Genomic DNA, 144,179 nt, shown 5'->3' on the forward strand with positions numbered 1-144,179 from the left:
CTAAGTAAATATCCTGTTTTTCAAAAATCTTGCACCCATTTGTTTTCACATCTATCGATAATTCTTGCCTGAGTCAATGATTACCATATTGTTATAAAGTGGTGATTTTCTAAATCCTTGTTTCTTCTACATTTTTTTAGTTGATCATTCTACTATAAAAATGAGCTTTCCTTATTCATCTATTTACTTACTTACACATTCATTTGTTATCAGCATAGACTCTGGATTCTGGGGTTATAATACATCATCATTATTTTGATGTTTAATTTATCCCAGTTGAGAGCCCCGGCTAGCTGGCTCTTGTGTCCTTTTGACATGTCCCATCACTTTTTGAGCACATCTTTACTTTCTTTTTTTTTTTTTTTTTGAGACAGAGTCTCACTTTGTTGCCCAGGCTAGAGTGAGTGCCATGGCGTCAGCCTAGCTCACAGCAACCTCAAACTCCTGGGCTCAATCCTCCTGCCTCAGCCTCCCGAGTAGCTGGGACTACAGGCATGTGCCATCATGCCCGGCTCATTTTTTTCTATATATATTAGTTGGCCAATTAATTTCTTTCTATTTATAGTAAAGACAGGGTCTCGCTCTTGCTCAGGCTGGTTTTGAACTCTTGACCTCGAGCAATCCGCCCACCTTGGCCTCCCAGAGAGCTAGGATTACAGGCGTGAGCCACCGCGCCGGGCCACATCTTTACTTTCTGATGCAAGATATTTCTGGCCCATTTGTACTTTTCATGTTCTAGCCCTGACATCAGTCATTTCCTCAGGAAGCCCTGGTACCTTTTCCAGGGTGATGGTATTTAGGAACCAAAACCTGGGCACTCCATAATTCTTTCTTACGGAAGAACTCACACTATCGAATCTATTCATTTCAGGCATTCTGAACTACAGAATTGAATTAGGTTCCATTTACTCAGGCTAAGAAAGCATTCACCTCCTTTACATTAGCTATAAGATCACAAATTCTACAAGAGCCTGCTTTGCTCCTCAGTGGGACTCTCAGCCCCTAGACTGCCAGCCATGTATTAATATACCGGAAGTGTTCCATAAATATTTTCTGAATGATTTCATGCTACCAAACCTCCCGTAGAAAAACCTATTTGAGATATGGTTCCAAATCTAAGTTCAAGGTTCAGTACAGAGCAGTTACATTCTTTGCATTCATTTGTTATGGCCACTTATCATGTTACAGATTTATAGCTTAAAATAGACTCATTTGCCCTACAGTTTGCCTTAGTGTTTATATTGTATTAGAAGGCTGTGGAAGCTTTTCTAAATGGTTAACAAGCAATTTTAGCAAATGTGATTACTTTTACTAAGGCTGTGACAGTACTAACCTTCTATAAAGTCTGAGGCATGCGATATTACTTTTTATACCTGTGTGTGTGTGTGTGTGTGTGTGTGTGTGTTTTCATCCACAGTTCCTGGCTCATTTCCACAGCCCTTGTTACAACAAACAGAATCTCTTTCTCTCACCTTCTTCTGTCTTTCTTTCACTTCCCCATGGCAGGACTCTAACCTGATTGTAAGTCACAAGACTGTCATTCCAGAGAGGGTCCTGCCACATACCCTGGAGAAAAGAATGCTGAGAGGCCAAGAAGAATCTGAGCAGACAGACCTTACTGGGTTTACAGCATACCCTTTTTGTACAATCACGTTTCAACATGGCTGTCCATGCTTCAATCATACCTATCTAATGAAGGCTCCATAAAAAAGGCCCAAGAGGGTGGAAGCTTCTGGATAGTTGAACACATGGAGATTCCTATAACCTCTGTAATAAACCAGTGAACATAAGTGTTTTCTTGTGTTATGTGAGCTGCTCCAGTAAATTCAACTGGAATTGATAAGTCATGGGAACCCCAACTTTTGAAGCTGGTCAGTCAGAAGTTCTGGGAGCCTGGACTTGTGACTGGTATCTAAGGGGGGACAGTTCGGGGCACTAAGCCTTGACCTGTGGACTCTGACACTGTCTCCAGGTAGAAAGTGTTGGAATTGAATTAGAGGACACTCAGCTAGCGTGCACTGCAGAATTGATTGCTTGTTTGTGGAGAGGGGAATCTCCTACACTTGGTCACGGAAGTCCTCTGTGTTAACTGCTGTTGTGTTGTGGAGTGAGAGAATAGGTAAAACACAGTCTGAGTTTTTCCAAATAAGGTGTTAATTCAAAATAAACTACATATAGTTAAGTAGAGTATTTTATGCTTATTTTCCTTGATAAAACTAGGGTTATAATCATCCTATCTGGAAAAAAGAAACAACCCTGTTTATTTTAACAGAATGTTTCCTGTGGGAATTGGCTAAACAGGGATTGGAGAACTTTAAAGGCACAAAGAGAAGACTAAGGTCACACAGATAATAACTGCAGAAAGCAGCTGTCAGCCCTGGCGCTGGAGGCACAAAGGGAAGAGATTAGAGTCAGTAGCATTTGGCAGCAGGCTGGAGGGGCCCCGTGGAACTAGCACCCAAACCTCTGAGAAGGCACCGCCTGGCTGGTGCTGGTGTCTCTGAGGGGATGCAGTGAGGCTGAACCTGGAAATGCCAGAAGAAGCTGGGTATTGGGATCAACTGTTGCTGCCAGAGTGAAGGGAGGAAGAGGTGAAGGATTCTGACAGGAACAACAGCCAAGTCCCATCTCCCTTCTGCTGTCCAATCTCTTCTAGAAACCCCTATTGGTGGAACCTAAAATACTGTTTTGTATTGTCTCATCAACCCTAGTGTCAAAAAGTATAGAGGAGTGGGTTTAGAGCTGAGAGACAATAACTTAATTAATTATTATTTATTTTTTTATTTTTTAGAGATGGGGTCTTGTTATGTCTTTCAGGTTGGAATGCAATGGCCCAATCATAGCTCACTGTAACCTTGGAACTCCTGAGCTAAAGCAATCCCCCTGCCTCAGCTTCCCAAGTAGCTGGGACTACAGGTGCAGGCCACCATGTGTGGCTAATTTTTTTACTTTTTCTCTTTTTCAGGGGTCTTGCTATGTTGCCCAGGCTGGTCTGGAACTCCTGACCTCAAACAATACTCCCACCTCCACCTCCCAAAGTGCTAGGAACACTGGTGTGAGCCACTATGCCTGGCCTGAGACAATAACTCAATACCTAGCACAGCAATTAAAACAGCTCTGTTTTAAAGCACTCTATTACATGGATAGATTCTGAAATAATATACTATAGACATAATATTTGAATGCCCACTTGATGAATTAAATGCATATATAACTCAATTCTTCATGCTCAACTTTGTTAAAATCCTCTTATATCAGGATTGATATGGTTAATTTAAAAAATAATATTAAAGCATAGAATTGTGCCTTACTGTGAAGGAGATAGGTATAAAGAATCTTAATAACTCAGACTACAAATTGGAAACAAAAGTAGAATCATAATTAATCTTTTCTTGACAGAAACCTAATAAGCTTGGAGATCTGCTTTTTAAGCAACCAAAAGATTAAAAGATGAAAATTAATAAGGAACAGAGAGAGGCTGTTGTATACAAGTTAGTTGACAGCTAAATGGATGGACAGATAGTAGATAATAAGACAAAGAACTAGGATTAAAAACCCACAAGCCAAAAAAAATACAGCTGCTTCTAGCCCATATAGGATTAAATAACTTTACATGGTTAGAGATGTTTTTGTCTGTAACTCACGAACACACACCCCTAAAAAGAGGGAGGTCAGAGAAAGAGAAAGCAAGAGTGCCCTAGCTATGATGACATATTATGCTGGCAACGTCTGTCTAGCAAAAATTACAAATGCATATATGTTTTGGTCCAGTTATTTCACTTTTGGGATTTTTCTTACACTTACAACACATGTGCAAATTATGTGTACAAGATGATTCATTGTGGCATTACTTAAACAGATTAGAAAGTGTAGTAAGCCCGTCAATAGGGTAAAACAAATTATGGTGTGGCCATACATGGAACACTATGTAACTGTTAATAAATACAAATATACATAAATAAACTGAAACCTTTTGTAGATGTAGAAAGATCTTCAAAACATTGTTAAGTGAAAAAATTAAGGCACGAAACAGTATGTAGGAGTAAGATTGTGTGTGTGTCTGTGTGTTGTGGTAATATATACAGCCAAAATCTAATAACATTGGTTGTGTATGGGGGTGGGGAACTGGATAGTGGGGGTCAGGAATGAGGGGAGATTTTTCCCTGTATCTTTTTTAATATTTCAACTTTTGAATCATGTGTTTGCATTACTTTTTCAAATATTTATTGCTTTTATTTTTAAATTTCTTTTTCCTTTAGAGAAAGGGTCTTGCTCTGTCACCCAGGTTGGGTGGCCCCATCATACCTCACTGCAAACTCCTAGGCTCAAGTGATGCTCCTGCCTCAGCCTCCCGAGTAGCTGGAACTACAGGTGCGCTCCAGCACAACTGGCTAATTTAAAAAAAAAAACACTTTTTTGTAAAGACGGGCCCAGGCTGATCTAGAACTCCTGGGCTGAAGCAATCGTCCTGCCTGAGCCTCCCAAAGTGTTGGGATTACAGGTGTGAGCTTGGCCAAATTTTAAAAAAAGAAAACAAAAAATTAGTACCCTGATGTTTCTGAGAGTGCCGAATCCTAACCACTAGACCAGCAGGGAGCGTAATGTTTCCGGATATTCCAAGGTTCACTACATACAAGTTAATACTGTAAATGGCTCCTGTTCTTATGAAAGAGTTATGTTGTCAATAGACAATAAATGACCCTAAACCAAGTTATATTCTATTGGAAATAGGAAGCTAAAATTAAGCCTGCTTATTTCCGATTTACTGATTTTTTTCTTCCTCTGCTGCTATGTTCATTTTTAGTGTAATTATATTAACATAATGATTAAGGGCTAATAGCATTTTTGATCCAGCATGTGATAAGACCAAAACTAAAGGCAACTCAAATTTTAGTGACAAATGACAGACTCTACTTGGTAGAGCTCTCCTATAGCAGCAAAACTATTTCAAATACAGTGAGTGCCACAGCGACATCTAGTGTACCCTTTTTGTAAAATCACTTATACTCAATATCTGGTATAGTAGTATAGCATGTGCCATATGACTATTTTTAAAATCCTGAAGTAAACAGCCTAACTAAAACCTGCTTATTAATTTTCATTGTGGTTTTTAGATTACAGTGCAAAATGTTTGAGGTTCTTTCTGCCCATGTTTTAGCTGGCTTAGAATTAACTACAGGAGTTGATGCTGTAGTCTAAAAATAGTTACTTTTGTTTGTTTTAAAAATTTACTATGAAATTTACATAGTTTGTGATGAGAAAAAAATTAGGAACATATGAATTCATCTGTAAATTTTTTAAGTATTAAGAACTCTTCAATTCAAAGCTGCCTAACGCATGCTAGTGTAGTATGAAAACAGTACAGAAGGACCTCTGTACACAAAACCAAAATCCCATTTATAGGATATTGGGACGTCAGCAATCACCCCAGTAAAATGTCAGTGACATTCTTAATTAGTAAAGGAGTAACAGACAATAATGAGCTTGTACTTTGGGACTATTATAACAATAGACTTTCTCTTTAATATGGTAAAAATGCCCCATACCTCCAAAGTGACTTATCTACAAAAATAAAACAATCCATGATTAAACATTTAGAGATAATAACAGATACTTTTTTGTATTATATCTACTTTATTTAAAAAAATATTTTGGGGGGGATGGGAGTCTCACTGTGTGTGTTGCCCAGGCTGGAGTGGCTATAGTAGTGCAGTGGCTACTTACAGGTAGGATCATAGCTCACTGCAGCCTCCAACTCCTGGACTCAGAGGATCCTCTTTCTTCAGCCTCCAGAGTAGCTGAGATTATGGGGTATGAGTCACTGTGCCTGGCTCTATATATATCTATTTCAGATAGTCTTAGGAAAAGTGTCACTGTTATTATGATACCTGAAAATATACCTTAGTGTTATGTCTCCAATTCGGTTTAACTAAATAACCTCGCTTGAAGCCCTTTCAGCCCCTTAATCAAAGAAAAAATTTCACTTGTTGTTATCTGATGAAGACAGCCCTCATTCCATTAATCACAGCTAGCCACCAAATGCTTACCTAACTAAGGAGTAGAGTCTAAATGTTTGCAGTTACTTATCTTGATAAATTTGCCTGGTTTCATATTTCCTTTCTGTTATCACAGGTAAGAATATAAACCCTTGGGACAGATCTGGATTCAAAACTTCAGTCTCAACCTACTAGCTGCATGGCCTCATGAAAATGACTTAACTCCTGTGGGCTGTAGTTCCTTAGCTGCAAAATGAAGGTTTAATTTACATCCTATATTTGAACAAGCACTGTTTCAGAACTAATTACATAGTTTCCAATGTTTAATAATGTATATCATATAACTGTAGGTTTTTGTTTTGTTTTGTTTTTTTTTTTTTTTTTGAGACGGAGTCTCCCTTTGTTGCCCAGGCTAGAGTGAGTGCCGTGGCGTCAGCCTAGCTCACAGCAACCTCAAACTCCTGGGCTCAAGCAATCCTACTGCCTCAGCCTTCAGAGTAGCTGGGACTACAGACTTGCGCCACCATGCCCGGCTAATTTTTTCTATATATATATTAGTTGGCCAATTAATTTCTTTCTACTTATAGTAGAGACAGGATATTGCTCTTGCTCAGGCTGGTTTCAAACTCCTAACCTCGAGCAATCCGCCCGCCTCAGCCTCCCAGAGTGCTAGGATTACAGGCGTGAGCCACCGCACCTGGCTAACTGTAGGTTTTTGATGGTTAATCTTTATCAAGTAAGAACTTTCCCCTCAATTGCTAGATTGCAAAGGTTTTTTTGTTTGTTCTGTTTTAAAATAATGAAGTGTTGAATTTTATTGAATGGTTTTTCTGCATCTTTTGAGATGCCTACATAGTTAAATTTATAAGGAGCAACATGTTTAAAAATACACAGGACTGTAAGAGTCCATAATTTGAAAGACACAATAAAAGTAACTGAAAAACCAGATAAACCTTGAAAAACTTATATACCATAGATTCTTCACTTAGCATAATGGTTTCCAATTCCATCCAAATTGTTGCAAAAGGCATTAATTCATCCTTTTTCAAGGCTGAGTAATATTCCATAGCATACATATACCATATTTTGTTAATCTACTCATGAATTGATGGTCACTTGGGTTGATGCCACATCTTTGCAATTGTGAATTGTGATGCAGTCAAAATTCAAGTGCAGGTGTCTTTTTGATAAAATAACTTCTTTTCATTTGGGCAAATACCCAGTAGTGGGATTGCTGAATCAAATGGTAAGTCTACTTTTAGTTCTTTGAGGAATCTCCATATTTTTTTTCCATAGAGGTTGTACTAATTTGCAGTCCTACCAACAGTGTATAAGCATTCCTTTCTCTCTGCATTCACACAAGCATCTGTTGTTTTTGGACTTTTTAATAAAAGCCATTCTATTAAATAACTGGGTTAAAGAGATGTCTCATTGTGGTTTTAATTTGCATTGCCCTGATAATTAGGGATGTTCAGCATTTTTTTTTTCATATGTTTATTGGCCATTTTTTATTTTTTAAAAATACTTTTAATAAACTATTTTGCTTTATCTTTATTTCTTTTTACATGTGGGAATCACCACTGATGAGAAGCTTATTGGCCATTTATCTATCTTCTTTTGAAAAGCTCTGTTCATGTCTTTTGCCCACTTTTTTTTTTTATTGAGACCGAGTCTCTTTGTTGCCCAGGCTTGAGTGAGTGCCATGGTGTCAGCCTAGCTCACAGCAACCTCAAACTCCTGGGCTCAAGCAATCCTACCGCCTCAGCCTCCCAAGTAGCTGGGACTACAGGCATGCGCCACCGTGCCCAGCTAATTATTTCTATATTTATAGTAGAGACGGGGGTCTTTGCTCGAGGTCAGGGGTTTGAAGCCCGCCTCAGCCTCCCAGAGTGCTAAGATTACAGGCGTGAGTCACCGCGCCCGGCCTTTTGCCCACTTTTTAATGAGGCTTTCTTTCCTTGCTGATTTGCTTGAGGTCTTTGTAGATTCTGGTTATTAGCCCTTTATTGGATGTGTAGCTTCCAAATATTTTCTTCCATTCTGTAGGTTCTCTATTTGCTCCATTGATTATTTCCTTTGCTGTGCACAAAAGCTTTTAATTTAATCAAACCTCATTTATTTTTGTTGTTGTTATGATTGTCATTGGGGTTTTCATAAATTCTTTACCTACACCAATACCTAGAAGAGCTGTTCCAACATTTTCTTCTAGAATTCTTTTGGTTTCATGCTACACATTTAAGTCTTTTACGAATTGTGAATTAATTTCTGTGAGTGGTGAGAGATATGGATCCTGTCTCAATCTTCTGCATGTGGCTATCCAATTTTCCCAGCACCATTTATTGAATAAGGCTTCTTTTCCCCAGTGCGTATTGCTGTCTACTTTGTCAAAGATCAGTTGGCTATATGTGGGCCGTTTAATGTCTGTGTTCTTCATTTTCTTCCATTGGTTCATGTCTCTATTTTTGTGCCAGTACTATGCTGTTTTGGTTACTATAGCCTTGTGGCATAGTTTGAAGTCTGAATAGTTTAAATGTGATGCCTCCAGATTTGTTCTTTTTGCTTAAGATTGCTTTGGCTATTCATGTTCTTTTTGGGGTCCAAATGAAGCATTTTTTCCTAGATTTGTGAAACATGATGTTGGCGTTTTGTTGGGGATTGCATTAAATCAGTAAATCACCTTGAGTAGTATAGACATTTTAACAATGTTGATTCTACTGATCCATGAGCATGATAAGTTTTTCCATTTGTTTCTGTCGTTGGCAATTTCTTTCTTCAATGTTTCATAGTTCTCTTTGTAGAGGTCTTTCACCTCCTTGGTTAAGTATATTCTTAAGTATATTATTTTTTTTTGTAGCTATTGTGAATGGTATTGCATCCTTGACTTGACTCTCAGCTTGACTGTTATTTGTATATAAGAATGCTACTGATTTGTGTACATTGATTTTGTAACCTGAGACCTTTCTGAATTTATCAATTCCAGGAGTCTTTTGTCAGAGTCTTTAGGACTTTCTAGATATATGATCATATTGTCAGCTAAAGTGATAGTTTGACCTCTTCTTTCCCAATTTGTATACACTTTATTTTCTTTCTCTTGCCTATTTCTCTGACTAGGACTTCCAGTACTATGTAAAGTGGTGACAGTGGGCACACTTGTCTTGTTCCAGTTGTTAGTGGGAATGCTTTCAAATTTTCCCTACTCAGTATGATGTTGGTTGTGGGTTTGTCATATATGGTTTTTATAATATTGAGATATATTCCCTTAATGCCTAGTTTGTTGATTTTTATCATAAAAGGGTACAGAATTTTATTGAATGCTTTTCCTGTATTAATTCAGATGATCATGTGGTCTTTGTTTTTGCTTTTGTTTATGTGGTGAATCACATTTATTGATTTACATATGTTGAACCATCCTTGCATCCCTCGGATGAAGCCAACTAGGTCATGGGTGGAATTAGGAGATAGGCTCCTATTGGTGAGTGATTAGGTCACAGAGGTGGAGTTCTCATCAATGGGATTAGTGTCTTTATTAAAGAGGCCTAAGAGAGACTCCTGGACCCTTCCACTGAGAGGACACAGCTACAAAGTGCCCTCTGTGAACCAGAAAGTGGGCTTTCACCAGACTCCGAATCTGTCAGTGTCTTTATCTTGGACTTCCTAGCCTTCAGAACTGTGAGAAATAAATTTCTGTTGTTTATAAGCGACCCAGTTTATGACATCTTGTCACAGAAGCCTGAATGCACTAAGTCAGGCGATATGTTCCTTATCTACAAATAGGTTTTTAGTGTACCCCATGTGCTAGGCACAGGACTAAGTTGCTTGCAATTCAGCAGTAAAAAAGGCACACAAGATCCACCCTCAAGAAACCTTCATTCTGGTGTCTGAGCAAGGACAATGAGCATATATACAGACAGAAACAATTACTTGCTATAAAGATAGGTCCTTGAAGAAAACGAAACAAGATAACAGGGCAGTGAATAACTGGGTAAGAGCAAAAGAGAGGTGAATTTAGACTGGATCAGAACTACAAAGGAGGCAACACACAAAAACAAAAGCCATAGTATTTTTAAAAATCAACTCTACTGGAACATAACTTATATACAATAAAATGTACACATTTTAAATTGTAGTTCTGTGAATTTTGACATGCAAACGTTTATACCCATGTAACCACCATCTATTCCAATCAATACAGAACATTTCCATTACCCCCCCCCCCAAATTCCATCATGCTCCTTTGCAGTCAATCCTGTCCACCCTTGCTCCCTACCCTGATGTGGTATGTCAGGGCAAATTATAGATTATCTTAGCCTTTCCCAGAATTTCATACAAATAAAGTCGTATGGTATGTACTCTTTTGCATCTGGCTTTTCTCAGTGTAATGTTTTTAAGATTCACCCATGTTGTATTTTTTTTAATCTACTCACTGAATGAATATATCACAATTTGTTTACCATTGTACTTTGTTGGATATTGGGATTGCTTCCAGTTTCTTGCTATTATAAATAAAGATTCATAGATGTATGTTTTTATATGTTGACTAAATATTGAGAAGTGGAATTACTTGGGTCATATGAGAAGTGTGTTTAACATTATAAAAAACTGCCAAACTGTTTTTCAAATGATTGTACCATTTCACACTCCCAGCAGCAATGTAATAGTTCCAGCTACTCCATATTCTCTTCAATGCTACCAAGCCCTTTAATTTTAGCCATTCTATTGGGAATATAGTTCACTGTAATTTTAATTTGCACTCCCCTCAATACTAATAATGTTGCACATGTGATCATTGGCTATACCTATAACTTATCTTGTGAAATGTCTTTTCAAAACCTTTGTCTTTTTAATCCATCTTCTAATTCTTTAGGTTTTCTTTATATATTTTTGAATACAAGTTCTTTGACAGATTGATGTAATGCAAATACTTCTCCCATATGTAATTATGTTGACTTATCAGTATTATTTGGCTCAAAATACCTTCTAACTTCTCTTTGTGATTTCTTCTTTGATTCATGGATTATTTTGTAATATTATTGAATTTCCAAATATTAGAGATTTTTCCATATACATTTTTGTTATTGATTTCTAATTCCATTCTGATGAGAAAAGTTTGTATGATTTCAACATTTTTTTAAAACTTTTGGAGAATTTATTGAGACTTTATCACCGAACATAAATTCCATCTTTGTGAATGTTCCATGTGCACTTGAAAAGAATGTGTATTCTGTTGTCATTGTTGGTAGCCTTTTACAAATGTGAATTAGGTCAAATTAAAGTGTTGTTAATGTCTTCTATAACCTTGCTGAATTTTTGTGTTATACCAATTACCAAGAGAAGAGTGTTGACATCTCCAGCTATGTTTCTGTATTTGTCTATTTCTCTTTTTGAGTCTGTTTTCTTTATGTATTTTGAAGGTTACGGGGTGTGCACACATTTAGAATTTTGCTTCTATGTGAATGTTTTTTTAAAAAAACTTAACAGTAATATTCCTTTTCCTAAAGTCTACTTTGTTTGGTATTTCCATTCTAGATTTTTTTTTTTTTTTGAGACAGAGTCTCACTCTGTCGCCCCATGTATAGTGGCATCATTGTGGCTCACTGCAACCTCAAAGTCCTGGGCTCAAGAGATCCTCCTGTCTCAGCCTCCCAAGTACCCGGGACTATAGTCACACACCACAATGCCCAGCTAGTTTTTCTATTTTTAGTAAAGACAGGGTCTCACTCTTGCTGAGGCTACTCTTGCTGAGGCTCCCGAGCTCAAGCAATCCTCCTACCTCAGGCTCCTGGAGTACTAGGATTACAGACGTGAGACACTGTGCCTGGCCCATTCTAGATTTGTTAGTTTTTCCACAGCATACTTTTTTCTTTTACTTTAAACCTGTGCCTCTATATTTAAAATGTTTCTTGTAGATAGCATATAGTTGAATCTTACTTTTTAAACCCCAATCCCTGCCTTTTAATTGGAGTCTTCTGACCATTTACTTTTAATAAAACCACATATAAAGAGATGGTCCTCCCAACTTGACTTACCATTTTTCAACTTTTTGATGGTTAGTGATACATGTTCAGCTTATGAAGGGGCATCTGGATAAACCCATCTTAAGTCAAGAACAATCTGTAGCTGGATTTAAGACTACCCACTTTACTATTTATTTTCTATTTTCCCAATCTCTTCAGTTTTCTTTCCCACTTTCTTTTGGATTGAGGTTTTTAGTGTTATACTTTATCTCCTCTATTGGTGGTTTACTAGCTATACCTTTTTTGTTTTTAATGGTTGCCTTAGGGTTTACAATATGCATCTTTAACCTATCATAGTCTATCCTCAAATAATATACTACTTTATATACAAGAACTTGGTAAAAATATTCCTCATCTCCTCTTCCATCTTTTCTATTTACTGATATACATTCTCCATGTTTTAGATTGCACAATACATGGCTAATTTTGTATTAAATAGTCAACTATCTTGAGATAAAAAAAGTCATTGCTCACAAATGTACCATTTCTAGCACTCTCTGCATTCCTTTGTTTAGATCCAAGTTTCCCTCCCAACTATCATTTTCTAATGATAGTTGTCTGAAAATACCTTATTCTGAAGAATATTTTTACTGGATATCTACATTGATATATGTTTATCTTATTACTTTAATGAGAAGTTATTAATTTTAGTTGCTGTTTTCCTATGTGCCATGTGTAGTATTTTTCCAGCTGCTAAGTTGTCTTTCACTGTTTTTATCATTGTTATTCGGTAGCTTGATAAAATGTGTCTTGGTTTGGCTTTGTGTTTTGGAGTTGTTTGAATTTCATCTGAGCTTAGTTTTTGTAAAATTTAGCAAATTTTTAGCTATTTCTTCAAAATTTTTTCTAAACACCTATGAAAAACTGCTTCATATTGTCACACAAGTTACTGAGGCTTTGCTCCCTTTTTCAGTGCATCAGTTGAATTTTATTGCTATCTTCAGGGTCACTCATCTTTTGCACTGTCAGATTGGCTGTTAACTCACTACAATAAAATTTTGTTTTGATAACAGTATTTTTCAGCTCTAGAAATTTCATTTGGTCCATTTACAGTTCCATCTCTCATTATGTTCATGTCCAAAATTTTTGAGCATATGCATTATTGAACCATTTCCTAGTCTGTTTCTATTGACTTATTTTTCTTCTGTGGATCACATTTTCCTGCTCCTTTGCACTTCTAGTTATTTATTGGATCTGGATATTGTGAATGTTACATTATATAGGGACTGTACTTTGTTATCTTCCTTTGAAGTGTTCAACCTTGTTCAGGAAGACAATTTACTAGAAAATCAGCTTGATCCTTTCAAAGCTTGTTTTTAAGGTCTGTTTGCGTGTACCTAGAGCAGCTTTTTATTTTAGAGTTCAATTTAGTGTTACTCAGGTGAGACTCTTGGAGTATCTATACTAAATAACCTGAGAGTATTTTATAAGGTATCTCCACTCTGGCTGTTTGGAACTTGAATGACTCCCAGCTTGTGTTTTGAGAATTATTCTGCTGATAGTCCCTGGGTAGGTGTTTTCCATCTAGTCTCATGCAACTTCACTCTATGTGCGCAGTTTGGTATTTAGCCAAATATTCATGGGATTCCTATGTAGATTTCTGGAGTTTTTCTGCACGCTTCCCTTCTGTTATTTCGTCTCAAATTTTACCTGTCTCAGGCTTCCGAAATTTTGATGTTTTCTCAATCTCTAAGAAATGTTCCTTTTACTTACTCAACGTTAAAACAGTAAAGTGCACAAAATTTTATGCATATTGAATTTACATATAAATGAACCCATATTAACTACCACCTATATTATCACCTTGTAAGATTCTCTTACTCAGTTAATACCCACCCCTCCCCAAAGTTTTGTACTACTGACTCCTGTCACAGAATATTTTTGCCTGTTTTTCTACTTCAGGAATTTTGAATGGGATCATACAATATTTTGACTCCGGCTTGTTCCACTCAACATTATGTCTGTTGGGTCCACTCATGTTATTCCAAGTACAGATGCTCTTCAACTTACCAGAGTGTATATGTCCCGATAAACACAATGTAAGTTAAAAATGTATTTAATACACTTAGCCTACCTTGAACATGCTCAGATTACTTATATTAGACTACAGTTTGGCAAAATCATCTAACACTACAGTCCTCAACCCCCAGGCTGTGACCCAGTATGAGTCTGTGGCCTGTTAGTAAATGGGCTGTGCATCACTGCCTGAGCTCCGCAACTCCGCTCCACACAACACCCCACCCGGGGTCTGTGGGAAAATTGTCTTCCATGAGACTGATCTCTGGTGCCAAAAAGGCTGAGGACTGCTGATCTAACACAAAGCCTATTTTATAGTAGTGATTTATAAAAGTGTTGAATTATCTCATATAATTTATTGACTGTTGTCCTAAAAGTGAAAAACAAATAGTTCTATGTATACAGAGTATGATTTTACTTATAAAGCTACAAAAACAAGAACCTAGGAATTTGAGGCTGCAGTGAGTTATGATTGTGCCATACTACATGCCAGCCTGGGCGACAGTTGGTCTCTTTAAAAAACAAACAGACAAACAAAACATCCAAGCAACAAAAACAGGACAATTGTGACCTACAGCTTATAAAAAAAAGAATGAGCAATTAAGAAAAACAAAATCAGCGTTATATTAAGCAGGGGTAAGGATAAAAACTAGAAGGGAGGGGAGAGTCTCTGGGGGACCGGTAATCTTGTTTCTTCATCTGTGTGCTGGCTGTACGGTCTCTCATTTTAGAAACAAAAACCCTTCCTTGACATATTGTCTACTCTCAAGCTACTGCTATTTTCTCTGAGAGCTATCTACATTTCTGCCTCTGTCATAACAATGAAATTATCCTCACCAAGGTCACCTGATTGCAAACTTAGACCGTTTCTCTGCCCACATTTTACTCAAGCAGCATAAAACTGTTGACCATCTCCACTCTCCTGGTCTTTCTTCATTATCCATCCCTTAAATACTGATATTCATCCCTATCCCCTTCTCACTCTTCCAAATCTCTGTGGGTAATCTCACATATTCCCCCACTGTGTTAGGCTACAACAGTTTTTCCTAGGGATTATCAAATTCAATGTGTTCAAATCCAAAGTCCATCTTTCCTCCAAATTTGGTCTTCTAGAATTCTTTCAGTGAATGGCACCACATAACACTAAGCCAACCAAAAAACTCTCTAGGTTATTCTTTACTCATTCCTCTCTGTCCATATCTAATTAACCAAATCTGTTGACTTTACCTCTGAAAGATAACTCAAACCTATTTCTCTCCAGTCTCATTGCTATTCATTCATATTTAATTTTATATATAATCAATTCTTCTGAATGATGAACAGATCAAAGTGAACATTTCAAAGGTCTGTATGAATTTTAAGGCAATACTTAATAGTCCCCAAATGCTATACAACCCCTCAGATTTAGAGAGTAGCTGTAGTAGCCAAGCTACAAAATGAGCCCCTACAATGATCCCCGCGTGTCCTGGTATTCACACCCTTGTGTAGGCCCTGCTCCACTTTAACAGCACTGATCTGTGTGACCAATAGAATATGGTTAAAGTGATATTATCACTTCCAAGATTAGGTTATATAAAAGCTGCAATTTTAATTTTGGGTGTACTCGCTCTCCCGTAGATTAATCTGTGAGAAGCCAGCTGCTATGTCATGAAGGCACTTAGGCAACTATGATGTCTCCAGCCAACAGTCAGTATGGAAAATTAAGGCCTGCCAACTACTTTGAGAGCCTAGAAGCAGATTCTGCCCCAGCTGATCCTTCAAATGATACTGGAGCCTGGCAGACAGTTCAGCTGCAGTGTTATGAAATCTTGAGCCAGCCTCACCCAGCTAATCTACTCTGATTTATGACGCACAGAAAGTGCAACAATTATTTTAGGCTGATGAGTTTTGAGGTAATTTACCACACAATAATAGATAACTTATTTCTGACAATAAAATCAATAGTAGTCTATTATAAAAGCATTTGGCCAGGGTTAAATTTTCAAAATCATCTTTGATTTATTCCAAATAAACTCTGACATATATTTGGTCCTTTAACTACAAAGTCATTACTAATTTCTCACAATGATAAAGAATAATGAACAGCAATATTTAAACTGTGAATAAATCAAATATGGCTAATAGTTAATGGAACAGCCAAATTCTTTTATTAAAAAACTACTTTCCCCAAGACTGCCTCAACACAAGTTCAAAGAAATTTCTATAACTGCACCCATGCACCACCAAACATTATATTTGGTACAGAGGAAGTATCAAATAAATATCTGTTGGAGTAGATGGCAAAATTCTGTAAGCAAAAAAAGTAGCTGAACTGATTCCATACTGAGAGAACATAACAGAATCACATGGATTCCCCTTGCAACTCAAAACTCTTTGCTCCTCTCCTTCCTTCTCAAATCTTTGATGGAAAGGATGGTATGTGAACTCTGAAAAGCTCCCAGTGACTGCCAATTCAGGTGACAGACTGACCACATCTGTTTTATAGCCTCTTCCTACTGAGACTATATTTCTGGTAAACAATTTAAAAAGTGTTTAATACAATGACAAAGAAGAGTGAGACAAAAGATATTTCAAAAAGACCCATTGGAAGATGGAAAACAGATTAAGAAATAGAAATTGAATTACCAAAATTAAAGAAGGCTTAAACCTAAATGGCTACAGAGAGAGATTAAACTAGGAGTGAGCTATTTTTGACCAAATTTCTTAACTTCTCTGAGCATCAATTACTTCATTTGTAATGAAAGAATAAGAAAATGCCTACTTTATCATGAGGATTCAGCGAGTTAACACATATCAAGTGCATTGAATAGTACTTAGCACATGGTAAGCATGCAATAAACTTTGTTTTTTTAAGTCTTTGATGCTGTTTGCTTTTTAATTAATGATGATATGTTACTCTGAGAATCACTAATTTAAAGAAAATCACCTTTGGTGGGGGGGACACATGAATGACAGAGACATAACAGCACTTTCATCTTGTAAGCATAGCTCCATGATGAACATACCACAGTGACACTTTGGCTTAGTCTCAAAGCAAGACTAACAATCACGAGGGTCACAGGTAAGTACTAATGACAGCAAAACTGGGGGCAGTGGGGAGGAGAAGGAAATAAAGACAGTCAAGCAGTAGTCACTATACGATGGCTCTGAGAGCTTCCTAATGTCATTCCATGAGTATAATGGCTACACATGGCTTACCTACGAACATATGAGGACCTAACCACAATTAGAAGTAAAACATATGAACAGACTGAAATGAGAACTAAAATGCAATAACCCATAAATACAACATAAGCATGTCATTCTAAAAATCTTATAGTTTGTGTTATTTGAAAATCATTTATTACAACGACAAAACTAGAGGTTAATTACTTTATTATTGAAGTATATTGTAAGGTCTACATCTACAGTTTAATCAGGAAGAAATGCTTTGCACTTACATCAAGGACACATTTACTCTAGTGGAATAAAATAGACACAGACAAAAGACCAAATACATGTTTTTTAAAAAATGACTACATGTTTTACCTGGCACTACTTTTGCTATTTTGGACCATACTTTTAGAGAATTGATTTTTACATACATGTTAAGTCTGATTTATCTCCCCACATTTTAAACATTAAATGGAGCTTCTCACAATTTCAAATTATAAACAAAGGACTGAAAACAATATGGGAAACAAAGCTTAAAAACAAAGAAAGTATACTGCTATTACCTTATAGTGGAAAAGTTGAGTAAAACGTGCCCCTTCTGTGGCTCATCTCAAAGAAACACTTTTACTCAGAGAGGCAAACATTTCTGATCTAGGAGTTAGTTTCCCACTCACCCTGCAGGACCAGACCTACAGATGTTTCTGGTTGCAATTGCAAAGTAAGTGAAAATGTCTACAAAATAACTAAAAGCTAAATACCAGAACACGGCTGATTCAAATTAAAATTGTATGCTGGTCTAAATATACATCTTCAGCTTCTTCCTTTTTAAAAAGTATGTTTTAATTTCAGATGATATTTAAAAATAACTTACATTTTTAGTGTGCTTTCTGATCACTATAAAGTTGAAACTCAAATGAACAAGTTTAAATTTTTTGTTTTACTTGATTCTCCTGAAATTTCAATCACCTACTACTTTACTTAACCAAGTTATACATGAGGTAAGTTTCAGCTAAAAAAAAAAAAAAAAAATCAATCACAAATATAAACCATTTCAAGAGTAACAAAATCATAATGCCCAACTCATTCAGAGTTTACAATTTTAAGTATTAACTACTGCTTAGTATGTAATTTAAAACCAAATACTTTTTGCACTTTTAATCAAATTACTCTGGGAAGTACAGGGCAAAAAAACTTGGCAAAATTTGTTCTTGGTAACAGAAGACAATGCAATAATGAATCCAAATGGAACACAAGACCAGTGTTTAAAATTTCTAACTTCTAAACACACACATACTTATCTAAAAAATATTTTGGTAGCAAACTGGATTGACAGAATAAATGTTTTGCTGTAAATAAAAGTACAAATTTCCAATTATAGCCTTATAGCTAGCTGCCAGTCTTTTAAGACATGTGCAGTCAGCTAAGAGTTCTCTAAAACATGTACATGTTGCACTAAAAGATCCCTGCTAAAATCAACTATCTAAATGGGTCTTACTGAAGTAGGATTTTCATGATACTAGAAATGTTTTAAAAAGTATGATAGGGCTAAAACAATGACATTACTATTAATAAAATTACAGAAGAGATTATTGCTGTACTTTTCCTCATAAAACACCAAATTTTGTAGTTACAAAAAGTACAACCAAATTACTTTTTCTCTTACCAAATTTCACTGTTTCACATTTGTGAAGTTTTTATTTAGCAGAGAATAAGTCTTAAAATCTTTTCTGTAAGAATTCAAAGTATTTAAATGTGTAGCTTCACATTATACTACCATGTTTTGCCCTTCTTGTTTCTCGAATACACAAAAACAATATACATTTTTTTTTCAAAAATGAAATAAGATGCCCACATTAAAAAAATAAAGCCTACAAAAAAGTTCCAGAGCTAAAAAAGATTCATATGGCACAAAGTGATCTCCTACTAGTCCAAAGTCCAAAAACATTTTAATGAAGTCCATTTATATATTTTGTTTGCTTTTCAATGGAATACTATATTTATTGAGGTGAAATCACATTATTTTTAGTTCTTGGAGTCAACAAATGTACACAAATGTTTTTCAATACAGTTGTTAAAAATAGGAGACCAAGTTGAGTGTGCCAAAGAGATATCATTCAGTTGGATTTTAGAGAGTTATTAGGAAGAAACTTAAAGAAGGGATTTCCTTGGTTGGTTTCCATAGCTTGATAGACCAAAAACAAAAAAACTGCCACAACAACAAACAGCAAAATTTTTATCCACATGGGAATGGAGCGTCCCTTTTTTGTCTTTTCAGACTTGACATCTGCCAAGGGAACATACTTAGGAACATATTTAGATGAAAAGGACTCCTCCATCCTGAAATCACTGAGTTCTAATGGCCGGCCTGCAGCCCCTTTGATTGGTCTGCGGCAACTAGCACTGTTGGGAGTAAAGGAGGGAGAGAAAAATAATTTTAGATAAAGTCATGATTTAAATAAATAACAAAATGTCATTGCAACTCCTAAGTCCAAGCACATTCCGTGAGGTAACAGTAGAAAATTGACACATTTAGAGCAGTGAGGTCAGTCAACCTACTTAAAATGCCTATACATTTTTCATTTTAAAAGTTAGATGCATCTTTTATTAGAAAATAATATTGATAATACTGGTAATATTCACTAAACCTGCCTTCTTAAAGGCTTTTCAAAGCTAATATATTTAGGAGGAAAGAGGAAAAATTTAAGATAGTTTAGGTTGTGATTCCTTCAGTTAAGAAACAAACAGAAATCTAAATACAGCCTTTTCAATCAGAAAAGAGAAACTCAGGAAAAAACTATTTCCCTCTTATTAAGATTTCATTTATATTTAAAACTATGAACTAAATAATAGGTAAATGATTTATTTACAATCCTTCAGCATGACAAAGTTAATTTTGAAACTGATTCAACTTTCAAGGATATAAAACACTGGTGCCTTAGGGGAATTAAACTGCTCCCAAAAGAACAGTTTAATTCTGAGAAGAGAGGTACAATATATTTGTGATGAGGATTCCCTAGTAGAATACACTAAAACTTGTGTTAATGTATCTGAGTACCTAATTCCTGTTGGTGTAGATGCTTCATAGGGAAACATTTCCTTAAGAATATCCCTTTCTACTCTTCTTTCCTCTGTTTTTTCTCCCACCTAATAAGAAACAAACAAACAAACAATTGCAAGTTAAAATTTAGAGTAAATGTGCAATAATTAAAACATAATTTTAAATAGAAGTTTTAGAGAACAAAATGTCTTTAAATCTAGCCTCGCTTTTAACAACTGCCATTTCTAAATTCATTATCATCTAGGAATCCACATGCTTCCAAGGCTCTCTTCAAATTTCTTCCATATGAAGATATCTTAATATGATTATTAGGGGAAAGAATCGCCACACATTCAAATAAGTAGAAAAAAATTTCAGTAACCTAATATGGCAGTGTAAATCTCCTCACTGATTTTCCATGTTTTATACTAATAAAACATTAAGACTAGATTGTTTCTTTGTATAAGAATTCTGTGGCCAGGCGCAGTGGCTCACGCCTGTAATCCTAGCACTCTGGGAGGTAGAGGCGGGTGAAATCCCTCAAGGTCAGGAGTTTGAAACCAGCCTGACCAAGAGTGAGACCCCATTCTCTACTAAAAATAGAAAGAAATTAATTGGCCAACTAAAAATACATAGAAAAAATTAGCTGGGCATGGTGGCGCATGTCTGTAGTCCCAGCTACTCGGAAGGCTGAGGCAGTAGGATTGCTTGAGCCCAGGAGTTAGAGGTTGCTGTGAGCTAGGCTGACGCCACGGCACTCTAGCCAGAGCAACAGAGTGAGACTCTGTCTCAAAAAAATAAAAAAAGAATTCTGTAATAAAATCAATGATCAAATATAAGATGGCCAATTAATATGGCCCTTTAACAAATTTTATAATACTATGTTTTAAACTATAAAGTCAGTGCAATGTTCCCAACTTAAAATGCATAAAATAATTTTTTAGCTTGACTGTTTTGCTGTTTACCCTTATGCCCAGATCAAAATAATAAATATTTCATCTCCTTTGGCAAAGATTCATTAAAATTATAATGCACCATGCAGTTAGTACTTTAAAGCTTAATTATACAGGAGTTAACCAATTCAAGCACCACACAAAATCACTTGAAAGTCGCATTATTTGACCTTTCAACAAATGAAAGTGTAGCCTCCCCTCACAATCCAGCAGCACTTTCAAACTTGCATCCATGACAAACAGAATACATTACAAGCAGCATAGAAATGACCACTCCCTTGAAAACTGGAACTTAAGAGGCACACAGTAGCAAGAGGATAGTATTAGCATGTCATACTGTATTAATTACCATTTTCACTAATAAAAGTGTGTCTTTAAAATATATGCATATATACACACACCACCCAATAAAAAAAGCTGCTCCCTCCCACTCCATTTCCTCTTTACAAGATCAATGATAGCATCGATCTAAATTGTATTCATTTACTTCAGCTCTTGTCAATGGTTTCTTTGGTGTTCTTCTGGGAATGTCTGAGAATTCAGTGATTGGCAGAATAGGAGTTGCATGCTTGAAATTTCCAGTCACCCTATTGACAACCTGCCAAGATTCAAATTATTCAGACTCAGAATTATCCAAACATAACAAAGATTTAAAAAGAAAAGAAAGATATTCTATTTCTGTAATGTTTGAAATTTTCCCTTAATAAAAATTTAGGCAACAGAGCAGCCTAAAAATGAATATAACTCAGAGCTTCTAATGTGAATCCTTATCATTCTTCAAATATTTTACCAAAAAGTATCCTTACAATACTTAGGATTCTTGTACAATGAACTAAATTTATTTATATAAATTGACTATATAGAAAAATTCTAAAATTCAGAACCATATGGGAAAAATCAGTTTAAAATGTTAAAAAACATGTAAATTTGAGATTTGCCAAAATTACCACCTCCCCATTTCCAATTAAAGGGTAATTTACAAAGAATACCACTTGTATAGTGTATGAAACATATTTAATATTTACTAAAGTTTCGTTGCTTGAAGCCATTATAGTTTCAGCTATGGGAGTACTCTCTGAAATTACTGCACCATCTATACGAAAATGTTCTGAAGTTTCCACCTGTTAGGTTGAAAACAAAACAAAAACAATAAATATAAAATAATCACTAAAACCCTACCAATCTGAAAACCCAATTCTAAGCAATAAGCCTTGCATCACCCTTTTCCTTGGAGTTCTTCTCGACCCTCTTGTAGATTCCCTAGTTAATGCCTGCAGAGGTCCGCCTTTTGAAGATCCACTTGTCCATTCAGTCTCAGTTATTCCAACTTGAGAATAGCTCTATTCAAGCATCAACACATTAAAAAGTCATATTCTAACATTAAACACCTTAATAATGGCCATATTAGCACACTGAGAAGCCATGAAAAATCTCCAAATGCCAGCATATAAAAACAATGCACAAAACAAACAAATAATGCTATATCCTCAAAATATTCCTAAAGATACTGATTGAATAGATACCTAGGCATCAGAATATACTTGAAGGATGGAGAAATATACTGAAGAGTCCAGATATAGTAGCTCACACATTATAATAAAGTGAGGGGGAAGAAAGTGCATCAGTTATCACTGGCTCCTTTTTTGACTTGCTATTTGCTATTTGGCTCTAGTATTGGAGCTGCATCTCTTTATCTAAACAGAAAGCAGACTAAGCAAGACTTAAGAGAAAGTCATGTTACAACAAGTCAATTTCCTTATAAAACAAAAATACAAACTTTTACAATTGTTAGCATAGATTAAACATTCTTTTCATGTGGTTAGAATTATTTAGTAGAATCAACTTAAATTATAATCTATACATAGCTTTCTGAACTGAAAAATTTCCAGGTGTCAAAATCTTCTTGGAAATAGAATCAAAATTAGGCAGCAACAAAAACCCTTTCATGAATACGCAAGCCTAATATGTCATTGTCAAATCACAAAGCTACCCAAGACTCACAACAGACAAGAAGGTAACAGTTATCTCCCAGCCCCCAGATTCACTTTCTCCCCCAGAGAGCTGATTTTTCATTTAAAAAAAGTTTAACAGTTCTTACATACTAGTTTGAAACCCATTAGACCAGTGCTTCTCAAATTATAATATGCCTATCAATCACCTGGAGCTTTTATTAAATGCAGACTCTGATTCAGTAGCTCTGAGATGGGACCTGAGATTCTGCATTCAAAGAAACAAAGTTTTCAATTTTGAAGCCATAATTACCAAATGATTCTTTTAAATTCTTGTAACTAGAGAATATCCATCAATGATTGGTATTATAGTATTATGAGTATGCTTATGTTGTCAATTTTGCTTTCAATATTTTATCTAGATAACTGATGGTTTTATGTCCAAGTCAATGTCTACTAAATATAAAAAGTTACTTTTTACTTTTATCTTGTGACAAGAGCAGTCATCCAATAAATATACTTATTTGGCTGGAAGTATTACTACCAAAACCCCACAAGGTACAGACACAGCCTCATGTCTGATTTTATATTTATCCGTATTTGGAACTTACATTATAAGAGCTTTACTCACAATCTAAGTAGCTGAGTTCCTTATCCTGCTATCAATTAGGAAATATTTGCTGAATGCAAAATTAGTATTAGTCAAAAGAAATTTGTAAACAAATCACATACACAAATAAATACATTTTAATAGTCATATTCCTGACTATTTGAAGAGAACAATATGTTTACATTCTGAGGTTCTCGATACTGGCGGTTCTGTATCACTTTTTTTTTTTTTTTAATTTTTTACACATTTTTTATTTTTTTTTATTTTGGCATATTATGGGGGTACAGATTTTAAGGTTTCAATAAATGCCCATTTCCCCCCCTGTATCACTTTTAAAAAATGTCTTACTAGGACAATTCTCAGGGCTAAAGAAAAAAAGGAAAAAAAATGTATCAAATGCCCCCAACCCTAACCTTAGACCAATTAAATCAGAATCTCTTCTAGAAGGGCCTATGCATAATTAATTCTTAAAGCTTCTGAAATAATTAAGAGCCACCTTATTCTAAATAGTAATTTTAGGTAAAACATTACCAATATATAGTTACTCATACTGTTTTTAAAAAAACAGCATCATACTCCTCCATTACTTTTCACATATTGCTGATGGGAATGAAAAATGGTTCATAGTATCTAGTGAAATTACCTAGCAATTTCACTTGTAGACTTTCCCAAGATAGACAGGCAAAAATATAAAATGACAACTGCAAAAGGCTGTTTGGTTCATCCTGGCATTATTTATAATAGCATACAACTGAACTCAGCTCAAATATCCACCAAAAGGAAAGTGGTTGAATAAATTACAGTACATCCATAAAATGCAGCTGTACAAAGCTATGAGGAAGATGGATATACTCTGATATGGAGTGATCTCTGGGATGTGTGTTTAAGCTGAGGACATTAAGGAATTGTGCAAAGTTGGCTGCCTTTTATGCAAAAGGAAGCATATATAAAATCCGTGTATTTGTTTGTTTCTTTATTTTCAAAAAGGAACCAACATAAACTAAAACCAAGTAAAAATGATTATAGATGGAAGGGACAAGGACAGAAATAAAAGTTCTGACTCCACCTTATTTTGCCTAAAGAAAACTACAAATATATTCTCAACAATTAAAAAAGAAAAAGGAACTCCAGTATTAGAAAACAAAAAACTCTAGCTGTACATTAAGTTGGGGGCCTCATAACATAAAGAAATTCTTTCAAATGATTTTAAGCACAGTATTTTGACGTTATATCCTAGTGGGATATATCCGAAAGACAAGAAAAAATATTTCCCCTAACTGCATTTTAATAGCCTTATTGTTAGTAGTAACACTGCATTACTTTGAAACATATATATGTTGTGATACTTACATAAGTAACAACATCATTTGAAGAACCAAGATACTCAGCATAAAAGAGATACAAGTATAACCCAAAAGTTTAAATAGACTATATCCATAAATTTGAAATATACCACCATGAATTCATGATTTACCTAGCTCTGCTTACTGAAAAGACCTAAAAGCAGTGACAACCCAGTAGGAATGAACACTCTAGCACCCGGGTTAGAGACTCCAAATAATACTTTTCCATTAAAAGGATTAGGGTTCCTTGGAAAAATGGCTAATTCCAGATATGAGGCAGAAAGTTTTACATGAGCCCAGAACACCTTACAGTGTCAGAAAACAAGAAATTAGCAAAGAAAAATGGGGGGAATGTGTAGAACGAAATAAAAAAAATACAAGAACCAACTTAGAAATTCCCATTTAACTAAAGATGGCACAATGTGAACATGAAAAAACAATGACTGCAGTTGACTATAAATCAAATATATAAAAGCCATAACATTAAGAAAATGTATGATCACATTTTAAAGGAACTAGGATACTTTAATTTGATGTGGAACTTTATAATGGATGGATTAGCCTTTTGACGTCTGAACCTATTACTAATTAATTTTAGCATCACCAAAACGACATCCTGTGCCTCCTGAAATGATGCCATAAGAAGGCTGCATCATTCATGAAGCATTCTTGCCAAACTGAATACTGAACCCAAATCTAACCAACTCTCTAGATTCTGTGCTGTATAATATGGTAGGCCACTAGCCACATGTGGCTATTTAAGTTTAATTTAAATAAAAGCAAAGTTAATGGCATAAGCAAATTGCCAAATCCATAATGTGGGAAATGATGTAATGACCTAGTTTCTTCACCAAATAAATGGAGCAAAGAGAAAGTTATTACAAACTTAAGGAAAAAAACCCAAAATCAAATATGATAGGTGGATCTTGTTTGGAACCTGATTTGAATGACTCTTTTCTCTTTAGATCCTTATTTGAACAACCAAGACATTTCTGAAACTAGGGAAATCAGAACAAGAATTAGACATGTAAGAATTAATTTTATTAGGTGTGACAGTAGCACTGTCGATTGAACAGCTCTTATCTTTTAAAGATATATGCTAACATACTGACATTTTAATTTGTGAAGTGATATGTCAGGGATTTGCTTTAGTATACTCCAGTAAAAGGCAAAAACAACAAAACCAAAAGCAATTTAAAAAGCTAGAGGGTGTGGGTGAAGAAACTAAATTGGTAAAACACTCATAACTATTGAGCATCTGTGACTGGGGAGTCGTTCCTCTCTTCCCTTTCCTAAATTTTCTGTAATAAGGTCATTGTCTAATTTTGCCTGCCATCTCCTAAACCTACAGTTCTGTTGACTTTATTCTACCCCAGTTTAGATTCCCCAACTCAAAACTACTACCCTTTAAACCATTTTTAATACCATTTCCGCTTCCTCTTTTTAACCTACTATCTGATTAGTCACATGCGCTTGCTAGCATAGCACATCATCCTGCCTTCATACTCTGAAATGAAATTCTCCATGCTTGTCTACTCCATTGCCCTTCATCAGATTTTCCTAATTTCTCTTGCTCTGTTATTTCCTTTTTCTGTGGCATGCTCCTCTCGTGTTTTGTTGGCAATAACAAACAACATGGCAATAAAATATTTATTCCAGTATTTGGTTCTCTCTTAAACAAACTCATCATTCATTCAATGCTCTGTACGTTCTCCAGTCACCATGCTCATTTCTAACAAATAGTTCTGAAATTCAACTTATCAACTACATCAAATGAAGAGAGGGAAATAGCTTAAGAAATCAAGAACACTTCCTCTAAAGATTTATGATTTTAAAATAACAAACATGAGATGAAAAAGATAAGTAACCAACTAGATAAATTTTCTAGCTAGACAGAGTAAAGGAAAGGAAAACGACTCTAGGGATAGCTAGCTATCTTGTAAAACGTCAGCCAAATCAATGCTACATTAGAGCCAATGGTTTGTTCTTTGTAAACTAATTTACGCCTATGCTTATTTTCCTTTTAAAAAATTGTATCTTGCCTCTCCTATAATAAAAAAAGACAAATTTTCATCTAGAATAAGGAAAGGAAACAGTGTAGTCTCAGGACCAGATTAGCATCAGAGTTTAGGGAAAAGCCACAGAAGACAAGACAGGCAAAAATTAAAGCAAAGTCAGAAATCTAGAGACAAAAACACAAAAACTTCCTCTGCCTTTTAAAGAAATTGTATCAGAAGTGGTTAGGCATTTCCACGTTTTAAAAATTTCTCTCAAAAAGCAGTATAACTGGCTTTGAACTACACTTAGCACAGAATCAAACACAAATGAGACATTTATTAAACGCTTGCTTTTGTAGTAAGCAGACTACACTACTGACAAAACCCACAGTTCAGATTTCGAATCCCATTTAACTAAATGAATTAAGTTTATTGAGTGTGCTGGAATCTGGTTGTCAACCATTAAACAAAGGCTAAAACACAAGACAGATTAGTGTTGTCAAGATATTACATATCCCTGTACACGGTGATCACAAAACTAGATACCTGATTGTGCTCAACTCTTCTTTGCTTGAGTGTTACTGGAGTCTTTGCTCTGCCCTTTAGTGGTTCTCTCTTCTCAAGCTTGAGCTCTATTTTAGAGTCTGGAAATAACATCGAAGAAATCATTACTCTCTGAAACATACAATAAACTATGATGTTATCCTAATATTACTTTGGAACCCTGGTTTTAGGCAAATAGGTAAAACAAGTTTGTCTACTGGTAATCCCGCAATAGACCAAAATTGTTTAACCACAGTGTCTTAAAAACTTTCTTTTCTCATTATTTTATTCAATTGTTTTTAAATCTCCCTTACTCTTTAATCTGACCACTTCTTATTAATTCTCCTCTCCTTTTTCTGGGACTAACAGCATCAAACATAAAGTGAATTAAAAATGCTCCCATGGAAACTTTTCACTAAAAATCAATTTAGATGTGGAAAAAGCACAATTAAAACACACAGTTGTGTATACACTGTTTTGTCCATATAGTACTCTATTACTGTATTGCAAAGGTTAGCTTATTAAATTGAAACTTGGAACAGGAAAGGGAAAAAGCTACAGGAAATTTTAGGAGAGAAAAAAACATATACGGTATCAGCCTTTAATAACAAATAAAATGATAACTGCCAATGCCATTAATAAGTACTTTAATACTAAGTCTCCCTCCTTTCTTTTTTGATGCAGTTACAAAAACCTGGGGACAACTGAGGTAATGAGGAATCTTGTTCACAGAAAAATATAACCAATCACAGATCACTTTTCTTTCCCATAATGAAAATAGCATTTCTTTGGAGAGAAGCCAATACTTCTGTATTATTTGACTTATCATGACAGTTATTAACCAAACAACTCAAAGATACATATTTTCTTAGCAGACTTCCCCTGGTCTTGATTTTATCACCACTTGAAAATCTAAATTTTAAAAAAGACTGATATTATAGGCTAGGCACAGAGGCTCATGCCTATAATCCCAGCACTTTGCGGGCCCAAGGTGGGAGGATCGCTTGAAGCCAGGAGTTCGAGACCAACCCAGGCAACATAGTAGATCCCATCTCTACAAAAAATAATGATCTAGGCATAATGGTGCATGCCTAAAGTCCCAGCTACTCCAGAGTCTGAGGCAGGAGGATCACTTCAGTCCAGGAGTTTGAGGTTGCAGTGCGCTATGATTGCACACTGCACTCTAGCCTGTGAGGCAGAGCTAGACTCTTGTCTCTAAAAATAAAAAAAACTGATAAATTTTAGTTAACTTCTCCCTTTTTGTGGCCATTTATCATAATATACTAAAATTAGTAAAATCAGTTGTTAACTTCTACTAACAAAAATTTAACTTTATAATTAAAACAAAGCCTCGCGAGAGAAAAAATTAATTAAAAAAAAAATTTAACTTTAATTACTTTCTTACCAAAGAGGCAGGAATGGAGAAAATTTTTAAACTAAGCTTAGTTTCCCATGAACTCAACATAGCTGTACTAAAATGTGGTCAAGACAGCTATGTGTCTTGCTAATTTTCCAGTGTAATACTGGTCAGTTCAAAAACTACATGCAAATTTCCCAAAAAAGAACAGTGATTTTTACCAAGTTAGTTCAAACAGTTCAAGCTTTATTTAGGATTAAGCTATCAACTCCACCTCCCATCTTTCCCAACACTTCCATTAATGGATCTATCAACAAATATATCTATGATTGATACAGCCTAGCAATATAAAATCTATTTTTATGCTCTGTTAACTCAGACTCTAAAAATTAGCAAGAACCAAGTAAAAAATCCACTAGTTTAGCAGAAATTGGACAAATATGGTGTAAGGTTGCAGATTAATTCCTCTTACAAATTTAGATTCCAACAGCCAATAAAAACATGGTCCTCAAATAGAAGAAAAATCTTATGATAATAGTCAAAATATTTTCAATTAGAAATGTCAAGTGAGTTTCAATGATGAAATGGAAAAGGGATGTTCATCCACAACTGTTTATCTTGTTGCAACTCCAAGAATAAAAGACACATACAACATGTTTCTGGAGACCACACAAAAATGTTCAAATTTAAGAACTTTATTGAATTTGCAGAAGCATTCTACAGTAATACATTTTAAAAAAATCACACAGCACTTAGTAGGTACATGTATACATGTACATTTCAAAAGACAAATAACAAAATTACTCTTAGAAAGTTGCAAAGATGGACATGTGTAGTCTAAGAATATGGTAATAGCTAGAAGTACCCAAGGACCATATTTTGTTATATTTAAGATTACTATTTACCACAATGCCTCTACTAGGTAAGTTACTCTCTCATCTTACAATCATAGAAGTGAAAAAAGGACAATAAACTTCTTTATACAGACACACAGATACTGGAATATAATTTCTTATGGTTTTTTTTTAATTTAAATTTGCTTTAGAGTCTAGATTAAGCCTAATGTCCATGAAATACAACATATCTTGAAAGAAAAATGTTATTTTAAAAAGGCCTCATTTTTCTAGTGTCTAGTTCATATGACAAAATAGAGTTATGGTGAGTATGCCCTATACCAGAGTATCTATTATGACCTAAAGAAGTGTTTCTCATGGATTAGTACTGGCCCATAAACTGTTTGTTACCAGACCACAAAGAAATGAGTGACTTGCATCAGAATGTAAACCAATACATTATATAGCTACTGCTATTACTAAAATTTTACTAAAAAATAAAAAGTGTCACTAGATGTAAATTCTCGTTTGCTCATCTTGTCTCTGAATCAGTAACAGTTTGTGGACTGGCACTGTGAGTCGCATTGGTATAGATTATGAATGATGTTGCAAACATAGTAACAAAAGTAAGAAAATAGGAACAAAAACGTGGACAAGTTCTAGAAAGTGAAAAGATACTTAGAAGTATCAAAAAGAAAAAAATAATTGTTTTCAATGTGCAACAAAGTGTTTTATTTTGTCCTAGATATAAAGGAGAATGCACATCATGCTATTAAACAACAGTAAAGACTCTTCTTATATTCTAGTTATTGGAATTTTCTTAGTTTTGAAGAATTGTCAAAGCATAAGTAAAATAGAAAATAGCAAACTAATTAGAGGCAAATATGTGATCTAGAAAGTTTTACATTGTAACAGGCTTTCTATCTGTGCAAATCTTAAAAAAATAAAAAAGGCAGTTCTATATAGGCAATTACTTTTATACAGTAATTTGATGGGTAGAAATATAACATCTTGAAATTAGCCTCAACTGGAAACCAAAGACCTTAACAGAAAAGAAAATTTTGGCATAAAAATTCCTAGAAAAGTTCCTAAGTTTCCCATATCAACGATAAGATAGATGTCTTTGCTCCTTACTTAGTGTTTATTTCCACGCTTTTTAATTACTTTATACACTTCTCCTCCAAATAACATTCCACCTTTAAAAGATGTAATGGCCAGCTTATTCTTAGAAGCTGAATTAATTTTGCAATCCTTCAACCAAAGATGTCGGCGACCTACAGTGGAATTTCCCATGGTATAGGCAGCCAACTTCACTTCATCAAATGCAGCTTCACAAATATATGAGGCTGCGTCGTATGTTTTGCTCAGAATTCCAAGTGCCTGGTACATACGACTAGGATCTGAGCTAAGAATTTGTGCAGCCTGACTAATGTCTGCCTGCATAGCTTTAGCTACAAAGGCTGTGTGGGTTGCAATCTGCAATGCTGATGCTGCAGCTTCATATGCTCTACAGAGTGCTAAGTCCAACTGTTTATCACAAGACTCAGTGGAGGCTGCCTGAATACCTGCTGGTGGAGTGGCTTCAGAAATCAATCCTAAAATTTCATCATCTACTTCTGGAACTGACAATATCTGTGTTGCCTCTCTGGAAGAAATTGGATACTTGTGTGCCAATGAAGGCACTTGCCTGTCAATTTGCTGCCACTGCTCTTCAATTACTTTTAAAACAGATTCATGGAAGGGAAAAGATAGTTCTGAGGCATCTAGTTTACCATGCTGTGATTGCTTAGACATTTCTATACCTAAGGTAGTCAGTGAGTGCGAGACAACACTTTTGGCAAAAGACATCAGTTCAGATCCAGGTATATTCTGAAACACCATAGAGGAACCGGAATCCCCTTCCTCTACTGACTTCTCTTTGAGTCTACGGAATTTCTGTGGAGGAGACAGGGATTCAGTTTCTTGACACTTAGATTGATCAATTCTCTTGCATATGTTTTCTATATCCAGTGGGGGTACAGAGTTAGAAGTCCCAGGCAAACTACCTAACCCACCCTGGACCAACAGAGAATTGACATAATCTCTGATTGCCTGAGCAAGTGGTGGAGAAATTTGTTGTGATCTCTCAGACTCTTCTAGTCCTTTCCTTTCACTGGAGAGAATCGACTGATCTGCAATATGGGATCTCTCAGGACATAATGGTTGAATTCCACTTTTCTCTCCACTGTAAATATTTTCTACTATGTCTTTATAGCAAGTAGTGGTGGTTTCTTTAATCAGTGAAGGAGAAGCTGCAGTAGAGACCAACATGGCAGTGAGTTCATGCTGAGAAGATGACGAAGAACTTTTCTCTAAACACCTATCATGGCTAGGTTTGGAGGAAATAAACAAATTCCCTCCAGAGGCTAATTTCTGCAACTGTCTCCTGCCAGGCAACTTTGTGGCAGTAAGAGGCTCCCTAGGTAGGTCTCCCTTAGAAGTGTGTATTTTCTTAGCTGCCTGTAGTTCAGTACTGCCCAAAGGAGGACGGGTGGAGATTTCAGGAAAAGAAATACCCTGAAAAAATCCACCATAGGGAGTAGTTGGAAGTTCAGAAAAAGGAACAAAATCCCTAGTGGACTTCACTTTCTTGTGTTCTTTCTTCTTTCCTGTAGAGGCAAAAGAGGCAGGAAGTTTAAGCATTACTCATGTTTGAGCTGATTTTATTCTCTGCCTCTTTGCTAAAATAGTGCTGTTGAAGGAAAAGACTCTATATTTCATATTCTGAACAACCAATTTGGCAGACTGTGCCCTGGTAGGCAATGCTTATGGCACTATAAACAATTTGGGTCAAATTAAATAATCACAATATTACCAAACAAGTAATATGAACTAAAAGTTTATAAATATCAAGTTGTACTTATAAGAATTTTTAAAAGAACATTTCATGTACTAGTCTCAAAAATATCATGGTCAAGTTTTTATAGTATAGTGTTACTAAAAATATGGCCCAAACATCTGCTTTAAAGTTGTCTTGAAATCAGATTATTTAGCAAAAAAAGTAAATAATTTAAATGTTTATCAATTGAGAATAAAGAAAATATGCCATATTCAAATGTTATGACTATGTATCTATAATGAGGAATAAACATATAATACACCAGTAAAATTAAATCTCAAAAATATAACATGGAGTAAAGAAAAGCAAGTGGTAAGATTTAGCATTTTATGTATATGGATTTTTAAAGGTATAAAACAATATCACATATTAGATGGATGCATATGTAAAAGTATATAAAATGAACTGGAAAGATAAATATCAAATTAATGATAGTGGTTGCTTCTGTGGAAGTAAGTGATAATGGGCAAAGAATAAGTAGGTAGAACTTTGCCTTTACTTATAATACTTTATTCTCTTAGAAAAATTGGACATTTATACTTGTCTCTCAGAATTATCAAGAAAAAAAATACTTAAATTACTTTGAGGATTACTGATATGAACAAAAATTTTATATATATCTTACCAATAGTTTTAAATTTTACCTTTTTCACGGTCACTGTACGAGCCTGAAAAAAATTACATGTACTTGATTATCATCTTTTTAAATTTTACCTTCTTCGTTGTCACTGTATCTGTCAGAATCATTACTTCCATTCTGCCTTGTATTTTCTGCTGACGAAGAAATTGTTGGCAGAGGAGTAGAAGATCTTGATTCTGTTCCTTGTTCCCTAAGTTTCAACAGCTTTTTCTCATATAGCTTCCTGGTTGTTCCTGAATTAAGGCAGAACTCGTTTTAGTACTTACATTATTTACGGTCCAGCTCAGACACTATCTGCAGTAACATTTTAAGCTTACTTTCACCTCTTCCTTTTTTAACTCAGGTGTTTAAAAATATTAATAGTATATAATGGACTCTCCTACAATAGGGATTTGGGGATTTTAATATGTGATTTCAACAATGTTCCTTTTAATAGCATGGAATGCATATGAGATTGATATAGGCCTTCCTGTAGATTATCTACTGAAGAGCTATGTATGACTATTTTTTGACTGAAAGTCTTGGACTTGTACATTTTCTCCACTACTATGTAATAGCAGTACTTGCCTAAATAGAAAAATCATTTTAAACAGATTATTCCCCTCTGTAGAATAACTATGATTAATCTCTTCCAAGAGATCATATGCCTATAATTAGCCATTCAGTTAATGGGGAGAAGAAAATTTCTACAAATTGCATTTAAATATAATAACTTTACAACTGGAACTTTTTACAGAAAATATTATCACAAATAGAAATTACAAAGCAAAATTGATTACAAATTCTTGATACATTTCAACATCAATAACAGTTTAAAACAAAAAATAGCTTTTATTTTGTTTTACACTAACTGCATCTTTGCTTAATTTCTGTAAGGTGAACAAATTGACAATGGACATTTTTTAAGAAACAACATGTATCTAGAAATGTTATATAAGGCCTCTTAATTGAGTTGAACAGCTGGTACACCAACATGTAATTTAGTGTATTTTGATATAAACACATTTTTCAGTGTCTCTTTTTTGGAATTTTAAGTAAAAAAATGTAAAAAGTATTATATATCTTTCGGTAATTATATTAATAGGCTTATTATTCTCTATTTGGAAGCAGTATATAAATTAAAACAAAATATTCTAAATCCTTGTTTGCAACTATACCTACAGCAAAACTCACCAAATCTCCAGTGTTCATAATTTCACACAACACAGAAGATCAAAATGGATTTTCTCATCTTGAAGTTATTGCCACGGCCCTCCAAAACTAAGCCATAATCAACCTTACAAAATCATCATCACCTAAAAGTAATCCAATGACGTAAATCCAGTCTGTTTAGTTCCAAGTTTTCTTATTTTAGTTTGTTCTTTTGGGTATCATTCTTGAATTCCAATCAAGACAGGACTTTTTAAAAGGTACTTTTTTTTTTTTTTAATTTCGGCATATTATGGGGGTACAGATTTTAAGGTTTCAATAAATGCCCATTTTCCCCCTCCCCCCAAAAGTCTGAGTCTCCATCATGACCATCCCCCAGATGGTGCACATCTCACTCATTATGTATGTATATACCCCGCCTCCCTCCTACCTGCCCTTTAAAAGGTACTTTTAATGATAACTGAAAAAAAGGCACTATGCTAGTACTTGAGTAACTTGAGTTATATTAACAAGTTTGTCACTAACTTACTGATTTGGATGAATTTGGCTAACTAGGTTATCTCAGATTTTCCTCAATTGTCATATAAGACCCATGTGTCTGTCTCACCATGCAGTGTGGTACAAGCACCATATAAAACAATCTTAGCAACAATTTTGGAGATTATCTAGAGTTCAGTCTTCCCATTTTTATTTCCCTCATTTAGAGCCAAAGAAACTAAGGTCCTGGGCATATAAATGATTAATGACAGACCAGTCCTTAGAACACAAATTCTAACTGCTAAGCAAGAGGAAAAAACAATTTGGGGTCTTGCTTCATAGGAAAAGATACTGTATTTGAAATTTCATCAACTTACCCACAATAGGACCAGGATTCACTCCATATTTCACAAGCTGATCCAGAAGATCTTCATTAGTCAACTCTGTTACATCTAGATCATCTTTATCTTCAAGTCTGGGTTTATCAGTTTTCTTTGTGGCTTTCTGTAAACAAAGTTCAGTTATCTTTTCACATGAATTAAAAAGTTCACTTATTAGATACACAACAGTCAGTATGCAATAAATATGCAAATTAACCGTCAAGTTGATTTACAGTAATATTAGGCCTTAGCAATTTGGTTCAATTAAAAGCAGCTCATTATTTGAGGACATTTTCTAAGTTCAACTTAATTATACAAAACTAACAGGCAAGTATGTAACTGAAATTTTAAAGACACTATTATTATTAAAATAGTCAATTTTGGATTACCTATCTAAAAAAGGCAGTGATGGCATCAAAAATTCAAAAAAGTAAATAAAAACTAAAGCTGACTGACTCTGGATAATATTATATGTATTATAATAAAATCTATGCTTGTTATCTTTTAAACAACCAAAAGTTATACTGTATTTCTTACAGCATATAACTCCTGATAGCAATGGAGACAGATTAGCATGAAAGTTGCAAAGAGAAGCCAGACTGGGTTTTAAAATTTTCATCCAGATTGTGAACACGATTTACTATTGACCTGTTGATAATCCTTAAAAGCTTAAATTAATCCAAAAAAAGTTTAAGTTAAGACTTTACCACAAAGGTTCATACTTAGTTATATATAAAAGTGATTTCCATTAAACAGCACATGAAAACTTAAAGAAGCTCAAATGAATGAATACAGTCGGCTCTCCATTATCCATGGGTTCCACATCTGTGGATTCAACCAACAGCTTGACAATCACAAGCATTCAGCACAATGGTTGGATAAAGATGAAGTGCCTAAAACACAAAACACGGTCTAAAACCAAATAGTCATCAAAAATATTCAAGAGGAAAAACCCAATAAAACCGGTAATATGCTCACGCCTGTAATCCTAGCTCTTGGGAGGCCGAGGCGGGCGGATTGCTCAAGGTCAGGAGTTCAAAACCAGCCTGAGCAAGAGCGAGACCCCATCTCTACTATAAATAGAAAAAAATTAATTGGCCAACTGATATATATATAAAAAATTAGCTGGGCATGGTGGCGCATGCCTGAAGTCCCAGCTACTCGGGAGGCTGAGGCAGGAGGATCACTCGAGCCCAGGAGTTTGAGGTTGCTGTGAGCTAGGCTGACGCCACGGCACTCACTCTAGCCTGGACAACAAAGCGAGACTCTGTCTCAAAAAAAAAAACAAAAAAAAACCAAAACGGTAATATATTAAAAATAATACAAATTTTAAAAATACAATATAATAACTATTTACACAGTATTTACATTGCATTAGGTATTATAAGAAATCCACAACCCCCCACTGCTAAATTTGACTGGCTTTAAAAAAAAAAAAAAAAAAAAGAAATCCAGAGATGATTTAAAGTATAAGGGAGGATGTGTGCAGATCACACCTTTTTTATATAAGGGACTTGAGCATCGTGGAGTTTGGTATCCAGGGGGGATCCTGGAACCAATTCCCACCCTAAGGATAGGAGGGACAACTGTATTCTCTTTGTAACATAATTATCTTAGTGTGAGGTTATTAAGTATGAAATGTCCAATTTCTTTAAATACTAAGTTTGCTGAAATCTCTGACTTTTCACTTTGACACTTCTTGTTTTATTTTTATTGTGAAGATACATCTTCAGTCTTTCAAACGTACCTTTTGGCTTGTGATTTACCTTTCAAAAATTTTTAGAGCTATTTTTGTGAAACCATGGATAAGTCAAAAATTTGTGTTGTTTTCAAATATGAAATCGGTACCGTCATAGAACCACTACAGCACAGATAGCTCGAAATATCAACAAAGGGTTTGGGAAGGATGTGGCTAATGAACACACAGTATGTGGATAGTTTGAGAAGTTCTGTTCAGGTGATTTTAATCTTAATAATGAGCCACATGGGCGACCTCTGAGACCAAGGTGGATAATGAGCTGAAAGCTGTAGTAGAAGCGAATCCATCTCAACCTACGCTGTGAATTAGCAGCAAGATTTGACATTACTACTCCAACAACATTGGACCATTGGAAACAAACTGGCAAGGTAAGGAGCTGGATAGATGGGTACCATACTACATGAATTAAATCAGGCATCCTCAAACTACAGCCCGCAGGCCACATGCGGCCGCCGGGTGTTTTTGACACCACTACCTGTCCTGCTTAGCAGCCGACTAGTCCGGGCCCACAGTGCACATGTGTGGAATGTGCGCCGCACTCTCAACGGCCTCCAATGGTCTGAGGGACAATGAACTGGCCTCGTTTAAAAAGTGTGAGGACCCCTGAATTAAATGAACATCAGAAGCTAAATTTGTCTTGAAGCTTGCCTTCTTTGCTGTCACAACATAAAGGTGAACCATTTCTATGCTGTATTGTTGTTACATATGATGAAAATGGATTTTTTGTTGACAATCGCAAGCATTTGGCACAATGGTTGGATAAAGATGAAGTGCCGAAATCGCAGTCTAAAACCAAATATTCATTAAAAAAAACTTAATGGTGTCTGTCTGGTAGTCAGGCCTGCGGTTGGTATTATCCACTACAGCTTCATGAAACTTGGTCAATCAATTATAGCAGATATCTACTTCAACCAACTGGATGACATGCTGAGACTGCTTGTGATAAAGCAGCTGAGATTGGTCAATAGAGACAGGCCAATCCTCTTGCAAGACAATGCTCAACCACACGTTGCACAAAAAATGAGGCTCAAACTAGAGGCTAGACTTGTAAACTCTCTGTCATCCAATGCATTCACCAGACCTTGCACCAACTGACTACCACTACTACTTCCAGGCTTTGCACCACTTCAATTCTGAACAAGCTATGGAAAATTTCATTGCCACTAGCTCTCCAGGCTTCTTTTGCTGCTGGCATAAACAAGCTACCATTAAAATGGCAGAACGGTGTCAATATATACTCTGATTAATTGTACTGCTTCTTGTTGGAGATATAATAAACTAAACTTTTGATTTGAAATCAGACTTTTCATATTTAATGACCTAATAGTTTATGATCCATGAAAGAAGCCTGACAGACTTCATGGTTACATATCGTCTCCAACAGTTTTAGTCCCCTTAGATTAAGTTCTATATGAACATTTCATTAAGAATAATCAAAAGAACAGGGAACAAACTTGGAGAGAAATTTTAAGTTTTTAAATGAAGCAATAGCAGTAGTTACTGAAAAAAATTATATAAATTTCCACGGTTAAACATGCAAAGGAAGCAAAAGTATGGGTATGTTTTAAGGTTGTGGCAAGTAGCCTTACAAATGCCCTGAAAGCATCAGAGCACTAAACAAAAAAATGGCTGTTTAAATAGCCACAAACATCAAAGTAAAATTTATGAAAAATGGCTAAAAGTATGAAGTTGTACTGATTGTTTACTTTCCAGTAATGCTAGAGGGAACAAAATCAGGCATTATTTAGCCATGTACTAGAATTTCTATGTTTTTAACAAATAAAAATTTGATGTCCATTCAAGAGAAATCTTTAAAACAATGGCTATGAAGTTATAGCGAGGGTACTTTCAGAAGACTTTAATACACATATATTGCACTGATCTAGAATTACAAGGCTTGAGTCTTGAAGCAACCCACACCATTATGTCAAAATAATTGACTAGAATCTGACAGTTCTTATTTAAAGACTTGAATTCTTTAGAGAAAATGTTTATTTTAATCAAATAGACCTAATCCTGTGTTATGAGACATACTCAAATTTCCCAAAAACTGCAGTCAGGTAAGGGAGAAGAACTCCATTATATAATGCAAATATTTTAAATAATAAACAATCAATAAGGTTCAAATTACTTGTAGATAATCCTTCCCACCATAAGAACGTTTAAATTTTACTATCATCCTAATGACAAAAACCCAAGCCATTAAAAAAAATTTACTATTAAGTAAAACATCCGGGCATTCTAACTTCCTGCAACAGTTTGCAAGAAATCTTTCTTTGGCATTCCACATGTTCCACCTGCTTTTTATTACTAATAGTTATAACTATAGTACATGTTTTATCTCCCCCCTGAGCAATGATAGTCCCCAAGTCCCAATAACTCAGTTTTACGTAACATACTTTAAAATAGAAAATGATGCTACTTTTGACTATCAATAAATATTAACTTTTTCAAGTTAAGGTTATGAATACCTTAACTCTTTTACAAGTTATCTCTAATTTAAAAGGTCTTACCCCATTCTGATTCATAATCTTGAGCCTGAGAATGTGTATTTTTAAGGTGCAGCTCAGGGGAATTTGGATGCATCATTTAAGCAGGCAGTAAAAAGTAGGATCACTATTATACTCATATTTTTATATCAAACATCTAAAAGTTTCTAAAAATAGTAACTGACACAGGATTGGCACCTGATAAATGTTTTATCAAATAAATAAAGTACAATGTGGGGAAGAAAAAAGTCATTTATTTTTGAAAGTCCATTTCTTATTAGAAATAACATAGGTTTATCAAATTGAAGTAGGAAACCAGCTCCCTTACATTTTTTAAAACATAATGAAAAACTTCAGCTGAACAAGGTAATCTTAAATAACTTTATGCCAATAAATTTGCATAAGGTAAGTCAAATAGAGCAAAAGTTCAAAACAGGCTACCCGAGATTTTTTTTTATCTGTGGGGAGAAAAGTTTCAGAAGTTATGCCATTTTATAAGTATCAAATTTAATGAGAATAAAAATTATAAGATAAGTAGTGTGTTCTATGGTGATTAGCAAGCTAGCAGTTTCAATCAGGAAGAAACCACAAGTTGCACTCAATTCTGCCTCCAGAAAACTTTGTTCCTTTAAATAAATCACTTAATCTTAAGAGTTTCATTCAAAAATATCAAGTACGTTCTACCTACCAGGAACTGTTGTCCAGTTTCTTCCCAGCTACCCAATGATCTCTAAGGTCTTTTCCAAGTTTCAAAAAATCCAACAGCTCTGTGATAACATCTATGAACTACTTTAATTTCTTCAATCTCTTCCTCTAGTAGCAAAGAGAATGAACTACAACAATATTATAAAATAGATTAAAATAAGTACTTATTATGCATTGAGTTGTGTTCTAAGCACCTTTGGATTAACTTATAGAATCCTAAAAATCTATAAAGATACAAACAGCCTCATTTTACAAGTGAGGAAACTGTGGTCTAAGGCTGCATGTGGCTAACTCAGGAATCTTCATACTATCCTACAAGTGAACAGATTTTATACATCACTTTCACATACTTATCTTACCCTTTTTTGAAAACTATATTTTAATAACTTTGTATTGTATTTTTCTGGCATTAAATAAAGACAAAAATATTCAGAGATCATGTTATAATAGGTATCAATTACTGAACACTAGACACTTCACATATGCAACCACCTGTAATCCTCAATCTGATAAAGTAGCTATTAGATTTTTCCTTTATTTTAGGTGAAAATGGAGAATTTGAGAAGCAATGTTCACTGTTCAAAGTCATATGAATAAGTGACACACCTGGAATTTGAATCTGCAACTGTCTAATTTAGAAGTCTGAACACTTAACACCTTACTATATAGCATGGTGGTCAATTTGTGATTTAATCAACATTTGCTGCAGCTAGCATACTTTTAACTGCTCTTTTCCAAGTCTTTAAACATTTCCTGTTAAGAATGCATAATTCACCAGACCAGACCATTCAAGAATGCTATGTTCCACTAGATCCCAAACAGCTACACCTTCATAGTCTGCAATTTAGAACAAAAAAGGCCAACTCTGAAAATGTTTATTTTTGTGTCCACAATCTACATAATTTCAATATCTAAAAACACTAGTATCATCTAGGTGCATAAAAGGCTTAGAAGAAAACAAAACAAAAATAAACTTTTTAACAAAGAAATTTTTTTGCTATATCACACCCAGTGAATCTAAGAAACGAGACTACTGTCATGGCTGAAATGAAACAATTTCTCCTTTGAAAATATTTCTCAGCGAAGCATGGTGGCTCATGCCTGTAATGGCAGCAAGTTGGGAGCCTGAGGCAGGAGGATTGCCTGAGCCCAGGAGTTAGAGGTTACAGTAAGCTATTACCATGCCACTATACTGAGCCTGGGCAGCAGAGTCAGGAACTGTCTCTAAAAAAAAAATATATATTTTTTGAAAATGTAAAATGTTAAAAAGTCACCACTGAAAAATCTGTCTTATCTGCAACTCTCAAACGTGATCTGGCTTTCTCACATTTCTTTAAGAAATGTGACCCTACGCTGTTATTTTATATGGAGCTAAAAAATGACTAAAACATATAGTATATATAAAAGGAATTTGACATGAATAATTTTCTGTATATCATAAATGTCCTAAGGTTCTTTCCTGTGAATTCAAATTACTTTATCCTACACCTGATAAAAACACCTATCAGACTCCTAAGTTATATTATTATATAACTTGCTTTTACTTAATGTACTTTAAAATAGAAAATGACACTACTATCATTATTAACTTTTTCAATTTCTTGGTACCATCGAGCCCAGCCAGGGGTAAATAAACATTTTTCGGTTTTAAATACTCAAGGTAGAGAAAACATTTAAATCCATGATTATGAAAGTTATTCTCTATATGGATGAAAACATTAAAATGAGCTATAAAGGGCTTAGCATGCCAATCGACATAGTAGGTACTCTCAAACAAATGTTAATTCCTTTCCTCCAAGATTTATTTTCACGGTGCTGAGCAACTTGTTTTGAACTCCTGACCTCGAGCAATCCACCCGCCTAGGCCTCCAGGAGTGCTAGGATTACAGGCGTGAGCCACCGCAACAAGCCTGTGCTGAGCAACTTGAATAACATTCTTTACTTTTAGTGAGACAGGATCTGGCTCAGTCCCATAGGCTGGAGTGCAATGGCACAGATCATATAGCACACTGCAGCCTCCAACTCCTGGGCTCAAGCAATCCTTCCAACTCAGCCTCCAGATTAGTTGGAACTATAGGCACTCACCACTGCACTTAGTTAATTTTTAAAAAATTTTTAAGAAACAGGGTCTTGCTGTATTGCCCAAGCTGGTTTCAAACTCCTGGCCTCAAGCCATCCTCCTGCCTCAGCCTCCAGGAGTGCTGGGATTACAAGTGTGAGCCACAGTGACTAGCCATTTAGGTCTTCTTACCCCTGAAAGACCACTGGGTAAGATGGGGACATGAACTCTCTTTTGCATAGTAAAGGAAAAACATCAAAACTGAGATGGCTGTTTTTGTCAAAAAGGAACCAACACCAAAATAAGAATCAATAGTCATATTACAATACAACAAAAAAAGTCATGGTTTAATACATTTGCACAGAAGACCAACACAGGATTATATAGAAGAACTGTTTGTTTTTAAATGTGCTGATTTTAATTAAAAATATTCCATTTTCAAACAAATCTTTACTGAAATAATGTGAATACTACCTTCTTTTTCAGAGTGGGTGGGGGATAATGGATAAGAGATATGCCTTACTTCAAAAGCAAATTTCTGTTTATTACAGAATGGTAAAGTGGCTTTCTTCAAATCCACAAAAACAAGACATGAGAAACAAAAAAGTGTTACTGGTCTTATATTACTGAATACATTTTTCTTTGGCACTACTCTGTGCCAGACACTTACTTAAAACATTTGTAATTTGTAAGACTTTCAATTTCTCTAAAGCTCAGACTAAGATTTTCAATTAAATTCAGACATCAATAACATGTCTTTCATTTCTGCCTGAGTAGCCAGGAAAACATATTAGATATGTATTTTAAAATTAAACAACATAAGAGTGTTGTAAACTTTGAAAGACGCAATAATTCTGAGTGATGCTAGTAACCAGCAGTAACAACTCCAAACACCACGTTCATTGTGCCTTACAATGCATTTTAAGTTACACCAATCAATAGTTTTAGCTTCATTCTATTATGATTTAAAGTTCAGTAACTAGGCAGGCACATGTAACCAACAAAACAGCACATAAAAATAAAGAGAACAGAAAGCAAACTCTTCTCAAACAAAATATGCATTTGGTGGAGGTGATCTGAGATTTAACTGAGATCAAACATTTCAAATTGCAATACTAATACACCAGAATATCATGAAATATCTTCCCTGAATCCGAAGTCTTTCCTGTCCTCAAACAAAATTTGGCAAATTGGGGGCGGGGAGACTCCAATTCAAACTCTTAGTAATTTTTAAATATTTGTCTATGATAAGCGCTTAAAATTATTTTCACTTCTTTTCCTGCTGAACAGTCCAGGGGAATAAAAGTGTATTTTAAAATGCTCATTTTAGAGTGAAGCAGTCCCGCCAAAAGATGGTCTGTTGCTGGGAAAAGATTAAAACAAACAAGAAAATATAAACGGTTCAAAAAGCCCTCCATATGCAAAAATATAAAAAGGCGGGAATATCCTTATTTCAAACTTTGGTTAGAAATCGGTATGTCACAAATTGCCCTCCAGGGAGCGCTCTGACACTCTGCGGCAAAACATTTCAGTTAATAAAGCGGGAAAACGCTCAAACTTAACCTATAGCATTTTAGAGCACCCTCCCGAGGCTTCCGAAAAGGACACGGAAGTCCCTACGTGCCCACTCCAGGAGGTCGGCGGGCCGGGAGCCCCGAGTCACGCGCGCAGCCCACACCTGCGCGCAACATAGACACCGCAAACGCAACTTCACACCTCCCGGACACGCAACGTCAAAAGACGCGGGCCCCCTCCCCCGCGCCCTCCCCTCCAGGGCCGGCTCCCAGCGGCCGGGGAGCTTGGCGACGCGGCGCCCGGGAGGGAGGGGCTGCGGCGGGGGGCGAGCGCGCACCGCAACCGCCAAGCGCCCGCCTTTGTGGCCCCGGCCCGGCGTCCTTACCCTGCCAACGGCGGCTCGACTGCGGCCCGCGGCGGCGGCCCCGGAGCCGAGGACTGGGGTGGGTTCGCGCTCCTCGTCACTGGAGAAGTCCGGCGGCCCCTTGCTGTTGGCGCCCGCGGCGAGCGGCGGCCGGTTGCGCGCCGTCAGGTGCTGCAGGTAGAGCTGTACGTACACGTCTTTGCGCTGCTCCCCGGCCGGGAGCGTCACATTGTTGGCGACCAACTCACTCTTCAACTTGTCTTTCGTCAGGACCGAGGGGTCTTCCAGGAACTCCGGCATCTCGGGGAACTGCGAATCTCCTTCCCCGCAGCCTTCACAACCGCCGCTCACGCCGGCGCGCTAGCTCCTGGCCGGGGGCCGCACGGCCGCCTCCGAGCCTCTCGCCTCCTGCGCGGGACGGACGCCGCGGAGCAGGGCAGAAACTCCCGGACACAAAGCAAACCCAGCCCCGGACACAAAAGCCCCCGGAGCGCAACTACGGACCAAGTGCGGCCAAGCTAGAAGCCCGCACCAACCCCAGCCCACACACTACAGGCAGGAGGCGAACAGCCTGCTTCGCCCACGCCCCAAGAACGCGCGCCGCCATTGGCGGGCGGCGTGAGGAAGCGCGACGGTGATTGGCGGGCTGGCTCGCGCGGGTTCCATTAGCCGCGGCGCCGAGCGAGAGGTGGTGGAAACGCAGTTTAAAAGCGGCTCGGGCGGGAGCCGAGGCACCCGGTCCGGTTCTGTTTTCATTTCCTCCACCCTTCCCCTCAGACGCTGATAAAGGACAGGTCGTATGGCTTTCGGGCGCCGTTTCCTCTCCTCCCTGCTTAAGAAGCAGCCTTCCTCTCTGGGGTCGAACGGGCCGAATTCCACGCCAGCTGCCAGGATCCTTGGCTGGGCCTTTCTTCCTCCCGGGACACTGACCCACCGAAGGAGAGAAGCTGCAGCCTCGCCTTCCCCAAGCGCTGCCCCTGAGGGGGAAGGAAAGAAGCGAGGCACGTCTGCAGGCACTCATGCTCCTTGATTTACTTGCGGGGGCGAGGGAGGGCAGGGAGTTCAATCCGCCCCCCACCCCCACCGCTCTCAGCTCGGGAACGCTTCTTTTGTTCCTGAAATTCAGGAAAAGCCAGACTTCTACTACTGGGCACTTTAGATTATCCTTGAATTAGGAACAAAATTGTATTGTTATTCGCTTCTTAAGGTAAAAGGCTGGGGCATTTCTAAGTTTCATTTGAACAGTTGTGACTCAAGACAAATCCATGCGAGAATTTTCGTTGAAAGCCGTCTTTGGGTTAGGTTTCCCCACCTATAAGTATCTTACCGTAACTTAATCGAGCCTAACGTTTGATAACCTAACAAACTGAAATGGAACCTTTAAGGAACCCGTTAATGGCCAACCTAACCGAGAAGGTGCATACTCGATTTTAATCCAAGAGGTAACCTAGTGACCTATAATTAGGCCAAGAACGCTAATCAAACCCATATTACTGATCCAAATTAAAACCTGGTAGATTCTCAGAAATTTGCTACAATTAAAAGTCTTCCTGAAAACAAGTACCATTGATGACCAGGATTGTATTTTTTATGAATATATGTTTCAAGATACGTTTTCCTAGAAAGAAGCTGATCTCTGACATAGGGTCTCTTAATCATTTCCCAAGATTCTGGGCTCCAAGCTATGCTTTAGAAGCTGCTTTAAAAAAATGGTTTTTCAGTCCAGAAATAGTATGAAAAAAATAAATAAATAAAATAAAAAAAAATTAAAAAATGGTTTTTTTTAAATGTTTACCTGATTTCCACATTATTGTGTAAGTTAGACTAAATTTAAGGCAAACACACTAAAAATATTTTCTGTGGTTTAAGCCATTATGTTCAGATTGAGGAGATGCTATTTCTTTTAGTAAAATTATTTTTCTAGAGGCAATTTTAATTCCTTTCTAAAAATCTCAGTATTCACATATATTTTTAAGCAAATAGTATTAAGGTCAGTAATGCAAATTAGAAATTGTGTTTTAAGTAGCAAGTTGTTTTGTAGATTTTCATGATGCCTTGTAAAAGTTGCTCATTTTTTGCCCCCACAGCTTCCTTGGGCAATAGGCACGTGTTTATCTTCAGAAGGGAAACTGAGCTGAGAGGCAAAGGACCATGATTTGCAGTGACTGGTAACCCTAGCAAATGTAATGCATGTGGAATAACCACAGTCTGCAATGTGTGTACCACACACAGGTCAATGATTTCTTCCAGTATAGACTCAAATTACAATGGGGAGAGCAACAAGTCCTGAGCTCTATCTCTGCAAGGCCACAATTGATGGGTTTATTCTACCATATTTCCTTGAGTAAATTTGTCCTGTTAAAAAAATTTTTTTTCTCCTGTTAAATTGTTACTTTGCTAATTGAAGAGTCTAGCTCTAGCCTGCAGTACTAATACTTTTTTTTTTAAGCCTCCAGAGTAACTAGGACTACAAGGCAAACCTGGCTAATTTTTGAAATTATTTTTGTAGAGACAGGGGTGTTGCTATGTTGCCCAAGCTGGTCTCAAACTCCTGACCTCCCAAAGTGCTGGGATTAAAGGTGTGAGCCACCTTGCCTGGCCTGTACTAATACTTTTTTTTTTTTTTTTTTTTGAGACAGAGTCTCACTTTGCTGCCTGGGCCAGAGTGAGTGCCATGGTTCAAGCAATCCTTCTGCCTCAGCCTCCCAAATAGCTGAGACTACAGGCGTGAGCCACCACGCCCAGCTAATTTTTTGTTTCTATTTTTTTTTAGTTGACTGGATAATTTTTTCTATTTTTAGTAGAGACGGGGTCTCACTCTTGCTCACGCTGATCTCAAACTCCTGAACTTAATCTTCCCATCTCGGCCTCCCAGAGTGCTAGGATTATAGGCGTGAGCCACCTCGCCTGGTCTTGACTTGTTATTCTTTATTTTCAAAATTGTCTTGACTATAAATTTCCAGCCATTGCATTTCCATAAAAATTTTAGTATTAGCTTGTCAGTTTTTAAGCAAAAGCCTGTTGAGATTTTTATTGGGATTGTACTGACTCTAGAGATCAATTTGGGAAGAATTAACATTTTTTTTTTTGAGACAGTCTCACTTTGTTACCTGGGCTAGAGTGCTCTGGTGTCAGCTTAGCTCACAGCAACCTCCAGCCTGTACTAATACTTTTTAAGAGGTAGTTTTTGCTGTTCTGACTGAAAAGGGTCAGAGTTGCCAGGACTAGATCTGTATTCCACTTGACTAAGGTGGAATACATAGAAGGGTCTCCAAGCTCTGAGAGCTGCCCTGTGGTATGAGGATAGCTGGGCCGCCAGGTCCCTGAAGTGGATCCTCAGGGGACAACAGCATCACTGATATTTGAAGATAATATTCTTCTACCTAAATTTAATGTGAGTAGAATACAACTCTGGAGTCCCAGCTATCTGAGGATGCCACATTGGAACTGCTTTTTCCATAGGACGTTTGCCCCAGAAATTTTCCAGGTAGTTTAATCCTTATAGACAATAACTCGTCCTACTTTTTCCCACAAGCAAAAAACAAACAAAACACAATCACCTGTTGAGTCTGAAAGTTGTTTTAAGTATACAGCACTATGCCTTACAGGCCAACATTCAAGATGTGATTCACAAAGAACTGAATTCTAGATGCCTGCAATTAATGGTCCCCTGAGCAAAAACACAAAACACTTTCATTCTTTTTCATTAATTATCTTTTTCTTATACTTGTTTTGTTAAGCTAGGCAGGAAAAACTACAATTCCCTGCCCACCTCCCCCAAAAAACCATGAGTGAGTTAGCTTCGATTCTCACCCCTCTGGCTAGAGAGTGCTTTCTTTCCTTCCTCTTCTGAAACCTACTACAGCTACACTTCCCAATGTTGCAGGTGTCTTTGCTCCCTCCAGCCAGGGTTCTGATCCTCTTGGACAGAAGAGCCCTAAACGTAAAAGAGGCTTAGTTCTCCTTCCATGCAATGCTTGGAAAGTTACTTCTTTTCCTTTCATAAACATGGTTCTACTCCCTTCTGTTCAAGAAAACTCTGCTGAACACTTCCAAGCTCTTTGCTCACTCTTCAGCACAAGATCTGTTTCATATTTTCTTTATACTTTTCACCTTCCCCCATCATGCTGTCCAGAAAAACTGTGTCCTTTGCTGCAAAGCTGGCCAATTCTGACTATTCTTTTTGGATACACAGCTTGATTTCATACAGATTTTCACTATTATTGTTAGGCATCTTTTTAACTATTATAGTAACATCTTTTTAACTGTTTGAATTAAATGTCTTCCAAATTGGGGGCTCTAGGTGTTCCACTGATTGGGCATGGTGTAAGAGGGACCTTCTTTCTCAGTTCTTGCATCATATAGCCCCTCCTTTTGTAGGTCCATCCCAGTGATCTCTCAGAGATCAGGTCCTTATTTTTATCATTTTCCAATTATATGGCCAAGCTGCTTGGGAAATTAAGCGATAACTAAATTTTGTAAATACACGATCCCGTGGACTCCACCTGTTCACACTGCAGGCTTCCCTGGTGGGACACAGCACATATTCCTCCTCTCCCCTTTCCCCCTGTCTCCTTCCTAATCCTCTTTTCCTTTCATTGATTTACCCCAACACCACAATTTATTACCACTTTTTTTTTTGTCTCAGTTATAACACTTAAAGGCCCTGATCAACTCTAAAGACTGGCTACTTTTTATATAGCAGACCCAGGGACCCAAAGCAGCCATGCTGCAGATGCTTTCTGTCAGGTTTTGGAGAAGTAGCAATCTGCATGGAATTTCTCCATTTTTGCTTCCTGCAAATATCCTTTTATTTCCATTTTATGCCTAATGAGACACCTTCTATGTAAGTTTGGGCTATGCTTAGGAAGCAGTAAGGACAGCTGGTCATGGGAAGCAACAGATCATCCTGGGAAATGCCGATCCATCCTTTTGGTGTTTACGATTAATGTTAAAAGAACCTCTTTTAAGGCCTCCACCCTCCAAAACTTGTGTGCTAGGCAGCTCTGGATATCATTGTTACAATGGACCCTGCTAGACTGGGCCTAATTTCAGGGATACTCAGGTTCCCAGAAACACCAAGTGCAGCCCTCTATTCTTCCTCTCGGGTCCCAGGTTTCAAAGTCCTGTAGGGAGTCGTTAGGGGCCCCAGGGATGCTTGGGCAGCTGTTAGACCATCAGATGACCAGGGATTCATTGATGACAAAGTCCTTGTTCCCTTTCTTACAGGTTTTCGCTCCCAGAGGAATAGAGAAAAGCACGCATGGGTAATTCTCAGTCCATTCCCATGGACTCTCCTTTAGGTTGCATCCTGAGTAACTGGGGAACCTTTTAATTGGATAGCATTGAAAAGAAAAAGCTCATTTTCTTTTATAATACCAGCTGGTCACAATATTGTTAGGAGATGGAGAGATATGGCCTGAAAATGGGACTCTAAATTATAACATATAATGCAATTAGATTTGTTTTGTAAATGAGAACAAAAAGTCAGAAATTCCTTATGGTCCAGGCTTTTACAGCTCTACATCAGAACGCACACCTCAGGAAAACCTGCGAGATTTTGTGTATGTTTCTTCCTGAGACCCAGCAGAAAGAAAAGCCCAATATCATCAATGACCCCCTCCTTGGGAATATTAGCTAGGCTTCCCACCTATTAGCTAGGCTTCCAAGGCCACGGGACCAAACCCAGACCAGAGCCCAAAACAGGATCTGTCTCCACCCAGAACTTAGCCCTGCACGGCTAACCAGGAGTGGAACCTCTTATCACCCTAATTTGCCAGCCAAATTATTTTCTCTAAGGGAAATGGGGACAAATGGGGATACTGGGACCATTCAAGTGCACATCCCTTTCTGCATGACTGACCTGGCACAGTGTAAGCAAAAGTTACTTAAATTTTCTGAAGACCCTTCTCGCTTCTTAAAAGAATTGCAGACCCTGCCATTGTCTTTTGAGTTGACCTGGGCGGTATACATGTTATCCTATCTACCTATCTACCTGTTGTACTCCCAAAGAGAAACACCGCATTTGGGACACAGCTCAGATCCATGCTGATGATTTAGCGCAGGGGTCCTCAAACTTTTTAAACAGGAGGCCAGTTCACTGTCCCTCAGACTGTTGGAGGGCCGGACTATAGTTAAAAAAACTATGAACAAATTCCTGTGCACACTGCACATATCTTATTTTGAAGTAAAAAACCAAAAAAACGGGCAAAAACAGCCGCAAGTAGCCTGCGGGACATAGTTTGAGGACGCCTGATTTGGCAGTTAGGCAGCCTGGCCAATAAGCCATAAAGGCCACTGCTGTATCTAGCAAGAACTCCCAATGAAATTATCAAAAGGGACAGAACAGGTAGACTTAAGGAGGAGAGACCATATGCTTCTTTGCTTTCAGGAAGGAATAAAGAAATGTATTATGAAGGCCGGGCGCGGTGGCTCACGCCTGTAATCCTAGCTCTCTGGGAGGCCAAGGCGGGCGGATCGTTTGAGTTCAGGAGTTCAAAACCAACCTGAGCAAGAGCGAGACCCTGTCTCTACTATAAATAGAAAGAAATTAATTGGCCAACTAATATATATAGAAAAAATTAGCTGGGCATGGTGGCGCATGCCTGTAGTCCCAGCTACTCGGGAGGCTGAGGCAGCAGGATCGCTTGAGCCCAGGAGTTTGAGGTTGCTGTGAGCTAGGCTGATGCCATGGCACTCACTCTAGCCTGGGCAACAAAGTGAGACTCTGTCTCAAAAAAAAAAAAAAAAAAGAAATGTATTATGAAACCTATAAATTATGACAAAGAGAAATAACTCAGGAACCGGGGGAGAACCCAGCCCTTTTCCAGAGATGCTTGATTTATGCCATCAGAAAATATACAAATGTAGATCCATACTCCCCTGAGGGCCAAATATGTATGAGAACCCATTTATAAGCCAGTCAGCCCCTGATATCTGCAGAAAACTACAAAAACTGGCCATGGGACCCCAAACCCCTACTCACCAGCTATTAGACAAGGCCTCTGAGGTGTTTAATAACAGAGATGTAACTGAAAAGGGAGAAAAAGCCCAACATGAGAGGCAGCTGGATTAATGACAAGCCCACCTATTGGCTATTGCTATTAATGGCAAACTGCCATCCTCTAGAAAACTCATAATGGCCCTTAAACTGGAGAAAGACAATGTGGCCTAGAAGGATGGCTGCTTTAAGAGCAGGGAGTTGGGACACTGGAATAAGGACTGTCCTCAAAACAAACCCTTAGGACCCTATCTACTATGCAAACAAACCAGACACTAGAAGAGGGATTGCCCCCCTCCCAAAGGGGGGATGGGACTCCCGGTGCCATGGTGGCCAGTTTGGACTAAAGGGGCCTAGGGACTCTTAATGGCCCTCACCACTAACTTCACTGTCATTGATGAGGAGCCTTGGGTAACCATAGAGGGGGCAGGTAAGAAAATTGATTTCTTAGCCGGGCGCCGTGGCTCACACCCGTAATCCTAGCTCTCCGGGAGGCTGAGGCGGGCGGATCCTTTGAGCTCAGGAGTTCGAAACCAAACCAACCTGAGCAAGAGCGAGACCCCGTCTCTACTATAAATAGAAAGAAATTAATTGGCCAACTAATATATATATAGAATAAATTAGCCGGGCATGGTGGCACATGCCTGTAGTTACAGCTACTTGGGAGGCTGAGGCAGAAGGATCGCTTGAGCCCAGGAGTTTGAGGTTGCTGTGAGCCAGGCTGACGCCACGGCATTCACTCTAGCCTAGGCAACAAAGTGAGATTCTGTCTCAAAAAAAAAAAGAAAAAGAAAATTGATTTCTTAATTGATACAGGGGCCAGTTCTCTGTCCTGACTGTTCATGCTGGACCACTGTCTGATAAGAACTATGTTACTGCTAAGGTGGATGTAATACTCAAAATTAGGAGATTCAGCCTGCCTTTAAATTATAGAATTAGGCCGGGCATGGTGGCTCACACCTGTAATCCTAGCACTCTGGGAGGCTGAGGCAGGAGGATAGCTTAAGCCCAGGAATTTTAGGTTGCTGTGAGCTAGGTTGATGCCATGGCACTCTAGCCCAAGCATTAGAGTGAGACTCTGTCTCCAAAAAAATAAATAAAAAGATATTATGGGTAAGGCGCAGTGGCTCACACCTATAATCCTAGCACTCTAGGAGGCTGAGGTGGGAGGATTGCTTGAGGCCAGGAGTTCAGAGATCAGTGTGAGCAAGAGCAAGATCCTGTGTCTACAAAAACAGGAAAATTAGCTGGGTGTGGTGGTATATACCTATAGTCCTAGCTACTCAGGAGACTGAGGCAGGAGGATCACTTGAGCCCAGGAATTTGAGGTTGCAGTGAGCTGTGATGAAGCCACTGGCACTCTAGCCCAAGCAACAGAGTGAGATCTTGTCTCAAAAAAAAAAAAAAAAAATATGTATTATGATCTCTCGTAGTTTCTTAGTTATCCCTGAATGTCCTACTCGATTGTTCAAACAAAATTTAATCAAAGTCCTTGGAGCAACCCTGCATTTGATAATTCCAAAACTCCAAGTGCCTGTATTATTAGCTCAAGACTCAGTCTTAGATTCAAAACATCCTTACCTTGTTCCAACTGCTAGTTGACCCAAAGGTCTGGGTCCAAGGGACCCCCAGGAGGGCAGAAACTATAAACCAGTTCTAATCTCTCTGAAAGTCAAAAATGTATTCCCCAATAGATGCCAATATTCCCTCAAGCCAGAGCTAAAAGAGGACTCCAACCTTTAATAGATAAGTTTCTACAACATGGCTTCTTGGTCCCCTGTCAGTCCCCTTTTAATACTCCCATTCTCCCTGTTCAAAAGCCAGAGAGTAGGCCGGGCGCTGTGGCTCACGCCTGTAATCCTAGCTCTTGGGAGGCCGAGGCAGGCGGATTGCTCAAGGTCAGGAGTTCAAAACCAGCCTGAGCAAGAGCGAGACCCCGTCTCTACTATAAATAGAAAGAAACTAATTGGCCAACTGATATATATATATAAAAAAAAAAATTAGCCGGGCATGGTGGCACATGCCTGTAGTCCCAGCTACTCGGGAGGCTGAGGCAGGAGGATCGCTTGAGCCCAGGAGTTTGAGGTTGCTGTGAGCTAGGCTGACGCCACGGCACTCACTCTAGCCTGGACAACAAAGCGAGACTCTGTCTCAAAAAAAAAAAAAAAAAGCCAGAGAGTAGTTATCATACGGTGCAAGACCTTAGAGCAGTTAAAGAAGCCATGATCCTAATCAATCCCACTGTTCCTAACCCCTATAGTATACTAACCTATATACCTGAAACACTGTATTGGATCTTAATGATATTTTTTGTATCTTCCCTTAATGCCCCAAATTTCAATTTTTGTTAGCTTTTGAATGGACTTCTCTGGGTTCTCCCCACACCCAACAATTATACTTGGACTGTACTGCCGCAAGGCTTCCTGGACAGTCCCCATCCTTTTGGTAACACTCTTGCCTAAGACGTTAGGGCAAGATAGATTCTTCAGATAAGAATACCATACAAGTTTTCAACTCCTGGGGAAGAGAGGATATCAAGTCTCCCCTTCCAAGGTTCAGATCTCTAATCAGTCTGTAAAATACCTGGGATATATCTTAACTCTAGGGGAAAGAACTCTAGCCATTGAATGCAAGACTACTATTTTTTTTTTTTTTTTTTTTGAGACAGAGTTTCACTGTGTTGCCCAGGCTAGCAGTGCCGTGGTGGCAGCAGCCTAGCTCACAGCAACCTCAAACTCCTGGGCTCAAGCCATCCTCCTGCCTCAGCCTCCCAAGTAGCTGGCCCGGCTAATTTTTTTCTCTATATATATTTTTAGTTGGCCAATTAATTTCTTTCTATTTTTATAGTAGAGACGGTTTCTCACTCTTGCTCAGGCTGGTTTCGAACTCCTAATCTTGTGCAATCCGCCCGCCTCAGCCTCCCAGAGTGCTAGGATTACAGGCGTGAGCCACCGCGCCCGGCAGCAAGACTAGTATTTTAAGCTTAGAACCCCCGCAACACTATAAGGCAGCTTAGGACTTTTCTGGATTTTGTACAATCTGGATCCCTAACTTTGGGCTTATTGCAAAAACCCTTCTACTATAAAGGAGCTCCTTTAAAGGAGGCTATAAAGGAGCCAAAAAGTACTCCTTTAGAGTGGACTAGGGGATCTCAAAGACCCTTCCAAGAAGCTACTGACTTCAGCTCTGGCCCTAGGCCTCTCTAACCTAAAGAAACCTTTCTCCTTGTAAGTGGCAAAAAACCAAGGATAGCATTGGGAGTACTCACTCAGAAGCTGGATGAAATTCTTAAGCTGGTGGCTTACTTTTCAAAACAACTGGACTCTGTGGCTTGTGGATGGCCAGCATGCCTGCGGGCTGTAGCGGCTGCCAGCTCATTAGTCAAAGGGGCTTCTAAACTAACTCTAGGATAATCTTTGGTGGTCTTTACTCCACACCAAGTAGAGGTTTTAGAAATAAACAGTCATTTACTTAATAAAATATCAAGCCCTCCTCATAGACACACCTGAAGTAGTCCTTAAAGTATGCCAAACTTTAAACCCAGTTACCCTCATGCCTGCCCAAGATTCAGCCCATTATACTCCTGTATAGAATCGATAGAACGAGCTTATTTTAGCAGACCAGACTTAAATGATGAGTCATTAGAAAACCCTGATGAATGGTTCACAGACGGAAGTAGCTACATGAAAGACAGTATCATCGGGAGAGCAGGATATTCAATAGTCAACCTTCAACAAGTAACCGAGGTTGGACTAGCTACTACTTCTGCCCCAAAAGTTGAACTTATTGCCCTTGCCCAAGCCTTACAATTAGGAAAAGGAAAAAGAATCAATATTCATACAGACAAGGCAAATATGCCTTCCTTGTTATACAAGCCCATGCAGCAATAGGAAAGGAAAGGGGATTATTAACTGGTAAGCATGGACCAGCCTGACACTGATACAGGCAGTACTTGAGCCCCTGGAGGTAGCAATCATACATTGTAAAAGACACCAGAATGGCAGGGGGGTGGGGGGGGATGGGTACACTCTACACTGGCTTGAGGAAACTCATTGGCAGACCAAGCAGCCAAAAGAGCTGCCTTTAAGATAAAAAAAGAAAATGGCCATAATTCCCCAGCCAATATCCCAGAGGCTAGGCCCCAATACACCATAAAAGAAGAGGAATGGGCAACACAACATGGATACATAAAAAGCCCTTGTGGGTGGTAAGAAAAAGATCAAAAACCCTTGATCCCTCAAGCCAATGGAAAATTATAAAAGAACTACATGTCACTACTCACTTAGGGAGAGACACCCTCATCTCTCTGGTACATTGTTCTCTTAATGGAAAGAGGCTACCCAAAACAGTTAAAGAAGTAACCAAGTCTGCCCATTATGCTTCCATAATAATCCTGGAGGAAAGATAATGCCACCCCTACTCTTGAACTCAGTACAAAGGAGAGGCACATACCCAGGGGAAGACTATCAAATGGGCCTTACTCAGATGCCCTCAGCTCACGGCTATAGATATTTGTTAGTAACAGATACTTGCACTGGATGGATAGAAACTTTCCCTACCAGAACAGAAAAGGTCCAGGAGGTAGCAAAGGCTCTACTTAAGGAGATTATCCCTCAATTTGGATTGCCCCATCACTTCAGAGTGATAATGGACCTTCTTTTGTAGCTAAAATAACCCAGGGAATCTCTATAGCATTAGGGATATCATATCATCTCCACACCTCCTGGAAGCCCCAATCTTCACAAAAGGTAGAAAAAGTTAACCATTTAATAAAAAAAGACTTTAGCCAAATTATCTCAAGAAACCTCCGAACCGTGGACAAAAACTACTTCCCATAGCGTTACGCAGAACAAGAATCTTTCCTAAAAGCTCTCTATGACTCCGCCCATTTGAAATGCCTGATGGAGGGCCTTTTCTGACTTCTGATATTTTGATTGGTTCAGAAGTTCAAAATTTAATAAAATATATCATTAACCTAGGACAGGTACAGCAAGCCTTAGTGGATTATGGAAATAAAATACTCCTCACCCCGGACAAGATGCCACATCAGCTAATGGGCAAATGTGGAGATTAGTCCTTCTAAAGACCTAGAAGGAAGGATCCCTCACTGACCAACTTCAGCCTAAACGGAAAGGTCCCCATCAGGCGCTCTTGAGCACCCTACTGCAGTTAAGCCACAAGGAACCAACAGCATGGTGCATCTGTCTAGGATAAAATGTGTTTCTTCCAAGTCTTCAGAGGGCTCTATGCCATCAACTGAGGATCCAGAATATATCTGTGAACTGTGGAAGATCTGAAATTCATTTTTAGGAAAAAACAATCCCTTGGACTGGAACCAGGAAAGTATGTGCTGCCTCAACACTGGGTAGCTCTTTACTTGGGGATCTTATATCTACTAATCTTCCTCGTTCGGGCAAGACTAAAATTTACACGTAATCTACGGGGTATACACATAACCAACTGCTTTCATCGTGGGGCCAGTGCTTCTTTCCATTCTAAGCCTAATAACAACAGTCAGGAGTGAAGGGGGGGAAGACAAGAGTTTGGTCAGTGTGTCCCTGATAACAACCACTGAGGGAGACTTCACAGACTGCTGGGTCTGCCAGTGGCTACAAACTGGCTCAAACCACTTAAATCCAAGATGGCTAAAGGTTTAACCAACTGGTGACCTTTAGGTTCTTTCTACCGATTACCATAAAATTTCCATAGGGAAACCTCCCATTTGCATGATGCACCTGACACCAGGACAGTTCCAGACTGACCATATCTGGTAAAAGAGGGTGTTACTCTCTAAATACAAGAATTGTCTGCCGAATTACCAGAAAACCACACCACTTCTCATGGAATATTCCCCGCCTTCATTATGTTTATTCATAAAATATGGGAGCCCTGACCTCTGGGGGCACTCCCTTCCCAAGTGTGTACTTTTCGTTTTCCTAACTTCGGTGCTCTTGCTTTTCTTCTGAGTCACCCTTAAATTCTTTTATGCCACAAAGTCAAGAACCTGGATAGTGGGTAGGATGTTGAGATTTCCTATTTACCCAGCCCTCTGGCAACACCTGGACATTATCAATAGGTTGTTTGAAAATTCCACATTTCTCAGGAGACATGGCTGTCATAAGCTACCAGAGTCAGGTTACCTTTCTAGGTCTTTCTGGTCAAACCTTGAATTACCAAATTCCAACTTGCAATCATCCTAGATGGACCCAGGCATATCCCAACACCACTGTTTTTAGCAATGAAGGTGACTTTTGCTTTTAACTCTGCTGTAGAAGTCCAAAGAAGTTATTTTTCTCTCATATGCTATGTATCTAATGCCTAAGAGGTTGGGCTACTGAGTTTGGGCAGCCCCTTAGTTCCCAATTACTACTTCCAAACTATTTCTCCTTCAGAAACATTTCAAGTTCACATCATCTGGCTAATCACCCTCTACTATCTCCCTGCTATCATTTACCAACCTCCTGGTCACACTTCTTCAGAAATTATAGAGCTATTTGTCCTAGGTTTTCCTCACCATACTTTTCTACATTCTGTGTGAATTGTAGGTGACTGATGCAACACCAACACTTGGCCTCTTAGACCTCTGACCTTTTCATCTCTAACAACTTGTTCCTCTATTCCATCTTAACCACTCCAGTGATAAGACTCTGAACCTTTCTTCCAGCTAACTTACTGTATTCTCACTTACCTAATTAAGACTTCCAATCTGTTAACCCCAACATTTAAAAAAAAAAATCTATTAGCCTGCTTCTGCCATCATATGATTGTTTTCCAACTCACCCAGCTTAGATTCCCTGATCAATCTTCTCATCACTCTTTTGCAAACATATTCCACTCTGGGGGCACTGACCTCAAAGTCTATCTTCTTTCTTGCTTGGATTGAAATGAACTTCCTCACTGCTTGCGTACAAACAGCAAACACAGCTGAAGAAAAGTCATACAATAGGTGATTAATGGAAAAAGAAAAAAAAAACACCCCAAATTCTGTAAAATAAAGAGGTTTATTCTGAGCCCATATGAGTGACCATGGCCTGGAGATCCACAAATCCAAGACGACTTGAGTAGGTGGTCCCAAAGCGGTCAAGTTGGGTTTCAGTTTGGTTTTATACATTTTAGGGAGACCGGAATTGCAGGTAACACCAAAAATCAATACATGAAACGTACAAATTGGGGGTCTCCTAATCAGAGAGCAAGACACAATACACCCACTGGAAGTGATCTGTTAAGCAAACTGATGGCCTTGCAGGTGTGACTTCACTTTTGCCTTGCATGGCTTCAGGTCCAGTTTGCAATTACTCTAAACTCCAGAAGGGAGGGGGGTATAAGGCATGTCTGACCTCCCTTCCTTTATGGCTGAGAACTCAGTTTTAAGGTTTTACAGGGGTCCCCTTGGCCAAGAGAGGTCCATTCAGTTGTTGGGGGGTTGGGGAGCAAGGGGAGGTTAGGATTTTATTTTTAGTTTAAAAGGCTGACTGGTAATTCATGACCTTCGTCCTCCCAGGGTACTTGATACTGGCTAACAATGTTATTCCATTCTCTGGATTAACCATTCATACCTTTGCTTCTCTTCAAATCTCTCACATCCCTTTTCCCCATTTTCAGCTGGTGACCTTGCCTCATACATAGGAAAATAGAAACCATCTGCAGGAACGCTTGAACTTCAGACTGTCAAATCTGTGCTCATTTTCTCTTGCAACCATTTTCCATGGAAGACTATCCTATCAGAAGTAAATTTCAGCACTTATACTCTGGATCCCACCCTTCTCTCCTCAAGGAGAGATTCTTTCATCTCCTTTCTGGTGCATCACCAGACTCTACTGGACATTCTGACCAAAGATTCAGAATATCAACACTTTTAAAAACTTCCATTACTGGGCATCTACCCAAAGGAAAAAAGGCATTCTATAAAAAAGATATCTGCAATAGAATGTTTATATCAGCACAATTCATAATTGCAAAGATGTAGAAACAAACCAAGTGCCCATCAATACATGAGTGGATTAATAAAATGTGGTATATGTATACTATGGGGTACTACTTAGCCACAAAAAACAATGGTGATCTATCACCTCTTGTATTATCCTGGATAGAGCTAGAGCCCATTCTACTAAGTGAAGTATCACAAGAATGGAAAAACAAGCACCACACATACTCACCATCAAATTGCTATTAATTGATCAACACTTATGTGCACATATAGTAGTAACATTCATCGGGTGTCAGGCAGGTGGGAGGGGGAGAAGGGGATGGGTACAGTCACACCTAATGGATGCAGTATGCACTGTCTGAGGGACTGACATGCTTGAAGCTCTGATTTGGGTCCTTGAAGCGCTGACTTGGGTGGGGCAAAGGCAATATATGTAACCTAAACATTTGTACCCCCATAGTATGCTGAAATAAAAAAAAAGACTAGATGTTACAAATCAAACAAAACAAAACAAACCTCTCATTTCCCTATAAAATTTTATAAAAGAGAGACAGAGAGAGAGAGAAACACGCACCTGTAGTCCCAGCTGTAGTCTCAGCTACATGGGAGGCTGAGGCCAGTAGGATGCGTGAGCCCAGGAGTTTAGTCCAGCCTTGGCAATGTAGCAAGACCATACACCCCCTTAAAAACAAAAAAAAGAAAGAGTTGGTGTTTTATTTGTGTTACATTCATCCAGTATTTAAAAAGTTATCTTTTTTGTTGAAATAGTTATTGGAGTTTTTAAAAAAATCCTTAAAATCCCACAGTATTGATACTTAAACCTTTGGAAAGAATGGAAAGATATTTCCATGTGAGGCCAAAACTTAAAACTTGATCTAATTATTTTGTCAGGAAACTTCCATAACTTTTTTTTACCACTTGGATTACTGCCTTCATTTCCCTTTCTGAAGTACTTAATGTTATTAACATAAGCTGATGTTTTTGGCTTTCATTTTTGTTTTGCATAGGATTAGTTGTGAATTTAAGTGTGTCACCTCAAATAGAGCAGAATAAATTATATTTAAAGTGATCTCAAATACTGAGAAGCCAAAAACCTTATTTATTTCCCGTAAGCCATTTCTGAGAATTCATTTTAAAGAAATAATCAAATATGGAGTTTATTTATTTGTAAAGATATTTATTGCTTCATTAATGGTCAATAAGTAACTATCAATAGCTAAATAATTTATGATATATCCATGTCATGCATGCTCATAAAAATCATGTCTTGACATTTAAGAATATGAGACTATCCACAATACAGTACTAAGTAAAAAGACAAATAGAAAAAAATGGAGAACCATATTAGAGGAAGATCTCAATTCTATAAAGAACATTTATAAAGTGTGTGGATATATGTATATTTTTAAATATATACACACACAAAACCACTCTTGGGCTCAAGGGATCCTCCTGCCTCAGCCTCCTGAGTAGCTGGCAGCCTTCAAAGTAGCTGGGACTGAACCACTGTGCCTGGCCTAAAATAATAAATTAATATACACCAAAATATCTGTAGTAGTTCCTGTTGGATGGTGGGGCACAAGTGATTTTTATTTTCTTCTCTATGTTTTTCTTTTATTCCCCAAGATTTCTATAGTGAACATATATGATTTTATAACCATAAATATTTTTCTTTTTAAATTAGTGTGAGAAATTGGGGGATCAGTTGACTTATCAGAATTCAAGTCTGTTTTTCAATTTTGCATATCCCAAAGCTCCATTTTATCAGTTCATCCAGAGTACATTGGTGTTAGATAACAATTTAAAGAAATTTCAGAAGAGAAAGCTAGGTTATTAAACAGGTGAAATAAATGCTTAGCGTATTCTACACTAGTGGGTAAATCCTCTTGAAGAATAAATGAGAGACCGAACATTTTTTAGTGAAACAACAAACTATAGAGCTATTAAGTTTGATTTGGGAATTGATTTGGGAATATTGATTTAGGAATTCAAATCAATTCAATCAATTCAATCAATTTAGGAACCCAGGAGTTTGAGGTTGCTGTGAGCTAGGCTGACGCCATGGCACTCACTCTAGCCTGGGCAACAAGCGAGACTCTGTCTCAAAAAAAAAAAAAAAAAAATTGATTTGGGAATTCAAGCGTGGATCTGTATATTCTGGAACCTCTTCCCACCTATCATCACTATAAATGACTGTAACAGATTAAGTTAGAACGAAGTGTTGGATTTTAGGTCGTTTCAAAGTTACAGCAAGTCAGCTGATGGGCCATTCTAAGAAACTAGAGATGTCCAGCCTTGGGAAAGAATCTGAGACCTGGGAAGTGAGTTTTAGAGCTATGACAGTATTATAATGGTATGTATATATTGATTTACAGTTTAAAAGGCATTTTGATATGTTTTACCTTATTTGATTTCTCCAGTCTTATCTTGCTGTAAAAGCCAGAGGTTCTCAAACTTCAGCATGCATCAGAATCATAGTGAAGTCTTGGTTCTGTGCCTCACTCCCAGAGTTTTCTGAGTGTGTAGATCTGGGATGGGGCCTAAAAATGTGCTTTTCTAACTTGTTCCCAGGATGCTGGTCCTGAAACAGCTCTAGGCCATTTTTTCTGATCTTTGTGAAAGACAAAGCAGGCTGTGTATCACCTTTCTTTTTTTTGAGACAGAGTCTCACTCTGTTTCCCGGCTACAGTGCCACGGTGTCAGCCTAGCTTACAGCAACCTCAAACTCATGGACTTAAGCAATCCTTCTGCCTTAGCCTCCTGAGTAGCTGGGACTACAGGCATGCACCACCATGCCTGGCTAATTTTTTTCTATATATTTTTAGTTGTCCAGCTAATTTCTATTTTTTAGTAGAGATGGGGGTCCTTACTCTTGCTCAGGCTGGCCTTGAACTCCTGACCTCCAGCGATCCTCCCAACTGGACCTCCCAGAGTGCTAGGATTACAGGCATGAGGAAGAGGCTTGGCCTGTATCACCTTTCAATGGGCAGATACAACCCAAAGCTGAGTTAATTTCACTGTTTTAGCACCTTCACACCATTCTGTTCATGCTTTCACTACAGTTATCCCATTCCACTTTTACTTAGTGTATCTTCATCCTCATTGCTTAGCACAGTATCAGGTTCATTATACTTGGTAGTACATAAATTATCTGTTGAAATGAATGATTAATTTCAATCCAACCAAACAGGAGAGGGAACTACACCAAACGAAAATACAATGTCTACCTATATTGCTACATTAGGTTGAATCCAAAGAACTTAGTATTTGATAGTTTCAAAATACTAAGCAGAAAAACTCAGGACTTTTATGGAACATATCCAATCAAAATCTAAAAATATTAAATTCTCATAAGCTTGCTATTCGTTTTTTGTTCAACAAATATTTGACACATACTTGCAAGGCACTACTCAGTACCAAGAGTCCTGGAGCTTACAAAGGTGAGTAAGCAAGCTTTGCTTCCTGCTAAAGAGATTAATAGTCAAAAGTGGTATATGATTAGTCACCACTCGCAAGAATTGGTGAAAATATAAAGGTGCAATGGCGTATCACTTAAGTCCAACGGCTATTAGCTCGCTATTTCAACAGTTTGTTTCCATTTTTATTATAAAACATTTATTATAAAGGGGGATCTGTAGTCACTTACCTGGTTTGGAATCTTGGGGGACCCTTGGTAGGTCACTAATCCTCTGTGTGCCAAAGCCACATCCTGTAGAAGTGGGATATTAATCTCACGTTGCAAGATTTGTTTATATTGGTAAGGCAGGGGGCGGGGGGAGGAATGGCAGGGGCAATATATGTAACCTAACAATATTTGTACCCCCATAATATGATAAAATAAAATTGAATTTTAAAAAAAAAAGATTTGTTTATAGTGTCTGGTACATGGTAAGGGCTAAAAACGTAAAATATTACTATAATACTCAAAGTTAGAAACTGTACTCGCTTTCAAAAGGCAAGCAGTCTAAACTTGTTTTTGGAAAAACAGGTTGTACAGTGTCTGTCGTACACTTCCTGTGATGGGCCAGTGGACTGACGTGCCGACTCATGCACAGCGGCAATAGTCCACATTTCTAAGCATTATGCACAGTAAATGACAAAAAACTCATTTTAAAAGACCAAAGAGAATAAAATATCAGCCTTATGGCTCTTCAATACTAAGCGTCATCTCTCTGCAGTCCAAGGATTACTACGATAATATTTGAACGAGGAAGAGATAATTCTAGCATCAAAAGCATTTTCAAAAAATGGCGGGACTACATCTAGGTTTGCAGAAGTCGGTGGTTTAAAGTGGGGAAAGAAAAAAAAAAAAAGAGGCTTGACCCCGACGTGATTCGAACACGCAGCCTTCTGATCTGGAGTCAGACGCGCTACCGTTGCGCCACGAGGTCCTGCTGGGCTGTGGCTCGTGCGGTTTCTTACGACTCGGATAACACGGCAGGCATTTCTTCGACGAGCACGCCACCTTTTCTTCCTTTCACCCCATGTCCTTCCACCAGTATCTGTCGTAGCTGAAGACTGTCATTTCAGTGCCCAAACTTTCCTGACAGCCGGCCCCCTACCAAGGTCGGAACGTAAGGAGCTGAGGCGCGAGAACGGCCTATCCCATTTAATATGGTTCACCGGGGTCAAAGAAAATGGGTCCTTCCTGTCTGGCAAGCGATTTCCGTTCTTACTCGCCCAGCCCCCGCCCCGCCAGGCGCGGAGACTCCGCCCTCTCTCTCCCCTCCCCCCACGGGTTCTGCGCTCTGAGTTCTTGACCTCGAGTTATCGGGCGGAGCGCCACTGCGCATGCGCAGGCCTTTGCCAGATGGCGGCTGGGAGCAACTGTACAGGCTTCTCAGGTTGTTTTCTTTTTCCCTTCCCTCCTCTTCTGCCAACAAAATAAAGCACTTTCTCACAGGGATTGCTTTCATTTCATAGTAAGCACGAAGCTTAAAAGTCACCATTTTGAAAAGACATGATTGTGCACTCATGAGAGAGAGGTCTTAGCGTATTGTATTTGACAGGGTCGTCGTGCAATTAAGTGCAACGGAGGACGATAGTGGATCCAACAAAAGCTGTTACCTCCCCGTCGGGGAATTGAACCCCGGTCTCCCGCGTGACAGGCGGGGATACTAACCACTATACTAACGAGGAGCTGCTTAACTTGCGTTTCCTAGGTATCTCTTCTAGGACACTAAGACCCCTCTGGGGCTCGCCTGGTTTCCGCCTGCGAAGTGTAGAAACTGCGTTCTTGGAACTGCTGCTTGGCTTGTTATCCTCTCTGGACGCCTTGGACTCTTTGTTGGTGGAGAGAAGAAAAAGTGTCGAATAAATGAAGGAAATGCATTTTAAATTTAACGTTGATAAATTGGGTGAAAATAGTTTCCCAGGGCTCTTTACGCTTTCCAAATGACTTAGGTTGCTGGCGTCAGGTTTTTTTTGTTTTTTTCTTTTTAATTAATCGTGAATGAGTATGTGAGTTGCAGCAGAGCTTTACCCTCAAAAATGTATATTTTCATTCTGAACTTGAAGTTCAAGGATATCATCTGGTTGCCAGATGTCTGGGACAGTCAGGGTTGTCCCACGGTCCCGTGCCTGTTCAAACAATTCCTAAGCTTTCATAACACAAAAGCGCTCACGCATTTGACCGGCTGTGGTCCAATGCAGTTTTATCACCTGCCTTTTCCTGGGTTGCTCTCTCTCCCGAGGCGCCTACAGTTTATTTGAAAGTGACAGAAATAAATACGTACGTGCTTAAATAATAATACATTTAAATAACCCAGAACAAGGACGTGCCAACAATGGTTAACCCCAGGGTTAGGGAAGTGCACTAATAGGATATTGAGTATCATCCTAAGCCTTTTCATAAACAGGATCAAGCCTCTGGGACTGGGAGTCCTCGCCTGTAAATTTTTGACTTTGTCTCTAAATATCGTATATATGTACGATATATATATATATATATATATATATATATATATATATACACACCCGCAGATCAACGGGCATGGTTGAAAGGGTTTCATTATAGAACTTAAGGAATCCCTTGTTTGTAGTGTGCTCTGGATGAATGTATTTTTTAGATCACAGATCACATGGCATTTGTTCACCTGATGGAAGGGATAATTTGTTTAATGCATACTGTAAACAAGTGGCAATTTCTGAGGCCTGTTTTGTTTTTTTTGTTTTGTTTTGTTTTTTGTTTTGTTTACTCTTAAATACGCCAAAGCCTCAAAAAAACCTGTTGTTGTCCTGGGGCCTCTTTCCTCTCTGGCCCTCCAATAACTCTTGTGAGGTTCAGAGGGCACTGTGATAACTAGGATGATGTCCTTTAACTGGTAAGCTTTAAGGGACTTGCCCCAGGTTTCTGTGAGTGGAGTTGAGGGGCAGTGGGAACCCAAGTCTCCTGAATCGTGTTTGCCCCCCTGTTCCACACTGCGGCAGAAGCAGCTTAATCTTTGTCCCTCCAGAAGAGACAACACCTCCCCACTGAAGCTCGAGGGTCAAGCCAAGCCTGGGTTCACACACACGTGTTGCCACTGCTCCTTTTATTTCTTCCCTGGGGAAACTAAGAAGCAGCCTGAGTCAGCGGAGATCAGGGAGCAGGGAACTCAGCAAGCACCTGCTGTTCACCTTCCTAAAATGGAAAGGAAAAGAGAGGGCAGTTATCCTGGACAGGGTAAGAGAGCTCAGAGATTCCTCGCTGTCAGCGTTGGGAGAAAGTAAAGGTTAAAATCTGACTTGCGGTACAGAGGGCACGGAGCTCTCTTTGGAGGTAAATGGCATGATGGCAATCGGTGTCATTGAAAGTTTCAAAATCTTGCTCTGCCTAAAGAACTATATCGCCTAAAGAACTTATCACATCTTGTAAAATGATTCACTTTCATTTCATTTGCTCAACATCCCTGTGAGGTCAATAGGGCAAGAATTTTCTATTTTACAGGAGGATAAAGAGAATCTTGTGCAAGGTCACGCAGACAGGAAGTGGTGAAATGCCAAAATCGCCCAACTTCTGACTGTAAATCCTCTTTAATTTTCACCCTGTGGCATAGTTCCATACGTGTATATATACACACACAAATAAATATATGCTATGGAGAGAAAAACTTTATAAATAGTATCAACATGTGTCACACTTGTTCCTATATTAATATTTGCTAATCTCTAATTATTTGGCAGCCAGTGTAGTTATTCATTAACTTTTTTTTAATTTTTTTTTTTATTCATTCACTTTTTATAAAAATTGCGACGGGGTCTCCGCATGTTGCCCAGACTGTTCTCAAACTCCTGGGCACAAGCCGTCCTCCTACCTCAGCCTCCAAGTAGCTGGGATTACAGATGCATGCCATGGCACCTATCTTCATTGACTTATTGAACCTAAAATGTACTAGACATTGTTTTAGATGCATAGGGAGGTTTTAGTGGATAAATCTTGTTCTTGTAGAACTTTTATTCTCACAAAAGAAAGATAATAAACAATGAATGTAATAGATAGGTGGATATGTTAGACAGCCAGGCATGATGGTTCATGCCTGTAATCCTAGCACTCTCGGAGGCCGAGGCAGGAGGATAGCTTGAGGTCAGGAGTCCGAGACTCTGTATCTACCAAAAGTAGAAAAAAAAATTAGCCGGGCATAGTGGCTTGTGCCTACAGTCCCAGCTATTGGGGAGGCTGAGGCAGGAGGATCACTTGAGTCCAGGAGTCAGAGGTTGAAGTGAGCTGTGATGATACCACTTCACTCTAGCCAGACTAGTGAAACTCTGTCTCAGGGTGAGAGGGCAGAAATAGAAATAGAAAAAAAAAAAAATAGCAGAGTAAGGGGGTTTGGAGAGTGGCAAGTTAAATGGAATGGTCAAGGTAAGCTTCATGAAGAAGTTAACATTTGAGCAGACTTGAAGGAGATGAAAGATATATTGTAGAGAGGTCATTGTAATGACCTTGGCTTTTATTCTGAGGGAATTGGGGAGCCAATGCAGGATTAAAATTTTTTATTGATACATACTATTTGTACATATTTTATGGGGTACATGTGATATTTTGATACATGCATATAATGTGTACTGATCAAATCAGGGTATTTAGGATATCCATCACCTCAATCATAGATCATTTCTTTGTGTTGGGTACATTTCAAATTTTTCTAGCTATTTAAAAATATACAGTAGGCCGGGCGCGGTGGCTCACGCCTGTAATCCTAGCTCTCTGGGAGGCCGAGGCGGGCGGATTGCTCCAGGTCAGGAGTTCGAAACCAGCCTGAGCAAGAGCGAGACCCCGTCTCTACTATAAATACAAAGAAATTAATTGGCCAACTAATATATACAAAAAATTAGCCGGGCATGGTGGCGAATGCCTGTAGTCCCAGCTACTTGGGAGGCTGAGGCAGGAGGATTGCTTGAGCCAGGAGTTTGAGGTTGCTGTGAGCTAGGCTGACGCCACAGCACTCACTCTAGCCTGGGCAACAAAGCGAGACTCTGTCTCAAAAAAAAAAAAAAAAAAAAAAAAAAAATATATATATATATATATATATATATATATACAGTAAATTATTATTAACTATAGTCACCCTACTGCTTTTGAACACTAGAACTTACTCCTTCTAACTGTGTGTTTGCACCCATTAGCTGGTCTTTCTTCATCACCAATCCCTACCCCTCCAACCCTTTCCCAGCCTCTAGTAACTGTCATTCTACTCTCTTCCTTCCTGAGAACTGCAGAATTGTGAACAAAGTGGTGACATGGTCTGACTTATGTTTTTTTGTGTTTTTTTTTTTTTTTTTGAGACAGAGTCTCACTTTGTTGCCCAGGCTAGAGTGAGTGCCATGGAGTCAGCCTAGCTCACAGCAACCTCAAACTCCTGGGCTCAAGCGATCCGCCTTCCTCAGCCTCCCAAGTAGCTGGGACTACAGGCATGCCATTAGCCATGCCCGGCTATTTTTTTTCTATATATATATTAGTTGGCCAATTAATTTATTTCTATTTATAGTAGAGACGGGGTCTGGCTCTTGCTCAGGCTGGTTTCCTACTCCTGACCCCAAGCAATCTCCCCGCCTCAGCCTCCCAGAGTGTTAGGATTACAGGCGTGAGCCACTCCGCCAGCCTGGCGCTGACTTACGTTTTGAAGGGTCTTTGGCTATTGGGTTGAGAGTAGATTGTAGCGGGCAAGAGCACAAGCAAGGAGACCTGTGAAGTCTACTGCAATAATCCACGAAGGAGATGATAGTGGTTCAGGCCAGAGCGGGAGTTGGTGGAGAAGTTGAGGCTTATAGGTTTTGAAGATTGAACCCATAGAATTTCCCAACAGGATGAATGTGAAATATGACATTAAAAGAGGAATCAAAGATTTCTCCAAAATTTTTGGCCTGAACACCTAGAAGGATGCCGCGGTACACGCTGAGGTGCAGAAGAGTGATAATGCACCACTCAGAGGGCACGCTTCATATCCACAGTTGGTGCAAAGGGCACGAGTGGGGAGGAGGCAGGGCGCCACCCAGAGACGGCGCTGCGGATGGCGCTCCTTGGAATTGTGCACCATGGCAGCCTGGCATGTGGAGCAGTGGTCTGCAGGGATGATCAGCATTGCAGTTTTGGGTATGTTAAGGCTGAGACATGGAGGAGTCAACTGAATATAATAGTTGAGTACTCATCGTGTAGGTCAAACACACTACTGGGTTCTGGAGATACAGTGATGAACAAAGACAGACCTTCCATCTTGAGGAGCTTTCATTTTAGTGGAGGAGACACATGTCACTAATAAAAGAATAACAAAACAGAATGTAGAAGTGAAACTGCGACACTAAGAAGATGGAGAAGCTTCAGTTGTGGAAAGAGCTTACTAGGTAGGTGGAACTGGTTGTGCAAAGGTTATAGGACCAGAGGAAACCTGGTGAGTAGAGGGTTTATAAGAAGGCTGAAGCAGGCAGGGCACCGTGGCTCACACCTGTAATCCTAGCATTCTGGGAGGCCACAGCAGGCGGGTCACTCAAGGTCAGGAGTTCGAAACTAGGCTGAGCAAGAGGGAGACCCGTCTCTACTAACAATAGAAAGAAATTAATTGGGTAACTAAAAATTAGCCAGGCATGTGACACATGCCTGTACTCGGGGCAGGAGGGTTACTTGAGCCCAGGTGTTTGAGGTTGCTGTGAGCTAGGCTGACACAACGACATGCTAGCCTGGGCGACAGAGCAAGACTCTGTCTCAAAAAAAATTTTAAAAAAGAAGGCTGAAGTGTAAGAAGCCCAGAGAGAGCAAGGAGATGGGGCCAAACAGGCTGATGGGAGTAGGACAATGCAGGGTCTAGGCTGTGTTGAGAACTTTTCTGGGGGCCTCTTATTCCTTCCTTCTTATCTATCCCCATCTACTTACCTAGCTATTTTCTATTTATAGGGTTTATTGAGGTATAATTTGCATACCAATAAAATTCACTCTTTTTTAGGCAAACTATTCTATGAATTTTGACCACAATCAAGATATAGACTATTTCCATTCCCCCATCACTTTCATCACAAAGTTCCCTTATGTCCCTTTGTGGTCAATACCCTCCCTCCATCCCCAGGCAAACAGTGGTCTGATTTCCATTTCCAGAATGTCATATGAATAGAATCATGCAGTATGGAAACTTTTGAATATGGCCTCTGTCACTTAGCACAATGCTTTTGAGAGTCATCCATGATGTTGCTAGTTTTTTTTAAAATTGCTGATTCATATTCAATTGTATGGATGTTTATTTGTTTATCCACACACCAGTTGATGGACATTTGGGTTGTTTCCAGTTTTTGATGATTATAAATACAGCTATTATAAACCTAAGTGTACAGGTTTTTCTATGGACATATGTCTTCATTTCCCTTGGGTCAATACCTAGGAGTGGGGTTGCTGGGTCTTAGGGTAAATCTATGTTTATCTTTGTAAGAAATTGCTACACTTTTCCTACCTGGCTATAACATTTTGCTTTCTCACTAAAAATACATGAGAGTTCTTGTTGTTTTACATCTTTGCCTGCAGTTGGAGTCAGACGTGCTCCCATTGTGCCACGAGGTCCTTTTGCTGGGACTTGGTATTGTAAGGTTTTTTTGTTTGTTTGTTTGTTTTATCTCAGCATATTATGGGGGTACAGATTTTAAGGTTTCAATAAATGCCCATTTCTCCCCCTCCCCCCACAAGTCTGAGTCTCCATCATGACCATCCCCCAGATGGGGCACATCTCACTCATTATGTATGTATATACCCGCCCCCCTCCCCCCTCCCACCTGCCCAATACCCTATTACTGTAGTACCTATGTGTCCACTTAGGTGCTACTCAGTTAATACCAGTTTGCTGGAGAATATATATGGTGCTTGTTTTTCCATTCTTGGGATACTTCACTTAGTAGTATGGGTTCCAGCTCTAACCAGGAAAATATAAGATGTGCTATATCACCATTGTTTCTTAGAGCTGAATAGTACTCCATGGTATACATATACCACATTTTATTAATCCATTCTTGGATTGATGGGCACTTGGGCTGTTTCCACAGCCTTGCAGTTATGAATTGTGCTGCTATAAACATTCAAGTGCAGGTGTCTTTTTTTGTAGAGTGTCATTGGATCATTTGGGTAGATGCCCAGCAATGGGATTGCTGGATCAAATGGTAGATTCACTTGTATCGCTTTAAGGTATCTCCATATTGCTTTCCACAGAGGTTGAACTGGTTTGCAGTCCCACCAGCAGTGTAGGAGTGTTCTTCTCTCTCCCCAACCACGCCAGCATTTATTGTTTGGAGATTTTTTGATAAAGGCCATTCTCACTGGGGTTAAGTGATATCTCATTGTGGTTTTGATTTGCATTTCCCTGATGATTAGGGATGTCTCACTGGGGTTAAGTGATATCTCATTGTGGTTTTGATTTGCATTTCCCTGATGATTAGGGATGTTGAGAATTTTTTCATATGTTTGTTGGCCATTCTTCTGTCTTCTTTAGAAAAGTTTCTGTTCAAGTCCTTTGCCCACTTTTTAATGGGGTTATTTGATTTTTTCTTCCTGATTTTCGTGAGTTCTAAGTATATTCTAGTTATCAGTCCCTTATCGGATGCATAGGATGCAAAAATTTTCTCCCATTCTGTAGGTTGTCTGTTTACTTTCATGACTATTTCTTTGGCTGTGCAGAAGCTTTGTAGTTTGATCATGTCCCATTTATTTATTTTTGTTGCTGCTGTGATTGCCTTTGGGGACTTCTTCATAAACTCTTTGCCCAGGCCGATGTCTAGGAGAGTGTTTCCAACTTTTTCCTCTAGAGTTCTAATAGTTTCATACCTTAGGTTTAAGTTGTAAGGTTTTTTGTTTTGAGCCATTATTTAAAAATAGGTGTATAGCGGGCTCTCGTTATGGTTTTAGTATGCCTTTCCCTGAGGATTAAGGATGTTGAACATCTTTTCATGAACTTATTTAAGCATCCAAACCTTTTGCCCATTTTAATTGGGTTGTTTTATTCTTATTGAGCTTTGAAAGTTCTTTATGTATTGATTACTAGGGGGTTTCTTGGTTTTTGTTTTTGTTTTCAGGTTGTTCTGTTCTGTTTTTAGAGACAGGGTTGCGCTAGGTTGCCCAGCCTGGAGTGTAGTGGATTTTCACAGGCGCCATCCTGCTACTGATCAGTACCAGAGTTTTGACCTGCTCTGTTTCCCACCTGGGCTGGTTCACCCCTCCTTAGGCAACTTGGTGCTCCCCTGATGCCTAGAGGTCACCATATGGATGCTAAACTCAGTGTGGACACTGGCATAGAGCACTGCATCCCAGAACTGGATTCAAGCAATCCTTTCCCCTCAGCCTCAGGAGTAGTTGGGACTACAGGCACGTACCACTGTGCCTGGATGATTACTAGGTTTTTAAAAAAGTTTTTTTTTTTTTTTTTTTTTTTTTTGTAGAGATGGGGTCTTGCTATTTGCACAGGCTAGTCTCTAACTCCTGGCTTCAAGTGATCCTCCTGCCTTGGCCTCCCAAATTGCTAGGATCAGGCATGAGCCACTGGGCCCAGCCCCAGGTTTTTTATTAGATATGTTTTTTGCAAACATTTTCTCCTAAGCTGAGTCTTGTCTTTTCAGGTTCTTGAAGGGCTTTTGTTTTCATCCTGGGAGTAATGGGAAACTATGAAAAGGTTTTAAATGGAGCTTTGGAGACTTGGTTTTTCTTTCTTGTGTTTCTTCCTTTTTTTTTTTTTTCCTCTATTATTCTCACATCCTCAACTCAACCTTTGAAAAAAATGTAAACAAGAACTTTGACCAGCTCACTATGAAACTTTTCTTCTTCCCTTCCTTCTTCCACCATAATTGAAGAGCCTACCCAAGTTGTCCTTGGGTAGTTTTTGGATTCTGTAATCATTCATTGACAAAAACATTATTTATATCTATTAAACTCCAGATTTTCCAAACAGTTATGAGAACTTGCCCTCCATAAATAATAAAATTCAAAGGTGAATGAATGTTTATGATTTGGGCTTGGAAGACAGACTTAGATGGTTACATGTTTAGATTATTAAGAGGGGGAAAAATTACTGGGGATGCTCATACTTCACTATTGCTCAGCCTAATTTATTTAAACAATAATCTAAAGTTAAAACTGAGAAGCAAAATACGTCCCCCTCCAGTTCAATCAACACTTCAGTCTTTTCTTTCCCTCCTCATTTAAAAAATAAATCTTTATTGGTTTATCCTTTGTGCCAGGCATAGAGCTAGGCAATGGGGACAGAAAATGAGGAAGACTCATTTCCTGCCCTCAAGGAATCAAATTTCTTGGGGGAGATGGACCCTCTAACTGGTAGAATACAGTCCTATGGATGAGGCATAGTTTATAGTGCTTTATGTAATATTAACCATTGTCAAAATACAAAATTACAAGTTTAGCTTAAAGATCTTAATTGACTTTTTTTTTTCCATTCTAAAATCAGGCAATAGCTCATTCCATAATAATATAATAGAATGAGAATTCCAATGACCCGAGCAGAGGAGGTTGGCTTTATAAGCAGAAAAGGGCTGAGGAAAGCAGAAACAGAGAGAACAAAAAGTGGATTGGTTGTTTAAAGTTACTTTCTTTGTAAAGGTTAAAGCAGAAGGGATTATCATTCTGGCTAAAACTGTCTTTTGGGGGGATATTTGGCTATCAACATTCACTCTCCTGGTTTCTTGGAAGCTCAGAAAAACAACTTAGTTTTGGCTTGGTGATGTGGAACTTTAGCATGAGTGACTCCATTTTGGTTTGGTTATTGGGCCTAGTGCAAGAGCTCTGTCCAAACCAGTGGCCCCCTATAATTGTTGTTAAACACAATTTAATCCTTATTTAAATCCCATGAGTTTAGTATAATGGTTCTCTCCCTTTTACAATGAGGAAACTGAGGTAGAGGAAGGTTAAAGCCACAAAGGTAGAGAGAGAAGGAAGCATGTGCAAAATACTATGGGATCACAGAGAAGGAGAGACTGGAGCTGTTGAAAAAGACCTGCTTTTTAGATGGGCCCTGAAAGGAGGATGAAGAACTTTGAAAGAGAAAGTAGGAAACATTTCTTAGCACTCAGGGAAGAGGGAGACACTAATATAAAGGCTCTGAGCTTATGAAGAAGCATGTGGAGGTTTGGGAAACAGCAAATAGCAATGGGGACCTGGTGCTTCCAGGGTAGCAAGAGGTGGGAAATGTCTTCACCTTTCATTGTAGTGCATGGTTGGGACAAGTTAAAAATCACAGACTTCGAGGACGTGGCAGGAACCTTATACATCTTTTCGACTTTTTTATTATACAGATAAGGAGACTGAGGCCCAGAGGGCCCCAGTGACTTAACTAGATTCTTGTGGCCAGAACATCAACACTCTTTCCTTTATCTGTAGCTGTAATGTAAGGGAATCTGTGGGCTCAAGGGGTAGGTGTCCACTGGAGGCTTCTAGGGCCTCAGATCTTGTGCCATCACTTCTCTTATGGCTATCTGCCCCTGCTGGTCTAAGTTTACTGGCCCCAAGCCAGTGGGAGATCAGTGACCTATCTGTTCCTGACCTTTTTCCTGCCTCACTGATCACCTGCTGACCTGTCTGGCCTTAAGGCAAACACTAACTCCCCTGCAGGAGGAACAGAGGGTTCTGGTGACCCACACTCTGCCCTGGCCTTTTGGGGGTCAGTACTCAAGCTACTGGACAGGACAAATTCATTCTGCCTGTTAAAGATGGAATAGTTTTTACTTCTTTGGTCTTTACTTGTTTCCTCTGCTGAACTCAGAGCAACAGAAAATCTCTTGCTTCCAATGCACGACTCAAGTCTGAGATTCAAGTTGCTGCTATCTTTGGAAAAAGGCTGCCTGTAGCACTTTTTATTCTCTCTTACCTGTGGTTAACACGTGTGATTACGAAGTTTTGTTATCAGATTACAAAATTTCGTTATCAGATTTTACCAATAAATCCTAGCACTCTGGGAGGCTGAGGTGAGAGGATAGCTTGAGGTCAGGAGTTGGAGATCAGCCTGAACAAAAGTGAAACCCTGTCTCTACAAAAAAGGGGAAAAAAGAAAAAACATAAAAATGAAGCTGACCTAGTTAATAAAAAGAAAACCAGCTCAAAATAGCATGCAGAAGTGTATTTTTTCTATGCGTTTATAAATATTGAAAAATCTGGAAAGGGATAGGTGAAAATATTAAAAATAGTTATATCTGGGTTACAGTGTGTTGATAATCTCTATTCTTTTTACTTTTTTATATTTTCTAAATTTTCTACTATGTGCATATATTATTCTTGAGCTCAGAAAAGCAAACAATATATATATATATATTTTAAATTTACTAATATTAATCAAAGCAAACGGCTCCAACGCACACTTGAAACGGTCTCCCCTAGCCCTATCTGATTAATGTATTCTAGTCTGGTTTTCTTTGTTAGCCGAAGATTTTTTCATTATTTTGCAGTTGAAGTTGTTTATTTCCAGTTCCTGAAGGCCAGGAGGAGGGGACTGGAGGTGAGGGCGGTGAGGAAGCAAATTCAGCGCCAGGGAAACAGGGCGTGCAGCCTTTCCCCGCTGGTCCCTTTGTCTCAAGGCCCCTGTGTTCCGGGTCTTTTGTTGTTCCCCGCACGGACTCCGATTTGAGATTTGAAGAAAAACAAGTGCTGGCCCTCCGCGCGCCCTCTGGTGTCCCAGTGAGGTATAGCCAGACACAGCCCACAACGATCACAGCCATTTTCACGCAGCCCCCTCTCTGCCTGGCGATGCCTGGAGACGAGTGTCTGGAATCTTCGAGGAAGAAATCACACACCCACAAGCAAGGCAGCCTTAGTCTTTGAAACTTAATCAAGCCCTATAAGTATGGATGCCGAGTTTAAAAAAAAAAAGTTAAAAGCAGCATCTGGGCTGCAAGTATTTTTTAAAAAAATCTAATAGTAAATAAGTCAATTCTTATAGCATTTGGTACTGCTATCTGCGTTGTAAAACCGAGACAGTCAAGTTTTGTTCCATAAGTACAATATAAATCAATACTTTGGATTAATTGCAAATAAGCGAAAGGGGTCCGAATATCTTGAGATTTATCAGTATGTGAGAGGTTATACTGAAGGCTTCTTATGTCTATAATATACCTCGTTATATTGCATTTTTCATCCAACTGTGGGCTTTTTTTTTTTTTTTTTCCGCAGCCTGCCAACTGTGTGTTTTTTAAAGTTACATTTCCACTTTAAAAAGTAGATGCAAGGCTAGGCGCAGTGGCTCACACCTGTTATCCTAGCACTTTGGAAGACGGATCCAGGAGGATCACTTGAGGCCAGAAATTGGAGACCAGCCTGTGCAAGAGAGACACGGTCTGCACAAAACATAGAAAAATTAGCTGAACGTGATGGCACGGGCCTGTAGTCCCAGCTACTCCTCACTTGAGCCCAGGAGTTTGAGGTTGCAGTGAGCTACAAGGACGCCACTGCACTCTAGCCTGGATAACAGAGCAAGACTCTTATCTCAAAAAAAGAGAGAAAAAATAGATGATTTTTGTTTATGTGTTTGATTGATAGGATCTCAGGCATTACACCTTTATTTGAATAGGTGATTCATGCACATAGAACGAAATTCAACAAGTACCAAAAGGCATACAGAAGAAAGTCTCTCTCCCATCCCAAACTCACAACTACAGTTCTCTTGGGTGATGTCAGAATTGGTCAGGCAGATCAACAAGGTCATCAAAGTCTCTGAGTTCTTTCTTCTGGATCTTTCTTCTCTGCAACTTTTAGCAAACTGACTTTTCTTGTTCATGATTGTCACTTAATGGTTATAAGATAGCTACGCAGGCATCACGGCCACTTTCAAGGTTGGAGCATGAGGGAAGAGGCAGCTCCAGCAAACGTTCCTTTTAAATTTGCCCCTTTGAATAGAAGAAGGCCTTCCCAGAAGAATTCTGGCAATCGTTTCCCTGTTTCATTAACCACTCTTGGTTCACAATGAAGCTGAGAAAGTGATTATCAGGCAAAACGGAAGGGGTAGTGATTCTAATATCACTTTTTTGTATTTTAGTGTTCTGTGCTGTTTTAAGAAATGAAGTCTTTTAGTATAATACTGTTTTTCATTAATTCCACAATGATGTTTTAATCATTTTTATCTAATATATCAGGAGATATGTCCAAAAAATTATATACTGATTACAATTTCAAATCAAAGTTGCACATGTTTTGAAAGCATTTTGACCACATCCTTCCTCCCTTTCAAATCTTTCCAAGGCATCTTATTATTGATTTAATCCACTTTTCCTCATTATTAAAGAGGCTGAGCGTCTTTTCGTGTTTATCTGCCATTGGTATTTTCTCCAGAGCTAGTTTGGGTACCAATTTTCTTCCAGTTTCCTGGTAGAGTCATTTTAGAATGGAAGGGTATCGTTCAGATCAGCACCTGAGATAGTGTTGACATCATCATTATTTTAGGATTACTAAGGGTGACCATATTTCCCAGTTTGCATGGGACAATCCCGATTTGTGTCTGCTGTCCCAGTGTATTTATAGTAGCGCTCCATTCACTCTCAAACGTGTCCCAATTTGGATGGAAAATTATATGGTCATTTATTGTTTGAAATACGCATCAAAACAGTACTGTCGCCAGGAGCAGTGGCCTGTGCCTATAGTCCCATCTACCTGGGAGGTTGAGGCAGGAAGATCCCTTGAGCCCAGGCATTCTGGGCTGTAGTGTGCTATGCTGATCACGTGTCCAGGTTAAATTTGGCATCAATACTGTGACCCTCCCAGGAGCGGGGGACCACCAGGTTGCCTAAGGAGGGGTGAAGTGGCCTAGGTCAGAAATGGAGCAAGTTAAAACTCCGGTGCTGATCAGTACTGGGACTGTGCCTGTGAACAGCCACTGCACGCCAGCCTGGGCAGCACACGAGATCCATTAAAAAAAAAAAAAATTGTGGCCATTTTGCTCTGTTATCTCCATCAGTAGATACAGGATTGTCAGGAAGGCTGGGATTTAGTTTGCTTCCTTCACTGAGCCCAGAACAGTACTGAACACACAGTAAGTGCTTAATAACTGTGAATGAACCAATACGTACATGCATTCCTTGGGGCTTGGCACATTGCCACCTGAGCAACTGGATTCTGCTAGCAAAGAATACAGAGGGATGATTTTGGGGTACACAACTCACGGTGCCTGCCAAAACATGCGTTTTGGATTTTGATAGATACCGTCAAGTTGTTCTCCAGAGGGGTTGAGCCAGTTTACACTCCCACCAGCAATATGTGAGAGCATCTGTTTCTCTAACCTTCATCCACATGGTGTTATCAAAATTTTTATCTGTGCCAATCTGGTAGTTTAAATTTGCATTTCTCTTATTACAGAGAAGACAGAACATATTTTCATATGTTTAAAAGCCATTTGAAATTTCTTTCCTAAGAACTGTCTGTTCATATTCTTTGCCCATTTTTTTCCAGTGAATTATTGTTCATTTTCTTATCAGTCTGTAGGAATGCAAATAGTTGTTCCCAAGTTTTTCCCGTCTTTTCAGTTTGTTTATGGTGTTGTTACTAAGCAGAATTTTAAAAGTGTATTTATATTTAGCTTCTTTCCTTTTATAGCTTCTATATTTTGTATCCTGCTTAAAAAGGCTTTCACAGATTATAATTTCTCCCATATCTTCTTCTCTTACTTTCCAGTTTTCAATTTTTCACATATAAATCTTGATCCATCTGGAATTTATTTTAGTTTAAGGTTTGAGGTATGAATCATATCTAATACTGTTTATCAAATAGTCCATATTTTCTCCACTGATGGAAATTCTAAAGGGTTCCTGATTTTCAGAGACTATTTCCTGTGAAACTTTTAACATTTTTAACATTTTAGTGAGTCCTAAGGAAAGAAACTCAAGTGCAAAGCAGTCAGGATGAAATTGTAAGTTGTAGTTTCATGTCTTACATGTCTTCATTTTACAATAACACTACCTTTTGTTAAGCATTTCTATGTTACAATATACACAGAAGACTGTATAAAAATATGCAGAGTTTAAAGAATAATGGTAAAATGAACACTGTGTACCTAGGTGAACAAGTACAACATTGCCTGATTCCTAATACTTTATAGGTGACCCTTTTTTCCTCTCAGGGAACTGGTAGCATAATCTCTTTGTCACTTAGAGTTCTGAAATTCCACACTGATGTTTCATGAGTGGTTCTGTTTTCATTCATGGTATATGGCTCCCAGAGAGTCCTTTCAATCTGGTGACTCATGCCCTGCAGTTCTGGGACATTTTTCTGGATCGATTATTTTCTTCTGTTTATTTTCCCTGATTTGTTTATCTGGAAGTCCTGTTATCTGGATGTTGGACTTCCTGGGCTCGTCCTCTAATTTTAAAATTTTATTTTGCTATTTCCCTTAGCTTTGTCTTTTTGCTCTACTTTTGGGAGATTTGTACAAATTTATCTTCCAACCCTTATTTTGACTTTTAAATTCTGTTAGTATATTTCAAAATTTCAAGTGCTCATTCTTACACTCAGATTATACTTTTTTTTTGAGAGAGGGAGAGTCTTGTTCTCCCCAGGTTAGAGTGCAATGGCGTCATCATAGCTCACTGCTACCCCAAATTCCTGGGTGTAAGCAATCCTGCTGCCTCAGCCTCCTGAGTAGCAAGGACTACAGGCATGCACCACCATGCTTGACTGATTTTCCTATTTTTTATAGAGACAGGGTCTGGCTCTGTTGCCCAGGCTGCTCTTGAACTCCTGGCTTCAAGCAGTCCTCCTACTTTGGTCTCTCAAAGTGCTAGGATTACAGGCATGAGCCACTGCACCCAGCCAGATTATACTTTTAAAATAGCATTTATTTATTTCTTGTTTTATGGAAGCAAAATATTATCTTTTCTCTCTGAGAATATTAGAGTCCTTTTTAATGTTTTCTTCTATGGTTTCTGTTTCCTTCAAATTGCTTCACTTTCTCCCCTTCTGTTTGTTTGGTTTCCAGTGTCAATGGTAGGGCTTCTCTCAGATGTTTGGAAATTCTTGTTGTCTGCTCCTGATTCAGAGAAAGAAATTAAAGGCAACTTTAGTTTAGAGTGTGGGTGGAGCTTGCTCACTCAGGAGCCTCACTGTAGATGTCCGGAGTGATTCTCTCCGATCCCTATGTCTGTATCTTTTGGTCTTTCCTCTTGAACTGGTTAGATTACTCAGAAAGTGTTCCAATTACCACTGAGAGGATTAAGGTCTGGTTGCCAGTGTTTTGGGAGCCAAGCGAGGTAATAGGGTGAGGGTCTCAGCATTCAGCCTTCGGTGAACACACAGTTTCTTAATACTCCTGATTTCTGTACAGTGTCCATTACCTCAACTATCCTCAAGTCTAGAGAACTCTATTTTGCTTTTTTCAGTAAATAAACCATAAATATTTTGCTGATGTGGGAAAGGAGTATTGGGCTTAAATGTATGGAATGAAGCAAAAGGGTTCTAGGGCATTAACTGCAGCCTTTTTATTTTATCATCTTCTTCCACCTCCAGTTCCAGAGGTCCCTGATGCTGCCATTTCCTAAGACCCGGGAGGATTCTGAAGTGCTGATCAAGTTGGTTCTCAGTTTTTCTTACTACCAGCTTAGAATTCAAGTTTCTTGGGTCTGTCATCAGTTACCCCTTATTCATCTATTTTCCAGTTTCCAATATTTCTTGCTATTGCCTCGTCTCTTGTTCTCACAGACCTTGTGGATTTATGTTTTTTTTTTTTTTTTCTTTCTTTTTTTTTTTTGGCTGTCTTTAGTGGGGTCAGTTTTTTTTTTTTAATTCTTCATGGTCACAAAATGGCTGCTGCAATTCCAAACCTCACATCCACCTGTGAACACATCCCAACTAGGAAAAGTACAGATGTTCTTCTTCATGTATTCATCTCATCTTATCAGGAAGATAAATGATTCCAAAGTTAGACCACCCTCAGTCTGATTGGTCAGATTTGTGTGCCTACTACATGAGCGCTCCTAAATCAATCACAGCAAAAGGAAAGGGAAACCAGTGGGGGAAAGAGCCTGCCATCTGGAGCATATTTCTGCCTTATGCCTGCACCATCTGGGGCTCCGTGAGCAAGAAATCAGGGGAAATTGCTGTCAAGTGGGCAGCCAACTCTGTCTGCCATAAGGGCACCACATGTAAATTGCAGACTGTTGAGTAGTTGACAACCAGTAGGCAAAATCAGATTTTAAAAAGTGTTCTACATGCTTCATAATTATGTGATGTCATTTCATCCATCAGTAGAACAGAGGACGAGGATGATGTTTTATAAGAATGAAATATCTGACCAGAATTAATAAAAGTTTCAGAGTTTGGCTTTAGGAATAAAGTTAAGACAATAGAATAAGAATTTGATTAAATTTGTAACTAGAACCAGATAGATCACATTAATATTAATAATAGAAAAAGCAAAGCAAGAAAATACTTCTAAAGGGAAAAAAGTATAGTTGAAGTATTTTGGGATTTCTACTCATGAAGCGATGGTTCTTGGTTGGTGAAAAAAGTCAGCAGACCTCTCTATAGAGCTCAAGAGGTTAGCCAGCCCTGCTGCTTTTGATGAATTATTAGAAGACTCACCCACTTAGGAAAAGCTGTGTGCATTTAAAATAAATCATTAATAATGCACTTGATTGTAGCTTGTGAAAAACAGAACAACAGACAGGTATTTGTAGTTCTGTTTGAAGTATTAGTTCCTGAATTCTGAAGGGATTGTGCCAGTCAGGTTCTTAGATCCAAGTAACAAAACTTTACCTAGTTAAAGAAAAAACTTAATTTATTAAGTTCTAATTGATAGCTTGGAGTTAGGCTTGGTGGCTTGACAACCAGGCGCAAATGACATGGTGGCTACAGAAACAAGTGACGGGTGGCTCCGTTCCAGTGTCAGCTACTGATGTGACCAGTCTACCACGGGCTGCTGTGAAGACCTCCATCCATGAGAAGGTCACCTCCACCAGCACCCTCTTTAGAAGCAGGGGTTCCGTGCACTGTTGTTCAGCAAATTGAGTCTACATCTGGGTGTATCTGATTAGTAGGGACTATGTCGCATGTCAGCACCCTAGCAGTAAGGAAGGCTGAGAAGGCCAAGTTCCGATTTCTAACTTTGAGAGTGGGACTCATAATGTGGAGAATTATGAATCCAAACACAGGAATTATATACACAGATATGGGCACCCTGAATAGGACACATGCCAAATCGAAAGAGGACGGACAGGCTTAAGAGCCTGGAGTCAGATGGACCTCAGTTCAAGTCTAGCCCCACAGCTGCCTACCTGAGTCGCTCTAGGTCAGCTACTCCACATTTGTAAGCCTGTTTCCTCACCTGTAAAATATGGAGGATGATAGTGGATACATCACAGAGGTGCTATTAAGATTAAATGAGGTAGAGCATAAAGCATTTAACCCAGTGCCTAGTGCATGGCGAACACTCACTAATAACAAGCTCATGTTGTTATTATTATCTTGTTGATGGTATTATTGCTGTTGATGTAGGACAATTGAAGTAGATGATATTAAATTTAACCATTATAGTACATTAGATAATTGATGTGTCAGGAATTACAGTTTGGGTATTACATTTAGATCCCTCTTTTTTGCTTAAAAAAACCAAGAAGGATTAGTACTAATATCCTGATAAGTTATAAATGCCTCTGTCATATACCCACTGTCTTCCTACATCTTCTCCCCACTTGATCTGTCCTCTGTTAAGAACATAAATGCCAGTTATAGGTCAACATATGCCCTTATGAAAATCAAAGTAGAGAAAAGAACAGCTCAATGCATGTTGGTATTGACAGTGTCATATTTGATGTTTCTTGGTAGAGGGGTCCTTTATGCTTGTAATGTGCTGACAAACTGGTTTGATAAAAATTTGGGCTGAGAAAAGGGTATTAACTTATATAAACATCCCCATGAAATAAAAGGTTAGTGGATACATTTCCAGAGTGTACCATCACAGAAAAGAACCAGGAATGAAGCAATGGAATCCTCCCCAAGACCAGATTTCATTGGAATCCTTTCTGTATTTTGCAGGGTGTGGTGGAATTATGATTTTACTATGCTTCATAAGCTTTCTGAAAGTTCTATATAGCAGCTATCTTGTACTACAGTGGGCAGAGCACATCCATTCAGAGCCAGAAGATAGGAGTTCAAATCTCTGCCCTGTGATTTATTAGCAGATTTGGAGCCTCAAATCCGTCATCCGTAAAATGGGGAGAAAACGATTTTCTTGCAGGATTCTTGTGAATGAAATTAAAGTGTCTAATATATAATATGCATTAGCCACACCTGATGAAGCCACACATTGATGAAGGGGATAGGAGAGCAGAGATAATTGGAAAAAATTTTAAATTGGGGCTTGACTTTCATTACGACTGCATTGACTTTTTTTTTTTTTTTTGAGACAGAGTCTCACTTTGTTGCCCAGGCTAGAGTGAGTGCCGTGGCGTCAGCCTGGCTCACAGCAACCTCAATCTCCGGGGCTCAGCGATCCTACTGCCTCAGCCTCCCGAGTAGCTGGGACTACAGGCATGCACCACCATGCCCGGCTAATTTTTTGTATATATATTTTTAGTTGGTCAATTAATTTATTTCTATTTTTGGTAGAGACGGGGTCTCGCTCAGGCTGGTTTTGAACTCCTGACCTTGAGCAATCCGCCCGCCTCGGCCTCCCAAAGTGCTAGGATTACAGGCGTGAGCCACCACGCCCGGCTGCATTGACTTTTTACAAAGGATTTACTTTGTTAATTCATTTTTAGGCATTTGACAATATTATTTTAGTTTTCCATGGAAACTCTTGGACCTGTGGTCTGGTTTTCAATTGCTGCAGAATAAACCACCATAAAACTTAGTGATACAAAATACCAACAATTTTATTATGCTCCTGGATTCTGTGGGCCAGGAATCTGAAAGAGGACAGCAGGAAATGGCTTGTTTCTGGTCTAAGATGTCTGGGGTCTCAGCTGGGAAGGTATAAATACCTTAGGGTAACTCAAAAGGTGAGGAGCTGGAATCATTTAGAGACTTCTTTACTTATGTGTATGGTGCCTGGGTTGGCTTGACTTGGCTGGACTTCACTGGGTCTGTCACGGAACATCTATATTTGGCTTCTCTATGGGGCTTGGGCTTCTTAAAACATGACAAGTGGGTTCTAAGACAGCATCCAGGCAAACAATTCAAGAGTACAGGGGAAGGTGCATGGCCTTTTCTGACCTAGTCTCAGAAGTCACGAAGTAGTCGCTTTTGCAACTGTGTATTGATATAAGGGAGTCACTCAGTCCAGCCCAGATTCAAGGGGAGGTGAATTAGACTCTGCTTCTTGATGGGAAAATGCAAGGTCACATTGCAGAAGAGCATCTGGGAGATACAGGTGAGGCCTCTTTGGGAGGGTGAGGGGGATTGAGCATGTTTCAGTCTGGCATTGAAAGTTTGGTCCATGTAAAACTCTTCCAGATATGTTAATGTTAAATGAGAAAAGCAGGTTATACAACAGCATGTACAGCAGGCTTCCTTCCATTTTTGTTTACAAATATGCAAAGCTGTATGTGTGTATGTGTACATGTGTGTGCATATGTGTGGGTAATGGATATGATGCATTAGGGACACAAAATTGGGTGTGCTAGAAATGTATCTTATTTTCTAAAACTCAACTAATGATTTACATTCCCATATTCCTACTTCCAGAGTTCATCTCCTGCTCATTCTTCCTGATGCAGAAAATGGCACTTAGTTGCTTCCAGGTAAACACACTTGACTTCAGTGGTTGCACAGTCACTTAAAGTCCTGACACTTTTGAAGTGTTTCCTCTTCAGGGCTTGGGGCCACTGTTGGGAGGGGGTGGGGAGAAGGGGAACACATAGTCTTAGAAGGAAAAGCAGTTAATATTTTTATATCTTCCTACTACATATACATAGAAATGCCACACATGTACATTCTAGATTCTGACAAAATCATGGATTTTTCTCCCCATTTCTTTTTGTTCCACTGTATCTCTAATTTTTATACTATTAACATAAAGATATTCATACTATTTGTATATATTTATATACTATTTACTCATAGGATTAAATTTTTGATCCATATAATCCAGATGTAGAAAATCAAGATTTTTTTTACTATCAAATAATCCCAGGATATAAATTTAATTACTGTAATACGATAGCACTCAATTAAACATTAGTGTATATTGCCAATGGGATATTTAGGGGGTATATTGGAAAGAGTAGAGTTATGAACCTCTTTGATTAATTTTACCAGAAGCTAATCAAGTCATTGGAGGAAGAATAACTGCTGGTTTAGTTTAGAGACAGATTCTGGTTAGGTTAGCTTGGGCTGGTGGATTTTAACTTGCCTCTTGGGTCATCCCCAGGTCGGAAGAATCCTGGGTTCCCGGCCTGGAGCTATTATTGGTATGCTCTAGGCTAGAAATTTGGATCCTAGTCAGGTTACAAATCTGGTTTGGCTCACATAGTCCCTGGGGTGGGGGGTGGGGAAGATGAGGGTGCTGTTTTTCTTGGCAGTCTCATGGCAGTTGCTTGAGCCCAGAGCTTGTTCTTGTTGTCAGGATAACATGCCTGTCTAGTGTAATCTTCGAGCAAGTGCTTGGCATTCCTGGACTATCAAGCATGGATAGAAAATGAAGATTCCCTAGGAGGTGCCAATCCCCTTGAAAATAAATCAGATTAGTAGGAGACCCCTGAGAGAGGAGAATGAGTGTATGTGTGTGTGTGTATTTGTACCTTTGATTTTGTGTTTTAAACCAAATTGTAAAACTTGAAGGGAGATCATAGAAAAGCTTATATAAAGGAAAGGTCAGAGGAAGCTTCCAGACTGCTGAAATCAGTATAATACCAGGATTTAAGCCATGGGAATCATCTTTTTAGGTAGGAAAAAAAGATGCTGTGTTTTTCTTAAATAGACCTGTTGATTCAGGATTTGTTTTTCTGGGAACTCAAGACCTGCCTGTCTAAGCAAAACTTAAATAGCATTTGATTTCTAAAGGTTTATGTTCATTGATTATTTCTTAAGTTTGAATAATGAGAAGGATAGAAACACTTTCATTATTATAAATATCAGTTGCAATAAATTATATTAAAATAACATGCTTATAGTTTGTTAAGATTTTTCCCACCTCAAATTCCTGGAGATGTGAAACCACAATCTTCCAATTTTACTTGTCTTAATAATAAGTATTCTAAATAAATCTGCTGATTTTTTTTTTTTTTTGAGACATGATCTTGCTCTTTTGCTAGGGCTAGAGTGCAGTGGTGTTATCACAGCTCACTGGAGCCTCAAACTCCTGGGCTCGAGAGATCTTCCTGCCTCTAGCCTCTCAAGTAGCAGGGAATACAGGTGTATGCCACCACACCTGGCTAATAAATCTATTGTACTTATACAGAGTTCTACAGCTTTTAAGAAAAGATTACAATGACTTTATTAATATAAACTTTATAATTTTATTCATGCAAAATGGCAAAATAATTTTTAAAATTTCTAGAGCGATTCATGAGCATTTATCTCCTTGAAAGGAGTTCAACTTTACTAAAGAGTGAAAAACACTGTCCTTTTACATTGTATCATTTACTTTTAATGTAATACATTTCCTTTTCCAGCAAAGAAAGTAGGCTTGTTCTAATTTAAAGCCACCGGGGGAAGAAAATAAAGTATTTCCCTGATCTTCCATCCACACTGCTTTCCACCAGCTTTGACTTCATCTCCTAGGAGCTATAAGCTAAAGACTGGGTGGATCTTTCTAGTGGTCTTAAAAATACTAATGCAGCGGGCATCCTTTGATCCAAAGGATACTTAATTTCCAGAAAGATTCTCATTAGGGTCCAGCCATAATAAAACAAGGCTATAAATCAAGGCAATATGATCACTGGAAAGATAATGGAACTGAGATTATTTAGTTCTGCCACTAAATCACCATGGCCTCTCTCTAGTGTTTAGTTTTCTACTCTGCAAAATGATGGGATTGGATTAAATTAACTCAGAGGCCCTTTACAGCCTACTTTTCTATTATTTTGGGATTGTAGGTCCCAGTGAAATGTTAGAATCACCAAAATGGCAAAAATGAACACAATCCATTTGAGGTTCCATTAGTTTCCGATGCTTCACTGCTCCTTGTTTTAGAGGCAAGCCAGGAATCAAAAGAGGCGGGAGAATGTTTGACTTTATCTCTTGCATCATTCACTAGCAAAGACAAACTGGACTGACTTTTCCTTTCTTCTAGCTCTCAGTTGTACAGGAGATTGTTTAACCCCCACTTTCTGAAGATGGAGAAAACAAATGCCAGAATACAACTCACCACTGGGCTATTTTTCTGAGATGTGTGAGCTGATGGATGTCTGACTTCAGATGACTGATGTCATGGGGCCCATTGGTTTGGCTGGTAGCAGGCCTTCCTGGATCTGAGTGGTTTAAAAACTGGAAAACGCCTGACATGCTGGAGGTACAAGAAGCATGAAATAGGTCTAGCGATGGTGACCCAAGGTGCTCCCAAGGGGAGTATGCACAGAGCAGTCAGGAAGAGAAGCTGAGATCTGCCCAGAGCCAATAGCAATGTCTTCTGGAAGGTTTCACTTTAGATCTTTAGTGCTTAGCAAGACTTCAGAATACACCTGCTGAACCTGTTGCTTGGAGACAACTCAGACCTGGTTTCCCTTTTCCCATGAAACATAATCTTCGCTTGTCTTTTCTTTAAATTTTTATTTTATTTTTATTATTATTTTTTGAGACAGGGTCTTGCTTTTTTGCCTAAGCCAGGGTGTGGTGGTGAGAGATCACAGCTCATTGCAACCTCAAATCCCTGGGCTTAAGTGATTCTCCTGCCTCAGCCTACTGAGTAGCTGGAAGTACAGGTGAGTGCTGCTGTGCCCGGCTAATTTTTCTATTTTTAGTAGAGACAGGGTCTCATACTTGCTCAGGCTGGGCTTGAGGAGTTGGTCATTCTTGATCCTCTAAAGCCTTCCTGGGCAGTGCACATCATGAAAATCTAGGAGTGGTTAAAGAAAGTAAAGGTAGTCTTGTGAAGTAGGTAGTCCATCTCTGAGGGAGTCCTACAAAAGAAGTTTTAAAAAGCTCTGGATATCGGCAATGGTGTTGGGTGACATTGACTCATATAATGACAAATAACTGTTTCAAGGCCAGGAATCCTTCCTGCATGACAGTTTGGGCCATTTCTTTAAAATACACTTGTGGGTGGGAACACAAGGTACAGGTTAGTGACATCTTATTCTTTGAGTTTTTGCCAATAAATACTGAACCTTCCAGTTTGGGGACCTTCCCAATCTTCTCTTCTTTAAGTGTTTTTGCTATTGTTGTTTCTTTTGTTTAGTTTATTTGCCATGGCCACAACCCAATTTCTATAAAGTGTTTTTTTAATCACATTTCTGTGAGCTGGTTACACCGTCTTGAATTATTTAACTTGGCGTAAACACTGAGGTGGCATGTATGGGAGAGATCCTACACCATATGTGTTTATAGAAATGTGCTTATTGAGATGTCGTTTCCAAGCACAGCATCTGCTCTTATGCATCTTTTATATTATTTTGCATTGAGCCTATACAGTAATTGATCTCCACCATCTGATAATTTTTCATTTAAGATAGTTTTCCCTCTTAACATCTTTGATAAATGATAATTTTTTGGAGGAAAAAAGCATCTAAGTTAAAAATAAGCATGGTCAATAAAAATGTTTTCTGAGTGCTTTAATTTCCATTCTACAGTGCATGCTGTTTAGAAAGAGCTAACGTCTGTGCATTTAGGAGAGCATGGTCTCCTGAATATTATCTCAAACGGAAAAACTCAAGTTTCCTCCACTTGTGGTTCATACAGAAGTCTAGGTCTCATAAAGACTGCTAAAAGTAAAGTCTTTCTTTCTGTCCCTCTCTGGACTGAAAATTGGGCTTTGAGTTTCACAAGTGTGCTCTGGGTTCCTGTTTACAGTGATCTCAAACATCCTGCTTTCCTGCACAAAATGGAGTTTCACCACCTAACAGCTTCTTTTAAATTGCAAATTCACCTCCTCATCCTTTGGTTGTCTCTATGGAGAGAAAACTTAATAAATCCCTAAGTATGAGCCCGCAGAGACCTGCACATACACAGCTACTGAATTCGGAAAACAATGAGTCATGCAATAAGCTAGTGTTCATCTGTCTTCTTAAAATAGCATTTGAAACAATTTATTATTAATAACATTTCCTGAGTTCTCAAAACCAGAGAATCAAGTCTCTCTAGGGGACCAACTTCTTCATATATGAAAACATACATTTGTTCAAATACAGTAAAGGAACTTCAATCATCCTGACTGTAAAATCTTCTGCTTTTAAAAGTAGGAGAGGGGACCAAGCATCTTGAAATGTCACATACCGGTGGTCTCTCTAATGTCGTTTACCAACCACTAGCAAGATGCAAGATGATTTTAAGTGGTGCATGGGTAAACTTTCAAAAATATTGAACTATTATTGTACTGGGTTAGATAGTGTCCCTCACAAAATTTATGTCCACCTAGAACCTCAGAACATGAACATATTTGGAAATAGGGTCTTTGTAGATGTAATTAAATAAGGATCTTGAGATCTGGTATATTTATAAATGAAAGAAGAGGATAGTTGGACTCACAGAGAAAAAGTTCACGTGAATATGGAGGTAGAGAATTGGAGTGATGTGTCTACAAGCCAAGAACACCAAGAAGCTAGGAGAGGGGCATGGGAAAATTTCTTCCTGAGAGCTTCCAGAAGGAACCAACCCTGCCAACACTTTGATTTTGGATTTCTGGCCTTCTGAACTTTGAGAGAACACATGTCTGTTGTTTTAAGCCACCTGGTTTGTAGTAGTTTGTTATGGCAGCCCTAGGAAACTCGTGTACTTTAAAAATGTATTATACAATATAAATAAGTTATATAAAACCCGTGAGTCCACAGCTGCAACTCTTTACACTAATAGTCTCTACATGTACTTAGGTAGCAAAAACTGCATTGATTTTAAAAAATTGAGTAAGTAATCTCGTAAGAGGTAGGAAGATATTGCAAAAATGGTATGGATGAAGAAACAGTTTGGGAAACATTGCTGTTTGCAGCCTGCAGGCTTCCTCAACCTGTGGTGGCATTCTGAGAGATCTGGGTCGCTTCTTATCTCGGTCTCTAATCAACTCTGTGACTTTAGGTAAAACATAAATAATGGCCTTTTGAATCCCCATGTTGGTCAGCAGAAAAGTGGAGACAGTAGTAAGGAGCTCACAGAACTTACATGGAGATTGAATTCCTTTTCCTTCAGCCTTGAAATGTCGAAAGCTCAGTTAAATGAACCAACTTTGCTGAGCGTGGGGGCAGGGGGGCCCTGGCAGCTGGGTTGATGTACAAAAGAACATTTTGTAATCATTACCCTCAAATGTGGGTTGCGAGTGATAAATATATAGGGCTGAGCAATAGGGGAAGTGAGCTGTGGTAAAGCAGTAGGAACGGATGCAAAGAACCTTTGATGAATCACAGCTGAAGTCAATTTTCTATTATTTCTGGTCTCCTTTTGCATCTTATAAGTTCTGATGGCCTTTATTTCTCCCTCTTTTCAATACTGTCATGTCAGAGTTCATAAGAGTGAGGAAAAGAACTCTAGATATACTCTGACTTTTTTCTTAGATGTAGGAAAGTGTACGTAGTATTTAAGAAAGTTCAGAGAACTTTTGTAAAGCCAATGTTGATCTCTTGAAACACTCTAGGGTGGTTTACTATGCAGATGACATGTGAGCATTTAGAAGAGAGTATTGTGATCACCAGGAGTTGCATGGATTTGCTGGGGTTCAGAGTTACTTTGACAGGCTAAGAGCTTGGCTGGAACCAGCAAGGTGAGCCAGAGCAGGAATGACAGAGCTAACATGTGTTGTATACTTGCCAATGGGTAGGCACTGTGTTAGATGCTATCTCATTTAATCAGCCCTGCAAACCCTGTGGTAGGTATTGCTGTTAAAATTCTCATTTTACAGATGGGGAAATGGAGGCTTGGAAAAGTTAAGTAACTTGTCCCAGATCATGTAAGTAGAGATTAAGCAATGTCATTTAAGATCTTAAACAAGGCAGTTTGCTCCTGGAGCTTGTACTCTTTACCTCCGAATTGTGCTGTGTTAAAACTCAAAAAAATATGGAAATACAGGAAGGGGAAGAAAGCTCCTGAAATGGTGCAAGAGAAAGAACTTGGAATGAATTCTTTGGAGTCAGGCAGATCTTGTTACAATTTTAACTCTGCCATTTAACAGCTGTTTGATCTCAGGCAATCTACCTAAATTCTATGAACCTCAGATGTCCCATCTCTAAAGTGGATGATGTAATAGCATTCTACAAGTATAGCAGTTTGTAAAAAAGCCAGTTCATATTTACGGTACATTCATACAAAAATGGGGTCCAGTGCATGTGATATATTCTGGAGTATTGTGTTCAAGTTTGTATGATACTTTTTAACAGAGATACTGACAAAATGGAAATGACTATGATGAATGAGAAGGGTTGGAAATGATCTCAAGAGAGGAATAGGAAGAGAGGAAATGATCTCAAGAGTAGTTTGGTTTCATGATGGTCTGTAAGGGGTGAGACAGGTAAATGTCTTTGGCTGACTGTCCAGCTAAGTTGACAGTACCTTGGTATAGCCACTATGGATCCTGGCTCTGTTCCCAGTCTTTCAGATCCAAGGGTTTTCCTTTATCAGTTAGTCGATACAGTTGATCACACTATACTCTTGGCAACTGACTCACAGTAACCAAATTTATAAGAGACTGATTCATATACCAGAATAACAATTAATTAACTTAAAATTAGGAACAGAAGCAAAAGCAGATTTTTTACATGTATTTGCTGATCAGAGCATCTTTTTTTCTTAGAGGTCTTATCTTATGTTGAAAAATGTAGCCAGGCATGGCGATGCACACCTATAGTCCCAGCTACTCAGGAGGCTGAGGTAGGAGTATTGCTTGAACTCAAGAGTTCAAGCCAACTCAAGTTTGAGTCCAGCCAGCATAGCAAGACACTGTCTCTAAAAAAAAAAAAAGAAGCACATAATTGTGGTAGGCTAATTTGTTAGCTTGCAAGTAGGGCAAAATCAAGTTCTGACTTAAGAGAATGATCAAAAGTTGAAATCTCATATTTTATTAACATGATTTACATCTAATTATTTTATTAACTTGATTTATTCATATGATCATTTCATAAATGGTTTTGAACACTTGTACCTTTTTTTGTTTTTTTGTTTTTTTTTTTAGACAGAGTCTCGTTTTGTTGCCCAGGCTAGAGTGAGTGCCATGGCGTCAGCCTAGCTCACAGCAACCTCAAACTCCTGGGCTCCAGCGATCCTTCTGCCTCAGCCTCCCGAGTAGCTGGGACTACAGGCATGTGCCACCATGCCCGGCTAATTTTTTTATATATATATCAGTTGGCCAATTAATTTCTTTCTATTTATAGTAGAGACGGGGTCTCGCTCTTGCTCAGGCTGGTTTTGAACTCCTGACCTTGAGCAATCCGCCCGCCTCGGCCTCCCAGAGAGCTAGGATTACAGGCGTGAGCCACCGCGCCCGGCCTTGAACACTTGTATCTTGTCATCTCCAAATTGTTTATATTCTCTACCCATTTTTCAATTGGGTTCTTTTTTTTTTTTTTTTTTTTTTGAGACAGAGTCTCACTTTGTTGCCCAGGCTAGAGTGAGTGCCGTGGCGTCAGCCTGGCTCACAGCAACCTCAATCTCCGGGGCTCAGCGATCCTACTGCCTCAGCCTCCCGAGTAGCTGGGACTACAGGCATGCACCACCATGCCCGGCTAATTTTTTTTTTTTGTATATATATTTTTAGTTGGTCAATCAATTTATTTCTATTTTTTTTTATATTTTATTTTATTGTTATTTTTTTAAATTTTTTAATTTTTTTTTATTTTGGCATATTATGGGGGTACAGATTTTAAGGTTTCAATAAATGCCCATTTCCCCCCTCCCCCCAAAAGTCTGAGTCTCCATCATGACCATCCCCCAGATGGTGTACATCTCACTCATTATGTATGTATATACCCGCCCCCCTCCCCCCTCCCACCTCCCCAATACCCTATTACTGTAGCACCTATGTGTCCACTTAGGTGCTACTCAGTTAATACCAGTTTGCTGGAGAATATATCTGGTGCTTGTTTTTCCATTCTTGGGATACTTCACTTAGTAGTATGGGTTCCAGCTCTAACCAGGAAAATATAAGATGTGCTATATCACCATTGTTTCTTAGAGCTGAATAGTACTCCATGGTATACATATACCACATTTTATTAATCCATTCTTGGATTGATGGGCACTTGGGCTGTTTCCACAGCCTTGCAATTATGAATTGTGCTGCTATAAACATTCGAGTGCAGGTGTCTTTTTTGTAGAGTGTCACTGGATCATTTGGGTAGATGTCCAGCAATGGGATTGCTGGATCAAATGGTAGATTCACTTGTATCGCTTTAAGGTATTTCCATATTGCTTTCCACAGAGGTTGAACTAGTTTGCAGTCCCACCAGCAGTGTAGGAGTGTTCCTCTCTCTCCGCAACCTTGGTAGAGACGGGGTCTCGCTCAGGCTGGTTTTGAACTCCTGACCTTGAGCAATCCGCCCGCCTCGGCCTCCCAAAGTGCTAGGATTACAGGCGTGAGCCACCACACCCGGCTCAATTGGGTTCTTTTAAACTGAATGGTAGATTTCCACTGGATTCTTTCTTATTGATTGGTAAGTTCTTTATATAAATAAATATATATATATAAAATATTCAGCTATATTTAGACAATTCAGATAAAATGAGGTATAAAATTTTATCATATCAGTTACAAATATTTTGTCATAATTTACTTACTTTTTGACTTCATTTATGTACCTTCTATAATACACATAATGCATCTGCATTCTCTGTTTTGTTAAGATAGCTTTCTCCTTCTAAGATTTTAAATATGTTTTCCCATTTTTCTTTTATCCTTTAAAAGAAAATTACATTTTAAATACAACTGGGATTTATTTTTATGTATGGTGTGAGGAAGGGATTTAATTTTACTTTTCCACAAATGGATAGCTCCTTGTCCCAACACTATTACACAGTTTGTCATCTCCCAACTGATTTTAAATGTCTCTTTCATCATATACTAAGATTATATATATATATGTATGAGAAGAGACATATACATATATACATATACATATATATGTATATATACAGACACACACACATAAATGCATATTTATATACACGCATAGGTGTATATGTATTTTTCCGTGCTTCTTATTCTGTTTTATTGATCTATTGGCCCACTTTTCACAGTACCACATTATTTCAATTATTGTTACTTTTACACTACATTTGACATCTGGTAAAGTAAGTCCTTCTTCTTTTTTTTCTAAAAAAAATCTTAACTTTTTGGGCACATCTCATAGATGAACTTTAGAATTAGCTCGTCAATTCTATAAAATATCCTGTTGAGATTTTGATAAAAATTGTATCACATTTATTATTTAATTTCGTGAGCATAGTATCTGCACAATATTTAATCTTTTTATCTGGGAATATCTTTTAGGGCCTTCATTAAAATTATATGGCTATCCTCAAAAGCTTTCATAGTTTAAGTCTTTTCCTAGATAATTCAAGGTCTATTGGAATTGAACATAGCTTTCTTCTCTATTATATTTTTTGATTGGCTTTTGCTGATTTTAGAAAAGCTGTAGACTTTTATGCCTTAATCTTGTTTCTGTCTTTCTGAAAGTTTTAATTAGCCTATGTAGACTCTGTGTGATTGCATTGGATTTTCTAGGCATACAAGGGCTGTCTGGAAAGTATCCAGCCATGTAACAGATTCTCATTAGATACTTTCCGGGCAGCCCTCATATATCTACCTTGCCAATAGTCATACTTATTTCTTTTTTTCTGGTCTTTTTGCATTGACCAGTAACTCTAGGGCAATGTCCACTATTGATGATAAAAGCAGTCATCATTATATCTTTTTTTCTGAGTTTTATGAAAGTATGGTCTAATATTTACTCTTCAAAATGATATTTGGAGATCGGCAAAATGTTGGCAATTATAGAAGGTGAGTGATAGGTATCTAGGGTTCATTAATCTATATTATCTATGTTTGTGTGTGTTTGAAAATTTCTATAATAAAGAATTAAATGAAAAATAGAGTAAAAAAAAAGAAATGAGATTTGTTTTAGGTTTTTGGTAGATACTCCTTTTCAGATTAAGGAAATATCTTTCTTTCCCTACCTTATTGTAAATTATTGTATTAGAAATGGGTGTATACTTAAATGTATCATCAAAAAATATTTTTTAAAAGAAAGGGTACAACAGAGGCTATCCATCTCAAATGACCGAGGGGAAAAAAGTGTGAGACTCTCAATATAAAACATTGAGAATTAATTTACCAAATATTAAGATATGCTTCCCTTTCTTTTCATCCACTGACAGCTTATAGTGAAAGTAGAAGTACCACTAGGGCCTAGCACATTGCTGAATGCACAGAAGGGAATGAAAGTAAAGTATCACTGTTAGAGGTTTTCTGGGGGAACCGAGAGATGTAAGTAATGGAAAGTGCGTTGTACCCCCCAGAACCTCCCTTTAGAACTGAAGGACTTATCCCTCTAGCTGCCAGGATGCTAGTTAGCTGCTCACCTTGCTCAAAGTTCTACCTTCTTCTCAGGGGCGGCTACATCCAATGACTGGCCTAGACCCACAGCCCTGACCCAGCTCCGCACAGGCTGAAAGGGCTATTCCAGTTTCAGAACACCCTGTGGGGTGGCTGAGGCCTTAGGGTTTCCAGATAAAGTACAGAATGCTCAGTTAAATTTGAATTGCAGAAAAACAACAAATACTTTTTAGTATTAGTATGTCCCAAGTATTGCATGGGACATAGTGTTGTTAAATTTTTGTTTTTTGCAGTTTATCTGAAATTCACATTTAAGTGGGCATCCTGTGTACGTATTTGATAAATCCAGCAGCCCTATGAGGCTTGGTTGTATTCACACTGCAGCCTCGTCTCTTCCTCTGTGCTGTGGGCTCCATTGCATCCCAAATTATTATATTGAAGTCCTTTATCCCAGTGAGATGGTATTTGGAAATAAGGGTCTTTGAGGAGTTAATTAGGGTTAGATGAGGTTGTGAGGGATGGGATTAGTGGCTTTATAAGAAGCAGAAGAGAGAGTGATATTGTCTCTCTGCCATATGAGGACACTGCGAGAAGATGGGACCCTCACCAGGAACTTAAGTGGTCCCGTGCCTTGATCATGAACTCCCCATCCTCCAGACTGAAAACGGAATGCCTGTTGCTTAAGCCACTGCAGCCCGAGCAGACAAAGACACTGTAACCCTGCTTCCTTCCCTTACCCTATAGATGTTCATCCTGAGAGCACTCCTCAACAACTTCTACATGAAAACAGGAAACCAGGGGGATAAAGGTCTCCCGTTAACCACTGACTTGTGTAGGATAAAAGGGGCTCTGCTCATATGGTCAAGGCCAATCGTCATGGCTAAGCCTGACGCCAAATAAGCTGGGACTTCACCAAGGTGGGTTCCGTCTCCTTTGCCTCCCCTTTCTCTTCCTACCCTCTAAGAAAACGGCTTCCTGTGGATTTCTGCTTGTGTCTCTTCTTATTGAAATATATATGCTCTGCTTTGTCAAGATGTTTAGCCTTCACTTAACGCTTCACTCCGTCCTGAGCTCCCGTTCTGTGTTTCCTGCAGTCTTGGCCTCCATGCCTCCGTTTTCTGAAAGCGCACTGTCCCTGCTCGCAGTCTTTTGCTAGACTGTGAGCAAACTCTCATTCAAGTTGCCACGCAATGAGGGGTATGTTGTAAGACGACTGCTTCTGGGAACCTAGGGGAAGTGACAGTAAGGCTTTAAGAAGAGCAGGAACTGGAGAATGGAGCAGGATCCAAATGGCCTTTATTTTAAATCCTAAAAGCACTCATTTTTGAGTGCTTACTATGTGCCAGGTAAAGATGAACTCCTCACATGCCCAGTTATGGGACCTCAGCTGTAGCTGCTGGCAGATTTCACTGTTGACAGGGGCCCATTTTCTTCCTGTCTGCTCCCTTCTGCCTTAGCTGCTAGCTTAGGTTTGCCCTCTTTCCCACAGCTTCTGCTTCTGCATTTGACTTATGTTTATGGTTCTTCTCTAGTTCATGACCCTTCTTGACACCCATTCAGGGTCATCTACATTTAATAGCCTCATTTCCTTTCTTTTTTCCACAGTGATCTGATTGGCTGTGGTTAGGTTTTGGAGCCAAAACTCAAAGGTCACTGGTCAACTGTTAAGTTGGCTGCCTTTGGGTCAGATGTCCTCACTTGTCTAACCAGCTGTGTGGCTGGAGGGATTACGTGGTCCCTGAAGGCTGCCCTTCCTACTTTAGCAAGACCAGTGGTTCTGCAGGCACAATGGCTGGCATGGCCAGGACAGCCCCAGAGTTCAAGTTCTTCCCTTTTTATTTTTGTTAAAAGAACAACCATCTTGCCCTCTGGTTAGAAAGGAAACCCTGGTCTCATATTTGAATCCATTTTTCCTTTTAATTTCCAACTCCAACCTGCCAAATCATATTGATTCTATCTTTGTAGACTGTCTCAGTAAGCTCAGGCTGCTATAACAAAATGCCATAGACTGGGTGGCTTAAACAGCAGAAATTTATTTCTCACAGTTCTGGGGCTAGGCAGTCCAAGATCAAGGTGCCAGCATGGTCATGGTTCTGATGAGGCTCTCTTCTTGGCTTGTTGATGGCCACCTTTTTGCTGTATCCCCACATGTTGAAGAGAGAGAGAGCAAGCTCTCTGGTGTCTCTTTTTACAAGGCACTAATGCATCACGAGGGCCCATTCTCTCCTGACCTCATCTAACCTTAATTTGCCTCTACAGATACCATCACACTGAGGGTTAAAACTTCAAAGTATAAACCTAGAGAGGACACAAACATTAAATCTGTGACATAGGCTATTATCTATTCCCTTTTCTCGGTTTCTACTTTCATTGTCCAAATCCGGAAACGCCTCATCTCTTTCTTCGACCCTCACAATAAATAGCCTCTTAACTTGTTTTTCCCTATGCTGATAATTTCACATCTTACTTTCAGATTGACTTTCTTGAAGCTCACCTCTGATCATGCCACTCTGCTGCTCAAATACCTTCAGTTGCTCTCTGCTGTTCACGGAATAAAGTTCAAATGTCTTTGCTTGGCATTCAAGGCCCTTCATGATCCAGGCCCACTGGCTACTTTCACTATATTCTCCATTAGTCTTTCTTTTTACATACTCTATGTTTAAGCCTTGTGTTTCTCAAAGTATAGTCCTTAGGACACCCAGCCCAGATTTATCTGGGTGCTTTTGGAAGTGCAGCTTCCTGAGATCTTCCCTCGCAACAGTGAGTGATGCCCCCGTGGGTGGGACCTATGGGTCTGTATTGGGCACAGGAATCCCAGGGGATCCTTCTACATATTAAATGGCAGGAATCCCTGGGGTATAGACAGTGAGGAAATGGAGAGTCCTCATTCTTACAACACTCTGAAGGGAGAAGTTGGGGTATTTTTTTATGGGCTAATGCAGGAATTAGGCTCTTCTGGTTGCCTCCACATCATAGAACGTGGCCAGTGGCTCTGAGCCTTTAAGGCAGGGATTTTCAAGATATGCTTAGAGACCTCAAGGGAGGAGAGGAGGATGCTAAGTGGGTGGACTTTACAACTCTCTTTGCTCTCCTTTTCCTAGAATAGTTCCACTTTCCTCTGCTTTATATTTTGAGGTTCTATGATTATATCTGAAAGAAGTGTTCTGCCTTCAGGTTTTCTAAGTGTCTCTGTTGTGGTTTGAATCAGAGCGTTTCCTCAGACTTTGAACTTTCAAACCATCTGAGAAGTAAATGTTTAGAACCGAGAAGCAATGGTTTTGGCAGATGCAGATTTATTATTGACAACGCTCAAGTGAGGATTGTAGGCTAGATCTACAGCAATAGTTGGGCTTCTGAGTAACATCCCTCGACGCCTAGACCTTGGGACAACTCACTCAAGGGAATCATGCCTTCCCCTAGTATTTGCCAGCCTTTTGTTCTTGTATTAATTCTTAGCGTTTTCTGTGTCTAGTGTGATGATGTCCCTCGGTGGAGGAGATCATCAATTCTTCCAGATGTTCCTGCTGCTCCTTTCCTAAGAACACACCCCTAATACCAACCATAGAGCTCCTTTGAGTATCCTCTTGCAACCACAGGCGGGAGGTGTGTCTTTTGCAAACAGAAGGGTCTACAATAGGATGGAAGAGGAACATGAATTAAATGATCAGCAAGGCTGATCTGGATTCTTGGCTGAAAATAAATCCCTATGTTATTTCTCATTTACAATTATGCCCAGCTGTTTTAGCCGATATAGAATAAATATCAGAGCCCAGATGACAACATAAAAATACTTCAAATAATATAATATCACCTATATAAAAATAAAAAGATCTCACTTTTGAAGAATAAAGCTTTGAAACTTTCCCATTATTAAATTCCAAGAAAGAAATCAAAGACCAAGAATTACATTTTCTTTCTCTTATAAAGTGCAAAGAATTTAGAGCTCTTAGCCATTTGTGATTCTGTTCAGTCTCAGAGGGTCTTGCTCAGACCCTGTGTAGAGTCAAGTTCTTTAGCGTCGGCAACTTTGGCTGTCTTCCACTGGAATGAATGTTTCCTATGAGAATGATTCAACACTGTGAACTAAATATTAATATTTCCTGCTTTGCTCTTTCATGCACACGATAGGATCTGACTTTCCTCCTGCCTTTGAAATTAGGCCTTGCCATATGGCTTATGCTGGCCAGTGAAATGTGAGTTGACATGTTTGTGTGTTACTTACTGGTGGAAAATTTATTAGCCAGTGTGTGCTTTGCTGTGTCCTGTACTTCTGCCCGGCACTGCTGGAAGTATCGGGTTGTGATGGAACATCCATCAGTTGGGTCCTTGATTTACCATAATAAGCAGAACACCCTCGCTGACCTGCAAAACACAGGTAGTGTGGTGTGAGAAATAAATTATTATTATTGTCAAAACAGTTTTGACATAGTAACCCAGTTTATACTAACTGATATACTCTCTTAGGAATATTAAAATTGAGTTAATGCAACTCTAAGTCTTTCAAAAGCCCCACTTTTTACAAAGTCTAAAATATTAATAGTTTACATATAAATACAATTATCAAGCAAAAATTTAAGAAAATAGTCAAATCTCTTGTCTTTTGAATAGTTACTACAAGCAAGATGATTTTCCCAGAGCCCTGAACTTGGCATGTTCCTGACCGGCCACTCAGTTGTATTTGAAGGAAGGACAGTATGCAAGTGCAAAGGACACGCTATCCTAGTCTCAGCCTCACCAGGATATCAGGCAGTCGGTGTTCGTTGCTTGGAATTTATGACCAATACATGTAAACTCAGGAGAGTCTTCCTCCGGAGATTAATTATGGATTAACTATGGCACTAGGTCCTATGTTTACAGCATCTTGGGGAAAATCCATCTATGCATAATGCCTCCTCCCTCAGAGTATGGCATTTGTAAAGTTTAGAAATTTAGAAAGGTGACATGCCCAGGCAGTTGTCTGAGGTGCCCTTCTTGTCTATTCAGCATATTCAAAAACCTTTTGTGGCCCGTATCTCTGTCACATCAGGGCAGAACTGAGCCCCGTAGGGCATTGCTGCCACTTTCTCCAGTGAGAGGCATCTCTAGTCCTTTATGCTGCCTGTTACCAAGGCTTTTGTTTTGGAATTGCCTAGGCCGGAGGTCTGCAAACTTTGGCCTGTGGGCCCATTCCTGTGGGCCTGTTTTTATATGGTTAAATTTACATTTAAATTTATACCTAAACATATTATTCATTAATTATTTTCACTAAAACATATAATGGTCTTTGCATTTATTTATTTATTTAGAGACAGGGTCTCACTCTGTCACCCAGGCTACAGTATAGTGGCCTGATCATAGCTCACTGTAACCTCAAACTCCTGGGCTCAAGTGATCCTCCTGCCTCAGCCTCCTGAATAGCTGTGCCACCATGCCTGGCTAAGTTTTAAAATATTTTTGTAGAGATAAGATATCGCTATGTTGCCCAGGCTGGTCTCAAACTGCTGGCCTCAAATGATCCTCCCGCCTCAGCCTCCCAAAGCTCTGGGATTACAGGCCTGAGCTACTACGTCCAGCTTATATTTTAAAATGATTTAAAAAAATTAAAAGAATATTACATGGCACATGAAAATTACATGAAATCCAATTTTGATGACCATGAATAAAGTTTGATTAGAACACAGCTGTGTCCATTCATTTCTATATTGCCTATGGCTTCTTCTATACTTCAGGGCAGAGTAGAATAGTGAGAGACAGAGACTGAATGGCCCACACAGCCAAAAATATTTGCTGGCTGGTCCTTTACAGAAATGTTTGCAGACTGCTAGCCTAGAGTTTTGCCTCCTTCAACAGATTCCTAGTTTGAAAGTGTTGTTGATGTCTCTGAAGCCCTGGGGGCCTGGTGAAGATCAATACTTCTCTAGTGTGCTCTTCCTTGGACTTTGTCTTTCCTGTTCTTTGACTAACTTCTGATCTTTCAGAGGAACAAAAACCACTTCCTTCATTACACCTTTGCCTGAAGTCATGGGATATAGGTTAGCGGCCCCTTTTCTTCCAGGTTCCCTTAATTCTTCCAGGGAAGCTCAGCTCAGTTAAAAAAAAAATCTTAATTTGTCATTTTCCTTCTCTACATCAACAGGGCTCATACTGATGGATCTGAGTGCTTTTTCTTTTTTTTCTGGACCAGGCATCTCTTTTCTAACATACTTTCCTAGATTTTTCTGCTGTTGCTTTTCCTTATACTAAGAGAGATGACATCAAGGAGCTCTGGCTTTGCCTAAAGCATTCATTGTTCACACACTATGACCTTCTAAAATGTCTGCCTTCAGCCTCCTAAAGTGCGCAGTCCCACCTGGGACATGGGCTCCCGTCACACCAGCATTCGGTGTAGGCCGGGACGCAGGACGTCCTACTTGGCTCACCGTTAGCATGTCTCACTTTTTCCTGTGTCCTAACGTCCTAACTTCTTAAAATTCCCAGGCTTGTTTCCTCAGGACATTAAAAGTACCCACATCTCTTCTCCTCAGTAATCTTGGTAAGATTTTAAGAATTCTGTCCTGATGGTGTCAGTCTTCCCTCTCCGACCTGTCCACGTATTCTGTGATGACCTAGCGTAGCCTTCCCAGTCTTCAGAGTGGCTCCCTCAGTGCTCTCCTTGTTGGAGTCGGGCTTCCCACAGCCTCACCGGACAGAGAGACAGAGTCACCGAGGATGTAATCACACAAGAGGAGCTTTATTTTCTGGCTAGACAGGGTCCGAGCCCCAGAGCACCAGCGCAGTGGTCACTCTTTCAGGCAGGGACCCCGACTGGGGGGGGTGGGGCGAGCCATTTATTCTCGCTGCACAAGGGCTGATCACGTGCGGATCATGCATCTGCCCTTTACTGTGATTGGTTCCCGTCTGTTCATGTGTCCATCATGCATTCGATTCCGGCCCTGATTGGCGGAACGGTTGCCCGCCTGCGGCAAGGGGAGGTTTCTCTTGATTGGGTCCCTAACTTAGCATCTTGTTTCATCCCATGATGCTTTGTTATGCGTGGCAGTGTGGCAAGCAAGCGATGTGCCCTTAGCGGTTAGCCTTACCCTAAGCACAGTTCCCTGTTTGTTTTAACTTCCTGATATGGTTCCCTTGTCTAACATCCTGATGGACTTGAGCAGCTGCCATGGGTGCTTCTGAGGGATTTTCTGGCCTGGGCTCCCTTTGAGGGCTATGTTGGTTTGCTTGGGCCGCTGTAACGAAGTACCACAAACAGAGTGGTTTAAACAACAGAATTTTATTGTCTTACTATTCTGGAGGCCAGAAGTCCAAAATTAAGGTGTTGGCAGGGTTGGTTCTTTATGAGGACTTACGGGAAGAATCTGTGGTAGGCTATGGCTGTTTTCTCCTTGCATCTCTTCACATCATCTTCTCTATACGTGTGTTTGTCTCTGTGCTCAGATTTCCCCTTTTTATAAGGTCACCAGTCATGTTTCTTTTTTCTTAATTTTTTATTACAAAAATTTTTAGATATAAAAAAGTTGAAAACTATAATGAACATTGATATACCTAATGCCTAATGTCTATATTCAACAGTAATATTTAACCATATTTGCTTTATCTATATGTATATACATATTTATATGTATAAGTTCATGTGTATATTTACATATCTATGTATGCTTATGAATGTATACATATACATACATATATATAAAATTGTACCATCTGAAAGCAAATTATGAAAATTAGGACACTTTACCCCCAATATTTTAGCATGTATCACATAAAAATAAGGATATTCTCCTACATAACCACATACCATTATCACATCAAAGAAAATGAACAAATTCTCTAATATACTAATATTCAGTCTATATTGAAATTTCCTCAATCTTCTTCAAAATGATTCTTTTTTGTTTATCCATTAAAATGGATAATGTTTATTCATTAAAATCCACAAACTTTTTATATTTGAAGCCAAAATGTGAGTCTCTAAAATAAAAAAAGTCACGGTAGACTTATGTAACTAACAAATTATTGTGGACAAGCCACATCATTTTAAGAGATTTATATTCAGTTCTTTCCTTGGCACTAGAACTATTACAGTTTAAAACAGGATGGAAAGGTCCACTGAATTATTGCCACCTATTAATACCCAGATGCTACAATTAAAATGCCAGTATATTTAACTGTCTTTTATAATTCAAGATCTAGCCTGCTGTCCTTCCTAAGGAATATGTCACAGGGAGCAAAAGCTATTCCACCAATGCCTAGTAATCTTGTAAAATGAAGTTTTGTAAGTCTTACATGGTATGAAAATACTTTTTTGTGGGATCCTAATCTTTGATTCAGTCACACCTGCTTAGGTCTAAGTCTGCCAGAAAAAATGTCTCAATGCCAGTGAAAACTAGCCTTGTGTCTAGAAGAGTCGGCCAGAATATAATGAGTTACAGTTTATGATGGTCAACACTATCATGGACTGAAGCCTGAGGTCTCCCTCTGCTTTCAGCTTTCCCTGCACTGTCTCAATTGCCTTTTTAGAGTGTAATATTGATCTCACAAGATTTCCTGATCAATATGGCAATAAATGAGAGAGAGTTGGGCTGATCATTAATCCCACCTCCTCTCTTACTCCTTGAATTCAGAAATATTTGAGACGTGCATTCAGGGATTAGTCAGGAGATGAAAATATCGGCCTTGTTATTGTAGAGTGGATTGGAGAATGTGGTCAGATCCAGCATTAGGCTCCTTCTCCTGCAAGTTCTAGACTTTGGGTGAACCTGTCTTAAGGGGAGTGTGAGTGTTTAGAGCAGGCTCACACACCCACGATTACTGCCTTGCACTCTGTGAGCCCCAATAGTGTGAGCAGAAAGAAGAAAAAACATAACTGGGTGCTGTTTTTTTTTTTTTTAATTGAGGTATAATTTAAATACAGTCAAATTCATCATTTTCACTGTATAGTTGGGTGAATTCTGACAAATATATAGAATCATATAGCCACCAGCTCCACAATCAAGATGTGGAACATTTCCGTTACCCCGGGAGACTTCCTTCTATGCCTTTGCAGTCAATTTCCGCCCCTCCCCACCCTTTCCTCCAGACCTTGGCAATCCTGACCAGATTTTTTTTCTTTTTTTTTGAGACAGGAGTCTCAAAGTGCTCCTTTTTTTTTGAGACAGTAGCACTCTGTTGCTCTGGCTAGAGTGTAGTGGCATCACTGTAGCTCAGTGCAGCCTCAAACCCTGGGGCTCCAGCGATCCTCCTGCCTCAGCCTCCCCAAGTAGTTGGGTCTACAGGCATGCGCCACCAGGCCTGGCTAATTTTTCTATTTTTTTGTAGAGTCAAGGTTCTCACTCTTGCTCAGGCTGCTCTCGAAGTGCTGAGCTCAAGCAATCTTCCCGCCTTGGCCTCCCAGAATGCTAGGATTACAACTGTGAGCCACCGCACCCAGCCCCTGATCAGATTTCTGTCCCTATAGTTTTGCTTTCAGGATGTTATATAAATGGCATCGGACAGTATGTAGCATGCATTTTGTTGCATGTGTCAGTAGTTTGTTTCTTCTTATTACTGAGTTGTGTTCCATTGCATGGATATGTCACAATTTGTTTATCTGTTCACCAGTTGATGGACATTTGGGTTGTTTCCAGTTTTTGGTTATTATTATTCTTTTCATATTTTCTCCTTTCTCTATTTTCCTAATTATATACACTCATATTTAATAAAAATGGGATCATAATACATAGTTCATAATCTGTTTTGATCTGCTCAACTGTATATAGTGAACGAATTTTCATATCTGTCAATGTATTTCTCTTTGTCATTTCAGGGTGCTCTTTCTAAAATCCAAATCTGCATGTCATTCCTCTATTTAAAATGGTAAATCCATTTTGTGGCTCTTTTAGCCTAGAGCCGTGGTTTTTAAACTTTGTTGTATATTGGAATCCCCCCGGGATTTTAAAAAACTAAGACTCCAGGCTCCCATGACCAGAGATAGCGATTTAATTGGTTTTTGGTGTGATTTGAGCATGGGCGGTTTAAAAACTTCCCAGGTGATTCTAATGTGCTGCAAAGTTTGGGAATCACTGGCCTAGAGCAAATATCTGCAAACTACAGCCCTTCAGCCAAATCCAGCCTGCTAACCGTTTTATATGTTTATGAGTTGAAAAAAAATCAAAATAAAATTAGTATTTCATGACACCTGAAAATTATATGAAATTCAAATTTAAGTGCCTATAAATAAAGTTTTATCGGAATAGCCATGTCCATTCATGTCATGGCCTGATTACAGGATGGGGGATGAACACAGAACATAAAATAACAACACAGACGCACATGGACATGACAATGACTCAAGTGACCAATGCACCAGTTGCTTTATATTTATAACCCCCAGACCCAAGATTAGTTCCTTGTACGTGAGCATCTGAGCATAGCAGCAATATCAGCCAATTCCAGAGTTGTTTCAAAAAGGAACAATTCCCCATGGTCTCAGACCTCAAAACGGTTACTAAAGTTAAGGTGCCGGACAGAGCTCAAAAGCCAAGGCCGAGACAGGCAACATAAAACAATGCAGCCATTTGAAGTGCTTTTTGGTCTCAATCCCAGACGGTGGCTCCTCCCTGGCCCCTATGGTTGTGCCTGTCTTAGGTCGCCCTCCCCCCCATGGGGAGTCATACCCGTCATTGACTACCAACCATCAATCGGAAGCCAGTTCTTGGGAGAGTTCTTCTTGTTCTTGTTCTCATGGCCTCCAGACTCCCACCACGGGGGCCCTCCATGTGGGAGTTGGGAGCATTTGCTTATGTGCAACAACTCAGGCCTCTTATCAAGTCACAAGGCAGCAACCGTGTCTGAAGAAAATGCTGACTACTGCTGCGTCAGGCAACACACGTACACTACAGGCTGTAGTGAATGATTAGTATAAGGCATCACACCAGAATCAGCCCCCAACACATTCATTTATGTATTGTCGATAAGGGCTACTTTTGTAGAATAATGGCAGCATGCAAGCAATTTTGGCAGAGACTGTATTGTCTGCAAAGCCTCAAATATTTACCCTCTGGCCCTTTGCAGAAAACAATTGCTCACCCCTGACCTAGCACACAAGCTTCTTTGCATATCATGATTTACCCCCTGATTCTCTTTCCCATTTACTTGCCCACTTGTGCCGTCTGCTCTAGCTATAATAATAATATCATCTGAACTCTTCAAAGCCACCTGTTGGTATTTTTTCATGTGACATTCCTTTTGCCTAACATGCTATCCTTCTCAGCAAACTTGTACTCATCTTTCAAGACCCTCTCAAGGGAACCCCACTTTAAGAAGCTTTCCTTATCTATCCTGGTCACCCTCTCCTTTGTGTCTCCCTGTACCTGGTATAGTCTCTAAGGAGGCTCTCATTATAAGCCGCTGTAATGACACGTTTAGGCCTCTGCTTTCCTGCAGTAGCTTCCAGGGGCTGCATTCTGCTAACTGTTGTATTCCCAGCACCTAGCACAGGGCCTGGCTAAGTGATCACTGCACATTTGTTGAACATCCAAACATGTGAATGGCCTTTGGATGAGATGTTGTTGCAGTAGCTGTTGGAGACAGGAAGTTGTCAAGGAGAGAGGGGAGGAATGTCTAACGTTATGGGGGAGGAGGCTGGTAGACAAAAGTATGTGACCAAAGCTTTAATATTTATACTATAACGTAAGTGAAAAAAGCAACACATAAAGGGATATGCATATTATGGTTAGAATTGTGTGGGCTAACTTTATTTGATGATGATGATAATGATGATTTTAATCAAGCACCCATCATCTAAAGCTGTGGTCCCTAGCCCCCAGGCAGTAGACTGATATGCCCCCCACCCCCAATCCATGGGGGGGGAGGTGCTCAGCAGGAGAGGAGCAGCATATTTACAGCTGCTTCCATTGCTCCCATCACTGCCTGAGCTCCACCCCTGGTCGGGGACTGCTGATGTATTCTGTTTCTTGTGGTTGAGGTTTCAGGTCACCTTGGAATAGACCATTTTTGTGTGGGACAATCTCCAGAACAGGCTTTTTTAGTTATAAGCTAAGAAACTAGTAGGCATTGATTTCACTTGGCAAAAATCTACACCTGAAGGAATTTCAATACCCCTTGTTTTATAGAACTTAAAGGCTGCTAAGAAGGAGGCGGGAAAATTGGCTTAGCAGCCTAGTAGACTTCAGGGAGAATAGTAGTCAAAACCTGAACCTTTCTCTTTGGGATTCAAAGCCCAGAGACTGTTACTTGTGGTTTTACAGGAAGCCTTGATGGAAGGTAATTGACCAGAAGCCCTCAGGAAAAACTTCTTATAAAAGAGAGGGAGTCTGGATTGTTGGCCAGGGCTGCCCATCATGGCCCAGGTTGTTGTAGGGGGAAGACTATTTATAAATGATATTGGCTCACTTGACACAAAGGGCATGTATTTATATGTTCTTCATGGGCTTCTCCCTTTCCTTTTTCAAAGGCAAGTAACCAGGACTGACCTCTTGGTCTGAAAAAGCACCCCTGAGGTTCTCAGCCACCTCAGAGGAAAAGGAAATGAAGAACAACATTCTGGCTACAGGTGGTATAGAAGGTTGAAGTTAGTTTGATGTTAATATAAATAAGGCCTTATTTTGTACCCCAGGCTGCTGGCTATGTATGTAAAATATGTATGCATATGGGCTAGGGCAGAATGACATAAGACAAAATATACAAAAATGAAAAATCTATAAAATGATAATATCAAGATGGTTGGCTTTTCTTTAACATTCCTTCAATGTCTTTAATAAGAAGGTGATAACACGTTATTACATATTTGCATTGCAATTAACTTTACATTAAAAATAAATCCTCAAAAATTGCTTTACTATTCATTGTGTTCTGTCATTTTTTTGTTTGTTTGGTTGTTTGTTTTTTGAGACAGAGTCTCACTGTATTGCCTGGGCTAGAGTGCCGTGGCATCAGCCTAGCTCACAGCAACCTCAAACTCCTGGGCTCAAACGATCCTCCTGCCTCAGCCTCCTGCGTAGCTGGGACTATAGGCATGCGCCACCATGCCCAGCTAATTTTTTCTATTTTTAGTTGTTTGGCTAATTTCTTTCTATTTATAGTAGAGACTGGGTCTTGCTCTTTCTCAGGCTGGTCTTGAACTCCTGAGCTCAAGCAATCCTCCCGCCTTGGCCTCCCAGAGTGCTAGGATTGCAGGCATGAGCCACTGCGCCTGGCCTGTCATTTTTTTTTATCATTTGTTTTCCATATTTCAAATTTTTTTTTTATGGTCCTTTTCCTTAGCATCCTCTCCTTTCCTCTTCCTCCTCGTGTGTGCTTTTAGGTTGCTCTTTACAGCAGTGGCAAATACAGCAGACTGGCACCAGCTCCTCCTTAGAGCTGGAGGCCTCCTTTGAATGAAAGAAGGTCCATTAAAAGGAAAAGTAATTATTATGCCTATCATTTATTTGGTAATAGGCAATTACCTTAAGTCATGCAGTCCCCTAATGTCTAATTGTTAAGCGTACCCTGATTTTTAAAATAGTTTGTGTTTCAGACGTTTGTAACTCAGTTGCTTGAACTTGAAATACATCTTCTTATAGAAACAGTGCTGTCAAATAGTGTCCAAGATTCCTACCCCAGCCTACCCAAGCCTATAATACAGTTTGACTGTCATCAGAAATAATTAGGAACATTTCGAATAACGGGTTTGCCAAAGGAATACATTTAAAGAGTAGAAATATAAACTGAGGAAAGAGTTTGAAAGTAGATGAATGTAGATGCTTGAGGAGAAACAAGCGTTCTCAGGCGATGAGGAGGTGGATGGCTACGTTTGCTGTCTGCTGGGCATATTGGTCATGATCAGGGTCTTTTAATTGGCGGTAGAGGGGTTGTTCTCAGCTCAAAAATGGCATGGAGAAAATGATTAAGAGAGAAAGGCTTTCTAGAATGAGGCGACCACCCAGAAGTTGAGAGAACATGGGAAGGGAGAAGGGTCAAATGCAGGTATGCATGTCACTGCAATGAGGAGCATCTGGGAGGAGAAAGTAGCTGAGCTGGGAGTGAGAAAAGGCAGTGTCAGGGGAGGGGACAAGGTCACCGTGTGCAGGAAGTGCTGCGCTGGGATGTGACTGGGAAAGAGGAGATGTGGCGCCTATGGGACAGGAGCCCTCGTGGCTGCTTGTTGTCTGTGCCCGTCAGCCTGGGCAGCGTTTTCTCTCTGTCATTCTTCTGTATCCCCCAGCACCCAGGGCACCTCAGATTTTATCAGGTGAGGAGCTGGAGGTTGATGAGAGGCAAGAGTTTGGAGTATTTCTTTGAGAAAACTGGGGAAAATTTGGCACCACTGTGTACAATAGTTGTATTTAGTGTGTGAGAGAGAAACATCTTCCCACGGAGGAAGTGCACTGCCCTTCCCGAGAAGTGTTAATACCTTCAGTGTGGCTGGTACCCACGAGACCCCAACTGTGTGGTGGGAATGAAGTAGGGAATTTGGTGTGAAACTAAGCGGGAAACTAAGCCAACTAATTTATTAACATTCAAAATAATTTTATGTTTTCATTTTGTTTGTTCAAAGCGAGTTGGCTATAAATAGAAGTCTAAATAAAACACAACTCCAGAAAGGCTGAAATCACACAATGGTGCGACTGCTACTTAACAGTTTCCTGCGTGCCCCCAAATTGATCAATTTCAGAAGCGTTGGGAAGACCTCATGGTACAACATGCGATAACGAAGAAGGCGGGGTTAAGGAATCATTCCACCTCATTGCCACATGCCTAGTGTAGTTACGATAACTAAGATTTTTCTGGATCTTTCTGGAATGTCCTCAATTCAAATATTCTGATTTGTTGACCTGTGCACACTCCTACTTGCCAGATTGCAGGTCCCAACTTCTGTTCAGAAAGTACAGTCACCGTAGGCATTCGGCAACAGATTCCTAGCTGGTGTTCTCAACCCTACACCTCTCTTCTAATCCTTTATTTACTTTTTTTTAAGCAAAAGAAAATAAAACAACTTTTATGTGCCAACACACATAAATTCCAGTGGTTCCCTATTATGCATTGCCACAAGCCCAAACTTCATCTTCCAGCTGTAAAGAGCCTGTCCTACTTAGCTAACTTTCTTTCTACTGCTTCCCAGACACTCACCTTTGGGTCCAGTCAAGTAACCCTGGTCTCTTTTCCCTGCAACTGCTCCATTCATTCCCACCTGTTCTGCCTTTCTTCCCTTCTGTGTCTAATGCTTCCCTCCCGGGACACTTTCCCTCCCTTCTTCACTTACAAAAATTAAACTCCATTGTTAAATCCCAACTCAAGTCTGACATTAAGCAAAACAAAACACAGTTTAGAGCCCCCCACCCCAGAAAGAGTTTTGTGCCATGGCATAGGTAAGTCTCTAGGAAGAACTGTAGCAATCAAAGGCTGCTCCAGCCTCTCAGAATTGGTTTTCCTTTTGTGGTTCTCTTCATGTGTCTACCAGTTTCTGTGGAGCGAGTGTACATCTGTTGGTAGGTGTCCTTGTTCTTAAAGGATCCTAGGTGAGCCCCCACAAATGTGATCAGCATATCAAATGTACTGGCTTTGGGTGCTGTGTTAGTCTGGGTTCTCCAAAGAAACAGACCGATGGGAGAGATATAAAGAGATTTATTATAAAGAGTTGGGTTGAGAAGTCCCAAGATCTACAGTTGTCCAGCTGGAGACCCAAGAGAGCTGCTGGTATAGTTCCAAGTCTAAGCGTGAAAACTTGAGAACCAGGAGACCTGATGCTGTGAGTCCGAGTCTGAGTCCCAAGGCAGGAGAAGACTGATGCCCCAGTTCAAAGACAGCCAAGCAGAGAGAAAGAATTCTTTCTTTTTTTTTTTTTTTTTTTTTTTTTTTGAGACAGAGTCTCGCTTTGTTGCCCAGGCTAGAGTGAGTGCCGTGGCGTCAGCCTAGCTCACAGCAACCTCAAACTCCTGGGCTCGAGTGATCCTTCTGCCTCAGCCTCCCGGGTAGCTGGGACTACAGGCCTGCGCCACCATGCCCGGCTAATTTTTTATATATATATCAGTTGGCCAATTAATTTCTTTCTATTTATAGTAGAGACGGGGTCTCGCTCTTGCTCAGGCTGGTTTTGAACTCCTGACCTTGAGCAATCCGCCCGCCTCGGCCTCCCAAGAGCTAGGATTACAGGCGTGAGCCACAGCGCCCGGCCAAGAATTCTTTCTTACTCGGCCTTTTATTCTACTCAGGCCTTCCACAGATTGGAAGAGGCCTACCCAAGGCCATCTGCTTTACTCAGTCTGCTGATTCAGATGTTAATATGATTCATAAACACCCTCATAGATACACCTAGAATAATATGTGACCAAATGTCTGAGCACCACATGGCCCAGTCAAGTCGATGCATAAAATTAACCATCGCAGGTGCTGTGGCAGGAGGAAACCACTATTTTTGCTCATCATGCCTCTCTGACATTGCAGAATTTCCTGACATGAGTGAGGCCCTCGCTTGCTGCTCTCTTATGACATGCCCTCAGCCCTCCTCCCGCAGTTTATACCCTGTAACCTCTTCTGGCTGAGACAGCCTGGACACCTGTGGGCGGCCTTTTGGGTGGGCCGCCCAAGGAGGCTCTAGCCTGGCTACCCTTTGTGACATCCATTTACCCCGCAGGTACCATGGCAGTTTGCCTCACTAAATCCTGGAAGCGTGATGTTCTCTCTGCTCTCCATCGTAGGCAGCACCAGCCAGCCTCTGCCCTTTGGGCTTTTCTAGGTGAGAATCAGGCACCTGTCTCTGTGCGCCCCACACTCCAAGGAACACAGGCCAGAACCTCTGTGGTCGGCAGAATAAGGGTGGCCCCCACATGCCCACACCCTAATCTCTGGAACCTGTGAATATGTTCCCTGGCAAAAGAGACTTTGCAAATATGATGGGGGTTATGTACATTAAGGCAGGGAAATTACCCTGGATTATCCAGGTAGGTCCAGTCTAATCATCTAGCCACAGAGTCCTCAAAAGTGGAGGATCTATCCCGGCGGTAGTCATGGAGAGACATGTGATGAGAGAGGGATGTTCCTCACCATTGCTGACTTGAAGACGGAGGCCGAGGAGTGCTGGGAATGGCCTCAGCTATAGCCGACAGGAAAACAGGAATCTCACTCCCACAACTACAAGTAACTGAATTTTGCCAACAACCTAAACAAGAGAGAGACAGATTATTCCCTAGAGCATGCAGAAACAAACTCCATTTGTTGACACCTTGATTTTAGCCTGAGGAGATCCCTGCTGGACTTCTGCTTTAAAGACTGTAAGATAATACATCTGTGCTGTCTTAAGCCACTAAGTTTGCGACAATTTGTTATGGCAGCAATAGAAAACTAACGTACTCTCCCCCAGATTTCCTCCCTGTGTCTACAGGTTTCTGTCTCTGAGCAGGGAGGTAAGAGGGTGGCTAGATGGTGTCCTGCCTTCCCTTGGCAGGGCCCCTCTGCCTCCGCTGTCTACCATTGCTTCTCTCGCGGCTCCTCCCGCGTGGCCTGGGAGGGCGATCGCGTGCTTTTATACACCACTGCACTGAGAACTTGTTGTCCTCACTCTTTCTTATCTACAGACTATTGGCTCGAGGTGGATTTCTTGGTGTGTCCGGCACCTTTTTAGCACCCTTACTCTCTCCGTCACAGTGCAGAGGCAGGAAAAGTCCCACCTAGCTTTGTTGGACACGTTTCACACATCTTTGTCCCTTGCTCTGGGTTTCAGTGCAAGCACATGCAGACCATTTGTTTGCAAGCATTTCCATTACTCGCTTAGCTACCCGAATCCCCTCTGCCCGGATGAGGTCTGCTGGGTGGTCTCTGCATTTTGGTGAATATACCTTTCACGTTGGACTCTGCACTGTTGGTCCTATTACCTGTCTGAAAACAATTTCTGTGATTAAGTCGGTTCCTCCAGTCTCTTATTCTATTTTACGCAAGTGGCCAGCAGGATGTCGTGGCTTTTACCTGAGCTTTTGAGAGCACAGACAGAGCCTCAGAGTTGAAGGGTGGAAGGGACCCCAAAGATCAGCTATCTCACTGCTTCTCTCCTCCCACTCCCCAGTCTTGGGTCCTCCCTCCTCACGGGTTATCCAGGATGCAGCGTTTGGGAGACGCACAGGGACCTTGAGACTTCCAGTGGCAGCTTATTCTGTTATGCAGAATTTCTCCAAGCTCCTTGAGGGCAGGGACCAAATCTTATCTATTGTGGCAATATTAGCCCCAGCTCAGAGTCTGAAGCTTCTCAAGAACTCAGTAAACAAATGAGTGAATGAATGAATATTATTGAGCCCCAAACTGTCTTCCCTGTGGCTTCTTTAAGGAATTTCTTGGGACGATTCAGAATGTTTTAAATCCCCCTCTACAGTACGGCCTTTAACTATTACTATATAAAGCTATCCTGTTTGACTATGTACATCTTTTCTTCTCATGTGATATATTTTCAACCCCCCCAAGGGTATTCCTACACATCAATTACCACCCTTTCTGTTTTAGTTATATAATAGCCTCCTAAGGAGTGTTCAGTCCTCTGGAATGCATTCGTGAGGGTGGGCCGGAAGTAATTGTGTAACTATTGCAATTCTGTGGTTCTAATCTTTCCAAAAGTCTTATCTCAGCAGCCCAGACGTAAGACTCTGCCAATAGTCACGGCTTCTCTGTTTCCCACCGTGCAGTCGGCAGAGAGCCCTGATGAGGCCTGAGAGCTCATATGGAAGGCGTCGGGGTGTGTTTCAAGTGTAACAGGATAGCCAGTGGGACTTTTCATGGTGTCCTCAAATTTCCTCTGAAGCCCCAAAGCTGAGAACAAAAGCCGATAAGTATCCCTAGATTTCTGAATAAGGCATTAGCACTAGACGCATCCATACAGAAATTAAGAAAAGACAGCAAAAAACGGTACAGTGACCGTCACCCTCTACCACATACCTCCCTCCAGCTGATGGCAGAGGAAGGGGATGAAAAGGTGTCTATCAGGGCAGGGACAGTATCGTGGCATTTCCCTTTCTCTTCCTGTGGGGAAGCCCCCACGAGAGTGGGGGGCTCCAGTGGTGGCCTGGGATTGGCGAAGGGTGGGGTGGCGAAGAGCTCACGGGGAAGTGGATATGCATCTTCTGGCATTTAGGGACATAAATGAATGGAAACTGGGGCTTGCTTTCTGCCTGGCGAGGCTGGTTGAAACCACCAGTGAATTCTACATGAGTGATGAGGGCCGCAGTGGGAACTGTCTGCACCACCAGGATTCGTGATGGTGAGGCTATGCATTTCCCAGGAGCTCTGAGCAGGGGGGTGGCCTGCAGGGTGAGGGGGCCCTAGCAATAAGCTGTTATATGCTGTACTTCTGAGCAGGAGCTGAGAAGTTTGCAAGGAACTTCTGGGAGAAGGGAGAGAGTGACACTGGCTTTGAAGGTTTTTTTTTTTTCCCATCCAGGTGGCCCCCATAGTGAATCTGTGAAAGCCACACAGATGTATTGCACTGGGGAGAGCCAGCACGTAGGCTCCTCCTACCTCAAGGCTCTCCTGTGTTATAACAGCATCTACCACAGAAGACGCATTTGCCTCTAAGTCCCCTGTCCCTGTCTGGACCCTGGAGAGGCCAGAGACAGCAGAGGGGGGGAGGGGAGCAGACACAACCTCCTTTCCAAGCTGTAGGTCACCATGCCACTGCACAGGCGGGGCAGTGGGTAGGGTGAGGGGGTGGAGCTTTGCACTGGGTGTGCCGGTGGAATTTCTAACAGAAATTTCTAATGTGTTTTAAATCTTGAAAGTAACTTCAAACTCTACGAGATATGCCTGCAATGTTGCCCACAAGTAAGAAGGATGCTGTGACGGATCATGTTCGTAGGGAGTGGTTAGAGAAACATAAAACTCTTTTCTGTTTTACACTACTGAGTTTAGCTCACTCAATAAACACATTAAGCAAACAATAATTGTAGGTAAATTCCAGGGAGGCCAGGCACAAGGGATGGCAACAGACTAGTCTCTAGAAATTTGGTATGATGGAATCTGTTTTTCAAAAAGAGTTTTTGATATTGCTATTTAATTTTTTTTTTGAATAATAATCTTTATTGACAGCTTACTATGTGTAGGCATTCTGACAGGTGCATTGCAACATTCTTTCATTTAATTTTCACAATTCCATAATATAGGAATTTTATCTTTATTAAAAAATACAGAAATTATAAATTAGAGAAGTTAACAATATAATGGTACTACTGAATAGCAGAGCTAGGGTTTAAATTGCTTTTATTTTTCATTTTATTTTATTTTTTAAAGATGGGGGTGTCTTGCTCTGTCCCTCAGGCTGGAGTGCAGTGGCATGATCAAAGCTCACTGTGTCCTCCAACTCCTAGGCTCAAGTGATCCTCCTGCCTCAGCCTCCCAAAGTGCTAGGATTACAGGTGTGAGCCACAGTGCCCAGCCTAATTAATATAAACATTTTAAACAAAAACTTACATGACCTTAGAAATAAGAAAAGAAAAAGAAGCAGCAATTTAAATAATTCTTGGTTTAATGTGGAAATTAAAAGCCACAATTATGGACTATTTAGAAAATATGGAATATGAGAATATCATAAGAGATGAGGTCAAAGTTGTATTTAGAAGCAAATTGATATCCTCAAGGGAATTCATTATTCAAGAAGCAAGAATTCAGCCTGGGAAAAACAACTGACCCAACTTAGGGAGAGCAGTAGTAAGAATAAAATGTATTAAATAAACTCTTAACAGAAAACATTAGAAAACAGAAACACTGGAAAATTGATTTATTCATCCAAGAGACAACTCATTGAGAAGCCAATGTCTTTGTTCAAGAAAACCTTGGAAAAAATAGAAAAGAGAAACTAAAAAGTTAAAAATGAGGTAAAATTATAGATATAGGAAAGAAACTTTTATATAAAAAAGTTATCTTCTGTTTAAAAAAGGGTATTTGGGTGGGATGATAGGAAGTCTAGGATTTGTTTTAAAAAGTGCTCCACTTTAGAAAAGTGATAGGGGAATAGGTGAAGGAATATTGGCAAAATATTGATTACTGTTGAAACTGGGTAATGAGTATTTGGAGGTTCATTGTGTTATTCTATTTACTTGTATGTATGCTTTAAAACCTCTGCTATGGTTTGGATATTTTTTTCATCCTCACCAGAATTCATGTTGACATTTGGTCCCCAAGGTAGCAGGGTTGGGAGGAGGGGCCTATTGGGAGGTGACTGACTCATGGGGGCATATCCCCCATGAATGGCTTGGTGCTGTTCTCAAGGTAGTGAGTGAGTTCTTGCTCTGTGAGACTGGATTAGTTCCCTTGGGAATGGATTCGTTCCCAAGAGAGTGGGTTGTTATAAAGCTGTGACCTACCCTTGGGTTTTGTCTCTTCACAAACGTTCACTTCCCCTTTGACCTTTTCCACCATGTCATGATGCCTGGCAAGAGACCTGCCAGAAGCCAGGCCATGCCCCTGAACTTCCCAGCCTGTGGAACCATGAGTTAAATGAAATTCTTTTCTTTATAAATTACCCCGCCTCAGGTATTCTGTTATGGCAACACAAAACAGACTAAGATAATTTCCATAATTAAGAATTAAACAGTTTTGAAGAGAACACTATGTTTGACTATGCTAATAGATTGGGAAATTTCCCTAATGAAGTAGATGGTTCTGAGAAAACACATTACTAAAACTGACTCAAGAAGAGAACAATCTGAATAGCACAGCAACCCTGAAAGAAATTATAAAAGAATTACCTCCAAATGAGACTCCAAGATCTGATTATTTTATTGGTGAGTTTCTTCAAGAAACACATAAGTCTATGCTCTGTAAATTATATGGAAATACATGATGCCATCAAATTCATTTCATAAAGTTAGTACAACCTCACTATTTAGGTTGTATAAACAACAAAAATATCAAACCACAGAACAATTTTATGTGCAGATATACATGAGAAATTTCTAAGTGAAAAAACAAGGAAATTAATTCTATTCAGTCGATTGATCTTCACTAAACCAATTCATTAGATTAAGAAAAGTTCATCATTTCACCTGGAAAACATTGACTGATGTCCACAGAAGGATGAATGAGCACATTAATTTGCTCTGGTGTTCCCTGGCAGTTCTGCTCTTACAATAACAGGTTTTCAAACCAGTTTATGCCATTCATACTTGTTAATGTATTTATAGAATCTAATTAAACATTTATATAAACTGATCAAATATGAGTATGGAAAAACAATTGTTCCTATGAAAGCCAAATTGAATGTATTGGATGAACTCAGTGCAAATGAGTCACTAATAATTAAATTAGGTAAAGATGAGATGAGATAAATATCTCATAACTGTAAAATTTGGGGAAAAGTCACCAAACACTAGGCGAATTCTGTGCTCATATTGTCTTATGAGCAATTTAAAATTATCTTCTTTAAAGAAACTTACTGGCAAATAGAAATTCATTAGGGGTTTGATTTAGGTAAGAAAGGTGGTATAGAATTCTAATCAGGAAACTGATACTTAAAGAAAAGTTATTAGTTTGTTGTTTTTTGTTTTTTGAGACAGAGTCTACCTCTGTCACCCAGGCTAGAGTGCAGTGGCATCATCATAACTCACTGCAACTTCCAAGTCCTGGGCTCAAGCAATCCTCCTGCCTCAGCCTCCCGAGCAGATGTAACTACAGGTGTGCACCACCACACCCAGCCAATTTTTCTATTTTTAATAGAGACAGGGACCTTGCTCTTGATCAAGGCTGGTCTCAAACTCCTGACCTCAAGCAATCCTCCCACCTCAGCCTCCCAGAGTGCTAGGATTACAGGCATGAGCCACCACACCCAGCCTAGTTAGTTAGTTTTAATACTAACTAGTTAAGGCAACACTAGCTATTACACTAAACCCCCAAATCTCAATGACTTAATACAATTAGTATTTTTCTCAGTTATGTCAAGTCTAAAATGGGTGTTTCCAAGTGATGGGCATCAGGCTACTTTCATCTTTTGGCTCTGACATTTTCAACATTTTCAACATTTCCAGGGTGGCTGTGCTTTAATGCATTAAGCCACAGAAAGGAAGAGAGCTTAGAGGCTCTTATGTGGATGTTCTTATGGGTGGATCAGGCCTGGAAAGTGGTCCTGTCACCTGGACTCACATTTCATGAGATACAACTCAGGTACACGGTTATAGTTAACTGCAAGGCAAGCTGGGAAGTATGGTTTGTTTCATTGTATGCCCTGGAAGAAGCAGAAACAAGTAGGAATATAGGTTGAACATCTCCAGTCTGAAAATTCAAAATCTGTAATGCTCCCAAATCTGAAAATTTTGAATGCTAACATTATACCAGAAACGGAAAATTCCACACACAAGTATTTAACACCTACTTTGTTTCATGCACAAAATTATTAAAAACATTGCATAAAATTACCTCCAGGCTATGTGTATAAAGTATTTATGGAACATAAATGAAACATAATTTCATACATTATGTATGAAACATAAATGTTTAGACTAGGGTCCCATCCCCAAGATATCTCATTGTATAGATGCAAATATTTGAAAATTTGAAAAAATCTGAAATCCAAAACACTTCTGGTCCCAAGCATTTTGGATAAGGGATACTCAACTTGTAATAAGTTAGTTTTGGCATTCCCTTCCCCCAAATCAGCAAACAAATGTTCACTTACATATTTCAAGTTACCATAAAGTCTTTAAAGTATGTTGTGTACAATGTTCCCCTTTGGTTCCCCCGTGTAGTGCACTAGGGTTTGGGTGAAATTTCACATCTCATGGCATGAACTACAGAATAGGATTAATTAGAAAAAGAAGAAATTTTCAAGGCCAAGGTCAGCTTGACAAGCGCTCCTAGCAGCTCCTGGTTCCTCACTTTGTCAAGCATGCTTTAGAGCAAGGTGTATAGTATGGTGAATAAAAGCATGGGCTCTGGAGCCAGAATTCTTGAGTTCAAATTCCAGCTCTTTCAATTGTTCACTGTGTGGCTTTGAATGAGCTATTTAGCTCCTCTGTGCCTTAATTTCTCATCTCTAAAAAGTGGATGATAATAGTTTTAAGGGAGTTAACATATATAAAAACTTAGAATAGTGTCTGGACACATGGTAGCTGCTCAGTTCGCTATTATTATTTGACTGTTTTGATTAGCTGACCAATGAGTTGTTCTCACTGTAGTGGATATGAAAGCTTCTTTTTTTAATGGTCAATTGAGTTTTTCACTTTTTTAATAAATGACATATAGAAATTATACACGTTTATGGGGCACAATATGATGTTTTAACACATACATACATTGTACATGTAATATAACACTTAGGCTTATTATTCCTATCTAACTGTAAATTTATACCCATTGACCAACCTCTCTCCATTCCCCCCCCCTCCCATTTCCAGCTTATGGTAACCACTACTCTGCTCTCCACTTCTGTGAGATCTTTTTTGGATTCCCTACATGAGTGAGATCACACAGTATTTGTCTTTCTGTGCCTGGCTTATTTCACTTAACATTATGTTCTCCAGGTTCATCCATGTTGCCACAAATGGCAGGGTTTCATTCTTTTTTATAGGTGAGCAGTATTCCATTTTGTATATATGCCACATTTTATTCAGCCATTCATCCATATATGGGCACTTAGGTTGATTCCATCTCTTGGCTATCTCGTGAATAGTGCTGCCATAAACATGGGAGTGCAGATACCTCTTCAAAATAATGATTTAAAATTTTTTGGATACATACCCAGCAGTGGGAATTGCTGAGTCATATGATAGTTTTGTTTTTAGTTTTTGAGGAACTTCCCTATTTCTGTCATAATGTCTGTACTAATTTACACTCCCACCAACAGTGTATAATAGTTCCTCTTTCATTTGTACCCCTCTAATATTCTGAAATTAAAAAAAAAGAATGTCTAGTATAAAAAGTGACAAAAAATAACAAATCTTAGCAAGGATACAGTGAAAGCTTCTTTTATACTTTGAAAAAAAAATCAGTGTCTCAGAGCTATCATCAAATCTGCTGTAGATGAAAAAAACAGAAAAAAACCTGAAAAACAAAAACCAAGCCTTAGTCAAACTAGCTTGATAATAAAGGACAATTCATCAGCAATGTATGAATGATATTAAAAATATTTAACAACCAGTACAGCATGGGTATTGATCAATTAGAATGGCTATCTGACTAATGAGATTGATGTGAGCTATGCAAAACCAGATGGCTATTCCAGTGTGTCCTGCTCACTTTGTATTCTTGGGCTGATGTAATCGAAAACTCCAGCAGTGGGCTCTCTTCAGGTGAGGCTTGTCTGGTAGCTTCACATTATTACACCAAATACTCAGTTTCTTTCTTCTCTGCTCAGCTTTCTTTGTTTTCCTTTGACTCCACTCCTAAACTTGAGTCCCTACAGTGGCCGCCAGCATAACCCCGAAGCAGGTTACATGCTTCAATATTCTTATTTAGCAAGAAACAAGGATTATGTTTGTGTCAGCATGTATAGCAGAAATCCTGAGATTCCTTCTGATTAGATGAACTTGCGTCACATGCCTGCCCTTGTACCCGTCATGGGGGTGGGGGCATGACTTGTGCTGATTGCCTTGGTCAAGGTCTGTACTCCACCTGGAGTTGGGGGTCTAGTCGGCTTTTCTGGAACACTTGAATCCCCAAACAAGCATTAGGATATTACAGGGAAGGGGTGAGTATGAATACTGGGGAAATAGTCAATAGAAAAATATTAATGCAAAATATGTCATCAATAGATCCAATCAGAAAAAAATCATATGATAATCTTAAAGGCTCGAAAGACATTCTATACAAAAATCATTTTACAAATTAAAGAGTAAAACACTAAGCTCCCCAAAGATAAATGGGCAAAGTGCATAAATAGATCATTGAAGGAATACAACTGGCCAATAAGTATGTGAAAAGGAATGTGTCGGTTAATCAGTAACCAAAGAAATGAAAATAAAAATTACCATTTGTGCCTTTTGCTTAATCAATTGACTAAGCAGTACACAAGGAGTAGAATTGTCCCAAATAACCCCGTGAGCTTATCTGGGTTGACTGGCCAAAGGCCATGCCTCTCCATGACTGTGGAGCCACTAGGAGCTTGTCAAGCTGACGCTGGCCTTAAAATTTTCTTCTTTTTCTAATTAAGCCTATTCCCTAGCTCATGCCACGTGACATGAAATTTCACCCAAATTCCTAGTGCGCTACATGGGGGGACCTAGTGAGAAACATTGTTCACAAAAGAACTATTTAAAAAATGATATGCTCAATGATGATGAGGTGCAGGTGGTGCCCATTCTCATCCGTCTGTGAGCCTAAAACTAGATGAAACCGTTTGCAGAAGCAATTTATGATGGGTTTAAAGGGTCTTCTATATATTACTTTTTTTAAAAAAAAAATACAGGAATATACTTATTAAATAGTAGATGCATCATTATAGCCCCAGAATGTCATCAAGATACCAGGGAAATTCAACAAAAGTACATAACGTTGAACAGAAAACATTTTGGCTGTTAACATCACAGTAAAAGAAATGCCTAATATTCTATTTCCTTCCACCGGAGACCCTAGACTTTAGACGCCTACGTTGTTTTTAGTAACCTAGGTGAAAAATCTAGGGAACAACAGAAATATCTGTCACTTCCTGATGGCGATTTCAATGGCAATCTTTAAAATATATCCCTGAGTCCAGCATTGGCTTCCAGGACTAAAACGGTCACCTGAATCTACAGTCTAACGTGGTTCTGAGCAGCGAGGCCATCTGGCGGCCACTTAGAAAGTCTGCAATCTCTGAACCCGCTGTTTGCATTCCTGACACTACACCTCCTTCGGCCTTGAAAGCGAGGCTGCCTCCTCGTGAGGACCCGTGGTATTTCCTGAACTAAATCTTCTGGAACGAGTCCAGGATCCAGCCGCCAAGTCCAAATTCCATCCTACGTGGGCTGCTTAGCGTTGCAGACGGATTTCATGCTTCGCGGTTAGTCCACGTGTCCACGTGCAGCCCGTCACCTGTTCACAGACGGGCTCGTCTATGAATCGCCTGGCCGGGCTGGAAAGTCTTAAAACAGAAAGATTCTGCTGGAAACGTCACGTGGGATACTGTGAACAGAAGCAGGGGCAGATTGCAAGGACAGTGCAAAGAAAGAGAAACGTATCTCTGGACCCTCCTAGTGTCTCAGTCTTTTGTAGCTTATTTATAAACAATATGGTTGGTTCCCAGAAAACATAGTTAAACCCCTGTAGGGGTAAAAGAATAATGCTATTAAGATGTAGTGAAGAACAGGTGAGTCGTATTGCCTTAGAATCTCTCCCTAGACAAAGATGAGAATGTACTAGAATTATGACTTGACTTGCGATGAACAAATTTATCTTTGTTTAGCAAAGATACGTAACTACTTAGAACATTGCTGTGAGAATTTCATCTCCTCATGCTGTAAATCCACAACTCCTGCTTGACTCTTTACATTAGCAATTCACTTTACAAGTGTAATCTCTTCTCAGTCATTCTTAAGTGGGAGAGATGTAATTTTCCCTTTTAATTCTCAACTTCTCTTACTTTTCTGTTGTTTTCCTCCTCTGAATCAAAATGTAAAATTTCCTTCTAGATTAGAGAAGCAAAAACCAAAAAAAAAAAAAAAAAAAACCCAAAACAAAACAAAAAACCATTTCAAACAGAATGTTTTTCTCCTTCTTTTAGTCATTTAAACTTTCTTGGACTGTCTTCTTGGGTCGGAATACTGCTTGAATAACTGTGTAAATTATGAAACAAATGCAGACCTATTCTTTGGCAACTCTGAGCTTGTGCAGGGAGATAGGATCAAAGGAACCGGAAGAAAAACAAAGACCAAAGAGAACTGGAATGCATAGTGAACGTGTCTGAAAAATATATCACAAACTTTAGATGGTTGCACTGTGATGATAACAGCTGATGCTTGTTGAGCGATTTCCAGTTTCTAAAGCACTTTTATGCCCGTTAGCTTGTGACCACCCTGAAGAGAACAACAGGGCTGGCATTGTTTTGTTCTTACAAAGGAGAGACTGCATGCTTAGCACCCCAAATCCGACCTTTTTTCCTCCCTTTACTGCAGACTCCACCTGCTTGGGTCACCCTGGAAAAGTATCCTGTGTCCATACGCGTCCAGCTAATAGGACTGGAGGCCGTTCTTGCATTCCTGGGCCTCTTCCAGCCCCACACCCGCCAGCTGCATATTACAAATGCTTTCTGCATGGAAGAACTCCAGACAGGGAAATATTTTGATACTAGTCTGAATTAAATACCTAAACCTTCTTCATAGTTTCTGCTTCAGCTGTGACACCTAAAAGGATTTCAAAGGGTGACAAATGTGAGTCCATGTGGCATCCAGTCTTGGGGCAAGAGGGAAAGGGACAGCGAGTCAAGGGAACTTAGAATTATGTAGTCCCAACTGAGCCCAGCTGCCAGGGCTTAAGCTGAACTGATAATCAGAGGAAGAACTAACAGAGAGCTCTCAATACGAGTTCAGTGGTTCCACCTCAAATGGGATTTTCTCATTGGTCTGGCAAGAGCCATGCTGGATTTAAAGTGAAATTGAGCTGTGGACCCTGGGGGACAGCAGGAAATTACAAATGACAGCTGCTTGTCTCAATAGTAACATCTGGTCAAGAGGTCCAATCCAGGGCCCCTGGTATGCGGGGAATGGGAAGGCACTGACATCCAGGTCTGGGCGGCTTGGGGATGTTGTCTCAGAGCAGGGCGGAGCAGAGACTCAGGGGATCGGTTCTATTTCTTAACTAGCTTTGCGATTGTGAATCAGGCACATGGCTTCTCTAAGCCTCAGTTTGCTGATCTGTAAACAGGAGAGTAATATTAATAGTACTTGCCTCTCAGGTTTTTTTTTTTTTTCTTTTGTGAAAAGCATTTTATATGCTACAAAGTGCTGTAGAAATGCAGAGTTGGTTGCAATTGTCATTTCTTATAGGTCTGAGTTTCCTGCGTGAAAGGGGAACAGAGAAGCATATGAAATAAGTGGGGCCACTGAAGGGAAGAAAAAGGAGCAACAATAACGCTGTTAAAAATACTTTTGAAAGTGTTTTTAGGCACTTGGAGCCATGCTAAGAACTGTAGAAATAAGGAGGTTCAGAGGTTTCATTGTTGACCCAAGGCCTTTGCATGAAATGGCACAAAGCTGATATGAAATGAGGTAGAGATGGGAGTTAGGGGAAGAGAGGAGTAACTTTAATGAAGGGGCTATAACACCCAAGCATTATCGAAGATGCCAGTATCTCATTGAGCCTTTGCATGGAGCACGTACCAGCCTCATTTTAGAAATGGGGAAGCCAGGACTCAAAGACATTGAGTAAGTTGCTGAAGGCCACACAGCTGGTAACTTACAGAGCTGGGACTTGTCTGCCTCCAGCACATCCTCCATATACAGACAAACGAATCAATAAAGGAAGTATAAATTAGGCAATTCATTGGACATGTTATCAAAGGGGTGAGGGCTGAGAAAGAAAAAGGCAGCCCTGGTACCTTGATGAGGGACTCAACCCTGCTTTCCTGGGACTTTCTCCATTTTAGAATGGAAAGTCCTGTGTCCGGGGAACTCCCTGAGTCTCAGGCAAACTGGAATGGTTGGTCACCCTGCGGCCAATAGCTGGCTTATTTGCTACCAGTTGGGTCGTGCTGTTCCCTGGGGGGACATAGGCAGAATATTGATATCAGATGAGGACTTTCCAGGATGTGATGGAACAAGACAAAAACAAGACAATTGCAAAATTATGCCTGAGCAGAGAAAAACACACTGTACAACTGCAAAAATGACCAAAGACTCCCCTCTCCTGGCTAACAGGAATGACTACTGCTTCTTCCTCAATGGCCACTCTAGCCCTGCTTCTTTCCTCCTGTCCACTAAAAAAAAAATGAAAGTAATCATTAAATTTCCCTACTTTCTGACAGCTCCAACCCAGCACAGATCCCCTACTTCCTTGAGTTCTCCCCTAAATCAGCTAACACAAGCCCCTTCTCCCCAACCCCATAACAAGCCCTTCCTCACACCTGCTTTCTGAGACACTTCCTGATGGTGTGAGGTGTCCTCACAGCAGAGAGCAAACCCGACTCTATGTGACGTCAGGCCTGTTCCTGCAGGATCCTTCACCCGAGGGCACTGATGGAACTTGCACAAGGGCAGTGTGTGAAAAGGCCTGCCCTCACCCCCAACTTGTGGTGTTGTAACTCCCTGTTTCTGGGCCATCTCTGCAGCTAGACCAGATGCCTCTTCCAAGCAGAATCTCTTATTCAAAATAAGTAGCGTTGACTGAGGATTTCCACGTGCCAGGCATTGAACTAGGCTCTCTCCGTGGAGCGGCCCATGTGGTACTCATCTGCACGTTCTGAAGTAGGTGCAGTCAGTCTTCTCATTTCACAGAATGAAAACTATGGAAATTGCTCAGGGTGAGGGAGTGGCAGAGCCCAGATTCAGAGCCACCGAGTATGACTCTCGAGCCCTGCTGGAAGCCATCAAACATTCAGCGTTTATGGGATAAATCAAGGGCCAACTTGTCTTCAAAAGGGTCAGAGAAGGTCTCAGACCAATAATAAGAGTAAGGCCTCCTACCCTGGGCCAGATACTGTTTTGAACACTTGACATATGTTATTAACTCACTTGATTCTCACTACAACCCCATGCAGTCAGTACCACTATCACCCCCACGTTATAGATAAGGAAACTGAGGGCCAAAGAGGTATGGAAAACATTTATGTAGAGCTTATAATGAATAAAATGCTTTCACATTTTCTTTTCTCACTACATCCCTGTGAAGTACTGTATTTGATATAATCTAAGATGCCATCAGTTATAAGTTGCACCATTATTTTTATGTGCCACTAAGAAAAAAAGCTGCCAATTACAAGTCCTTGAATTGTATTCAGTTTTCAGAGGCACTAAAATAAAAGAATAAAACAATGCACAAGAATAAAATTCATTGTAGAATTGATGAAATGGATTAGGAATTACTTATTCGCATTGTACAAGTGCACAGCCTGGGACTTAGAAGTGAGTACATTTCTCCAAGTCACAAAAGTGATAATAGAGGGACTTGAATCTAGGTACACAAAATATGCTCTTTTGGCTGGGTGCAGTGGCTAATGCCTGTAATCCTAGCACTCTGGGAGGCCACGGCAGGCAGATTGCTCAAGGTCAGGAATTCAAAACCAGCCTGAGCAAGAGCAAGACCCTGTCTCTACTAAAAAATAGAAAGAAATTAATTGGCCAACAAAAAATATATAGAAAAAATTAGCTGGGCATGGTGGCGCATACCTGTAGTCCCAGCTACTCAGGAGGCTGAGGCAGAAGGATTGCTTGAGCCCGGGAATTTGAGGTTGCTGTGAGCTAGGCTGACGCCACGGCACTCTAGCCCGGACAAGAGAGTGAGACTCTGTCCTCCCTCCCTGAAAAAAATATGCTCTTTCTTTGGTGTTATTCTGAATGTTATGGGAATCTTTGATCCCTGAATTTAAAGGAGGGTTTATTTACTGTGTGTGTCTGACTCTATGGCATCCCTGAGACAGAAGACTTTTTGGGCAAGAGAATACTTTCTGTGCTGTTCACATCACATCTTGTGGGTGGTGGAGTATCGCATCTGAATGCAGGGCATGCTTTTCTTCTTTGCTGGCCCCTGCCCCAGCTCATGCTCCTCACCCTCTTCCTGGTCCCTAAGCTGCAATACATAACCCATGCCAGTCCCCTTTCCTTGTGTTCTCCAGCCGTTTTGGACCTGCTTGGGAGGGCTACTCTGCTCTCCCCAGAAAAACCTTAATTGTGTAAATAATAAAGCTTTTCATTTCCTTTTGGTATATGTATAGCATTATCAGTCTTGACATACGGACCAAATTTTGAGTGAGCGTCCCTCTTGCTTCTGCAGAGCGTCTCTGCAGGTCTCTAAGAATAACTCAATGGAGGCCCACATCATCTAAAAGCCATTTAAAATGTTTCTAGCAGAGAAAAACATTAATCGTTTCTTCCTAGCTACTTTTACAATAAAGGGAGGTGCTGCCAGCTTCCATGTTTACTTGAAAGTCTGTAGACATCTCTCAACAGTGTTTTGCTGCGGTTTCCTCACAGCAAAAGAAAAGCTCGCAGGAAAGGATGGCTGTGTGCAGTTCGCTGTCCTGCGTGGGCCAGGACACTTGAAGACAAAGGCTGGCAGGGGATGATTTTCCATATTGTCAATTAGAATAGGCAAAGCTAAGAGAATCTAGATGGTTTTAAAAGATGCTTCCAGAGCAGATGAGAGAAGGAATATACAAATCAGCCAGAAAAAGAAAAAAGAAAGACCAATTAGTTAGAAGGAGAGAAAGATTTTGAAATTGAAGGAACATAGAGAGGGAAATTAGGAAGAAAAAGAAGAATGAAAAACTATAACGAATTGACAGAGAAGCTTGGTACATTAAGAAATGAGAGGAGAAATAAAAAAGGAGTAATTAGACAAGGAGAGGGCAATAAACAAGATAAATAATAATACAAGGAACTAATATTCCCATCTTGTATAGGCTTTTAATCAAGAACCACTGTTTACCACATGAAGGTTAAAATACACTCACTTCTGGGGGGTGGTTTGAATCGGATAAGCTACTGGCTGCCTGGACATGATTCACACAGTAATTACAAGGTCTAACAACACTGTTCCCAAGCCTGAATCATTAATCACCATTTCCGATGATGTTGAAAGCGTAATGAGAAAACCCATACCAATGCTTTCCAGGTCAATTTCAAGCTCTGTTATAAGAGGTATGGAGAGAAATCGATGGCGTATTATTTTCCTGATTCAGAGTCGACATTTCAAACAGCACAGTGTGAAAATATAAAGACAGTGCCCTTTTAAAGGTCAATAGTGATTTCCATTACAATCCCCGATTTATCATTCGGCCCAGGAGATTTATTCTAGGCTGGGATGTGACAGAAGAGTTTGCTCTACATGAGGGAAAAGCAAAGAAGAAAAAATAATTTTTGTAGTAGTTTTATGGGCTTTTCTCCCACTTTACTTCCCCCCCCCCCTTTGAGTTCAAAAGGAAGGCACCTGAAAAGACCAAATCTTCAAACATTTACATTTGGGTTTTTCTCTCTGTTTTTGTCCAAGTGATAAATTCTCTTTAACCTCTCTGCTGCCTCCAGGTAGCCGGAGGTCTGGGGAAAATGCCTCTCAAAGTTTCTGCTTTTGGCGTCTTGAAGAAGTATGCTTTTGGCATTTTGAAGAATGTTAAGGGTATATTCCTTGCTCTCCTCCTACCTTCCTCTATCTTGCTTTGTGAGCCAGAGAGCACTGCTTCCAGAGAATTCCTCAGGATCTTTGGCCATCCAGGAAAAGAACATCTTCAATACAGGGGATCTTGAAAACTTCAGAATGGGCTATTCTATGGGGTTCCTGTGGAAGAAAGAGAGGTTCTTACTTTCACCTGGAGCTCAGTGGCTTGGGAGTGCTTTGGCCAAGTCAGGGAGCTTGCTGGCTGAGAAGCTGTAGAGCAAGCCATGTAACCAAAGTGGAATCAACAGAAGGTGATAGAAGGTGTTATTTGGTAGGGTTTTCTTTTCTTAGTTATATTACTGGTCAGTAGTATTGTGAGTCCCAAAACTGATGGAAAAAGGCGAAATTAATTAGCCTACCTGGGCCTCTGGTTATTTTGTTGACATGAGCATGATGCTATCTCCTGTAATCAGTAACAATGACCCTGTGGATTTAATGCATATGGGAAAATTCAGAATCTTTACAGAGAGTGTCTGAAAATAGGTGTATTCAGAGTCAAGACAAGTTGGGAGTAGGATAGGGGAAACTCTACTCCTGATGTTTTCCTCCCTGTGTGGAGGCTGGGAGGCTCATTCGATTTTAGCCTCTGGGTTTCCTCACTCTGCCTGCGGGAGGGGGAGTATTGCCCCTGGTTAGTGAGCATGGGTCCAGACGCTGTGCATTCAGGGCCCAGACACTGCTGCCCTTGCTCTGGGGGTTGAGCTGTCCACGTGTACCCTGTGATCTCCTCTGCTCCCCTATGCCATAATTTTTTAAAGTGAAGCTCCCCACTCCCAAACAGAGACTGCCCATGGATTAGAGGTTGAGTTTATATGATTCTGAGATTGGGTACAATGAGGTCATTTGTCAAGTTCTTCAGTTTCAGCTTGTTAATAAAGGTACCATTTTTGATGATCTAACTACAACTCCTTTGCTTTAATTCCCTACTGGTTCAGAAAGGGGAATGGTCTCCAGTAGGCTCCCTAAAGGCTGAAATTCTGACTTTCCTTAATCATCTTGAAAATGCAATACAAATAGTTGATGGAACACAGAGATTCCATTAGACAGTTTGTTCTACACTTGCTGGCTTCATTCAATGCCTGAGCAAGTATCTTTCAAGCACGTACCGCATATGAGGAGCTGTGCCTCAGCCATAGACAAGACAGACAAACACCTGCCATCAAGAACTTCTAGTGGAGAAAAAACAAAGCAATGGGAGAAAATTGTTATAAATTGTGATTATTCTTATGATGGAAATAAACAAAGGGCAACAAAGAATAAGAGAGGCAGAGGGTGGCTTTAGATAGAGTGGATTTGGTTCATGTTCTACCATCAATTAAAATTGCTCATGATATTTGAAGGGACACAAAACCAGTAGTTGATAAACACAGTGATTCCTTGATATATGGTATTACAATTTTTAGTTTCCCCATTATTTGCATGTTTCTACTAGCCTTTTTACATATTGTCATACATTCATTTATTTAATCAATGCATATTTTATTCCAGGACATTTGCTAAGGGCTAAGGATATAGGAATGAATGAGACATTCTTGCTGCCCCAAGTTACAAACTATCTAGCTGAGAGAGGTGGGGACATAAATCATTATAACATGCTGAGATAAGCTGGGGGATTATGAAAACCCAGAGCAGGGAGTGGACCAACTAGAAAAATAAAAGTTAGGCAATTTCTGGCAGTGGGGAAATAAGCATCGGAAGAAGTGCCAAACCAATGAGAAGCATGGCTCATTTTTCGGTGGAGCAGGAGTGAAGTGTGCTAAGGAGATAAGTGTGGCCAATGTACGAAGGTTCTGGAAAATTAGAGCATTTTCAGCATTCCTCAGAAACAAAAGCCCAATAACCTCGTGTTTTGCTTTGAAACTGCCCTTAAGCTTAATTATTATTCCTATTTTAAAGGTAAGCAAAACAGGCGTGGTGGCTCACGCCTGTAATCCTAGCACTCTGCGAGGCCAAGGCGGGAGGGTCAGTTGAGCTCAGGAGTTCGAGACCAGCCTGAGCAAGATCTCTACTATAAATAGAAAAAATTAGCTGGACAACTAAAAATATATAGAAAAAATTAGCTGGGCATGGTGGTGCATGCTTGTAGTCCCAGCCATTTGGGAGGCTGAGGCAGGAGGATGGCTTGAGCCCAGGAGTGTAAGGTTGCTGTGGGCTAGGCTGATGCCACGGCACTCTAGCCCAGGTAATAGAGTGAGACTCTGTCTCAAAATAAATAAATAAATAAACAAAATAAAAAAATAAATTAATTAATTAATGAAAAAAAATAAAAATAAAGGTAAGCAAAAGAAACCCCAGAAGAGTTAAGTGACTTGTCCAGGTCACATGGTTGGTAGGTAGCACAGCCAGGTTAGAATGGCCATGAACATGAAATGATGTTATTGGTATTGATAATACAATATATGGAAAGGCAGGTTTAGGTGGGTTGGTTTTTTAACATATCCCACAAAGCACACTTTCCTGTTCTGTGCAAAATTTCTGCTTAATTCCCAGAAAAGTACATAAAACCTCATAAGAATTTGATGGTGGTTGTGGATGCCTTCTGATAAAATTTTAATTTTTTTAGGAGAAGCAATCCACTTAATTCTCAGCTAAAACATGACAGGCAAAGTTTGAGAGTGAAAGAGAGTGAGATATAAAGACAAGAAAAGAAGTCAGTGTCTTAGTGCATTTTCTATAGCTGTGGTGGAATATCACAGATGGGGTAATTCATAAAGAAAAGGAATTTATTTAGCTGGGAGGCTGGGAAGTCCAAGAGCATGGTGAGAGCCTTCTTGGTGCGACTTAACATGGTGGAGGGCATCACACGGGAAGAGGGCAAGCATGTGCCAGCTCAGGTCTCCCTTCCTCTTCATATAAAGCCACCAGTCCCACCGTGGGGGTTCCACCCTGAAGACTTTATCTAATCCAAATTACCTCCCAATAGCCTCTCCTTCAAATGATGTCAAAATATGAATTTGGGGATTAAGTTTCCAACACACAAAATTTGGGAGACCCATTCAAACTATAGCAGTCAGTTTAATTATTATTTCGTTTGGCCAGCATGAAAACAACTTCTTGTTTAAGCTCTTGTTGGGTAGAGTAAAAAGATATTTTCTAAAATATCCAAAGCAGTCTTTAGTGATTCAGTCTTGGTGTATATTGAAGAGGGTAATCAGAGAAAAGAAGGGGTTTAAAAGTGACTTATGCACTATCTCCACTAATTATTTTTAATAAGGAGTGATTTGGGATGCAGAGTACTATCCCCCCACCCCCCTTGCATGTCCAAAGCAGAAGCTGTGTTATGTGTGTGCTGAGGCATATCAAAGCCTGGCTGAACCTTCCTTAGCAGATCTGGTGGTTTGATGTTAGTTCAAAGGAAACCTCCAATCCCAAAGACTTTTAAATTTCTTTCTGCAATATAAATTAAATGCAAAAAGCCAATATAAGCCTCTCTATACTTCTGTATGTGAATGATATAACCAAGTTGTTTTTTTCTATAGTGTTCTTTGGAAATGCATGCTTTTTATCATGTATAGCATATATTTACATGATGCTGAAAATATGATTCGATCTTGGAAAGATGGACCAAGAAGAGTATGGGAACTTGCTGCTAAGGATGGCTCAGCCCACCAGCCCTGTGCCTGGCCCAGGCTGGGGCACTGTGGGAGGTCGAATGCATGAATGGTATGTCATAATTTATTCTTCACATCAAAGTTTTCAGAAGCATGTGGGTCAACATGTCATCCCCTCTCCCCAAAATAGATAAAGAAAAACATCCTACAATTGACCTATAGGTCCTGCAGGCTCTGACTCCTTCCTCCCTTTCCAGACCCACCTGGTACCCTTGTTGTTCTTGTGTTTCTTCAGCTTCTCCTACCACAAAGTCTTTACACAACTATTCCCTTCCTCGTGGAATTAACTTTCTGACCCTCTTTGCATTGTGTGACCCCTATTACCATTTAGATCCCAGCTGTCTGTCATCAGCGCATTAGGCAGCTCTTCCCTGACATCCCTGTACGGTTTAAACCTTTTACTGCATGCTACCATACCACTGGGGACCCCTCTTTTTGTGCTACCATCACTGTTGCTATAGTTATACCTTTATTTGTGTGATCGGTTAATGAATATCCATCTTCCCCACTAGACCATAATATTCATGAGATATGAGACTAAGTCTCGTTTTGCTCACTATTACACCTGTGCCAAACGCAGATGTCTTACAGGTTCTTAGTAGATATTTTTTGCATGAATGAGCAAATGAATAACAAAGCCAGTGGATTTCAGCAACAGCTGGGTAGAAGCAGTGTGGCTTATTGGAAAGAGCGCTGCCCTGGTGTCAGGAGCCCAGCATGCTGTAGTTATTAAGTCAATCAGCCGATTATTGATTTTACCTCCTATGAGTTAAGCACAGTAAACATCCAGGTTGGTGAGAAGACTAAGACATCATCTTTACCCTTGATGACTTCATAGTCTCCTTAAGGAAGCAGACACATCACCTGGTCCTTAAAATGCACTGGTGGTACCATGATGGAAGTGTCAACATCCTGGTGTGTGTGTGCTTGTGTGTGTCTGTGTGTGTGCATAAACTAGCGACAGCCTTGGCTTGGGGAATTAGGTCAGGCATCACAGAGAAGGCCCCTTTCACTCTGGTCTTGAAGGGCAAATAGGAGTTTGCTTTTTGACTCTGGGAAAATCATTCATCCTCACTCATTCCACAGATAATTTTGACAACCAATCAACAGGGATTATCTTTTAATTTTTCCAAGACTCAGATTTTTCACCTGTAAAAATGGAGATGATGCAGTTTTCCCTGCTTACACTCCGGGGCTTGGGGTGGTGTGGTGCATTGGAACTCTTCATCATCCTTTCCCACCCCATGGCGTCCTTCCTGAGCTACAGAAGCTGGAGAGTCAGACACTACATTTCCCAGACCCCCCTGCAGCGAGGGATACCGTGAGATTTAGGTTTCTCCAGCCATTTCCAACAGCTCATCATATGGAAGATGTAAGTTAGGTGGAAGCCACTCCCTGCTGTTTTGGCCGTTTATGCTGGTAAGCCTGGCAGCAGAGATGTTTTTTTTTTATTCCCTGCAGCAATGTCCTAGTGCTTACTATCTAGTTCTGAGGGTGTTGAGAGGCAGTTGCAGCAGCAGTGATTACTTTCCTACCCTTGTTCTGTAAGCTCAGTGGTGTCCTTGAACCAACAGTTCTAGGGGCGGTTTCCTGGCTGTCCCTTGTAACTGATTCTGGCAAAGACAGGGCCAGTTCAGCAGTGTTGTTTCGGTGGTCGTTCCTGGAGGCCCATCTAGAACTCACTCTTTCAGCCCTCCAACAATTTTGTAGGAGTCTAGAAAATCCTGGACTAAATCCTTTTCTGATTAAAATAACTAGAGTGGTGGCTTCTGTCTCCTTTTGCTGAAGCCTAACTCATAAAGGACTAGTGTGCTGTACCGACGCGGCAATTGGTATAGAAGGTCTTTTAATTCACTTATTTATTCAATGTATGCTTTTTGGACATCTACTATGACAACACACTGAGCTTGGCACTTCGGGATACAATGGTGGATAAGAGAACATGGTCCTTGCATCATGGAGCTTATACTCTAGGGGACGAGGCAAACAAAAAATAAGCAAAAAAACACTTATTTTTTTTACTTACAGATGGTGATAATTACGGATGGTGATAGATTTTATGAAGGAAACGTAAAGGGGCCTGAGATAGAGGATGTGAGGCAGGGCGGGGAGGAGAACTTGGAGCAGCTGGCAAAGATGTGTCTCTGAAGAGGTGACAATTAAAAACACGGGCATGTGAAGTGTGCATGTGTGCTCGCGCATGCGCACGTGTGTAGGTGCAGTGGCAAGAATCCTCCGCCAAGCAGAGCGAGCAGCATATGCAGAAGCTCAAGGCTCTCGTATGAAAGTGATATTGCTGGCTTGAAGGTGCAAACTTGCTAAACTGGCTGGGTGAGTGCAGGCCGTGATTTGAGGTTAGCATCCCCTGTTGGCTCTTTTGACTCATTTTCTTATCCAAACAGCTCCTTCCTCAGCACTTCTGAAAACTTCTACTGCCCATTCAATAAACTCACTCATTCAACAAATGTTTATTGAGCACTTGCCAGGTCTCAGGGTGGCGAAGTGAGGATAGATACGTACATAAATAAGACATGGTCTCTGCCTTTGAAGTGCTCCCAGGCTCCGTCTGGGCCTGCCAATCTCCAGGCTTCAGAGACTTTACTTCCTTCCTGTCCTTATTAAAATGAATGATCCGGTGGCCCCACCTTCAGAACTCAGCAGATCTGCTAACCTGGTTCCTAAAAACATGCCAGTGATTTAATTGTGCTCCGTACCCCTCCGTGGCTGTTGTCAAGTGAACGTGGTGTGCAGGAGGGAATGCAATTGCAAGCTCAGGGAAAGGCCTGGCAGGGAATCTTATTTTTGGCAAATTTACCAGAGGCCCAGATCTAGTCTTCAGCCTTGTAGACTCAGAGACCTGATTGGCCAAGAGCAGCCTGAGTGCAGATTCATCTTTCTGGGATGGGCACACATGAACCAAGTCCACAGAGCAATTGTTGAAATCAGAAAGACACCTTCGTACTCTCTATCAAGAAATATAAACGTCAAGGGAACTGGCCACTTGACTCTAAGCATGTCTTGACCCAGCACATTCTTCTTTAAAAGAATACTACATGGGACAGCAAACATGGGTTTGCTTGGTAAACTTGGAATCAGTAGGAAGGTGTGAGGACTGTTCTTAATGACATGGCTTCTGCTTTGCAGAGAAATACCTTGTCTAGGGCTCTCTGGGCATTGCCCACATTTGCCTCAGTGGCTTCCCTTTTCTACACTCCTGTGGCCAATCAATCCTTCTTCTGACTAACAGCTTTTTGGATGTGTCAACAAAGGGCTTCAAGGATATGCTATCCTTACCATCATTCCCCCTGCTGTGAGCATGGCAGACATTACTAATTGATCACAGCCCTCTTTCCCACTGGACTTGGAAGAGGTCTCAGCAATTCCTCTCTGCACAGCACTCCAGGGAACCAGTCATTTGATTGCACTTGGCGTGTAGAATGCAAATGATTTTTCTCCCTGGGTCATAAGTTACGTTTGCTTACAGTCCATCCTCACTTACCATGACTTGCCTGCCGATGCTGTTTTATTCCTAGAGGCAAGTCCAAATTCCTGGTGGGGAGTGTGGCCTCATGAGATTGCCCCTCATTGGCCGTGTGCAAGAGATATTTACCACTTTACTAGGATCTTCAGTGTCTTCATCCATTCATTCCCTGGACATCTATTGGGAGCAAGTCAGTTCCAGGTTCTGGGTCTTACTGACGAACCCCACGTTCATGAGGCTTGGAGCTGAGTGGTCTACACTTGGGGATGGTTCTCAAGATGGAGACTTGGTGCAGATCCACTTTGGAGTCCATGCTGGATTCCAGTGTCCCAAGAGGCAGGCACCTGTTTTCCTGCAGGGTATGGCTTGTCCTTTGGGACTCTGCTGCTGAAACTCATGACAGCTCAATTCCTTTCAGTTTATAAGTTGTATTTTCTCCTTTGACTTGTGTCCCTGTGGGAATGGGGGCCTGTGCTTATTTATGAAGTCAGCAACAGTGCCTGAGCTTGGTTCCCAGAACACAAGGCTTTTAACAAAGGGACAATGATGTGTCCCCTTGACTTCCACAGGCAACCATAGACGTGTTCTCCCAACCCCGCAGAGAATGTCTGTTACAGTGTAATAAAGGGAGGAAGCAATGATTTCACTCCAGAATTTAAAAAGTGATAGGACAAACAGAAAGAAGTCCATTAGGAGGAAGCGACTAACTCAGGAGAAGGAACAGAGCTTGTTGGAAGGGGAGGACCAGCTGAGTGGGTTAAAAAATAGCAGGGCGAGCAAGCGGCGCTGCCAGCCTCCCCCGCCCCTCCTCCCTGCGGAGGAGACACATGTGTCAAGGCTAATGGGTCAGGGAAAGTTATTGCACAGGCAGCTTCCTCTGTGGTTGGCGCGGAGTTTCCACTGCGCTGCTCCTGCTGCCTGCTCCACTTCAGACTTCTCCTGTGCCCCGTGCTGTGCTCCTAGCGGCAGGCGGGGGGCTCAGGCACACTTGCAGCTGGGGCCGGTCCACCAGTGTCCCTCCCTTCCCTTCCTCCTAGAAAATTCCTCCTCGAAAATAATGGGTATTTAGAAGTGGCCTACTTTAAAGGAAGGGCATAAAAGAGAGACAGGAGAAAGGAGGCACAGGAAAAGCAGAAAGAGGTGTTATCACAGAATGGTAAGGGCTTGGGGTGAGGGGTCGGACGTGGGTTCAAATTCTGACGTTGCCATGTACCAGCTTGGAGTTTCTGGACAAGCTATGTGACCTCTCCAAGCCTCAGTTTCTTTCTCCATCAAATGGAGATAATATCGTGCTGATCACGAGGAGTTGTAAATGAGGCGAGAGCCCAGAGGCAGTTAAGTACGCGGGGATGGTCCTGTGATCATCGTCATCCTCTCACACTGGGGCTCTTGCTGTTGATGATGGTGCCCTGGCAGCCACCTCTTGGGCCTCCAGCTTTGCTATCTATGAGTGACTTGAGCCAGGCAGTCTATGAGCTCCCTCCTGGCACTGCCATTCTGAGAGTCCATGCTTTCATGATTAAGAAAAAAAGGAAATGGTAGGTTCAATAGAAAAGATATATACAACTGACATTTGCATGCTCATTAGGTTTGCAAGTCACTTTTATGTACGTCTTCTGATCAAGAGTAAATATCTCAATTTTACAGATAAGGAAACTGAGGGTCAGAAAAGTCAAGTGATCTGCTCAAGGTCATGAGCTTAGAAAATGGCAGAATCAAGACTCCTCTTTCCAACACAACATGAGACTGCATTTAAGGCCCCTGAACTGACACTCACATTTGCATCACTCTGTCTCTGCTCATCCCCTTTCCTCTGCCTGGAACATTCTCCCACATCAAAATGTCTCCTCCCAGATTCTATTAGTCCCTTTTTGATCCTCTGAGAACATGTACTGTAGCACAGGCTGCCATCACGGCAATTGTTTTCAAATGACTGTCTGCCCCACTGCACTAGGCAGCCCTTGAAGACAGAACCTAGTTTTTATTCATCTTTGTATTCCTAATTCTTGTCCCATCATCTGACACATAGTAGGTTCTCCACAAATTTTCAACAGGTGAATGAGTATAAATAATGCACATCATCTATCAGCTTGGCTGGGCAAAGAGATGTATTTGATGTGGTATAAAAGTATTGGGCTATCCATACAGTTTGACATAGCCTACATGAATCATCATTTTCTTTTTTAATAAGACCTTGGTCTTTGGAACTTATAACATTTTTTGAAACTCATTAAAAATCACAATCTACCCTCTTGGGAATTTTGATTGGTCACTGTTTTCAAGGTGGCATTCAGAACTAAATTATATTTGAAGGGCTAAATTAGATGACTATTATTTAATTCCAGCTACACCACCGACAGAGACCCACACAAAAGGATGTGTTGTGAGTGATGTGTTCAGTGGAGATCTTACTTCTTTTAGGCCTGTTTTTCTTTCTTTCTCATCTTGGGCTTATGGATCATTTATTTTATTCCCCCAAAGGTTCAACCTGATGGTTGTTTTAGACTACTTTGATAAGATTTTAAATGTCACAGCTCTGTGTAGGAGGAGGCGATTCAAGGTTAATGAGAACCCAGACCACACTGAGTGTAAATCCAGCCTTTGGACTGACAGCCATGGGTGACAGAGACTGAAGACTCCCACACACAAATATTGGATGCAGTTTGACCTTTACCTGTTGAAGCAAATGAGCTAACTCATTCTGAGACAGATAGAGCTCTGCTGGGATTAAAGTTTCAGGAAGATCAACTGGGGATTAAGTTGTGATGGTCAGAAGCAAAGAATTCAAGAGAGGGACCTTGAGGGGTCTCCCGTGTATGTATGTGTAGGGTATATATGTGTGTGTGTGTGTGTGTATTATATGCATATATATTTACATGCATATATGTATGTGTGTGCACATGTGTGTGTATTCAGCCCCATCCCCTTCTATGTTTAAGGCAGCAGAAAGATTTGCAGAGATATGCCCAATGAATACCATGAAAGTGTGCAAAATGTAATGTGCATGTGTATGACTTTTACCATCTTCTCAAAAAGGTCCCTTTGTGGTGGATTATTTCTTCCTCATTCCTCATTTGCTGTTGAGGAGAAATAATTTTGATTCTACTCCCCAGAAGCATAGAGCATGGGAACACCATTCCCTCCTTTACTCTCTCAGCATCTTGGGTCACTCCTCCCCGGGAGCGACTTTGCTGGTTGGGGAAGGAACTGAACGTGCTCCTCTGAGTGCCTGCCAGGCTTCTCCCCAGCTGCGGGCATATGTGATCTGTGTAGCTGCACGGAACACTGTGCTCAGAAGGGCCTCATGCCTGGTTTAATGCTCTGCTATTGCCATTTTGAAATTATTAATAATTTTTGAACTAGGGGCCAGAATTTTCATTTTGTGCTCATCCTCAAAAATTATGTAGCCTGATGGGAAGACACGGTCTCATTTGCTCTGCAATAAGGGGAATGTTCTGCCCTTGCACAGGGAGGCCTACAGTTCTGGGGGATAAATTTCAATTTAGGGGGATGTTTTAGAAAGCCCATTTGGCCAGAGAACCAAGGCTTACCCTCCTATCACCTTCACTGGCATATTGGGTGTTTGGGAGGGAGCGTTGCATGGTGGTACAAGTGTGGGCCACTGCTGGGCACAAATTCTGGTTCTGCCACTTACTTGGTGCATGACCTTGGGCAAATGATTCAACCTTATGTACCTCAGTTTCTTAACCTGTAAAGACAGGGTAACACTATTAAATGCTTTAACGTATCTAAGTACTTATGGTTTCTAGAACATAATAACTATTATTATTAATAACAATTGCTATTATAATTTGATCACCATGAAACCTATACCTTATTTCTCATTTGATTTGGAATTGAGAAGGGGAAGACAGGGAGTTTTTTTTTTATTGGTTTCTCTAAAACCTCAACAGTCCCTATTGTTACAGCCAGTGTTACAGCAAGTGTTAACAGCAACTGACCAGGGAAACAACCGAGTGGCACACAGAGGGTCAGAGAATCAACCTTTATTCTGCCGGCGGGCTCAGAGGGGCATGCCACCAAATTCTGAGCACCGCTTCCTTGTTCTCCTCCAGTTTTATACACTTCTTGGGGTCACACACAACCAATCAACTATGAGCATGAGGACTTATCCAATCAGCAGTGGAATTCAAAAAGTATCCAATGAGCAACAAGCTTTACATCCAATCAGCAACAAGCTTTACATATCCAATCAGCAACAAGCTTTACATATCCAATCAGCAACAAGCTTTACATATCCAATCAGCAGTGGGAACCAAACAGCATCCAAGCAGCAACAAGCTTTACATATCCATTCAGCAGTGGGATTCAAAAAGTATCCAATCAGCAGTGAGTTCAGCCATGGGGCCCTGTGGTGGGTTTTTTTCCCTATCGCTATGTCTCAAAAAAGGTGAAGAACCACTAGTAGGTTTTTAAAGGATCTGTCCCTGCCCTCTCAAGGAGTTGAAAATTCATAACTCAAAAACTGACACTATAAGGGAGTATGGGATAAGAACTTTATAAAAGTTAAAATCTAAATCCATTAGGATCAGCTGATGACAAATGAATCCCTCTTATTTTAAAAGAAGACTTTTATCATCATCTTTGTAACCTGCTGCAAGGGCACATGGATGGATATTTTCCTTCCCTGGACAAAAGCAGCAAGCATGTATCCGAGAGGATGATGTAAGTACAACAGATGTGGTTTCCAACGCAATGAATCAGGCCCAGTGTAGTGTTTGGGCAGAGCTGTGTACCTGAGACTGGCTTGATAATTGTCTCAACCATTTTGATTGTTCTCTGGACTCCACAGGAGGAGGACGATTCTTGCACATCATTCCTGACCTCAAGAAGCTTATGGGCTGGTGAGGCAACGAAAACAGAGACCATGGTCAGGCAGGGCATGCAGGCTGGTGGTGGAGGTGTGGAGGGAGGGTACTTTGGCCTGCCTGCGGGGCCAGCAGGGGTGTCACAGACGGGCTACCCTTGGACTCTTAGAGTTTGCATGTTAGACGTGTGTGTGTGTGTGTGTGTGTGTGTGTGAGAGAGAGAGAGAGAGAGAGAGAGAGAGAGAGAGAGAGAGAGAGAGAGAGAGAGAGAGAGATGAATCTTTTAGGAAAATTAAGATGAAAGTAGCACTATCAATGCACACATACAGCCTGCTCTCAGGGTGGTGATTGCGTCCATGTTGGACTCACTGGCGCTGTAAATGAAAATCTTAATTTAAATACTCTTCCCAGCAAAGACTCCCTTGCTCTTCCTTTCTCCCCAGAATGCCTATATATTTCTTTAAAACCATCCTCACTTGTGATTCATACCTGATTTAACAACATTTCTCTCTGGGGTTTATCTCTGGTATAAAGTTTTCTAGATGACCACAAAGAGATAAAATGCTGAGAAACGTGGAGCGGCCTTGAAGGCCTCTGAGTGCAGATGCCGTGGGGGAGGCGGGCAGGGAGGACGGGTGACTGAGCAGGGGGAGGGCCTGGTGGGAGCCGGAGACACCCCCAGCTGGAGGCCTCAGCGGAGGAGGGTGTGTGGAGCTTCCACTTGCTCCCGTGGGCAGACTTTGTGAAAAGGCAGAGACAGAACACCTCAAAGTAAGTCCCAGATTCATCTCTGTTGAAACCCGGTGTCTATGAGTGAGATTTGTGAGGGGGCCCTACTGACCCCACCTGCAGGTGGGGTGACATGGCGGGGAGGCCTCGGCGTGCGCCCCTGCACCGCCTCAGACTCTGCGTGTGACCAAAGGGACGTCCTCTAATTTCTGGAGTCTCACTTTTCCCATCTGTAAAATGGTGCACCTGCCTCATGTCAATCTCACATGAGATGTTGGGGTAATTTGTAAAGTACTTTGTGTATTGTTATTCCACATAGTTATGTATTTATTTCGCACCACGGAGCATGTTGTGAAGCCATGTAAAATGAGAAAGAAACTAGACCAAATCAGACAAAAACAAAGCACAAGTAGGGGATCTATTTGGAGCCAAATAAGGACTTGGAGAGTGTGTGACTGCCATCATGCCTAGGGCCTGCAACCCTCAGGATAGTGGCAGAGACTCTGTGCAGGAGGCCACCGGCCTGTGTCAAAGCAGACAGAAGAAATGGTTTCTGTTGAAATTCGTGTCAGTCCTACAGTAAGGATGCCTCCCTGCCTTCCTTCTTTATCTATTACATGACGGGCATGGTGTTAGGCACGCGTGACAGCACACAACCCAAGGGGGAGAAAGGCCGTCCAACCCGCCAGCCCTACACAAGGCAGAACTGGCTAGAATGGGAGCCGGGGGTTCCAGGTGCAGCTGGACACTGAGGAAGGGGTTCCCAAGGCTGACGGGAACTGTTTCTTTCGTTTAGGTTTGTTTATTCAAGTTTGAGTTCATATTTTGTTTGTATGTGCTTATTTCTCTATTTATTTCCTGAATATTTATTTGTAAAGTGTCAGAAACAGGGTTTATGCTGCAGACCTGGTAGACACTATCTGGTCACCACTTAGCCAAGGTACACACTGAAGCCTGACTTTCCGAGACCTTTTGTGACAAAACTCTCCTTGGTGCAAGGTATAGGGAGGCGGCTTCTTGTCAGCTTAAAATATACGCTGCTCATCGAATCCTAGTTATTGTCCCAGTATACCCCCATTCATTTTATGCTCATTTAATTCACTTCCATTTACTCCAACCTAATTAAGTTTGATTCAATTCCATTTAGTTCAAAAAATTTCTGAACATTTGCCAGGTGCTGGGGGTCCAAGGACGATCAAAAAAGAGGCCGGTCTATACCTAACGCTTCGTAGTCGTGACACTTCCCCTCGTGACCACTGGGTGGCAGTGTGTCACATGAAATGTTCATTTTGCGGGGCTGGTGAGGGGCTCCTCCCCCAGGCCTAAGCCTCAGAGAGTGTTGCTTCTTACTTGGATTTGTTTAATGCACACTTCCAAATTGAACCGACAGCTGGTATTATAGCCGTGCGTGTGCAGTATGTGTGCTTAATTATACTGTGGAATTAAATTCAAAAGGGTGAGAATGTGGTTACATGTGTATGTTTCCAAAGCCTGCTCGAGTTCGCAGCTTCTGCCTGGGGCTCAGGCAGGGAAGAGGAAACTGCCGAGGAAGCTGAGGGAAGCCTCAAACCCAGCGGCAGGTGGCATCAAAAGGAAATTGTGCAAATCTGGCTTCCTGCGCCACTGACAGCCACAGCCCTGAGCTTCCCTTCCCTGCCCCTCTGTTGCCTGAGGGTTTTTCTGGAACGGTCAGACTTTTATTATTTGCTTTTCCCCCCAATATCATGGGCATAAAATGGTATCTAAATATGATTTCAATTTGCATTTCTGTTTACTTGTGAGGCTGAACATCTTTTCACAAGTTTATTGGCCATTTCTTGAGGAGTAAATAATTGTCTGTTTTTTATCTGCTCAGATTTCAGTGTACCCATTGTTAATTTTTTTTTTTTAAACAAATGTTCTGATATATTGACAAAGCCTGTCCATATTTTCCATACCAGCTAAGACGCTGTTGGCCTCAGGTAACGTAGCACCCAACTAACAATAGCTTAAGCCACAAAGAAATATAAATGTCTCATGCAACAGGAGTCATGGCACTGGGTGGTTCCAGGGTAGGTTAAGAGGAGGTTTAGACCCGCTGTCCCTGTCCTTCTGCTCTGCCTTTCTCAGCATGTTGCCATATCTCTTCTGGTGGTCTCAACACCACTGCTGCAGTCCCAGGGAGGGTGTCCTTGTACCACACAAGCAGGAAGCAGGAAGGAGGATGGCAGGAGCCCAAACTGGGCCTTCATTGTCATTCTTTTATGGAGGATCAAATTCTTTCTTAGAATCCTCCTGAAGTCTTGCCCTATATCTCACAGCCCAGAACTGGTCGCATGCCTGTATGAGATGAATGGTTGGCAACTGGAAACAGGACTCCATGACTGGTTTAGGCCAATCCCAGTTCATCCCTGACAGCTGGGCAGATTGCAGCCCCAACAGAATCCAGGGGCAGGGATGAAGGCAGAAAGGGTTACGTGCAGGCAGCCAACAGTGCTCCTTCCCCCAAATCAGAGCTAATCAGATAGTCAACCAGTTCCTAATAGTTTCCTCCTGAACATCTCGATTTTTAGTTCTCTGCCCAGATATTCCTCCCCTGGGCCTGCTTCACAGCTTGACTTCCCTCTGCTGCCTTCCTCTGTCGGGTCACTTTTCTGAATACCATGTTTTCCTCTTTCTTGTTTTTTTTTTCTCTCTCTCCTTTTGCAAAAGCCCAAATCCTTTGGCAACTTCCTAAGAGATAATGCATGGGAGATATAAGCTCCGAACCTCGCTTGTGTGACAATGTCAATATTCCATCCTCCCAGTGGATGCATCATTGGATTGGTATAGAATGCTAGCCTTTAGGTAATCTACTGTCTCAATTATGGAGGCATTGCTCCTTTGTTTTTTTATTTCCAGTGTCTAGAAGTCCAAAGTCATCCTGTGTCTTGATCCTTTGATAAAAATTCACCTTCTGTTCTCGAAAGCTCTCCAGATCTCGTCCTCACCCCTGGCCTTCTGGAATCCACACAGCTCTACCTGGTGTTGGGCACTTAGGGCTCCCTCTCAGGTGGAGCCTTCTACCCACAGCCCTTGGCAATGTGCTTGTTTTGTGCCTCTGATAACTCTTTCCCCTTGGTTTTCTCTGTGCCAGATTCCTGAAGCTCCTGTCGG

At 40.0% G+C, this 144,179-nt stretch overlaps 1 protein-coding gene, 2 long non-coding RNA genes and 2 other non-coding genes across 8 annotated transcripts; 1 reads left to right on the forward strand and 4 right to left on the reverse strand.

Moving 5' to 3' along the window:
* Nucleotides 1-341: 341 nt before the first annotated feature.
* TMPO (thymopoietin) lies at nt 342-45,955 on the reverse strand. 4 transcript variants are annotated; one of them, XM_012787652.3, is made up of 9 exons: nt 44,238-44,801; nt 35,323-35,449; nt 33,394-33,552; nt 27,615-27,712; nt 22,390-22,509; nt 22,195-22,290; nt 21,657-21,767; nt 20,235-20,323; nt 342-19,579 (listed from the first exon to the last, which is right to left on the reverse strand). In XM_012787652.3, the coding sequence occupies exons 1-9, from the start codon at nt 44,514-44,516 to the stop codon at nt 19,294-19,296; spliced, it is 1,365 nt and encodes a 454-aa protein (XP_012643106.1). In that variant the 5' UTR covers nt 44,517-44,801; the 3' UTR covers nt 342-19,293. The 4 variants fall into 4 exon arrangements, with proteins under 4 accessions (XP_012643106.1, XP_075863987.1, XP_012643109.1 ...); XM_076007872.1 differs by lacking the exon at nt 21,657-21,767; XM_012787655.3 differs by lacking the exons at nt 21,657-21,767; nt 22,195-22,290; nt 22,390-22,509.
* Nucleotides 45,956-59,260: 13,305 nt separating this feature from the next.
* Nucleotides 59,261-63,794, reverse strand: LOC142873344 (uncharacterized). The gene is made up of 4 exons (XR_012921400.1): nt 63,467-63,794; nt 62,790-62,852; nt 59,718-59,824; nt 59,261-59,607 (listed from the first exon to the last, which is right to left on the reverse strand). It is a non-coding gene; the product is annotated as an uncharacterized LOC142873344 (long non-coding RNA).
* Nucleotides 63,463-63,534, reverse strand: TRNAW-CCA (transfer RNA tryptophan (anticodon CCA)). Its single transcript has one exon. It is a non-coding gene; the product is annotated as a tRNA-Trp (tRNA).
* Nucleotides 63,795-64,210: 416 nt separating the features above from the next.
* On the reverse strand, nt 64,211-64,282 carry TRNAD-GUC (transfer RNA aspartic acid (anticodon GUC)). Its single transcript has one exon. It is a non-coding gene; the product is annotated as a tRNA-Asp (tRNA).
* Nucleotides 64,283-83,910: 19,628 nt separating this feature from the next.
* LOC142873268 (uncharacterized) lies at nt 83,911-108,005 on the forward strand. Its single transcript, XR_012921308.1, has 4 exons — nt 83,911-83,937; nt 84,252-84,307; nt 95,938-96,110; nt 107,624-108,005. It is a non-coding gene; the product is annotated as an uncharacterized LOC142873268 (long non-coding RNA).
* The last annotated feature ends 36,174 nt before the right edge of the window (nt 108,006-144,179 follow it).

This window comes from Microcebus murinus, chromosome 10 (genome assembly GCF_040939455.1).
Source record: "Microcebus murinus isolate Inina chromosome 10, M.murinus_Inina_mat1.0, whole genome shotgun sequence".
Classification (NCBI taxonomy): domain Eukaryota; kingdom Metazoa; phylum Chordata; class Mammalia; order Primates; family Cheirogaleidae; genus Microcebus; species Microcebus murinus.

What these genes read in the sequence shown, in the direction of transcription:
- TMPO (XM_012787651.3), bottom strand. Translation starts at nt 44,516, where the DNA reads ATGCCGGAGTTCCTGGAAGACCCCTCGGTCCTGACGAAAGACAAGTTG. An exon ending in GAATCCTGGTCCTATTGTGG is followed by an intron (nt 33,553 to 35,322) that starts GTAAGTTGATGA and finishes GCCTTAATTCAG; the next exon opens with GAACAACCAGGAAGCTATAT. An exon ending in ATACAGTGACAACGAAGAAG is followed by an intron (nt 32,450 to 33,393) that starts GTAAAATTTAAA and finishes TTGCCTCTACAG; the next exon opens with GAAAGAAGAAAGAACACAAG.